The sequence below is a fragment of the Sciurus vulgaris genome (genome assembly GCF_902686455.1).
Source record: "Sciurus vulgaris genome assembly, chromosome: 17".
NCBI lineage: Eukaryota > Metazoa > Chordata > Mammalia > Rodentia > Sciuridae > Sciurus > Sciurus vulgaris.
In genome coordinates, this window is record NC_136478.1 from 3,822,726 (window position 1) to 3,930,119 (window position 107,394).

Consider the following 107,394-nt stretch of genomic DNA (forward strand, 5'->3'; position numbering starts at 1 on the left):
AATGGAAGGGAGATTAGTAGAGGAGAGGAGAGGGGATTAGGGGTGGGAAGGGCTGAGGGGAAGGAAAGAGGAAAGGCAGGAGAGTGATAGTGGCCAAATGGCTACATTGCGAGCGAGTGGATGTGTAACAACTGCCCCCAGGGTGTAGGGCTACAATGTACCAATGAAAATGTGGGGGAGAGCCCCGGTGGGGGTGGCCACCTCCTGCACATTCATGTTCAGTAGCTTGCTCCTCCACAAGCATAGCGTGGGTGCTGGGCAATGGAAACAGGTTCAGGTAGAAAGTGGCTGGATTTGAACCCAGGGCTCCTGTAGCTTGGGCGTGGTGTGGGAGGTCCTGACACCACGTGATGTGACAGCAGGTTGCTGTGCTCCCGGGGTGGCCAGAACCCACTTCCAGGCTTTCGGGAAAGCCACGCGGAAGTGTCCCCCTCGGCCGGGCACGACGCCCTTGCCCAGGGGTTCTCGAGCCCGGAAACCACACTTCCCGTCACTCCCTGGGAAGGCAGGGTAGGGCCTCGGGGCTTCAAACACCAGTGATGGGCTGAGAGGAGCAGAGAGTGGGGCAGGGAGGCTGCCGAGGAGCAGAACTGGAGCCCGCACAGGAGGAGATTCTGTGAGTGTGGGCAGGGCCATGATCACACTGCCCAGTGGCGGGGGCTGAAGGCCACCCCCAGCCCTGGCTGGCCCGGGCACAGCTGGTTTCCAATGCCTGCTCATCCGTTCATAGCTGTGTAGTCAACTTTAGGCAAGATAATCAACCTCTCTGAGCCCAGTTTCCTCCTCTGCAAAATGGGGAATAACGTTACCCACCACCCAGGAAGGCTTGATGAGCAGCAAGTGTTCCGTGTGTTCAGGGGTTGGGGTGGAGTGGGCTCCCCATTATACCACATCTGCCATGAGGGCCTGACCGTTCTTCCTAACCCTGCGGCTGAGGGAGTAGACAGGGTCTCCTGCTTCCCAGCAGAGGGCTCTCGGCTGAGGCTGGAGTGTGGGCTCAGCAGCTGTGTGTCTTCATGTCACTGTCTTGTGGTCCTGTGACCGAGGCCATCCCTTCCTGAGAAACCTGACCACCGTGTGCTGGCCTCCTGCGTCCACCTCCAGGCTCATGGCCGCCCACCCTGCCTCATAACCAGGAGATGGACTGGGTGCACCCCTGGCAGTGGGCGCGGGTCCCTGGGAGACTTGGAGGCTCAGAGAGGCCTTCCCATCCCACAAGGGGACCAGACCCCAGCTCAGACACTGCTTCTGCCACCTCCTCTGTCCAGGGGGTGCGGAGGTGGCTGGGGTCCAGGCAGGTGGGGCAGGAGGAAGGCCTGGTCTGTCTCCAGTGAGCCCCGTGAGCAGGACCAGAGGAGTGAGGGCACCGAGGGTTCTGGAGTCTCTGCTCTGTGCCAGGCCCTGGCTGGGCTAGGCGTCCAGCACCAGGTGCGCACGCTGGCCGGGGTAGGCGTCCAGCACCAGGTGCCCACGGCACCTGCCTTCAGGGAGGACAGACCTGGCAGGCGGCTGCCCTGCAGGGGGCACACGCTGCAAAGGCCCTTCTGGAGAAGCTGGTCCTAGGGCCACGTCGGGCTGGGAGTCAGAAGGGCCTACTGCCAGGGTGGCCCCTGGGTTGGGCACCCACGGAGGGAGGAGGGAAGCTGGCAGGGGTGGAGGCTGGGGGTGGATACAGCCCCAGGATGGTTTGCGGAGGGTAGCACAGGCCAGCCGTCAAGGAGAGCCATGGCGAGGGCTTCCGGTGGGTTGGGGGCAACTCAAAGCCAGAGCAGCCCCCGGCTCTTGTCCCTGGTGCCCGGAGTCCCATGGTGCCCGGCCACGCCCGGGGCTGCCTGGCCTGCTCCTGCCGTCTTGGCCTCCCGGGCCCCATGGAGCCAGGGTCCCAGTGTGCTGGCAGGTGGCCCGGGTCCTCTGCCCTGGGTCAGTCAGCAGCGGCTGCCATTGCCCCGCTGCGTGGAACCCCAGCTCCGGAAGGCCACCCTGCATGGCGGCAAGTGTTTATTTCACCCTCGATTTGGGGGCAGGCGTTTGGGAAGGCCTTGGCTGGGTGGTCAGCCTCCTCACATCTAGGCTGCCCCACTCGGGGCTGGCAGCAGGGCCGGTAGCCATCGCGGGCTGGGAGGGGCTGTGGCCCCTCTGGCGTGGGCCTGAGGGTTAGGGACTCCTTACATGGCTCTGGCATCCCCCGGAGTGTGCCAAGAGGACCGGGTGGAGTCTGCATGGCCCCCCAGCCTGGCCCCATCTCCCCCGCACCCCTCTCCCCTGGGGCAGTGGTCTGTGCCCCCAGGGTCAAGGGCAGGAGGTGGCCCCCGTTCAGTGGCCCACACATGCACACGCACACACACACACACACACACGCACACACGCACACACGCACACACACCCCAGTGACCGGGCTGTACTCAGCAACCTCTCTGACCCCGGAGGGCCTGGCCTGGGCAGAAGCGTGCGAGGCCTCTGCAGTGACGCCTTGCACATCCCCTGACTGACGCTCGGGTGTGTCTGCTTCTCACCTCGGTCTCCCCCAGTGGGTGGCGACACTCGCTCACACCTGGGGTTGGAGTCCTGCACCCGCCACCCCGTTCCCGTTCCCCCTTCGCAGTGGGCCACAGAGGACCGCAGAGGAGCCATAAAGACTAGAGCCACAGAAGGCCAGCTGTGGGGCACCCACGGAACAGGAGGCAGCAGGGGGGGCTTGGAGCTCCGTCCCGACTTGCTTCTTCTAGAAGGTTCCCCCACCTGGTGGGGTGGCTGACAGGTGTCCGTACCCCAGGACTGTGAATGTGACCTTGAAGTGGGTCTTTGGTGATGTAATAAGTTCAAGTTCACCCTGGACTCCAAGTCCAAGGGCACCTGGAGCCTCACGGGTGGGGAGGCGGGAAGGAGTTTCCCGGGGCCTCCAGCGTGGACCTACACGCCCAGGCCCCAGGGCCCTGGCCTCGGGCCAGGCACAGCGATTCCTGGCATGTTAAGCTGCACTGCTTGTTGCAGTGCGAAGCAGTGGTCACGGGACAGGAACTCCCCTCACCCCTCCCACTGACTACAGGCCCCTCCAGGGCAGTGTCGTGTCCCTGCCCCTGGAAGGGCCCGAGGAGGTCCCTCCAGGCAGAGCCTCCTGCAGGCCTCAGAAAGGAACTTAAGGCCGTGTCAGGCTGTGGCGAAGGCGCAGAGCTGTCGTGGAGGGCGAAAGGGAAGGTGGGCTCTCTGGGACCCGGCTGTCCCCAGTGTGGGATGCGGGGGCTTCAGGATGGTGTTTAGCAGGCTGCTAGGTGAAATGCCTGAGCCCAACACGCGGACTCTGGGGGTCCCATCGGAGGCGGTTCCTGTGGGTCTGCTCCTCCGGGTTTTAGCTCTGGGCAAGGTCTCTGGCAGCTGGGCGTCCCCCGAGCGGGTGACCAGGCTGCAGGGCTGCGGTCCCATGCACAACGGCCCCCAGCTTCAGTCAATGTTCCCTGGGCCCTGCAGGCTGTCCCATGGGCTCGACTGCTGTCCCCAGCCACCGGTCCATGTTCAGCTGGCCGCGTTTCTCCTTCAGACTCCCTTCTCCCATCCATCCCCAGTGCCTGGTGTGGGCCTCCAACTCGGCAGATGCTCAAGTCAATGGCTGAGGGACTGGGCTCCCCTGGAGGTCCGGCCTGCAAGGGGACAGGAGGGCCCCGCCCAGCACTCCAAGCCACACGCAGGCTCTGGACCTGCTCAGGCCAGGTCGGGTCCGCACTGCCCCAGGCAGGCAGGGGCTAGGCTTCCGGCTTCCACCTGTGAGCTGACTCTGCTGCTGCCCTACCCCTGGGTGGCACTGTCCTGTCCACCTGTCCATCTGTCCAGCCCCTCCACCCCCAGGGCTTGAATCCATCTCCCTGACCCTCTGACAGTCTCTGAGGAGTCTAAAGCTTCCTTGGGAGGCTGCAGAGGAGGCGGCTGGGCCCCGGGCCTGGGCTGGGATGACTCTCCGCGGGTGGGTGGCGTCTGAGAGAGAAGGGCCTGCAGAGCTGGCGGACCTTCCAACCTGTGGGCTGCTCCTTCTGCCCGGGCGAGGCTGGTTTGGGAGGGCCGCCCTGCAGCAGGGGTTGGGGAAGGGCCCTGGGCTGAAGGCTGATGGTTTGCTGTGGCCTTGGCGGTACTCGGGGACAACTAGAGCAGACGTACGTCCTTCTTTCTCTGCTCCTTGGCTGTGCCCAGCAGTGCCCATGTCTGGGGTCAGCCCAGGGGATGGGTCGAGCACGGGTGATGTGCTCAGGCAGTGGTTCCTCCGGTGGACCCTGCAACAGAAAGGCGTTGTAGGAGGCGACCTGCGGAGCCACCTGGCGCCACGGCGACAGCCAGTTCTCAAGCAGGCGGCTGAGTGGACGCACCTGAGCAGAAGCAGAGCGGGGGCCGCGCTGCCCCGGGGCCGCAGAGGGCAGCGGGGTCCTGCCCAGGGCCCGTGGGCGGCGCTCTGCTGCAGCCCCATGGGTCTCTTTCTCCTGTAGTGGAGCCGCCGGCACGAGTGCGGTGAGTCCTTGGCATTGTGACAGCAGGCGGGATCCCCGGATTTCCTCCTTGCCTTGCCTGTCCCTGAGGAACGCCGAGGTTCGGAGGGGCTGTTCTTAAACACCCCGCGACCAAGGGAGCCGTGCCCCTTGCTTGACTGGGATGAGCACTCGGTGTGAAGTACCCTGTCGGGCTGGGCCTGGGGTGAGCCCCACTCAGGAGGCTGAGGCTGAGGCAAGAGGATGGCCAGCACAGGAGTCCAGGGCCAGAATAAAAAGGGCTGGGCCTGGAGCTCGGTGATAGAGCACGCTGTGTCCCATCCCCAGCCAAAAAAAAAAAAAAAAAAAAAAAGCCCAGCTGGCAGAAGTCAGCCAAAAGTCAGGCAGGAGCGGAGTCAGGACTGCACAGGTAAGCTGATGGCCACAGTGAGCATCACACACCCCAACTACAACCACACAACTACCATGAACCGGAGTCCAGAGTAGTGCAGTGTACAACCTGCGGAACAGCGCCCGGAAGCCCCACCTCAAAGTTTGAATTGGTTCCCAATGTTTAAAAATGGAAAGATTTCACATAAAAAACTTTATGTGTGTGTGTGTGAGAGAACTTTGTGTGTGTGTGTGAGAGAGAGAGAGAGAGAGAGAGAGAGAGAGAGAGAGAGAGAAGACCCCAGTAACGCTTAGTTTACGTTCCTAGAGTACCAAGAGGCCAAGCAGGAGTTAGGGCTGCGTGGACAGATGGGGTGCCCAGCCATTCACTGAATCTCTTCCATCCTCTCCTTAGCTCTCTGGGTCCTGGAAGCACCTGAGTTGGTCCCCACTGGGCGAGGCTTCTTCATATTGGTTGAATGGGTGGAGAGGGAGCTCTTTAAGGCCACCGCTGTCTAGGGACAGAAGCTGGTTCCTGTATCCCATGTCAGCCACCTGGTGGGGAGTTGCCATGGCAACTCTGGGACATGCTGTAGACTGCCTCCGGAATGGCCACCCGAAGCACGGCTCCGTCCCAGGCGCCGTGGACAAGGGAACACGGAGCTCGTGCACACAGGATCGCTTGTTCTGCACGCTGGTCCCCAGAAGGATTCCTTCTGTTATTCACCCCCCGTGGAGTCCACGCTGTGGAACAACTGCCAGACAACGGCCGTAGGAAGCGCAGATGCGTTTTCTCACTTAGAAGAAAATCAGAATGAGTAGCGGCAGCCAGTGCCTCCTGGGGCCGAGCGAATGGATTCTAATCCTGGCTCTGCCGCTCCCTTGCTGTGTGACCCCGGACAGACCGTGAAGCCCTCTGAGCCTCAGCTTCATAGTGCTAACTCAGTAGCGGCAGCCCGCATCTCGAAGGCTGCTGCAGAGCGCGGGCGCCTGAGGCCCCGGGGCCGGCTCAGCAGCAGTTCTCTGGGCAGCGGCTCACGTCAAGCACAGAACTTGACCCTGTTTCTGTTTAAGGACCACCAGGGCCATCCAAGGAGGTGGGCGGCGGGGACCTCGCCATGATGTTCTGCCTCACCTGGAGCACACCTCGGGCGCACCGGCTGGGGCCTGTAAAAAGGTGTTACCACGAGAAAACTCAGCAGGAGCTTATTAAGGCGCCCCTAATCTGCGCTCCTGTCCTCCCGGCGGGGGAGGCGGAGGGGGACGCGGCTTAGGGTACATCTTTTTTTTTTTTTTTTTTGCACTACGGATTGAACCCAGGGGCGCTTAACCACTAAGCCATGTCCTCGGCCCTTTTAGTTTTTTTGAGACAGGTAAGTTGCTGTGTGGTTTGGCTGTGAGGTGTCCCCCAAAAGCTCGCATGTGAGACAGTGCAGGGGGGTTCAGAGGAGAAGCGGGGGTTGTGAGCGTCCTACCCGGTCAGTGAATGAAGCCCTGCTGGATCAGTGGGGGTGGTGGGCGTGGCTGGAGGGGGCGGGAGGTGGGGCCTGGCTGTGGGGTGTATATTTTGTGTCTGGAGCAGGGAGTCTCCTCCCTCTCCCTCTCCCTCTCCCTCTCCCTCTCCCTCTCCCTCTCCCTCTCCCTCTCCCTCTCCCTCTCCCTCTCCCTCTCCCTCTCCCTCTCCCTCTCCCTCTCCTCTCCCTCTCCCTCTCCCTCTCCCTCTCCCTCTCCCTCTCCCTCTCCCTCTCCCTCTCCCTCTCCCTCTCCCTCTCCCTCTCCCTCTCCCTCTCCCTCTCCCTCTCCCTCTCCCTCTCCCTGCTCCCCTCCTCCCTCTCCCTCTCCCTCTCCCTCTCTCCTCTCCCTCTCCCTCTCCCTCTCCCTCTCCCTCTCCCTCTCCCTCTCCCTCTCCCTCTCCCTCTCCCTCTCCCTCTCCCTCTCTCTCTCCCTCTCCCTCTCCCTCTCCCTCTCCCTCTCCCTCTCCCTCTCCCTCTCCCTCTCCCTCTCCCTCTCCCTCTCCCTCTCCTCTCCCTCTCCCTCTCCCTCTCCCTGTCCCTCTCCCTCCCTCTCCTCTCCCTCTCCCTCTCCCTCTCCCTCTCCCTCTCCCTCTCCCTCTCCCTCTCCCTCTCCCTCTCCCTCTCCCTCTCCCTCTCCCTCTCCCTCTCCCTCTCCCTCTCCCTCTCCTCTCCCTCTCCCTCTCCCTCTCCTCTCCCTCTCCCTCTCCCTCTCCTCTCCCTCTCCCTCTCCCTCTCCCTCTCCTCTTCCCTCTCCCTCTCCCTCTCCCTCTCCCTCTCCCTCTCCCTCTCCCTCTCCCTCTCCCTCTCCCTCTCCCTCTCCCTCCCTCTCCCTCTCCCTCTCCCTCTCCCTCTCCCTCTCCCTCTCCCTCTCCCTCTCCCTCTCCCTCTCCCTCTCCCTCTCCCTCTCCCTCTCCCTCTCCCTCTCCTCTCTCCCTCTCCCTCCTCCCTCTCTCCCTCTCTCCCTCTCCCTCCTCCCCCTCTCCCTCTCCTTCTCCTCCCCCTCTCCCCCCTCCCTCCCTCCCCCTCCCTCCCCTCCCCCCCCCCCTCCCCCCTTCCCCCTCTCCCTCCCCCTCCCCCTCCCCCCTCCCCCTCCCCCTCCCCCTCCCCCTCCCCCCTCCCCCTCCCCCTCCCCCTCCCCCTCCCCCTCCCCCTCCCCCTCCCCCTCCCCCTCCCCCTCCCCCTCCCCCCCCCTCCCCCCCCCTCCCCCTCCCCCTCCCTCCCCCTCCCCCTCCCCCCTCCCCCTCCCTCTCTCCCTCCCTGCTCCCTGATGATGCGAGGTGCTTCCCTCTGCCACGCTCCTCCGCCATGATGTTCTGCCTCACCTGGAGCCCGAGGAATGGAGCCGCCTTCTATGGACTGAGTCCTCCTGAACTTGAGCCCTCGAGTAAACCTTTCCTCCTCTGTAGCTGTGCTGGTCAGATCCTTCAGTCACAGCAGAGAAAATGCTGACTACAGCAGTTGCTTAGGGCCTTGCTCGATTGCTGAGGCTGACGGAGCTTGCAATCCTCCTGCCTCAGCCTCCCAACTTGCTGGGATCACAGGCTTGCGCCACCATGCCCAGCTCCCATGCTGACCGGGTCTAACTGGAACCTGTTATTACAGAGTCTATGGGGGGGAACTGTCCCTGTCTCCTTGGGTTCTGGGATCCGGTCTGTGTCAGGGTCACACCAGCCCCTCACTCCAGAGCGACTGTGCTCTTCTCCGCCTTTCTGACCTTCATTTTGGTGGTTTGCGGAGGAGTGCATCATACCTTCCGACTTGAGCCAGGTAGGGTGCAGGCGAATTGCTTTTTAAAAGAGGAATCACTTGGGGTCAGCACGGTGGGCCCAGTTCATTGCCACTCCCCCACCTCCTGTCCCCACCGCTCACGCCTGTCTCTTTCCTCTCCCTGTGGCAGGCAGACTTCTCTGAGAGCCCACGCTGACGACAGCCCCCTGTGGCTACTCCCCTCCCCTTGGATGTGGAAGGAGCCTTTTGTTACCAAGGTGACTGGGGCGTGCTGCGTGTTCTTGACTTTAAAGAGGGGGATTATCCTGGGTGGGCCTGGCTTAATCAGGGGAATTCAAAGAGGGACTCAACCAGGGAGATTTGGGAGCTCCTCTGTTGCTGAGGTTGGGAAAGGGGACACAAGGAAAGGGCCTGGGAGTGGCCTCCGGGAGCTGTGGGGGACTCCTGGCCAAGCCCACACATGACTGCCAGGAAGTGAATCTACCGACAGCCTGGGTGAGCTTGGAAGAGGTCCCGGGCCCAGGTGAGGACACACCTGCAGACTTCCTGGCTCTGTCCTCTCCGTGACCCCAGCAGAGAACCTTGCCTGTGTGGGGCAAGCGGCCCCACTCACCACGCCCCTCCTCCGTGCTGGCGTCGCTTTCACACAGACGTCCACTCTGGGGCTTCTTTGGGAACCCACGGCCACACAGGGGGAGGCAGCTGTCAGCTTCAGGAGCACATGTCCCTGCCCTGGGCCACAGTCCCCACGTCCCCCACTGTCTCCCTGGCATCCTTACTTGCCCGGCCTGGAGGCCCTGGGGAGGCCAGCACAGGGCAGGGCTCCAGGTGGCCACAGGAGCAGATGCACCCAGCTCTGTCCCCAGACCTCTCCCTCCTGCCAGGCCCTTTTCAGAGTCGAGAGCACCCTCTCCAGCTGCCCAGGTCCCTGCGCTGGTGTCCAGGGCACCATGGAGCCTCTGAGCAAGCCTGCTTCCAGCTGAGCACCCCACCGTGTGATACAGGCGCCAGGGCCGACCGACCGTGGATTTATGAGCACCCTGAGCAGATGCCCGGGAGGCCCCTTTGTGCTGAGCTGGGCGTTGGGGGGTGGGCAGTCTCTGAATGGGGAGAAAGAGAAAGAAACACCCACCACAGAGCCCGGCCTTGGGGACAGGCTGGCCACACCGGCTTTTGGGTGGATCTGGGGCCAGGGCAGTGCCGCAGAGCACCCCCTCAGGGAGGCCTGGCCTGGCCCTTCACAGAGCGGCATCCTGTGTCCTCCGGCGTGATGGCTTTTCATGGCACTTACCACCACTTGACACCCTGTGTTTATTTGCTTGTTCACTTCCTGTTTTTCCCTGCAGAAAGTCATCCCCAGGAGAACAGGAGTTTTGTTCACTAATCTCCCCAGCACCCAGACCCGCTCCAGGCACAGGGTAGGTACTCAAACCTCTAGGCAGGTGGCACACGCCTGGGATCCCAGCGACTCGGGAGGCTGAGACAGGAGGATCATGAATTAGAGGCCAGCCTCAGCAATTTAGCAAAGTCTGTCTCAAAATGAAAAGGCAAAGGGCTGGCGATGTGGCTCAGTGGTAGAGCGCCCCTGGGTTCCATCCCAGCACGGAGAAGGCACTCAGTTAAACCATGGAATACATCTCTGTGCCAAGAAATAGCTCAGCATTCACAAAACAAAACACGATGCACACCTGCCCGCAACCCTTCTCACTGGTGTGTCTGAGAGCCCGCTCTGCTTGTCCACCCGAGGGTCTGTGGCTGGCCGTTTCACCCCCTGGGAAGCACTTGACAATTGGACGCATTTGTGAGAGTCACACCTAGTGCCGAGGGACTGCTGGCATCTGGTGGGGAGGGGTCAGGGATGCAGCTGGCCATTCTACAGAGCCAAGGACCTCCTGCCAAGTGTCCAAGAGTCCACTGTGCCAATGTCGAGAAAATCTGACAGACATGGCATTTCTATGCTAGCTCCTCACCGTGCCCCTCGGCGAGGTCAGACCCTGGCTCTGCCACATACCAGCTCTGTGGCAGGGTTTTACCCTTCCTTGCCTCGGTTTCTACATCTGTAAAATCGAACTCTCAATAGCGCCCCAGCCCCAAGACCACTGGGGATGTAGCAAGTCACCACTGGCCAAGCCCCTCTGGCCGCTGCTGCCGCTGCTGCAGGACACTCTTGCGGAGGGCGCCATTCGCGTTGGGTATAGTGCTGGACTCTGGAAGCAGCCGATGGCCGCTGGAAGGGAAACGGCTCACCCCCCACGTTTCAAAAGTGACCCCAGCGCCAGGCCCAGGAGGGGACGGGCGGAGAGCAGCCCTGATGGAGTCCAAGTCTGAGCTGGCCTGGAAATGGCCCCAGGGAGGCTCTCAAGCCAGAAGGACCATGGCAACCAGCTCACAGGAAGATGGGGCGCAATTAGGGAGAGACCGAGTTCCGTTTTTGCACTTTTAAAGCAAAATGCTCCTGAGGAGCTGTTGGGAGGAGATGCTGGGGGTGGGGTCAGCTGATGGCCGGCCCCGCCCCTCCCCTTCCCTCCCCGCCCTCGGCCCCGCCCCGCCCCGCCCTCCCCTGCCTCGCCCCGCCCTCGGCCCCGCCCCTCCCCGGCCTCGCCCCGCCCCTCTCCTTCCCTCCCCGGCCCCGCCCCTCCCCGGCCTCGCTCCGCCCTCGGCCCCGCCCCTCCCCGGCCCCGCCCCGCCTCGGCGCCCTCACGGGCTTCCCTTTCTTCCCTGGCTGCAGTTGAATGGCTTCCTTCTGTGCCGACAGGCTCAGAATCCACCTCCCTCCCGGGCCTGGGCGCTGGGGCAGGGGTCTGCGGCCCTGGGGTCACAGACAGCGTGCAGTAAATCGGCGCTGTCACTTTTGTCATAAAATGGTGGCACAGTGACGTGCGGGGAGGGAGGGTGGAGACAACGTCAAGCTGTGTGTTGAGTGGGCTCCGGGACATCACAACCAGGGGAAGCCGGGATGGGTCGTGCCTAGGCTTCTGCAAAGGCCAAACTGGCAGTTCTCCCCGTTGTTTGAGCGAAAGTGAAAAGAGTCTAGTGAGCCCTCATTGGGTCACCAGGCTGGCAGGTGGAAGGGCCGAGTCTGCGGGAAAAGGTGCTAACGCTGTTTGTGATCTGTGTCCCTGGGGGCAGCGGCAGCAGGATCCCCCTCTCTGGGACACCCAGCAGCCAGGACCCTTGACCGCACCTCTGAGTGCTGTGGGAGCCCCTGGGAATCCAGCACCAGGAAGGACAGATGGCTGTTTAATTATTCATGACTCACCCTTTTTTCCAGTTTTTAAAAAAGTGAATGCCAGTGGCCACGAGCCCTGGTGTCCTTGGGTTTCACTCTGAGTCAGCAGCTGGGCCCCAGATTCAGTTTCCAATTCCACCCTAGGAATGACCTCAGGGCCCCTTTTCCTTCTGGACGCCAGGTGTCTGCACGGCTTCTGTGGGTCACTGAGGAGGGTCTTTGCACATGGCCACATGTCACTGCCCAGTCCCACTGCAGCTTCCTGGTTCTCCCTGGGGAGCATGCACACCCCAGGTGCTGGTGAAGATTCCTCCTCCAGACCCGGAGCTCTTGACGGGCAGGGGGACCTTGACCTGCACAAATCCACGGAGGACAGCTGGGTACTCCACCCGTCTCCAGACTCCTGCCTCTGCTGACTTTGATCTGTACCCTTTTGTTGTAATAAATGGTAACAATGAGTAACATGGCTTGTCTGAGCTCCGAGTCCTTCCAGTGCCTCATCAGCCCTGAGAGTGGTGTTGGAGACCCCACACTTGCAAAGGGTGTCCAGGAGTGAGGCGGTCTTAGGACTTTGCAAGCAACAATAGGAAACTGAAAACACGTGCAAAGACCCTGTGCTAGGAAAGCTGGGGTCCTCGCTGGGGCCTTCACAGGAAGCGCAGGCTGCATGCAGCTTGCCATTTTCCCTCTAGGCTACATGCAAGTGGGGGTCAGGGTTCCCAGGAGGAAGCCCATGTTAAGGACAGGCTTCCCTGGGTCCTCAATCCACCCACCCCAGGAAGGAGATGGGCACCTCTGAGTCCAACCTCTCCTTTTACAAGAGGCCCGTTGTCCAAGGCCACACAGCCACCTCTGCTGTTTCTATGCCAGGCCTTGGATTCTTCTCTAACGTGAGACTGACAAGCGACGAGTCTCTGGTGTGGGAAAAGGCCACACACAGCTGCTGTGGGATTTTGGGGGCACTTCACCCGTTGAAGGATGTTGCTGACAGGCTTTTAAAAACAAAATGAAACAAATAAACCTGGGAAGGCAAGCTGGGGGGACATTTTCTTCGGAGGAGGGCTAAGGAAGCGCGGCCCAGTCCGTGCTTTCTAGAACCCTGCCGTGGGACTCCGTGGGTGGAAGGTGAGTGGTTCTCCACGTCTGCGCTTGAGGCAGTGCGCAGTCTCACCCCTGAGCCTCACCCCCACGACCCCCCACAACGGCTCCCGTAGTCAAGCAGAGCTTCCAGGAGAGCCAGACCTGACGTTGGTGCACTGGGCTCCAGGACCCCTGGCACCTGCCCGTGAGCACAGGGGCCCTGCCCACCAGTCCGCACCTCCTGGCCCTCCCTGGGGAGCATCCACTCCCTGGGCACTGGTGAAGGTTCCTCCCTCCAGACCCTGGGCTTTTCCTGACAGGGAGGCCTGGACCCGCTGTCCCTAGAACCTGGCACACAGTAGGGCTCGTCCGCTGTGGTCGAACTGATGGCTGCCGTTGTTAAGACCCAGAGTATGCAGAGGCCCCGTGACTCAGGACATTGCTACGACGCTCTCTGGTCACCAGCCACTGGTCACCATCAGGCTTCTGGGGTTCCGAAGTCACACCCATCCTGGGGGCAGCAGGCAGGAGGCGAGGACTCGGGGCGGGGCCTGCCCTAGATCTGGCCCTTCCGGGGAGGGGCTCTCACCAGTTTTACTCTGGATCAGGTTCAACAGAGAGAAGGGCACGCAGGGCATGTGCGGTGGCCCACCCATGGCAGTGGCAGCCTGCTCTGCTCTCTGTGCCCGGGTCAGCAGCCGTGGCATTGCTGGCATTGCACCCTCCTGACAGGGCAGGCCAGTGGCATCTTCCTCCAGCAGCGTCTGTGTCTGGCTCCTGCCACTCAGGGATGAGTCTCAAGTCCGCCGCTCTGTCACATGCCTGTCAGCCCTTCTCCCACGTGGCCTCCCCTCTCTTGGGGAGACCACATTCTGCACCCTTCCTCCTGCCAATGGGCACCTGGCAGCTCACAGCGGGCGACTGTGAACCGGGCTGCTAGGAACGTTCTCTCGAGGGTGCACGTTCCCGCAGGTGGACGGAGGAGCCCAGAAGCTGGGGTGTGGCAGTGTCTGTGTCTGGCTTCAGTGGACACTTGAAATTGTTTGCAAGTGTTTATTTAATGCACAACTTTCCTAAGTCAAAGAATCAGGGTGCCCGGGACCAACAGCTCAGGAGGCAGAGGCAGGAGGATCACAAGTTTGAGGCCAGCCTCAGCAACTTAGTGAAATCCTGTGTCAAAATAAAAATAAATAGAACAAGCTGGGGATGCAGTTCAGTGGTGAGCGGCCTGGGCTGAGTCCCCAGCCGGGGCTCAGGGGAGAATCAGCGCTGCAGGTGGGTGGTGATCACAGCTGCAGCTGGCCTGGCCTTGTGGGTGGCCATCTCCCAGCATCCTGCGCACAGTGGGGCTTCTGCTTGGGACTGAACACTTGCAGCTGTGTCTTGAAATTCCTGGTGACTTAACTGGTGGGACAATGGGGCATGTCCCTATGCTCCTGCCCACAACCCAGCGCAGCGCAGGTAGGGCTGGCACTTATGGTGGGAGGCTGGCCATGCCCTGGGCCTGATATGAAGTGGCATGAAGTGGCCGAGGGGACTCCTGCAGCCAGGGAACTGAACTGGGGAGCAGCCATTTCACAGAGTGAAGGACGAGGTCACCACTCATGTTGGGAGGTCACAGAGCCTTTGTCCCTGAGGACTGTGGAGCTCTGTCCTCGCAGTCCTCTCAGGGCGGAAGGAAGTGTTGAAGACTGAGCTCTTGGTCACCCAGCTCCCTGTGGGGAGGCGCTCTCTGTCCCCTGCAGCTCTGAGTGTCTCCAGGAGAATTTCCTGGGGCGAGTCAGACTTTCAGGGGCCAAAGAGATGCAGCTTGCTCCCCAAGTTTTAGGAAATGCACATTGTGTGTGTGCGCATGGGGTGGGGCAAGAGAGAGGGGGAGAGAGGCACAGAGACAGAGAGGCGGGGAGGGGCTTCCTCTCTGGCCAGCCATTCGGGGACACCTGTCTGGCTGCTCTGCCGGCTCTTTGTGAAGGACTTTTGTTTGCTTGCTTGCTGTGTTTGGCTTGTTTTCAAAGGAGAAGACAAAGGAAATGACAAGCAGGGACAGGATCTTCTCTAGGTCCACAGCCCAAGTCCACAGCTCAGCAAAATAGGCTGGAGGTCCAAGGCTGATCTGTCAATCACACAATACACTTGAAGGACCCTGTTAAGAGGGGCAGCGGTGTGGGCCCTGGGGCGGGGGCAGCTGAGTGATTCTGGGACTTCCAGGCCAGTCTGTGTCTTGCCCACCGCGAGTGCTGTTTTCTGCTTCCACCTGGAGGCCAGGACTGGACCCATCCTGCATGCCTGAATCAGGCGGGACCAGGCGGACTCTCTGTCCTGTGACATGGCCGTGGGACTGAGGTCTGGGACAGAGGAGATAAGTCCTGGGTGGGACCAGCCTCAGGAGAGCAAGAAGCAGCACAGATATGCAAGCTGGGCGGGGACTTTCCTGGGCTGCTCTGGCTCTCCGCTCCAGCCCGTGGACGCGACCTTCATCCTCCACTCCCTGTGCTTCCAATGACCCTCCGCTCGGTACTTCGGGCCAGCCGATCGGCCTCAGGCAGAACCAGCTGCGGGATCGGGCGCTTAGTTCCAGACGAGGGGGCCTGCCCCTGTCCAAACCCGCGGGGATTCCAGGGTGGTGGAGCAGAGCCTAGGGCCAGCTGGGCCTCCACTCCCGGTAGCCTCTGGGCTGTGTCCTCTGCACCCTGCAAAGCTGGCCTGGGCCCATGTCGCCTGCCCCCAGAGGACCTTGAGCAGAACCAGCCTGGCAGGAGGGGTCGGGGCAGCGGGGGCACGGAGACCTTGGAGGAGGGAAAACAGGCGGTGGAGTAAGGTGAAGGAGGCTCCGCATGGCCTCCAGCCACGGGGGAGCAGCCACCCCTCCATGTCTGCAGGGTGGACAGAGGGCGCAGGCCCAGGGCCCAGAGGGCCTGGCACGGGTGTGACGCTGGAGCTGGGGTCCCAGCCCAGGTGTACCGTCTGCAGCACAGAGTGGGTGCTGTAAGGTGCCCCTGGCTCCGGTGGAAGGTGCCTGCACATCCACAGCCAGGCCCCTGTTGTCACAGTAGACGGACTGACGAGCTGATGCCCTGCGTCCACGGCGTGGGGGTCAGACACCCACCTGGTCCCTCTGGGGGAGGGGGCTGGCGAGCTGTGGGCCTTGGGGGTGAGGGGGCTCGTGGGATCCCTGCACTCCACCCGTGGGCACCCCACTGGCTGGGCCGAGCCCCTTCTGTGTTGCTGTGAGTGAACTTCCACAGTGGGAGCCCAGGTGCCCCCCAGCGAGGCCCTGGCTGTGGGTGCCAGGGCCCTCCCGGGCCAGCGGCCGTGGGACGGCTGCTTCTCCCTGAAGGTGGCCGTGTTACTGTCACTAGGAAGAAGCGAACGTGGATTTGAGTCGTGCAGTGGACGTGCCACCCTGGCAGACTCTGGGCACTGTCCTGGGACAGCCCTGCGGCTCTGGCCACGCGCTTCCTGCCGTGGCCCTTCAGGCAGGATTGCCAATGTCCACCAGCACTCCCGTGAGCTGGGCCGGCAGGAGTGGGGGGACGTCCTGGAGCGAGGCCTTGGCCAGACAGGACCTGGATACGGACACAGGAGTGGCGAGACTCGCACGCCTGGGGTCAGGGAGCCCAGCCTCGCTGTCAGAAATGGTGCCAGCTCCTCCCCCGTCTGCGAGCTCCCCTGGGAGCGCCCAGGCTTGCCCTCTGCCCGGGGTCCTGCCATGGTCTGGCTGGGCCTGGAACGAGGCAGTCGGGCGGTTTAACAGTGGGGTGGGCAGAGGTGCGAACCCGGCAGTCCAGACGCCCCATGCAAATCGGTGTCCGCTCCGGGTTTCTCTGCTCAGCTCTTGGCGTGTCCACTTCAGGGTCAAGGCTGGCCCAGCCTGCGGGCAGCAGGGGTGGAGTGAGAGAGCTGGTGTCGTGCAGCTGTGGCTGTGGGGTGCACAGGGGGAGGCCCTCAACCTGCTGGCCACAGGTGTGATGGGGGAGCAGAGTCAGCCGCTGGGACAGGCAGGGGCATCGACCTCAGTCCCCACCCAACTGCTGGACGCAGTGAACGTGCACCCAGCCGTGCGGTGTGGAAGCAGCTTCCTCTTCTGAGGTGGAGAGGAGGAGCCCACAGCCCCGCTAGCTGCCCCTCCTCTGGTCCCCCCACCAGGCGACCAGAACAAGAATCCGTTAGAGGCGGGCAGGGCTCTGGGAATCCCACGAAGTCCTCAGGGGCTCCTCAAATGTGGATCCCCCACTGTCCCCCACCTCCTGCTGTCCCCTCTTCCCATCTGTTGTTCCTACAGCAGCCAGAGTGACCTTTCCAAATGCAAATCGCAGCTGAGCCGCTTCCTCTGGGTCTGTGAATGACTTCCATTGCTCTCAGGAGTCCGTGGCCATCTGCCCTGGCTCCACAGACACCGGCTTCCTTTAACCCCCCTTCCCCAGGCCTTCCCACAGCCTGGACTCAGGTCCCCCTGTCCCTTCTGTCCTCCTCCGCTGCCCACTGATCTCGGGCACCCCTTCCTCAGGGAAGGCCCGGCCCCACCAGGCCCTCTCTGTGGTCAGGCTTTCTCCTGGCCCTGCTGCGCTTTGCCCCTCAGCCCCCGTGATCAAGGCAAGTTTGGGTTTACCTAAATGCCACGCGTGTGGAACCCCGGCCAGGGAGGTCCTCGGCACAGGAGCCGAGCTGGGTGGGACTCGCAGCCGGGCTGACTTCGAATCCCCGGAGCCCCACAGTCTCCAGGGCGGAATCCCCATCCTCGCCCACACTGGCTTCCACCCCCGTTAGTGAGTCCTCTGACGAGAGCCCTTCCCCAGACTGAGCCCGAAGGTGCCTGTGTCGGATGGTGTTGGGTGTGGCCCTTCAGGACTCAGCAGTGTTCTTGTGTAGTCCGTGACTGGATGGCGTCTGTCCCTTTAGAATGTGCCCAGGGCAGGGACCATGCACACCCCACTGTCTGCCAGTGCCTGGCTTGCCTGCCAAGGAGCCAACGAGCAGATGGACATGCGGAGGTCCCCCTTCAGCCCCCGAGTGTCCACCCCCGCCTCACGGCCCATTGTTCCCACAGCGAGGGCTGCCACTATTGTCCCCTGAGGCACACGGAGGGCCGTGGTGTCAGATGAGGGAAGGAGCACAGATGCCGTCGAGACCGCCCTATGACGTATAGACGTCAGGGTCCTCACCGTGCGCCTGTGGTCCTGTGCGGATGTCACTGAGTCAGCTGGGCAGGTGCCCGTCCAGGCCTGAATGACCCCACTTCACCCCACTCTCCAAGGGCGGTCGGGCTGTTGTCGTCTGGGGGTGTTGACCAGAACATGGGGAGCGAGGTGGAGCCCTGGCGCCCCACTCGGGTGCAGCGTGAAGGCGTCTCGCCGCCCCGGTTCTGGCTTCTGTGACTTTGGTCACCTGTGGACCACGCAGGCTGAGATTAAATGGGAAGCTCCAGGAGTGGAAAACTCATACCTTCAGTTAGTGCCTTTCGACGCACTGTGCTGAAAACCCACTTCGTCCCTCTGGGGACAGGACTCCTTGGTCCAGTGTATCCGCGCTTGTCTGCTACCTGCCCGGGTCACTTCGTAGCGACTTTATCAGATGGACACGTCGTGGTGCATTGCGGTGCTTATGTCCTGCCGACCCTGATTTAGTAGCCTCTCCTAGAGGCCACGTCACTGGCCTCACCTCTTCTCACTTGCAGACAGCCTAACGTCTCTCCCCTCGACAAGAAGGGGGAGTACAGCTCAAGAAGACATTGAGAAGAGACCACATTCACCTAAAGTTTAATCACAGCTTACTGTTTAATTATTTTCTTTACTCTTCATTTTTACTGATAATCGCTTACTGTGCCTAATTTATAAATTAAACGTTTTCATAAGTAGGTATGTATAGAGAAAAAATAGTGTGCCTATAGTTTGGTACCATCTTGGTTTCGGGCCTCCATTGGGGTCTGGGAACACATCCCCACAGCTCAGGGGGATTACCATGTCAACATCCCCATTTCACAGGTGGGAAAACTGAGGCCAAGTAATAACTGGTCCCAGGCCCCAGTGGGTTTGCAAAGTGGGGTCCTTGTCACTGGCTCCTCCTCCCCCGTCTGCTCTGCATGGGTCAATGGCACTCCGTGCTCCCTGGCACTTTAGCCCCTTAATTCGGTGAGTCTTCGTCCCACACACAGGCCAACCCGCTTCCCTTTGCTTTTGTGTCTTGGTCTTTTTCCTGCAGTCCAGGGCAGCGGCCGAGTGCATGCATCCTGGAGCCCAGGCCCCGGCGTGAGTCCCAGCTTGGCTCTTCTTGTGAGATGGTGAGTGCATCGGCAAGGAAGGCCTGGGCCTGGGATCTGCTTATGTGATACTCGGGTGGACCTGGACAGCCCATGGACTGTGTGAGTGACCAGTCGATGCTGGTCGAGTGCTTGAACGGCGCTTGGCCCGTAGTGGTCTGTTTTTAAAACAGCAGCAAATCCATGTTTTCTCAAGGACCAGAACTTGGTAGGAAAATTCTTCTAATGTGCTCCTGAGTGGCTGGCTCAGCAGGTGGCTTTTTTGCCCCGCCTGACCATCCATGTGCCGGGGGCCAGTCACTGGCTCTTTCTGAGCACCCAGTTCACTTCTGCCCAGCCAGGGTCACCTCCTCCCAGGACTCCTTCGGCATTCACAGTGATGCTGGCCTCAGAAGCAGTGGTGGGATCTGAGAGCCATTGCTTTCCCGTGTGACCGATTGACTCGAGGTCCACAGGGGCAGGCGAAGCTCCAGCCGTGCATTCCTGCCTGTGCTTGGCTGCTGGCCCCCGCGGGAAGCCCGGGTGATTGATAACAGGCTCGAACGCAGCCATGCTGTCCGCTCCTGTTTCCCACCTCGTGGGTGACGTGGGGTCAGAGTGCCATCGCTATGGTGGGGCCCTGGGGACCCCTGAGTACTAACAAAGCGGACAGTCTGCCATGCTCTGGGCTTCAGCTGGGGCTGTGCCACTCGCCCCTTCCTGGGGCTGCACGTGGTGTCCTGGGGCTGCACGTGGTGTCCTGGGCCTGGGAAAGCCCCTTCCTCTTAGTGGGTAGGGGCGGCTCGGGTGGGCCGCCTGAGCCAGGCGGATCTGTGCTGGCTGGTGGGGATTTGTGTGGAATCTGCTTACGCTCCGGCTGAACAAAAGAGCACGGGCGTGGCGGCCAGCGGGCTGAGACTGCAGGAGGCAGGGAGGAGGCCCTGACTGCTCTCAGGCCTGGGCTGCAGGTCACTTGCCATCTGATTCCTAAAAGTGTGGGGTCAGAGACTCCTTAGGTTCCCCGGAGCAAATGGCCAGCACTTCCCTGGACGTTGGTGTTTATTAGCGGTATTGTAAAACACGAGCTGTGAAAGAGAGGAGGGTGTTGTCACCACTGAGCTGGTGTCCCTGGGACAGGGACAAAAACGTCAACCAAGCTGTATGCAAGCCCTCTCCGTCCCCAGGTGGGACTGATGGATGGACAGAAGGACCGGCACGCTCTTTACGGCTCTGAGTGGGCGGCAGGTCATGTGTGTGTCAGAAAGGCCACAGTGAGAGGGTCCCTGAGCGAGCGGGTCTCGGGGGCAGGAGGGGGCTGCAGGGAGCAGGCCGTTGGATGGCTGCTGTGTGGGGCAGGACTTTTGGGCCATGAACAGATGCACTTGTATTTACTCATGACCCTTGTCACGTTTGTGTCTCTGACCCTGTTCTCGTATTTGGGGACACGCCCACGTGCCGAGTTCTGAGCCAGCAGCCGTGCTGAACTCGGTGCCTGTCCTGGTCCTGCCGGGAGCACATTAGAATTCTTGTTTGGAGTTGGGTGTGTGAGAGGTGCGTCCCAGGTAGTGCCTGTGCGGGCTCCAGGGACAGGCAGGAGTGGGCGGTGAGGCCCTAAGCCGGCGGCTATCTCTGCCACCCTTGCAGGCCCCGCGTGGGTCGAGACAGACCCAGAGCAGCTGGAGTCTCAGGCAGGACATCAGGGAGCCCCAAGGCAAAGATGGCCATGGGGGGTCCTGGGGGCTGTTGGGGCCTGGCTCCAGCACCCCGTCCTGCTGCTGTTGGCGGGAGCAGGGATGCTGCCGATTCTCGTGGAGGGAGCTGTGAGCCGTGCACCCCAGGGTCACCCCAAGCCCAGGCCAGCAGATACGAGGTTCCCAGGAGGAGTGGCCCTAGAGAGGACAGGGTTAGGAATGGAGGGGTGGAAGGTAAGGAGAGGCCGGGGGGCTGCAGGACCCAGAGGATGAGGCAGTTTCCAGCTGACTCAGGCAACGGCGTGGACAGCCCCCTCACCCTGCAGTTCTTAAGGTGCCCCCTGCAGCCCAAGGCCTCATGTCCTCCCAAAGCCCCAGCCAGAGTGGCAGCTGCATGCCCCAGTGGTCTGCACGCTGCTCTGCCCTGGGCCCCTGGGTACCTGAGTCCGTCTCCCAGGGCTCCCCACCCGCCGGGCTGGAAGCAGCCTGGGCAGCAGGCTGAGCTACACTGCCCATGAGATAGTCACTTGCAACCGGGCAGAGGGCTGTCTGCACCAGGAACAGACGCAGGTGACAGTGTGTGCTTCTAAGCATGTCCCCGTGTGTGCTACAGCTCAGGGGACAGCTGCCCGAAGCCTGAGCAGCAGGGACCTGGACGCTCAGTGGGTCACGTCAAACCCCTGCAGACCCTTCAGTGTTGGGATGAGATGGTTCAAAAAGCACAACCAGCTAAACATCCTTTTATTTGGGACCAGGTCATTGCCCAGTGGCCTCCCGTGGGTGCCGATGCCCAGATTACCCCACAAGATCTGCAGGGCTGTCTTGAGGGCCAAGGAGGGTCACACGTCAATGGGCCCTCTGGCTGTGGCACCCCTTGACATCCCCATCTCTGGGGAGAGGCTGGGTCTGACGGCCACCTGGCTGCCCTCTTGGACCCTTAGTTTCTTGGTGTGTAGTTAAAAAGCCTCTACGGTACAGCGATTGGGATTGGCAGCACTTTCACGGGGAGCTCACCCCCTATGACTCCCAGAGGACCGAATCCCCCACAGAGGGAGATGCAGCCTTTGTACAGACGAGGAGGAGGCAGGATAGGGGGCCTCCCTGGAGAGCAGCAGGAGCCTGCGATGGCGCCCTGCTGGGATACGTCCACCCCCTGACCTGGTAGGGGCTGCGGCCTTATTAGGACGAGGGTCTTTGCAGATGTAACTAAGTCATCATGGATCCAGTGACTGGCGTTCGTCCTTACGAAGAGGAGGACAGCGAGGTACGAAGAAGAGGAACGGAGGCAGAGGTTGGGGTGCTGTCTAGGAACCGGGGTGGAGAGTCTCCCTCAGCCCCCAGAAGGAATCAAGCCTGTGGACATCCTGCTTTTGGACTTGTGGCCTCCTGGAATGTGAGGTGTTGTTTTAGGGCATCGGGTTGTGACACTTTGTTGCAGCAGCTTTCTTACAGGAAGCTGACAGAGACGGATCCCAGGAAAACCAGGCTTCAACCCCAGGGGAGGGTTCGTCCTGCATGGCTCTGTTTAGGCCAGTGGCTCCCAAACCTCAATGCGCATGCCCGTCACCTGGCCCGACTGCAGACCTGGCTCCCGGGGTGCAGCACAGGTTTGGAGCCAGATGTGTCTCCGATACGCCTGAGCGGTGGAACACCAGGTGCCCTGCGAGGAGGCAGGGCATCCCAGACCTCCGCCCCATCCCCAGCCGTCTTTCCTCCTGGGTAAAGGACACACCAGCAGCGGGCACCTGGAGGACTGGAGAGGGTCCCCTGCCCGGAGCCTAAGAGCACCTGTAGGGTCTCTCTGAAACCAGACCAGCTGTCCAGCTGCCTTGCTGCTGCAGTACTGCCCGCCAGCCAGTGAGGGTGGGTGCCTCGCTCTAAATGAGGAAAACCTGGGCTCCAGGGCAGTGCCGCTGAGCAAGGGCAGCAGGGCGCCCTGCGGCTCCTCTCCCGGCCAGGCCCTGGGTGCTGCGGGGAGAAGCAAGAATGGGAACCCATCTGCGAGGAAGCCCCGCAGGTCTGGGTCTCGTGGGGCCGAGGGCTCCGAAAGCCACGTGTCGAGGTGTCGAGGTTGATGCTTCTTCATCTGGCCTCTTCTAAGATTTAGGTTGTGAAAGTGACTCGGCCTCATGACACAGGCAGTGGTAAATGGTATGGGCTCTTTTCTTCCTTTAAAATGTCTTCAGTTGGTAAATAACAGGCGGCCTTCCACTAGTCCTGGATGGTTTAATTTGCTCATGAAACCCACAGATCTAGACCCCCCGCTCTTGGGCCCTCTGGGTGGTGTGCACACATGTTACACGGCTCTGTGCCTAAAGCCAGGGACGCAGCAACCGGTGTGCCCATTGGCCAGGGATCTGGGCGGTCATTTAGTGAGCGCTCAGGTGCTGGCCCGTTAGGGAAGGGCGTGTTCGTAAGAGCCCGCGTTCCATGGCGAAGGGAGGGAACAAGTGTGAGCCGTGGTCAGCCTGTCTGTGTTCACGGGATACGACGGGAGTGACCGTGTTCACGGGGCTCCAGGGAAATCCACACAAAGCCTCTGTTGCCTGGGGAGGAGGACCAGGCCGTGGTGGACAGGCTTCCTTTTTCTGGTATCTTCTTTCAGACTTTTAAGACTGTAACCGTTTGTGTGTCAGGAAGGAAATGCCCTGTTTGGGGCTGTGGGTGTGAGATTTTGCTCCTTCACACCTCAGCATAAGGACAGTTGCTCATCGTGAGGGCCCCTGGGGCTGGCCTGGAGGCTGTCAGAGTGCACACAAGGCTCCGGGTCCAGGGAGGCCCCTTAAAACAGACGGTGGATCAGCTGGGCCTCTGGCAGGAGGTCTGTGTGGGGCTCAGGCATCTGGGTTTTCAACAAGCTCCCAGGTGCTGCTGTCAAGCCAGGAGCCTGTGCAGAGGCCCCAGAGGGCGCTCATCCCCCTCCCCAGCGGCAGATGGGGGCTCAGGGAGGAGAAGGGAGTGCAGCCCTGGGGCAGCCTGACGTCCCCATGCTGGGCACCCTGAGCTGGTCAGAGCCGAGCTTTGACTATGGACCATGTATTCTTTTTCCTTCCCCCGGTGCCATAAGAAAGTAGCACAGTCTGGGGGCTTAGCTTTCAGGGGAACCTGCCGCCCCTCAGCTCTGGGCCAGCTCTGAGTGAGGCCAGGGCAAGCCAGTCTCCTGAGGCCCCTGTCCTCGGCTAGCAGATGGCACTTCCCTGTGACTCTTCACACCATCTCCCCTCTGTCTGTGTCTGGTCTGCGATAAGGACACCAGTCCTACCGGAGTGGGGGCCCAGCGCCTCAGACTGACCCTGTTCAAACACGGCACTGTCTGGAGGTGCTGGGGTTGGACAGGACATGATTTAGCCGAGACTGGATATGAAGCCCCATGGGCACCCACATCGCTCGGGGCTGGTGAGGAGGCGGACGGGGATGCAGCTCGGGAGGTGGGGGAGGCCGGCCGACTCTGGGAACTCTCTAGGGTTCCGTCATGACTTCGTGGTTGTGAGAATGTGTGTCATCTTTTCAAGCGATGCCTTCTGCATGCTGATGCTGCGGGGCCCAGTGGCTGCTTCCACACGCGCCTGTGACCACACAACCACGCGGTGCTGGCAGGTGGTGTCTAGGCTGCGCACTTAGCTTTGTCATTGGTCTGCTTGTCTGCAGGTTCAGAACTTCCATAAAACGTTTGAAACAGCCCTCCAGGTGGGCCTGGGTGGGTTCTGCCAGGAGCCACAGCCACGGGGGCCGGCACCGTGGGGGATGGGCTCTTTCTGCCACAGTCGCTTCCTTCCGGTGGCCTCTGCGTGGGAACTGGTAGGCACTGAGGGTGAGTGCAGGGTCCCCGCTCCGGGACAGGGACAACTTAGGTTTCTGAGCAGCACTGTGACCTCTGCTCTGTATCTGCAGAGGGCCCATCTCCTCATCTGGGCTGCTGTGCCACAGCAGAGCCCTTGAAGGTTAAATAAACGCTGTCAGGCCCCCCGCCCGGCTGGGCCCAGACGCCCCCTCTCCGTGGCCTGCGTGTGAACCTACATGGGGCGCCTCCGCTGCCTCTGCAAGGACATGCTTTCTTTCCTTCTGTGTTCCCAGCCTTTAGCCCGATACCCAGCACACAGTAGGTACTCAGTCAATGCATCAAATGCGCAGATGGTTGTGCTGTGACTTGAGAGGCCTGGTCCCTCCCTGAGGTGCCACGGCGGAGGTCAAGCAGCCTGTCCACCCCGCCAAAGTGGCGACCTGGACTTCCGAGCCAGCGGTGTCTGGGGGAGACGGAAGGCGAGGCCCTCACGGGTGACTCCACTTCCTGGTACTCACAGGTAAAGGGAAAGAAATGTGTGGCGTTAGCTTTAATAATCGATTGGATGGCAGACTGACACCCAAGTATTTCCAAGGTAATATGTCAGCATACACTCTGTTTTAAATTTACCCAGGGCCGGCTCGAGGGAGGCGTGTGTGGCTGTGGGACAGTTCTCTATCTTTATTGCAGTTGTAGTCACACAAATTGACATTCATGATGGAGTGACCTAGGGTTAGACCCTGCATCCTGCCCCTGTCCTGGTTTGGGTATTGTGGGACAGACATATAAGTTGTTCCCCTGGGGAAAGCTGGATGAAGGGTGCACGTGACGTGCAAACTTGTGGCTTTCCATGAATTTAGAATTATTTCAAAACAGCTTTGACATTTGTCATAGTTTGCATTCTTTACAAAAGAAGTTGCTGAACTCTGGTGTGTCTTCAGGCCTGCACCCTGGCTCAGTCAGACAGGACACGTCTGCCTGTGCTGGCAGCCACGCGTGGCCCGCGTCTGCTGCCCCGTCCCCCCTCCGGCCTGGTGTTTCGCAGGTGGAGTCCCAGAGGCTGGTGCTCTCCCCACCTGCCTGTCTGGATGAACTGCTGATGGTGAAGAAGGGTACCTCCTCCCGGTCTGTTTTCAAATCTGTTAAGTGGGGACGACCGTGTCCCCCTGGAGCTGTTGCAAAAGGTAAATGAGATACGGCAGACTGAACCCAGCATGGGCCCGGGTCACCGTGCAATGGCTGGGAGCCGATGTCCACCAGTTACAGATTTGAAATCCAAAATGGCAGCTGCATCTGGCTGTGCCTGATGTCACAAACCCCCGGCCTCTCTGCTCATTTTCCCTGAGTGATTGAATTCCCCGACATCTTTCCTCATTTCCACGCTGGGCAGGAGGTAGGGTGACCTCCCCTCAGCTCAGGCACCTGACTCCTGCTGCCTTACATACGCTGGCCCTTTTGGAAAGACCTCGCTGGCTGCCCACATGGAGGCCAGACCTGAGAGATTCACACAAAGCCTCTTAGGAAGCCCAGGACTTCTTCCTGAGCCCTGGGCTGTCACCATATAAGGCCATTCCCTCTGCCCCCGCCCAGCAGGGCGTAGGTGAGCAGCAGCTGGGCTCAGCTAGGCCGCAAGTGCTCCTCCACCCAAGCATGTGCATAAAGGCCTCAGTGATGGGGAACTTTTGAGGCCTTTTATGGCTTTAGAGGAAGACAGAAGATCTGCACCCACAAAAGCAGAACCGCAGCCTGCGCCTGGGAGATGTGGGTTGCACTCTGGGTGACACTTAGCACAAAGCCAGCTCTGCCTGAAGCCAGGGCGGCGTGGCCATTGCCAGGCAGCTGCATGCCCACTCGGGTGACCCTGCTGTGGGTGCCATGGGTGGTCAGAGGCACTGAGAGGAGCCACACAGGGCCGGCAGGGGATCCGGGTGGGGTGTGTGCTCCCGCCTGGGCACACGTGGGCTCCCCTGCTCCCCGCAGACTGCTTGCCTCCTGTCCTGTGCAGTCTGCTGGACTTGGCCTCCACACCCCCACTTCTTGCCCTCAGGGCTGGGTCCAGGGACAGCCCTGGAGGGGAGGAGGCCCTGGTGGGCAGGAGGGTCAGGGGAGCAGGAAGGGAGGGAAGAAAGTGGAAGCTCGTTCCGGGCAGAATGGAAAGGCCAGTGGAGGCTCAGATCTGGGAAATGGGTGGTGGAGGCTGCGGGCCTGGACTGGGGCCAGAGGGAGGGCCTGCCCCAGACGGTAGGCAGTCACAGGACGGTGAGGAAGCCGTGAGGCAGGACCTGTTGGATCTGTTGGTGGAACTGAGCCGCTGTGGACGGAGCTGGTGAGAGCCACCTCCCTTCCCACATGGCAGTGGCTTCTGGATTCTGGAGCGCCTGCTGTGGCCCAGGTCCCCACCAAGCACCGGGCAGAGACGCTGCCCCTGTCTCGAGGGCTTCTCCTCTTGGTCCCTTGAGGACAATGACACTGTCCTGTCTCATACTGCCTTCCCCAGCTGCCCTGTCCTGGAGACCCTGTCGCCCTCCGGGAGGCTGGTCAAGTGTTGCTTGGGCAATTCTAGGTGGGAAGCAGAAAGTGCCCAGGGTGGTTTGTGCTCTGAACTTGCCCTTCCCGCCAGGTTCCAGATTTCATCTTCTACCATGTGCCCTGCCCCCACCGCCCGACTGGCCGGACCAAGGGACAGGAAATAGTTTTCAAAAGAGGCCAAACTAACCTTCAAAAAGCATCAAAGAATGCAGCCCAGAAGGGAGAGACGGGGGCGTCGTGTCGCAACAGAGACCAGGTGGTCAAGGTCAGAGCCACGGGGGTGTCACGGCAACCATGCCGACCCTCAGTGTGGCACCTCTGTGGTCTTCGTCCCCCAGCCCACGTTGCGAGAACATCAGTGGCGGGCACTTTACAAAACACCTGACCAGATTGCTCAGTGCAACCAAGGCAACCACAACCAAGGACACTCTGAGAGACTCAGTCCAGAGGAGTGTAAGGGGACAAGGTGGCTAAATGTCATCTGGGATCCTGGAACCAAAGAGGGACATCAGGAGAGGGAAACTGAGGCAATCTGAATAGAAGACAGCCTTGAGTAACCGACAACGTATCAGTGTTGGCTCGTGGATGGTGATTCACGAATCAGTGAAAAAGATGTGTATGAGGGCTGAGATGGGGGGGTCCCACGGGAGCCCTCCGTGTCAAACCTAAAGCCACCTCTTCCAGCTACATCAGAACACCCCACGGGCAGAGCATTTTCTGGTGACCGCGAGCGCCACCTTGTGGTCACATGGCCACATTGGCCCTGATCAACCTCTGCAGGAAAAAGGTCAGGAAGGCTCAGCCCCATCGTGAGCCAGTTGCCCCTCTGATTCGGAAAGGGAAAAGGTCTGCTTCCTGCCCTGTGGTGGCTCCTAATCCGGGGCAGGGAACAGGCAGGTCACCCACGGGGCTACTTATCAGCACAGTCTGCGCCTTTGCCTTGGGTTGGTCTGAGCTGACAAATCCTGTGGTACTTGGCCCAAGACGTCCTCCTGGGGCAACCAGCTCTATTTCCTGCTGTCCCTCAAACATGCTGGGGTGTGATGAGGCCAGCTGCCCCTTTGTTCCCCAAGAAAAGCTTAGACCTTCCCATGATTTCTTTCCCGTCTGTTGTTAGGAAATTAGGTCCCAGGGTCACCTTAGCTTGACAGCAATGGCAACTGGTGAGTTAAAATGTGTGGTCGCAGTCGGTGAGACCCTGTCCTGGATTTCCCCTCTGGGAGGTGGCCTTCCTCTTCCTTGTGCCCCTCCTCCCCGGCAGCTGCTGTTTTTGACTGGGGTTGCCAAATAAAATCAGGATGCCTAGCGAATTTGAATTTCAGGTAAATAATCACAATCATCTTTTTTTAGTGTAATTATGTCTCATGAAATATTTGGAACTGTTGATGTTAAAATTCATTATTTATCTGAAATAAAACTTAGCTGAACAGCCTGTGTCTTTATTTGTTCCAATTATTTTTTAAATTTTTATTTCTTTTTGGTACCAGGGATTGAACCCAGGGGCACTTAACCACCGAGCCACATCCCAAGCCCTTTTTACCTTTTTAAATTTTGAGTTGGGGTCTTGCTAAGTTGCCAAGGCTGGCTTTCAACTTGAGATCCTCCTGCCTCAGCCTCCTGGGCTGCCAGGATTCCAGGGCTCCACCGACCGGCTTTACTCCAGTTCTTGACCAGCCCAGTTGGGCCCCCTCTGGGTGGTGGCAGGGAAGGTGAGGGGTGGGGCAGAACACCTCTACCTGCCTGGTTCCGGGGAGTGTTGGTCTCTGACAGCTGCTGTTGTCCACAGGCTAGTGACCCAGGGCACACTGAGGCATCCCCCACGGCTCTGTAGGCCGAAGCAGGTGGCCAGGGCTGCACTTCCTCTCCAGGCCGATTCTGGGACCCCTCTGTCTTCACGCAGAGTTCAGCCTCTTCGGTGCCTCCCCCCCTCTGCTTCTGGCTTCCATCTGGATGCCCTTGGGTCTCCTCTCTCCATGAGAAACCCTGTGGTGACAGGGGCCCACCTGAGTACCTGGGACACTCTCACCTCGAGGTCCTTGCTTGCCCATCTCGTCTACAGTCCCTTTTGCCACATGAGCCCACAGTCAGGGTTTTGGGGATCAGGAGATGGACATCTCTGGGGCTGAGCCGCCTCCCACAGGTAGCCAGCTGGCCTCGGGCTGTCTGCGCCTGACCCTGCTGGTTCTGTCTGACCTGGCTCACGGCCATCCCTGCACCCTCTGCACCCGCTCCTGACGGGTCCCCTAGCTGACTGATGCCACTGCTCTGACCGGCGCCTCCCTCTTCACCTGCGTGACGGTCCCTGCAGTCTCTCCTGCTGGGCGTGTGCTACTCTGGGAGGCCCCTTCTGCGTTGGCTCCAAGCACTGTGCCTTCCCGACCCAGGTCCCGCCTGGGCTTGGGGACGGGGGTCCCTTTCCAGGAGCAGATGCTCTGCCCCCGCTGTCGCTCAGCCGCGTCGCACGGACATTGACTGGAGCCTCCTGAGAGGAGCCACCAAGGCCTCCCGCCCCACGGCTCTCGGGGGAAACGGAATTCCAGCCTCTGAATCTCTCCCCAAGCACCCCCATCTCCAGGGCCGGGAGCCTTTCACACCACTGTCCGGAGGGGGGTGGGGTTCAAAACGTTGCGTACTTGCTACGAGGAGTTTTTGGTGAAATTCACCTAAGACAAAATCAGCCCTTTGGAAACGTCCAGTTCAGTGACGCTAGCTCACTCGCGTCGGGGCGCCTCCGCCAGCCAAGAAGCATTCTAACCTCCTCGGACGCCCGCCAGCATTAGCAGGTCCCCCCACTCTTCCTCCCACCCTGGCCCTGGGCTGCCACCGGTCCCCTCTCCCAGGCTTTGCGGGACGGACATGTCACGTGAATGGGGTGGGCACTGAGGGGCCCCTCGCATCCCGTTCCCAGGTTCCTCTGTACTCCCGCCTCTCAGTGCTTCATTCCGCACCTCTGGACCGCCGGGTGTGTCCCGCCGGTGGGGATTCGTACTTGGCTCATTCACCCGATGACAGTTCGGAGTCCACCTTTGGGCCCTGCGCTCCTCCTCCTACGGAGGGGGACACCTGGCTCAGGTGTGGCGTAGGCCTAGAGGAATGCCTGGTCTGGGGTTGCTCGGCTCTTTGAGGAACCGCCAGGCTGTTTCCGGGGTGCTGGTCCAGGATCCTGCTCCCCGCCTCTGCGCGGACACTCCCTATTTCCTTAAGTTCTCGCCATCCTAGTGGGTAGGCGTATGTGTTATCTTTTTTCTTTTCTACTTTGAAATGCTACATATGGTCCAGCATGCTTTGTGCAATTTGCTAACTGTGAGCCACGTGTGGCGATCTGAACCTGAATTAAAACCAATCTAAATTCAATAAAATCAAAACATCTTTCTGCTCCATGTCCGAATGTGGCTCACATAGCACAGTGATGAGGAATCTCTGCCATGAGGATGTTCATGGGGCAGTGCTGGGGGCCCCTCCCTTGGAAGGCAACCTCAACTGTATTTCCTGCTGGGTGATGGCCTCCCTAGCGCTTTGTCAGCCCAAATGGAGGCTCCCTGGATCTTTCCAGAGACTGGCAGTCTGAGCACGCAGAGCGTGTGGGGAGAGACAGTGGCTGCCCGCTGCAGAGGGTGCCTGGCAGACGGCTCAGACCTTCCGTGGAGGTGTCGAAGTTGGACTTTGTGTCACCTGCCAAGCTTGCTAGCAGGGCACCCCCATGGGTGGCAGGGCCAGAAGTCAGGACCCTGGGGAGCAAAGGCGAGATCAGTGCCCAAAGTTGGCATAAACATGGGAACCAGGCCCCAGCACACAGCTGCTGCTTGCGGGGACTCCCAGGGAGCGGCTGGAATAGCACCATGGATGTTGAAAGGGTCTTTGTATGAGAATTTCAAGTCCTTTGAATCTCCCCTGATTCAAAAACCACGGAAGGTGCCTGCTCCAGCAGGTGAGCAGCTGCTTGTTATGGCTAGGTGACGCCACACTAGCAGCTGGCAACACCTCCTCTATATAAACTCCCACACCCCTGCCCTTAGGCCACTACTCCCCTCCCCCGACATCTTCCTCTGCACCCAGATTCCCAGATGCAACTGCAAATGTGCAGAAAGCATGGAGGCTAGAACTTGGGGACTCCTGTGTTCCAGTACCCTGTGTCTTGACCATCAGGAGTCCTGTCTGCAGGCGACAGACACCTATCTGAAGCCAGCAGAGGTGAAGAGTCACTGGTGTACAAGAGGTGGTGTTGGCTGGGCTTATGCATCTGTTTCTCCTGGGACCTTGGCTTCACGGGTCAGAGGGATTTCTCCATGAGGGACCATGTCTTGTGAACGGTTGTCAGTCAGGTCGATAGCCCTCAGGCAGAAAGGGATTCTGTTTTTGTCCCAACCTAAATGGCCAGGAATCATCTGATTGGCAAGCAGCAGGGTGCCTGGGTGCCTCAGAATCAGCTCATGGGTGTCAACCTCACCACAAGTGCAGGCAGACCTCAGCTCCCTGGCTGCCCCTCCTTGTATCCTGCAGGAGGAGTTGGGGCCCTGAGGCTTCACCCATGTCACTGGGGATGGTGGGTCCCCGGCAACCCTTCCTGCCCTAGTCGCAGGAGGGCTGAGCCTGACCAAAGCGCTCCCCAGAGGAGGAGTACTTAGAAATGGCCCGGCTGAGCGTGCGGGCCATTCCCCTGCCTCCAGCATCAGCTGGAGTCCTTTCCTGAGGTCACCTCTTGCAACTGGTGTTTCTGGCCACCCCTTGGTTCTGCAAGGAGACAGGCAGACCTGGCAGGAGCATTGGCCAGGCGCCTACATTCTCCTGGGGAGAAGAAGAAATAGACACAGTGAAACCAAACAGCGCGGAGAGCAGCGAGGGCGACGCCAAGGTGCAAGGAGCCAGGCAGCCCTCCCGGGGTGGCGAGGGCAGCCGGTTCTGGGGGCCAGCAGGCTTCAGTCAGGCTAGGCAGGAATGGGCAGGAGGTGGCCTATTCTGCTCTAGGCACTCTGGCAGCCAGCTGGGGTGGAGTTTACAGAAGGCGACACGCAGGTCCCTGAGACCAGAATAGATGGCAGGTGGATGAGAACGGGGCAGGGCCTGGGGACCTTGCAGTAGAGCCCAAAGGGTTCAGGACCATGGATCTGAGCTTGCCTGGGACGGCTCTGGCGCCTGGGTCAGGGAGCAGCGAGGAGGCAGCGAGGCCGGAGCAGAACAGCAGGAGGAAGGCCCTCTTCCCCACTTCTTTCTCGCCCAGTGCTGGTGCCGTCTTACGGGGCTGGGGTTTTCTCTTCAGACTCCCTTTCCCGGGACTCTGTGATAAACCACCTGCCCTCTGCGTGAGCAGCACCTGGGGAAAAGCTCAGCCCAAGTCCTGCCCCGAGGTGAGCTGCTCTCCGGAGGCGCTTGCTGCTTCCCTCAGTGCAGGGCCTGCTGGGGACTGGCCCCACACGGCCTCCAGGAACCCAGAGCCAGGCGGAGAAGTGATTCCTCGCAACTGAACCAGGTTACACCCAGACGGCATGTGCACTGCAGCAGAAAGAGCCCTGGACACAGGGCCAGGGGTCCCCATGCTCCAGCTGCGTGTCCCTGGAAGTCACTTAACTTCTCTGAACCCTGGTTTCTCCATGATGGGCATAATGGAGTATTTTGGGGCGTCATGAATGTGGCTCTGATTTGCATTAGGACAGGGCATGGAGAGGTGTTGTGCCCTGCGGCTCGAGACCCCACAAAGACCACCAGAGACCACGATCAATGCAAGCAACAAAGAGTCATTTATTGGCAAGTTCGAGCCTGGTCCTCCACGCACTCGGTAACCCGGTGACGCTAAGAGGCCCCGAGCCTTTGTTCAACAGGCCTATTTATAATGAAAGGCAAACTGTTTTACAGTGTTCTTTTTAATTGGCTGACATAAAATTATATACGATGTTATTTTAAGTTCTGAGTCTCCGAGAGGAGTGTTATCATTATCTTTTAAGTTTGCTTTTGCACGGGCAAGGTCAGCTGCCTGGCCTTTACGGATAAGATTCTTTACGGTGAAGATTCTTTGCAGCTTTAATGAGGGGTTGAGGGCAATTAGGGAAGAGCTTCCTACTTACACGGGCCAAGGTTTTTATGAGGGGCTGAGGGCAGTTAGGGAAGAGGCTTTTGTTTACACAGGTGCGGGCTCTTTCTATCTTTACAGAGGCATTAGGCCCTTGACACAATAAAGGAAGATGTCCAGGTGGCCTCAGTTCTCTCAAGACTAGAAATCCTGTTCGTATTTCCCACCCGTTTCTTGCTTATAGCCTGTGCACCTCCAGCTCTCTGGTCTTTATTTTTTCCTTAATTTTCCCATAGCCAAACCCATGAGATCAGAACTTCCCACTCCTTCAGCAGGTGGGGGCTGGGTGATGGAGGAGGAGTGCCCAGGCAGGGCAGTGGGCTCACTGCTGGCTCGTCACCCCTTGCACAGTGGTGGTGTGCCACACGCCTGCGTAAACTGGAAGGACAGTGCTGCCCCTGTGGATCTTACAGCTGTCCCAGCCCAACCTGGGCTGCTCCTCTAGTCTGTCAGGTGCGCTAACCTGGGGCCGCTCACTTGAAGAGGCCAAGAATTTCCACACGGCGGAGCTCAGGTCAAGTTCAGATGAGGCTGCGTGCGAAGGGGCCAGCATCAGGTCTTTGCAAAGTGGACCTCCGGGTTAAGGCGCTCTGGGTCACGATGTCCAGAAACTGCTCGCCAGGAGCCACTCTGGGCTGGAACTCTGGCCACCACTCCAGTCACTGCCACCACAGTCCTCTAGGAGGAGCAGCTGAGTCGTCCCGATCCATAGAATTTCAAACCGCAAATTCCTGGGGGTGACTTTAGAAAGCAGAGTCCTCAGTAGGAAGGCAGCGGTGTCATTCAAGGGGGTCATTATGGAGAAATCAATCCTGCTCCTCTTTTTACCAGCTTTTTGGTTGCTTTTATCTGTCTGTTATCCCAGCTTGGTGAGTGGCCAGGAAGGGTTTTTACAGTCCTCACTGTCCAGAGGGCAAGACAGTATCTGTGGCTCAGTGTGTTAAGCGCTCCATTGGTAGCAGCATGGGGTGGGGGGTGGATTGGTGGAGGCAAGGAGGCCATTACCAAGGTCCAGCCTGAACCACCTGGTCCTTGGGACAAGAAAGGAAGTGAGCAGGTGCAGGTCGTATTTCAGAGGTAAAACAGATTTAGTAACCAAAATAGGGAGAGGAGGAGGAAGCTTCCAATGACTCCAGTCTCTTGTTGGGCTGTGGAAGGTGGTTGGAAGTAAACGGGAGAAGCAGTTTGAGGGAAGGGGCTGATCGGGCTTGCTGAGTGGGAGGTGCCTGTGGAACAGCCTCGCAGAGATGCCAACAACGAATCTATGGGGTCGGAGTCCAGGTGAGCAAACCTGCTGGACATGCAGGTTTGGTGCTCAACACAGGACAGGTGGGAAAGGGTGCGCTCTCAGGAGCATGCATGGGGTAGGAAGAGGGGAAGGAAGAAGCAGGAGGGGCTCCAGTAGAAGCCAGCAGAGCCTGGGAAAAGGTGGGAGGAAGGAATGAGCACCCCAGAAGCCAGGAAAGAACTGATGAGGAGGCAGGAGTGCCACACTCAACCCTGCATGCCAGGGCTCAGTGCCCCCTGGTCAGTGACAGGGTCCCCAGGACAGACTTTCAGTGGGTTTAGGAAATGAGCAGAGGGTGAAGAAATGGAAGCTATGGTGTCAAGACATTTTGGAATGAGGGGTGGTGAAGCTGAAGAAGGGCACGCAGAGGTCGGGGAGTGTTCACCCAAACCGGGCTGTAAGCTCTACTGGGAGGAACTGGTAGGCCAGCCGGGTGGAAGGCGGCCCCGGGAAGGCTCTAGGTCAGGAAGGAACCTCCCTCAGGACCAGAGGGGTGGGGTGTCGAGGACAGGGGGCTCTGTCTTCGGAGGCAAGCGGAGCAGGGTCCTCAGCTGGGTCCCCCTTTGGGTCACTCTCCGGGGCTGTGTTCTGCCCCAGCTCAGCCTCGCTCCGCGCTCAGCTCCCCTGCTCTAGCCCGGCCCGGGCGCCTCTCCTCCCCAGCAGCCCTGTCGGCCCAGGCACTGCCTCTCCACGCTAGCCACGCTCCCATGGCCTGCGGCGGCTCGCTCCTTCCTGGGACCCGGGTCCACGGCGCCCGGCCCCGCCCACAGCGCTGCAGCCGCCATTGGCTGACTTCGTCCCTGGGGCTCCGCCTCCAGATTCCGCTTCTTTGATTGGGGCACTTGACCGCCTTTCAGAACCGTTGCCAGGGAACGGGCCCGGCAGGGGAGACTCCCCAGAGGAAATTCCGCCTGCTGCGGGACCCCCTGGACCCACCGGAAGGCAGGCAAGGTCCGTGCAGGTCGGTGAGCTGAGCTGTAGGCGCGGGCCGGGCTCCGCCGGGGTGCGGAAGAGGGCGGAGCGTGTTCCGAGTGGGCCTGAGCCCAGCCGCTCCTGGGCTGCCCAAGCCTGTCCAGGCCCCCGGAGTGTGCTGGGGGACAGCTCAGAGGGAGGGAGGGCCTCCCGTGTGGTCCTTCTGAGCACAGAACACTGGCCTTCTGCCATCTGTGTAGTCAGATAAGAAGGTCCCCAGAAGTGCCCTCCCATGGTCAAGGCCAGCTGTCCGGAAGGGAGAGCCCTGAGATCATGTGGTCATTGACACAGGAAGGAAGCAGTGCATCTGTGGAGGCAGCAGCGAGTGGGCTATATATGGAGGGTATGGGGGCCAGTTTTCCTGGCTTGTCCGTCACATGGAGCTGATAACCAAAATCATAGCTAAGGGAGAGAAGAAAGTGCTCCCAGGACACAACCCTTTGGGTCCAGGATGGATGGAGGGAAGCCAGCCTTGGGCCAGCAGGAACTCCTTGCTTGTGCTCAAGCTGCCCCTTGCAGAAGAACCTCTGGACTCTGGGGCATAAAGAGGACTTAAAGTTGGTTGGTTCTGATGGTGTGGTTGGAGTGTCCCCAGAGAGGGGACATGGAGAGCCATGTTTGTGGCTTTAAGGATGATGGCGTCTTGGAGGTAGAGGGTTTGAGACTGCCAGCCAGGGTGGAGCCCACTCATGATGACAGGACTGATCCTGAGAAGCTTGCAAAGGAGTCCATAGAGCATCCTGGGACACCGCAGGAAGTGTGCCCAGAAAAGACGCTGCTCATCTACCCAGCCGTCTGCAGTTCCTTAGCGCAGGACTGCTTCCCTTGTTCCCAGCCCGAGACTCAAGGAGCTGCCTCCGCTTGTCTCAGCTATTTCTGTCTTTGCCCTTCCAGTGCCCTGGATTGCTTTATTCAATCCTTTGACCTTGTGTTAAATTATTCACTGATGATTGTGAAAGCACTCCAAGCCTGGCTTCATTCCAGAGCCTGGCCACAGGTACAGGGAATGAAATCCCTCTGCCGTGGATTTCACAGTGAAGAGCAAGATGGGGATCTTCTCTGGATCCAGCATTGGCAAGTGGGAATTTACAGCCAAGGAACGGGTAGGGGTCTGTGGACAGAAAATGACCAGAGGCTATGTCAGGAGTGAAGGGGATTCTGGCTAGCCTGACCTCACTGAGTTCTTGCAGAAGACAGGCCAGGGTGATGGGATGTCACCCAGGGGCTGGTGGAGGATGAAGAACCTGGTTCGCTAGCAGGAATGATGGGCTATAAGGACAGGGTTCTTGTGACAGTTTGGTCAAGTGAGCAATCTGTCACCTATGGGCAGCTAGATCTTCTTCCGTTTTGATTAAGTTTCAAAAATAGCTTAGTGACTTGCCTCTAGTCCTAATTAATACCAAGTGTTGTGATGTGAACTCAGACCTCTGCTTATGTTAGCCACAGATCCTAGAGCCGTTAGAGAGGGGCAGCCGTGTGGATTGGTATCCCACAGGGGGCGCCTTCCTGTTGGCCCCTGCTCAGTGTCCCAGAAGTCATGGCTTCTCACCTTCAGCCTCTGGGCTTTGGGGCTGGATCCCTCTTTGGTGTGAGGGCTGTCCTGTACACTGTAGAATGGTCAGCAGCATCCCAGGCCTCCGCCCGCCAAAGACCAGCAGGACTGTCCTCCCTCAGTTGTGACAAGATCTCTCCCATTATTGTCACATATTCCCTGGGAGAAGAAACCACCTCCAGTTGAGAGGCAGCTGGTACAGTGATCTTAACGAGCTTCTTTCTCTAAGAGGACTTGGTGTGGGTCAGCGTGGCAGGACGGAGGCCAGCCCACATGCCAAGGTGAACCTATGAAAGTGATCGGAGAGCTTGTCTGGGCCTGAAAGTTGGGGAGCTTGCACCTAGACAGGGCCTATCAGAGGCCTTCTTTTCCACTCCAACACTGATGGCAGAGGTTTCTGGCCTGATTAAAGAGGCTGTGGCCGGGAGGGACCAGCTATGGGACCTGCGTGCCATTGCTGTTTCTTTTTTCTTTTTTTAATGTTTTTAGTTGTAGATGGACACAATATCTTTATTTTATTTATTTACTTATACGTGGTGCTGAGGGTGGAACCCAGTGCCTCACACGTGCCAGGCACGCGCTCACCACTGAGCCACAGCCCAGCCCCATTACGGTTTATCGACACAGCCTTGCAGGTTGCCCTGAATTCTTTTGTGATATGCCTCGTCATCAGGGCTCTGTGGGCGCGGGGACAGCCATGCAGGGCACAGGGCTGTGTTCTCCAGCGACTGGTCCCTCCCTCATAGGTCTTTGATTCTAGGCTGCCCGCCTCCTGGAGGCCACACACCGACCTCCCTCTTCCTTGAAGAACCGGTATTGCCAGCAGGGCTGTGCTCTGGGCCCTTCCTGGCTGCTCCTGGTGCTGCCCTGCGCCGGTCTCTAGCTGGTCTGTGGCCTCCCTGGTGGCGCTTACCCGGGCCAGTTCCTTTCTCACAGCCGCTGGGGCCTGGTGAGATCCGGCCAGGCCTGCAGCCTGTGGTCTTCCGACCCCAGAGGAGGAGCGTTTCTAGGAGAGCAGGGAGGCGAGGCAGCAGAGTCCCCTCCCTTGCACCCCTGCCCGCCCACGCCAGACCTCGCCTGCTGACCACCATTTCACCCTGTGCTGTCCCTAGGGACACTGTACACTCTGGTGTGTGGTTTTCCCACGGGCCCATCCCCACCGCTCCAGCTGCCCTCTTCCGGCTCCTGTAGGCAAAGCCTGTGCCAGGCTTTCTCTGGTGGGGCCTGGCACCGACGGCTGGTGAGTACCGTCAGGAGGGCCGTGACCTGGAGGAGGCGGGACTGTGCCTTCTTGTAGCACTCCTCGGTGGGAGGAGGCCTCTTAGCCTCGACCCCTTGGTAGAGGATTCCTTCATTTTGGATGGGGAGGGAGTTTTCCCAGGATTTGGGAACCTGAGGTGTGGTGTGGACCTGGCTCGTTTCTTAAAGGGACTGGAGGTGACATTGGTGCAGGGCTCGTCCCTGCTGCCAGCCTTCCTGGGGCTCAGCTGTTTTCCTCTTGAGGTGGATGTCGTCTGCCTGTGTGCACTGAGTCGCTGCAGTGCCCCATGTGGTGGGCTGTGGACTGCAGAGCTGGGGTCCTGAGCCTGCCCCTCAGCTGGTCAGGTTGTGGGCGGGTGGGTGGCGCTGACCCATGGGGCTCCTGATGCTTGGGGCAGCAAAGCCCCATGGGAACTGGTGTAGGGAAGCCCGGGCTGCTGCTCGGCACCCAGCCAGACTGGCTCTGAGGTGTGCACATGGGGACCCCCAGGGAGGCGGGAACAAGCCATGTCCTGAGAGGGTGGCAGGGAAACGGCACAGGGGCCTGTCACCAGAGGCTCAGATGCTGGCCATGTGGCCGTGGACCCGTCTCTGTTGCGACTCTCAGATCTGAGTGGGGAGTCGGGTGTGGGCTGGGAGGAGCTGTGGTGGGGCTTCGGCTGCCGCGATGGAGGATAAAGCCAGAGGAGGAGACGGGCAGGGCCTGCTCCCTGGTGGGGGCCACAGAGGAGGCGACCTCTGAGCAGAGACGGAGGAACCAGCCTGGGCCGCTTGGTGGAATAGCTTTGGGGTCAGCGGCCCACCTGACCATGGTCATGTTCAGGGGGCAGCATGGCCCAATGGGGCAGGGGAGGGGCTTGCACTGCCTCTTGGCCAGGGCGTCTGGGGGCTGCAGGGAAAGCTGGGACTCTGAGCAGCCTTGGAAACCAAAGGCGAGGCAGGGAGGCCCTGTGAGCCAGATGGAGCAGAGGAGGCCACCCTGGGACCTCCATTCTGATGCCCATGATGCTCCAGGCCACCCTGGGAGCCACCAGAGGCCTTCAGGGCTCAGCCCTGGCCAGAAGCTGTCCTCTCCAGACCTTTCTCTCCTGGTCACCGGGAAGTGCTTGCTCTCCACCCTCCGGGTGAGCGGCGGCCTTCCAGTCTGCAGGGAGACGTGGGAAGCGTGGTGCTCGGGATGAAGGCCCAGCTAGCGATGAAATGTAGCACGCCAGGCACATTTTCACGCATTTGTCATCATGCAGGTTTCCCTAGAGCAACGAGCCAGGCTGCAGGGAGGATTCTAGCACCAGCTTTTTGGTGACTTGGCAAATTCACAACTTTTGAGAAAATCTTGAGCTTCCCCTGTGAGAGGAGAGAAAATAGGAACCTAAAAACACATCTGGCCACACTGTCCTGGTTTATCAGCAGCACAGGCCAGGCTGCGGCCATCTGGCCTCCAGGGCTCCGGGCAGCTTTGCGCCTTGGGGTCTCATCTGCCTCTTGACCGTCGTGAGTGCTGGTATTCACCCCACGAGCAATGTCTGACGTTCCCCTCACTCGTCTGTCCTGCAGGGAGCCCTCCGGGTCCGGCAGAGATGGGGAACAGCAGGAGCCGTGCAGAGCAGGAGTGCTGCCCCCAGTTCCTTCCCGAGGAGCAGGCGGAGGTCGACTCGCTGTTCGATGCCCTGTCGTCGGGCGAGGACAGCTCTGAGCCCTCGCCCAGGTCCTTCTCACTGCGAGCGCTGAAGGCAAGAACGGCAGCCGCACCTGGCGCTGTGTTGGGCGCAGGGGTCTGTGCACCGTGGCCCTGGGCCGGAGGGAGCACTCGGGTCGGCCCTCCGTGAAGAGCCAAGGGCCGTGTGCTGTCCCTGGCTTCTGGGCCGCTCCCTGTCATGTGTTGTCATGTAGAAGCAGCCACTGGCCACATCGAAAGGTCCCCTCCTCATCGCTGAAGTCAGTATAGTCATGTTTGTATGGAAGAAAGGATCTGGGGACTGCTACAGTGTCCGGGGCACTTCTGCCTCCTGCCCCGGAGCCTGTCTCCTGGCCACCCTCCCCAACACAGGGTGGCAGGCTGGGGGACAGGGCTGCCTCAGCGCCTCGGGTGCAGTGTGCCCCGGGATCTGTCAGGGCTTGGATTGTGACGGTGCTCCTCACATATTGAAGCCTCACATTGAGGGTCTCCTTCAGGGAGGTGACACTGGCCTTTCCACGGGACCCCCAGCTGGAGTTCAGGTGCTCAGGCTAGACATCAGTACTTCTGCCCAGGAGGTGGGGAGCGCGGGCCTGCGAGGCCTCCTGGCAGCCTTCCAGAAGAGCGAAAGGCAGCCCACCTGCGTCGGGCCCACCCACACTTGGCAGACGAGGGAGCTGGCCAGGGAGGCTTTGCGGCTGCAGCTGCAGGCGCAGGCCCCCGTGTGTGCCTGTGTCTCTTCTAGACCAGGAGCGCCCCGTGGGCCTGGGCACCCGCAGCTGGAGCCGAGAGGACCAGGGCCAGGAGCTGACCGACTGCACTGGACTAAGGGCTGACCTGAAGACCTGGCCCCTGAGGGTCTGCCGCCCAGGGAGGGCCTAGTTTGCTTTGCATCAGAACCCCGGAAACTGACAGAAACAGCTCCTTCCGAGTGTGACGCGTGGGAGCCGCAGAGGACTGACGCAGTGACGACCAGCACACGCGGCCCTGTTGGAGCTCCACGCCTGTGTTCTTTTCTACTTATTTGTAACCCCTGGTCAAGTTGTGTTTGATGCTGGAGCCAAAAAGAAAAACAGTATTTGCATGATATCATTATTAAGGTTCTGATTAAGAAACTGAAAAGTTTAGTACAAATAATTAAAAATGCATCTTGAGCGCAGAGTTGGGATAGCCGCAGCCTGCCTAGGCGTCCGGAAATACCTAACGCGGAGGCCAATTAGCCCTGCACAGACATGGTGCATAGGCGTGGCAGCTGTCAGGGTCTGACCAAGGTGGTATTCCAGGAGGAGTAACGAGAGGTGACAGCAGAGGCAGGAAAACACGGCCAGCCTGGGAGACTGGAGCGTGGCAGGCAGGACGGGAGCCGAGGGAGGGGTCTGTGAGCCGGGCACTGTCTGCGGGTCCTGGGGAGGAAGCGCAGCTGCTGAGAGCACCATGGTCCCAGCCCCCACGGGGTCCTATTTCCCCGTGACTCCACCAAGTTGAACTTGTGCCTTCTCCAGCCCTTTCTCCTGCTCGTCTCCAACAGAACCACATTGGGGAAGCCCTTCCCCCAGAGATGGTCACCAGACTGTATGACGGCATGCAGAGAGTCAACCCAACAAGGAGGGCACACGGGCCCAGCCAGGGCGTCTCTCAGGAGCAGTTCACGATGTCCATGTCCCACCTGCTGAAAGGCAACTCTGAGGAGAAGAGTCTCATGATTCTGAAGATGATTTCTGCCAAGGAAGGTCCTGTGACAGTCAAAGAACTCCAGCAGGTAGAGAGGACGCGGCCCCCGGGGCCTCCTGAGAGTCTTGGCCTGGGCCGGGGACCTGGGGCAGCGACTCTGCTGAGATGTCCACTCTCGGGGGAAGCCTAGACCTCACAGCCGTTTGGCTGAGGCCAGGACTCCTGGACAAAGGCGATGGCAGGACTTGTAGGCCAGCCAGGTGTGTCCCTAGAAGGATGGGAACCTGTGTGAGTCAGTGACTTCCCCACATTGCAGTCCACCCCATGGGGCCTTAGAGAGGACTGGCCTGCCCCAAAGTGATGTCTTGGGGTCTCGGGTCACAGTGGACAGTTGTTCATGGTTGAATCTTGATCTTCAAGTTTACAGAGGATCTGGTTGGCTCTGTGGAGCACGTGCTGGCCCATAGGCAGGAACTGAGGGGCTGGACCGGGAAGAAGGCCCCCAGGACCCCCACCAGGGTGCAGGCGCTGGCTGCTCACCTGCTGTCTGAGATGAAGCTTCCAGGCAAGTGCCCGAGCATCCTCGCAGAGTGGCCGCGTGGTTGGGGGAGGGGGCAGGCCCTGGGCGTGTCCGAGTGCCTGGAATTCCCGAGACCCGTGCTCCTGCAGAAGCGCTAGTGCACCCCGCCTGGTTACTGACATGGCCAGTTAGAATCCTGCCCCCCACGTCCCCCCTTGGGCAGTCTGGATAAATGCTTCTCAATTTTTTGTGGATCTCCTCAGAACCAGCTTTTGGTTCTATTGATTTTTTGTTTGCATTTTTCTACTATTTCATGCATTTTTGCCCTAGTCTTCTGTTTTCTTCCTTCTATTTGCATTTGGCTTAGGTTTGTTGTCTTTTCCTAATTTTTTAGGGTACGGGGGAGATGACCGATCCGAGATCTCTCTTCCCTGCAGGCAGTGTCAGTGTAGGCAGCTCTGGATTTCCCTCCAAATGCTGCTGTAGCTGCACCCCATGAGTTTTTGGGTTTGTTTCATTCATCTGAGAGTTTTCTAATGTCCCTTTGGCCTAATTTTTTTTTTTTTTTTGGCCTATTGACTATTTAGAAGTGTTCTTTGATTTTGACATGCCATGAATTTCTCAAATTGCCTTTGGCTACTAATTTTAAATTTTATCCCTTCATGGTTGGGGAACATACTTTGTATGATTTATTGAGACATCTTTTCTGGCCTAGAATATGGCCTACTTGGGGTAATGTCCATCATATACTTGAGAAGTATGTATTCTCTCCTATTGTTGGGTGAGAAACAGTATATATTTAAATTTACTTGGGATTTGGAATTTCAATCTCTCTGCAAAGTAGACTTATTTTATGAATATGTTACTCTTTTATTATAAAACCAGATTTTAATTTTACTAAAAATTGGTTTTTCTAGTTTAAAAATAAGTTATGTTTCAAACATTTAGGCAAGGTATTTGGAATGTGGACAGAACAAAAATGTACACATATCAGTATCATATGGGTGAACTATTCATTAGTTTAAAGATAGTAGTTTTTAAAAGAAGAATCATAAAAAGAAAAAACTTAAGTTGTATTTTAAGGAGAAAAAGTTAAATCAAACAAATAAAATTATCCTTAAGATTTCATGTAATAAACAGGTAATGAGAAATACGTTTGAAAACCAGTTTAATTAGGAATGATAGGAGTCTGAAGTGGCATACGAGTTGGTAAGAGGATGACTGAGTAGTCGAGTTTCTACATTTCCTGGCAAGTCAGATGGGCAGGAGTTAGAGGAACACCGTTATTTGAGTTGAGCTTCCCCATTTCCGTAGGTTGGGAGGTTTTCTGTTTTTGCCATGCTGATCGAACCCGGGGCCTTGTGCTCGTAAGGCAAGCACTCTGCCTACTGAGCTGGATCCCCAGCCCTGGGTTGGAAGTTTTAATAGCTGAGGATCCAGGCTTCACTGTGCCAGCGAGTTTAAAACACAGAGGCGCCCCTGGCCCCACTGGAAACCGCACAGGGGCCTTATGGCATTGTGTCCATTGTGCCCAGGGGAAACAGAGGCTGCTTTGTCCCAGGTGTGTCCTGCGACATCACCCTGTCACCTCACTCTGTAGGTGAGAGGACAACAGCATTAGCTGTTCCTGGACCAACTAGAGGGTCCCCGTGAGTGACTGGCTGCCCCCCACCCCACCCTGCCTGGGTAGTGCCCGTCCCCGGTCCTTCTCCTGACCCTTGGGGATGCAACCCTGGTAGGTCCCAGTTGCCGAGGTGCTGGGGACGGGGCCCCCTTGTGAGGGCCTGCTGTGTTGTGGGCCTCTGAGGGGCAGCTTGGTGGGGAAGGAGGAGATAGCAGTCGAAGTCGGGTTGTTGAGATCAGCACTGAAGGAATAAGGCAGGCCCCACGTGAAATTCCAAATTTTCCAGTAGCCGCATTTAAAATAGTAGGAAGAAACAAGTGAAGTTGATTTTAATACGTCCTGAATAGAATCTTGACATGTAATCAATGTAAAAATAGAGCATGGAGCTATTTTTCAGTCTTTTTTGTACCAAGGTTTGAAATTGGGTGTGTCTGGCGCTTAGACTCACCTCCGTTCAGGTGAGCCACCTCTGCGTCCACTCACGCCCGGTCCCCAGCTCCTGGCTTAGTCTGTGTGCTTAGGCGCCAGAAGGTGCTGTACTGGCCCGTGACGCCCATCTCCCTCCCAGATGGCAGCAGGCTGCTGGGGGCTCACTGGCTGGACGGTGCCTGTGACCGAGCCGCGATCGAGGACTGGGTGTTCAGGGTTCCCCACGTGGCCACGTTCCTGAGGGTGGTCGTCCACCAAGGCTTCCTGGTCCTGTGTTCATCCCTCGATCTGGCCACGCTGGTGCCCGAGTGCCAGGTGGGCCACGGGCGGGAGTTGGAGAGCATTCTGGACCTGCTCGCGGTCATCTTCCTCAACTCCTGCCTGACCCGGGAGCAGCGGCACCGCTGGCGCCTGCTCTTCTCCTCGCAGCTCCACGGGCAGAGCTTCTCGCAGCTCTGCGGGCACATCACGCACCAGGGGCCCTGCCTGATGCTCCTCGAGGACCAGGACGGACACGTGTTTGGTGGCTTTGCCTCCTGCTCCTGGGAGGTCAAGCCGCAGTTCCAAGGTGAGCCCTGGAGACCCCTCCTCAGGCAGCACAGCTCTGGGGGAGCGCCTGCTGGCCGCTGCCACACTGGAGGCCGCTGGGCATTGGGGGGCATGGAAGCGCTGCTGGCCAGGCCTTCTCCTGGCTCCTCCAGGTGTCCTGGACACAAGGGGCGTGGCAAGGCCACCACCTCCTGTGGTGCTCTCTGGTGCCTCAGGCCCCCTGGTCCTGGCTGTGGGGTGAGGTAGGCAGGCGGGTGTCCCCGGGCCAGCTTTCAGGCAGGGACACAGAGGCCCAGCCTCACAACCAGGAGAGGCTGGACTGCAGACGTCCAGGAGGGACCTGAGATCCTTCTTTCAGAAGCTTTCAGTTGCTCCCTGGACCGACTGACCCCCTTCCGGCCTCCTCCCTGCTGCGTGTTTGCATGGCTGCTTTGCTTCCGGCCTGTCATTCATTGGAAGTTGGAAGCCGCACGCCTGCTACCAAAGGCTGAGTCCATTCTTCTTCCTGGGAGAACAGCTGAGGGCACCACGCTTGCCCCTGCCCAGGGGTGCTCTCTGCACTCACGGGCGGCCCGCCTGCACCCAGAAGGCCACGTGTCCCACGAGGCCCCACCTCGCCTCACACTCTGGAGCAGAGCTCCTGGAGGCCGGGACGTGTGTGTCTGTGAGTGTCCGTGTATGTCCCTGTGCAGGGTGTGGCAGGGCACCATCCCAGGGAGCTTGGTCAGAGGCCGGCGGCCGTGTCCTTGGGGTTATGGGAGAGAACAGCAGGTGAAGGCTGGTGCCCCTGTCCCCTAGGTCTGGCTGTTTGTAGAATCTGGTTTATTTCTGGGTTCCAGAATGTTCCAGATCTTTAATCTAGTTCTGGGACTGGTGGCAATGCTGTATGCCGATGTTCTTGCACATGGGCTTTTCTGGAAGTGACAGCCTGAGGCCTGCACGCCCACCTCCCCGCCTTAGCGGCTCAGGGAGCCCAGGTTGCGTTGCCTGGCTGCAGCTCGGGCTCTGCGTTAGGACATGAACAGGCCGAGAGTCGACCATAGATGAGACTCCGCTGCCTCCAGCGCCCAGAGGACTTCAGGTCGGCTCTGCTGGTCTCAGAGGTCCACACACACCAACCCTGTCCTGCTACAGTGGGCGTGAAGGGCCTGTGGGTGGCCCGTGGTGGGAACGTGGAACGTTGACGGGCCACCCTTTCAAACGCGACCTCGTTCTGCTCTGGAACATGGGGAGGAAGCTCCAGCTGAGGCGGCCTAGGCCTGCGGTGGCCGGCCCTGGTTTAGGTCACCTTCAGAGGCTGTGTCCCCTTGTGCTCCAGGCTCAGGGAGAAGCGGCCGGGCGGGGCTTCTTTGGGTGCGTTCTGTGGTGCGGTTGGAAAGACCCCAGGCTTGGGTGGAGCAGACAGGCCTGGTCCCTGCTCCGGCCCTTGGCGAGGTACTCACTCTCTGGGCTTCAGTTCCCAGAAGCCCGTGACAGTCACATACCGGCTGTGTCCGTGGCACAGCTGGACGCCTAGTGGTGAGCATCCTCCATTACCCAGCAGTAGAACCTCCCCGTGACCTGGAGGCCCCAGTGTCCATGCGGCTTTCCTGCTGCCAGCAGGCCCCAGCTGGACCAGGTGGGGCCCACTGCAGCGTGGGCCCACGCTGTGGCCTGTCACCTCCCCTAGCAGGCCCAGTAAGTGTTGGTTAAAGAACAGCTTTAGGACCACAGAACAAAGTGACGCCCCTCTGAAGCCCAGGGCCCAGGGGCAGGGGAGGGGGTGAGCGGGGACCGCGCAGTTCCTGGTGTCCACGGTCCTCTGCCCTCGGCTGCTGACACAGGGCCTCTGTCCAGGATGGCCCTTCTGAGTGTGGCCAGGTGACTCTCCAGATTGACCACCCTTCTTCCCCATCTGGACACCCACAGGCGCTCAGGGGACCCATGGCCCCTGCTGTGCCCCAGGCTCGTCCCCGCGTGGGGCCCTTCCTCCAAGAGTGGTGTGGCCCCACATCTCCAGCACATCCTTCTCACCTTGCAGGCCGCTGATGCTCTGCCCGAGAGCCACCTGACCCCGACCATGGGGCCCATGGTCTGTCTGGGTTGGAGGTTGGGGTGTTGCTTGCTTGCACTCTGCCTGCTCAAGGACGTCCTTGTCCCCATGGTCCCCTGGACCCTGGACGCCCCCTGTTGTTGTCCACGTTCTTCCTGTGACCCCTCCCACCCCATGGGCAGCCAACTCCAGGCTCCGTGTGCTTCTTCCTCCCTCGGCCGAGGTGGATGGTTTGACGGTCATGGGCGTTTCTGGGGCCCTGTGTCCAGGCACAGTCCTTGGGCTCAGCACTGGGATGGAGCAGGCAGATCGGGGTGGTCCTCACCAGTGTTCCCAGTGGGTGAGGCAGGGGCTTCACCCGCCTCCGGTGCTGCGGGCTGGTGGAGGGCAGGAGCCCTGGACTGAGGACCCGTCACTTCCAAGGCTGTTTAATCAGTCAATCAATTTATTGGTCCTGGGGATGGAACCCAGGGCACAAACCACCGAGCCGCATCCCCAGCCCTTTTCATGTTTATTTAGAGACAGGGTCTCGCTTTGTTGCGAAGTGCCTCACTAAGTTGCTGAGGCTGGCTTTGAGCTCGCAATCCTCCTGCCTCGGCCTCCCAAGCCGCTGGGATTACAGGCATGCGCTACTGCACCCGGCCAGTGCTTCTTCAAGTGGACAGTGTGCTCACACCTGTGCCCTTGGATGATAGTAGATACCAGTTCTCACTGTCCTTCCCCTTCCCAGCTGCCCTGCTCTGTGAGGTACTCTGTCTGTAGCTTCTCTGTCTCCAGGGTGGTGGTCTTTTAGGTGGGGGATGGCCGATGCCCCATCATACACACACTCTGGCAGGCTGGGCAGTGTCCTGCAGTGCCACCTGTCCCCTGCTCCTAAGTTCTGAGGAGGCTTGTGCATCCAACTCTGTGACCCTGGATGACCTGAACCAATTCTGGCCAACGGTGGGCAGAGTTCCTACCTGGGATCCCCCTGGCAGGAGCTAAAAGATGTCCCCAAAGCAGAAGTCATGATCCTATTCACTGCCAGTCCAATCCCTTGGCCCCCAGCCCAGCCCCCTGGGTCCCCAGGCAGCTGTGCAGGGTCTGGACTCACCGTCTGATCCCTGAGAGGCCAATTGCTGGGCGTGTGGCAGTCTCGGGCTCTCGAGGGTGGCCAAGGTCTTTCCTGTGGTGTCTGCTCTTGGTGTCCAGCTCAGACAGTGACCCAGTTTACATGGCTCTGTCACCTCCAGGGGATGACCGGTGCTTCCTGTTCTCCATCTCCCCCAGCATGGCCGTGTACGAGCACACGGGCTACAATGACCACTTCATGTACTTGAACTGCGGGCAGCAGACCATCCCCAATGGACTGGTGAGCAGGGAGCAGGGAGGGTGGGGTCCGTCCTGATGCTTGCAGACACGCTATCTCCTCCGCCAGCACCAGTACCTGGTGGCGTTTGCTTCTCGCATGCACTGTGTCCGTCCGTCTGTCCCCAGCCTCAGGAGTGGGAGGGAGCAGCCACTCAGGCCAGTGCCTCAGGGAAGGCTATGGCCTCTGGGGCCTTTCAGTGGTGTGTGCAAATGGTGAATTCAGCCTCTTTTCCAGGCTCCCACGGTGGACCAGGCAGGTGGCAGAACTGTCACTAGGAGCCCAGCCAGGCTGGGGGACCCCATGCTGGGGTCCTGGGCAGTTGGGCTGGCTGGCGGCTCATGAGACAGCACGTGGGGCTCAAACTGAGGTGGCCGAGGCTCCTGGCTGGTCCTTGCTTCAGTGTGCTGATCAACGGCAGAAAGAAGTAGCAGAGGGGGAGGCCGAGGGTGGAGGCCAAGTGGGCACAGGCAGGCCATGGGCCAGATGCGTTCCGTACAGATGTTCAGCTTGGCCTAAGAGCCATGTCTTCAGCCAGTCTCCCTTCTCTGCTTGCAGAGCCCAGAGCTGAGGAGCCTGTCCCCTGTCCCCTTGAGGTTCCTTTCCAAGCTGCTGCCAGGGGCGGTGCAGGAACATGACTAGGCCACCAGCGTTTAAGCCCCAAACACCTTGGGCTTCAGTTTTAGGGACTGCCAGTCACGGTGCCAGGGGCCGAAGGCACTAAGAGTCGAACAGACTCAAGCTGGGCCCTCCTCTTGCCCCAAAGCAGAACGAGGGCACGCTACCCATTCCACCTGGGACCAGGGAAGGGACTCGATGGCGGTGCGCCAAGGTTGACATGCAGGCAGTGGCACCGCGAGGTGGAGGGCAGGGTTTGGGCACCCACTCTGGCTGCCCCCTTCTCTGCCCTACAGCCCTACACCCTGGGCTGTTCCTGCCTGGAGGGTGAGGAGTCAGGGACCTGGGCCTGGCTTGCAGCATCGCCCGCACTCACCTCTGCCCCCGATTGAGCAGCCAGGGGCTCTGGGCTGAGGAGCGTCTTCACGGCTTCTGGTCCCGTGCCTCGGCACGGCGGAACCAGGGAGCTGTGGGGCAGCACTGGGGACATCAGCGACTGCTGTGGCGATGGGCGGGGCACTTCAATGGCAGCGCTGATATATTCAGTCTAGAAAAGACGACTGCCTTGGGTCCCCTCCCCTCCACGCTGGGCGTCCTGAGAGGGGCCGGTCCGGCCCTGAGGAGCCGCTGATGCCCCGGGGGCTTCCTTTGCAGGGCATGGGAGGGCAGCACCATTACTTTGGGCTTTGGGTAGATGCTGACTTCGGGAAGGGACACAGCAAGGCCAAGCCCACGTGCACCACCTACAACAGCCCGCAGCTGTCCGCCAAGGAGAACTTCCTGTTTGACAAGATGGAGGTGTGGGCCGTGGGAGACCCCTCGGAGTCGCAGCTGGTGAGTGCCGGGACCTTGAACGTGGGCCTCTCCATTTTCTTGCTCGATCCCTCTGCTCCTGTACGTGGAGGTCAGTGGTCCCGCTTCCTTTCTGGGGATGCTGCAGGCGCGTGGCAGCTGGGTTTTAGCGCTCTCCTGGGAAGCGGGGCCCTGCCTGGGGTGTGCACCTGGGTGGCCCTTTGCCCTCCCCACCTGTCTGCAAGACCAGGAGGCCTGGGTTCCTTGTGGCTCCCTGGTTCTGCCTGGTTGGGTCCTCTGCACCCCGGTGAGCTGAACAGGGGCGGGAAACCACTGCTCCGTCCCAGTTCTTGGGAGCTGCTCACCTCGCTACACGTCATGACCACCCTCTCCCCTACTCCCCAAGGTCCAGGGCAAAAAGAGCATCCTCGACATTGACCTGGAGGCCAAGGCCCTGCTGGAGATCAGTGGGCGGACTCGCCACAGCGAAGGGATCTGGGAGGCCCAGGTCACCACCAGTGAGGAGGACGCCTAGGCAGCGGGGCTTCTAGAGCTTGGACGCAAACGCCCTGGACGCAGCGCACTTGGCCTTCCCAGGGTGGAGTGCGGGGGCCTCGGACCTGCCTGCCCACGCTGGCCCAACTCCATGGAGCCACACGGCTCACCTAGACCCCCTGGATGGGCTTCAGCAGAGCACCCTGTGCCAAGATGATCCTTCTGCTGCCACAGATGGATCGGGAGGTCATCTCCCAGAAATCCCAAGTGTCAGATCAGCAAGTCAGTCCTAGACTTTGTTCATGTCTCATCAATGAAATCCCAAGACACAGACATTTGGAACTCCGCTGGAACTAGGGATTATTGGGATGTGACTTCTTGTCATGCTGGACTTCCACCACTGGCCACCTGGCCTCTGCTCAGGCCATCCTAATTAGTGCCTTGATGGTCCACTTGACTGGTAAAGGACGGACGTTTGGACGAGAATCTTGGTGTTTGTGGGAACAGCTTCCTCTGCCGTGGAATTCGTGCTTTTATACGAAGAGCCTGCTGTGGGGAGGTCGCTGGAGTGTAGGGGACGCGGCCCTTGGTGGCGGGGGACCTCGCTGCGTGTCAGGGCTCTGCCTCTGGCTTTCCCACACAGACCTGCACAGTGAGCGATGGGAAAAGTGGGGGTTCGCAGAGACGCCAGGTGGCAGCTCTGTTGCTAACCCAAATGTGGGAGACCCTTGGGGTCCTGAGTCTGGAGCCACCCGTAAGTCAGCGGTGAGTGACACCCCGGGCTGCTGAGTTGAGGCCTCCAGGCACCGACCGTGTCCCAGCCCCAGTGTCACCCCCGGTGGGGCGCTGCCCCAGGGGATGGCGGGGCGTTGCAGGCTGGCCTTACACTCCGGTGTGCTCCATGCTGCGGATGACGAGGGTGGGCACAGCTGCCTCCCTCCTCTCCCCTCCGACGGGGGCTGCACAGCTGCACGGGGGTGAGCGGGTGCTGCTGAGGCCCCTCCTCCTAACAGCAGCCATGAGCTCCGAGCGCCCCAGGGACGGTCCCCTTTGTGTCTGGCAGGGCTGCAGGAGCTGCGGCCCTTTGGTACACAGCCTGCCTGGATTAAAAGCCATACTGAACTGAGCTGTTTGCACTTCGCGGATTCCCTGTTCCCCCAGGGGCTGCGGGCCTTCCGCTGAACCCCACCCTAAGGCAGAGGCCTCGTCGATCAGCCTCAGAAAGTCCCTCAGTGCACAAAGGGTGCAGCGTGACCCACAGGGACTCGCTCCCTGTCGTCCTCTTCCTAAGGAGCCAGTTTTCAGTGGCTTGTGGGGCATTCCCTGGTCTTCCTGAGAGGACAGTCCCTACCACAGATCCCAAGAGCTAGGTCCCCAGTGGTCACTTTGTTTTGGATTTTTAAAAAATACACAGTTAAATACCTCAGCAGGTCTACAGGGGTGCACCTGGATGCCCGTCACTGCTGCCGGGGCTGCCACACCGCGCACCCCTTGCTTCTTGACCTTGTGCCTGTCCTCCCTGGGGGGACAGGTGGGGATATAACCGCTTCCCAGGGCAGCACCCCTACACCAAGGAGGGCACCCAGCAGTCTGGGGGAGCAGCAGCCTCTGCAGGAGGTGGGGGTCGCCCGAGTGCTCACAAAGCCTCGCCTCCAGCTTCTGGGCACAAAGCCGTTGGCGCGTCAGCGGGGCTGGGCCTGACCACGCCAGGGCCTGAGGAACTCATGGTCTTGTTTGATCAGATGTGGAGCGTTAGGGTTTGGGTGTGAGGGTCCCCCAGGAGCTCGTGTGCGACGTAGGACGTTCAGAGTGAAGTGATCAGTGGTCAGTCCATTGGACAGATCGATAATCCCAACGGATTAATGGGTGGTGCCTGGAGGCAGGGAGAGCCTGGCCGGAGGAAGCAGGTCCCCGGGGCGACTGGGTTGGCCCTGCCTGCTCAGACTGCAGAGCTGCCTGCTTCCTGGCTGTCATGAACTGCGCCGCCCGCCCTCCTCACCGCGCCCTTCCGCCAGGACGCTCTGCCTCGTTCGGGCCCAGAGTGTGGAGTCAGCCGACCGCAGACTGAACCCCTGACCCCGTGAGCCAAGTGAGTTTTCCTCCTTGACCTCGTTCTTGCCAGGTCCTTTGGTCACAGTGATGGAAAGCCACACAGGTCAGATGAAGAACTCAGACTGGTGAGGGCCGCAGGTCTCCCTACAAGTGAGGACCGCACACAGCCCAGAAAGTGCTAGAAGGAAGAGGTAAAGCAATGTATTATTTGTATGAAAAAGTCGCATGTGTACAAAGTTACGTGTGCACAGGAGGGACGTGTGGCAGCAGTGAGTCCTCTGGCCTCAGGCAGAACCTCCGATGGTCCTCCCAGGACGGGCCACTGCTGAACAGAACGTCACCCACAGTTCGTCCCTCACCCTCGTGCCTCTAACAGGCCCACCCCGGGTCCCCATCTTCTCCGCCTGTGTCTTTGGCTGCTCCTGCCCCTGCAGCACGCGGTGCGGAAGGCTGTGGCGGGTGTCCTCGGGTGCGTCTTGGTGTGGTCCTGTCTGCAGGATGAACTCGAGGACACCGAGGTGCTGGGGACAAGGCGCACCCTTTTCATTACTTAGACTTCGGCAAGTCAATGACCCCCTGGAGCTCCCTTCCATCTCCCAATGTGCCCGCGGGACTGTTGACACGTTCTCAGCGACACCCCAGTGCCATCTGGCTTTCGTCACTTACAGGTGAAAACTGCAGCTCTAAAATATCGCTACGGGACCGTGAACAGCTTCGATTTTCAGAAGCCGCCTGGGACCTGGGTTCTCGGGTGTGGCTCTTTTCCTTCGCGATTTCGAGAGTGTGGCAGCGAACAAGCAGAGAGCCCTGCTGGGCATGGCGGGTGTCTCTGCTGTCTGTCGGCTTTGTGGCCCTGATTGGTGCCAGGGTTCATGTCACATTCGGCTGCCTTCCTCGAGGCTTTCGGGGTGTGCAATCTGCTTAGGAATCTTCCTCCTCCCTGAGGAAACAAACCCTTCTCCTTCCACGGCTCCATTGTTGTGTCTGAGATCTTCGGTCCGTTCGAATGCATTTTAAAATGTGGCCTCCATCTTACCCCAAAATGAAGTCCTGACGCCTCTGACGGGACGTGGTACATCTGGCCCCCCTGACTTGAAATGCCACACCTCACCGCCTGCATTTCTGCAAGTTGAGGTCTCTCGCATCTGTCTTAATAGCTGGAGCTTCATGCTAAGGAGGTACAGGGAGAGCCACTTCCCTCCTGCTGTCTTCTGGAACTTTCCAGTGTGTTTGCTTGCTTATTTTTCTCTGGGCTCGGATGGCACAATGACCACTTCTCTACAAGCTGGTAGTAGTCTGTCGAGGTAGCTCTGTCCATGTTAATCGATGTTTCCTGTGGGCATCTGGCTAATGTGGACTCTTGTGTCCAAGAACAGGAACCCCAGGCCTGCTAGGTGAATTTTTGTGGTCATTCCTGGAGCTGTGAGTGGACGTTTCTCTGAACAGATGGCCGTTTGGACATAGGAAAGCTTTTTTGTACCCAGCTGCGTCCCAGTGACTGCCACCCAGGTCCTGGAGGTGTCTCCAGTATGGGCTCCACTCCCAGTCTGACCAGGAGGCCTGTGAGACCCAAGATGGAGCTCGCCGTGAATCCTGCTGGTTTTGGCAGTTTGTTGGCATTTGAAACGGTCACTACTGCCCCAGAACCAAGGGCACTTCCCACTCCCCCGCTGCCGTGCCCGTGGCCGACTACCTGTTCAGGAGCACCCGGGCCTCACTCTGACCCGATGGAGGTGCAGCCCAGGTCAAGCCCGGTGCTGGCATCCGCCTTGAGTCACTCCACGTGTGGCTCCTCACGGAAGGGAAGTCTCCGCGTGCTCGGGTTTGGAGAGCTTGCTGGCGGACGCTGACTTCTGTGAGAAGCTTTTTTGTTTTAGCATCCATGTTTTCTGCCTCGGAACTGTTAACAAGGAATAGGAAACCAAGAGGTTCGCAGAGACGAACTGCCCACACCGCTGTCAACCTGGTCAGCCTCGTCGCACCTGAGCCCTGTGAGCGAGCAGGCCGGTGTCCTTTCTGATCGACTTCAGGGACACCGTGCTTTCCTGTCTAGTGCTGGGATTGAAGCCACAACAATCAGGCTCATCACCATGTTTGTAAAAATGCCCCAAACCGCCATTCGAGGAGGCGCTGCAGCCTCAGAGGACAAGGATGGGCACTGTGGTCACCCCTGGCCGCCTCTGGAGGGGCCCCGTGTGTCACCAGCTGGGCTGCATAGCCTTGAGCTATGGCATGAACAGGCAGAGACACAGTTAATAAAAACCAGTGTGATTTAATAAATAGTGGATGTTCCACGCGGCTCCTCCCGGGTGGCCCAGAGCCCCGCTGGGGAGGGACGGGCAGCTGCAGCCTCCAGAGTGGCCAGGGACTCCCGCAGGTTCCCCAGAGGACACAGGGCACGCTGCCACTGCGCCGTCCTAGCAGCTTCCCTCCGACGCCCACCCTGCGCCAGGGCCACAGGCACCGAACACAGATCACGCAGGGACGCCCCGGGGCGGCGGCTGTCACACGTCCTCCTGGTGCGGCCTGGCTGTCCCGGCTCTGGAGCAGGATTTCTCACAGAGCTTGAGGAGCTCGGACAGGATGAAGACGGAAGAGGCCAGTCCCGTCAGGAACAGCAGGTCTGCAGGAGAGGCCAGAGGCGGTCAGCCGGGCCGTGGCTGTGGCCCCTGTGCCCCCAGCGGCCCCCAGAGCCCGGGCCTCCTCTCCTTCCATCTCTGATAAGGGACCGAGGAGCCCGGGCTGCTGCTGAGGACCTTCCCGCCCTGGGCGGGTCCCGGGCCCCCTTCCAGGACCAGGGCTCGCAGGCTGCCGGGTGGGACCTGGTGAGCCAAGCCTCTTCCCACGTCGGGAGCCTCCGTCAGAAACCTCTCTGGGGTTCCGTCCCTTTTGCCTGCTCCTCCAGGGCACCCACTGGTGGCTAACGTGGAACATGGATCGCCAGGGAGGCGTCCATTCCTTGTCTGACTCCTGGTCTCGAGTGCGGTGCCCGCAGTGCCTCGACCTCGGATCATCTCAGGACCTCCTGAGCAGGGCCGGAGTCACAGCCCTGGGAACTCCCCAGGCACTACCGCGCTGGCCTCCCCCACCCTCTGCGCCTCGGTGGGGCTGGCCAAGGCAGGCCTGATCCAGCAGGGAGCGGGGACAAGCCCTCGGGTCACTGCTGGCCTCCAGGAGGCCTCCACACAACCCTTCCTTGCTGGGTGAGGGGACTGTTCACTCCCCTGCTAGCCTGTCTGAGGATGTGGACATCCCGGGATGCCACGCCAGGTGTCCACAGGGACTATGGAGAGCCATGGTCACTAAATCATGTCCCTTTTAGCAAGAACTGTAGGGTGGCCCAGCTTCTTGCTTCCAGGTAAGCAGATGTCAAAGTCACGTAAGCCTTAGGGTCCAGGCCACCTCCCCAGCGGAGGGGACAATCAAGGGCTGAGCTCAGACTGTGCTGCCCCCTGCAGCCTGGGGCCTCATGTGGCTGTCCTCCTCCTGCCCTGAGGGCCAGGTGCCCACCCCTTCGCCCTGGGCCCTGCTTAGTGAAGGGGCCTCTTCCCGAGCTTCCTCTGCCTTCTCTGCATCCCCTTCACGTCTCCCTCCTCCCAGATCCGACGCAGGGCGGCTGCCCACTTGCCATGGCGGGAGGGCCTCGGCGTCTCAGAGCCCACCACCCACTGCCCAGGTGCTGGGGCCGCCCAAGCCGGCTCACCGAGCGCTCCCAGGTTCTCCGTCTGGAAGACCTTCTGCAGGGGCGGGACGTAGATCACGGCCAGCTGCCCCAGGAGGGACCCCAGGATGGAGTAGAGGAACATGCGGTTCCTGAGGAAGCCAATCTCCAGTATCAGCTTGGTCTGTGGGGGAGGCTGCGCGTGGGTACATCACAGCAGGGTGGCCCTGCCCGTGACACCTGCTCGGAGCTGTGCGAGGCTGCCTGGACAGACGGGCTCAGAGGGCGGCCCCTCCAGGGAGGAGACCAGTGGGCGGCTCTGCTGGGCCCCTGGCCTCCTTAGGAGTATGGCAGGGAAGGCAGAGCTGGCCCTCCTCACCTGAGAGCGACAGGTCAGGGCGTTGAAGAGATCGAAAAGCACGAAGCAGGTGAAGGTCATGGTGGTGGTGCGCGGGGTGCTGGCGCCGTCTTCCGGGATCTGGAACACGCACAGGCGGGCGGGTGAGGCCGCCGAGCCCGGGTGCCTCATCCTCTGGGGTCGAGGACAGAGCCAGTGCCCCAGACCAGGCCCTGGGCCAGCCGCCTCCTCCCGCCCTGAGCTCCATGGAGGTGCAGCAGACACGTCTCCTGACCACAGGCCGACGTGTGGCCGCCCGAGGACCTGGGCGCATCATGGGTCCTCCAGCAGGGCAGGGGATGGGCACCTCCAGGGGGCAGCCATTCCAAGGAGGTAGGACACGCTAGCTAACCCACACGGCAGGAAGTCATGTGCTCCAAGGAGGACAGGACAGCTGGCCCCAAAGAAAACCATGGCCTTTGAGACCCCGAGGCTGGACATTGAGAACCCTCCTCAGCTCCACCGGGCAGCTCTCTGGGCATCCCCTTCCTCAACCTCCCCTCCTGCGTGGGGTCCTCTCTGGCCCCAGGGCACTTCCATTCCCCGTGGAATTTAAACGGAATGGGGACGGGCATGGTAGTGCACGCCTATCATCCTAGTAACTCAGGAGGCTGAGGCAGGAGGATCGCAAGTTCGAGGCCAGATGGATTCCCAGCCTCAGTGCCCAGCTTTGCCACTGCAGGACTCAGCCAGGGCTCCTGCCCCTGCAGGCCATGATGAGTGGACCCAGGAAAAGACACCATAGAAGATAGAACAGGACGACCCCTTAGGTTCCCAGTTGTTTCCTGGTGACAAAAACAGCGGGGGCTGTTGTCCCCTCGAGGAGGCTCAGTCCCAGCCTCTCTCAGTCCCAGTTCACGCCCGGCCTGCCGCCCAGCTGGGCTCCCGCAGGCAGCGGTTCCTCCCACCCTTGTGCCACCATCTCCCTTCCTGTGCATGTGCTCCTGTTCCCGCTGGTGGCCCCAGTGCTCCGTCTGCCTACGTGCCTCTCCCTGGCCCGGGCAGGGACCGTCCCTCTGCCATGGGGCACTGGACGCACCTCCTTCCAAAAGACGAACAGGGTCCCGCTGATGATGGTGGCAGCAGACATGAGGGTCTTCAGGATGAGGGCCCGGCTCAGGATCGTGTCCCTGACGCTCCGCGGGGGCTGCCTCAGCGTGTCCCTGTCCACGGGCTCCACCCCCAAGCTGTTCCCAAGACAAGCGACACTTTGACCCACACCAGGAGCGGAGGAGGACCTGGGCACAGGCACGGGCCTGTGGCTCCGGCCGGAGTGCCCACCAGCATCTCCCCACCTCCCAGCCCCTGGGCGCCATCCAGACGCCCCTCACCCTGGCCACCTGACTGTCCTCGAGATAGTGAGGGTGAGCTGCCCAGGGGGCCATGGCACCTGGTGCCCGCCTTCCTTCCGCCAGGCGTCTCAGCCACTCTGGGTCCCAGCACCCCGGAGCCTGAGCTGCTCGGCAGGGGCTGGAGAAGCAGCAGGAGGCTCAGCCGGCCGTGGCGGGTGGCAGGGGCTCTGGTAGAGGAGGCCACGCCTGGGCCACGCGCTGTGAGGACAGGTCTGCCTGTGACACAGTGCCTGCCCTGCCTTCAGCCACAGGTGCTGCGCCCCAAGCCCTCTTTCCCCAGCACCTTTGCGCCTGAGGCCCTCTTCCCGCCTTCCTGCCCTGAGGGGTGCCAGCCCCAGGCCAGCAGCCAGGCTGCAGCTGGGAGCAAAACCAAGCCCACCTCTGCAGCCCCGTCGCCCCCCGGGTGGTTCTGGGGCCTCCTGGGGGGCTGGGCCTCGTCCCTGCAGGCCTGGGGGTAGGGCACCGGTCCCTGCTGGCCGCCTCACCTCTGTGCGGGCGGCCCGTCCATGATGATGTTGACCCACAGGATCTGCATGGCGTTGAGGGGGCTGGGCAGGTTGAGCGCCGTGGACAGCGCGATGAGGCTCAGGGCGGAGAGACTCCTGCGGGCACAGGTGGACTTTGGCGGCTGCTCGGCTGACACCCGAGGACAGCGGCAGTGGGCGGGGCCACTCACGTGCTCAGCTGGAACCGCAGGAAGTTCTTGATGTTGTAGAAGATCCCCTTGCCTTCCTCCACCGCGCTCCTGGGAGGAGGGACCGTGTGGCAGAGTGGCCCGGGGAGGCCCCTGGGTGGCCCTGAGCTCGTGTGAGCCCGCCGGGTCCCCTGGAGGGCACCTGGGGACAGGTCCTCAGGGGTTGCCCTCACAGCGCCCAGTGGCCCCGGGGACCTGCCCTGCGTTCCGTTCACGTGGTGCGCTCATCGCCTCTGAGGCCAGGCCCACTCCTGGCTAAGACCCTGCAGGGCTGAAAGATCAGGGCAGCGGGCCAACGAGACAGGAAGGCCGGTGAAACCTGAGCGTTACGCTGGAGGTAGCCGAGGACCTCCCCGAGTCCTCAGAGGCTCCGCCCAGGTCTCTAACGTGGAGACCCATCACCCCCGTTTTTATTAAATGGTGCGGTCACGGCCCCAGGACCCTGCTTTCAGAGGCACCTGGGGTGGGACACTGCCACAGGGCCAAGCCTCAGCAGGCAGCTCTCTGGGGACTCTGTGCCCTGCCCCACTGTCCCTCCATGGCAGGTCCCGGGGGAACTGGCCACCCGGCCTTTTGCACACTCATCGACCTGGTGAAGAGCTCACATGATGGTGGAGAAGTCGTCGTCCACCAGGATCATGGTGGCGGCCTCTTTGCTGACGTCAGTCCCCGTCTGCCCCATGGCTATCCCAATGTCTGCAGACTTCAGGGCCACCGCATCGTTCACTCCGTCCCCCGTCATGGCCACGATGGCCCCGGACTCCTGCAGAGCCTTTGGGAAGGGCAGGTGCTGGGGCTGCAGCCTGGGTCCCTCCTTCCAGCCCCTTCTGCCTGCACTGGCCTCGCAGGCTGTGTGGTGGCTGCTGAGCCCCTGCCTGGGGGACACCGGAGTCCGCGCCAGCTCCGTCTGCACCAGCTGCGGGAACTGGGCAAGACCTTAAACCTCCCCACCTCGGCTTCCCGCTGCAGGGTGGGAGCCACCGTGGCCGCCTCACGGGGCGGAGCAGCCCAGTTAGGGACGGACACGGCAGAGCCGCATCGTCCACTGAGACTCCGAAAGGTCCCCTTACTGTGGACGAGCTGTCATGGTTTGGATCTGAATGTCCCCAACAGTGTGGAAGGCACAGTCCCCAGGCAGCCGTGCTGAGGTGGGGCCTTGGGAAGGTGGCTGCTATCCCTACCACAGAGGGCTTGGGGCTGTCATGAAAGCCAGCTGGCGCTCCTTCCCAGCAGCTCTGCTCCACCACCGGCTCCCGGCCCACCATGACATTCCGCCTCCCACAGGCCAGGAACAGGGGAGCCCTGGACGGAGAACCCCACAACCAGGAGCAAAACGAGCCCTTTCCTCCTAAGTGCTCTCAGGTGCTCTGCCACAGCGAGGGGCTAGCAGGTAAGGAGGGCTTGCCCTGAAACCACGGTGGGCCCAGCATGTCTGGTTCTGAGGAATAACTAGAGATTATGCAAGTGACACAGAAATACCAAAAATAAACCAACCAAGCCCAAAATGACATGAAAGGAAAAAAAAAAAAAACAAAAGACAGGAAACCCCACAGGTTCAGGAGCGGGTTCTCAACACCGTGCAGGGAGGCCGGGCACCTTCCAGGACCCTGTCCTTTCTGATGCACAATCATAAGGTGACAGGCTTTTCCTTGGGCACTTGCCCTGTGACTCCTGTCCAATGAGACCAGTAGCGCCCCTGTTTTACAATGAACCCAAGACGTGAGCTTTAACCAGGGTCACGCCAAGGGCAGCCCGCTCAGGGGACGGCTCCTGCCGCCCGACTTCCCTCCGAGCCACCCAGTTCCCCATCCTGTTTCCCTGTACGTGGCCAAAGGCCCCCTGGGCCCATTTCTAACTCCTGAAAGGGCCCCAGGTGCCATCTGGGCTTGCGCCTGCCCTGCCGGAGTGACGTTCCCCAGAGTCCCACGCAGCCAAACGCGGCCAGGTGGCAGCACTCTGCCATGGGCCTGGGCAGGTGGGGACCTAGAGCAGATCCACAGCTGAGATGCAGCCGCCCACCCTGGACTGTCGCTCAAGGGGCTGGTGAGCGCTGGAGCCACCGTCCAATCACCTGAGGGTGGCACAGCCCAGGTCTGCTCGCCCACCTACCTTTATGATCTTGAGCTTGTGCTGTGGGCTGGTCCTGAAGAACACAGATACCTGCACGCAGCCAAGTGAGCAGCAGTCACCGGACGTGGCGCCCCAGACACCCCGGCCCAGCCGCACCCCGGGACAGCCCACCTGCGCGACGCAGGCCGCCAGCGCGCTCTGCTCCATGCCGGCCACCTCCTCCCCGGACATGGCTCTCAGCTTCCCCTTGCTCAGGCCGATGCTTCTTCCTTCAGGGAGAATTGGTGCTCAGGGACCACACAGGGCCCGAGACTATGGCCTGCCTCCCCGCCCATCATTGCACGTCCCCCGTGTCACTCCCGACTGTGAGGGCTGTGAGGGCGGAAATGACAATGAAACCACAATGCCGCATACTGAGCACCTGCTGTTACTGATCTCAGTCCCCACCCCTGAACTGACGAACAACAGGCCTTCTTCTCCCCTCTTTAAAGAGGGAGAAACAGGTGAGTTCCTCAAGGTCACACCAGCGAGTAAGTGGTGACACAGGACCTGATTATGGTTCTGATTTGAAAGCCCTTGATCTTTGCATAGCACTAGACTGCCTTGAGAGAGAGTGGGAAGGGCCAATGTGTGACAACACTCACAAGCGTAGTAATTAGAATAGGAGGAGGAGGCCTGTTTGCCTGATGAAGAGACTGAGGGTCAGAGTGGTTCAGTGATTTGCCAAGGGTACACAGCCAGTGGCAGAAGACAGATTGAAATGTACATTGTGCACAGTGCTGCTTGTGAGATGAAGTGAGATCATAGATAAAGGGCCCTTGACACACAGTTGGTCCTCAATTTACATGAGGAACCTTTCCCCTCTTGGAAAACCTGCCAGTATTTTGCAAACAGATACACCTCAGAAGAGGGAGCAGCAGAGGTCAGGGCAGTGAATCTCAGAATCTTTTAATCTTTTTTTTTTTTGGTACCAGGATTCAACCCAGGGGTGCTTTATCACCCCAGCACTTTTTATTTTGAGACAAGCTCTCTCTAAGTTGCTGGGGGTCTCACTAAGTTGCCTAGGGTAGCCTCAAACTTATGATCCTCCTGCCTCAGCCTTCTAAATTCCTGGGATTACAGGCACGGGCCACGTGGCCAGCTCGTTTCGAGGTGCTGGGGTGGAACACAAGACCCCACGTTGCGGCACAGAGCTCTGCCACTCGCCGTCACCCTGGCCCTCTGGATTTCTGCTCCGCACTGGGAGGCGGCTGGGGCCGCTCTGGTGGGGACGGAGGGCGGGCAGCAGCCCCTCACCTATGGCCAAGGCCGTCTCCAGAGCGTCTCCTGTTACCATCTTCACGGACACGCCGGATTCCGACAGCACCTGGACGGCTTCCTTCACGCCCACCCGCGGCGGGTCGATGATGCCCACCAGGCCCAGGAAGGTCAGCCTGCCCAGCTCGGGCCCAGACGCGAGGGCCAGCACTGCCGAGAGACCAAGACCCGAGGCGGAGTCACCGGGGCGTAGGATGGTTCCTCGGCCAGCCGGCCCTCAGTGGGTCCAGTCCCGTCTGCAAGGGGCTCGGTGGCCTCCCAGGGCTCCAGCCTGGCACGGGCAAGTGGCCGAGAGGAAGACGTCCACCACTGGTGGCCTCGAGTCCCGACCCCGCCCAGCAGGCTGGCACCAGGGAGCCAGGCAGTGTCCAGGGCCCGCCCAGCCTGGCCCCAGAGCCTGGATGGTGGCCCCCCCGGCCGCAGTCCCCAGTGGTGTCCTCCCAACCACACTCTGCCGGGTGCGCCAGTCAGCAGGCCGGCCACGATTCAGAGCCTCTGTCCCCAAGGGGAGCCAGAGGGCGAGCCGGGCCCTCTCCCGTCCCCACGGGATAGATGCGAGTGTTTCCAGAGCCCTCTGAGGAGGGACAGGTGGCGCATGACACAAAGGGAAGTGGACTTATCTCCGGCCCCAGAGAGGGCAGCCGCTCTGGCCGTGAATGGAAGGGCCAGCCTGGGTCCTGAAGGGCTGTAGGTGTCCCTGACCCGAGGCGGCGGCCAGGCAGACGAGTCAGGGGAGGCCCTGCCCCTGAGCAGGAGGGGAGGCCCCGCATCTGCCTGGGCTGGGAAGCGATGGCTCCTGCCTGGCTCCCTGAGCCCCAGGCCAGCAGCTGCCTGCCTGCCTCTGGCGACCGGCCTGGGCACACGCACCACATCCAGGCCCTGCGCCGGCCGCACCGCTGGCGCACTGACCCCGCACTGACCCCGCAGGCCCAGCGACCCCATCCTCTTCTCCTCCTGCAGGCAGAGCGCCCTCTGCTGGGGCGTCAGGGGCAGGGCAAGGCCCGCGTGGCCGTAGCTGCTGCAGGAGCGCAGGACCTCCTCAAGGGCCCCCTTCATGAAGTAGACGTCCTCCCCGTCCTGGAAGAGAGGGGCCGCCGTCAGGGGGCCCGCAGCGCTGAGTGACCTCCACCTCGTTCTGCCCGCGGGTCCAGAGACACGCAGAGCTGGCCACGGGTCACTGCCGGTGGCTGGCATGGGACCTGGTGCGTGTCTGGGAATCCGCGTGCTGGGGTGCCGTGTGGCCCACAGAGTGGGGGGCCGCCCTGGTCCACGTCAGGTCCCCTCGTCAATGTCACAGCTCCCGTGTGATTGGCCAGGCGGACGCCCAGCCAGGGCCGCACTCAGGTGTGGCCGGCTGCTGAGTGCCGGCTGCCTGCCCAGGGCTGGCCCTGGCTAGTCTACGCGGCCGATCCGGCCCAGGAGCGCCAACCCTGTGACAGTGACCCCTGCTTGTTAAGGTCGGCCTCACGCACAGAGGCGCTCCTTGCAGGCAGTACCGGGGCCACAGGGCCCCCGGCTCCTCAGCATCGGCTGGGTGCCCACCCTGCCCAGGGAACCCACAGCGGGCAGACAGCAGCGACTGGTGCAGAGTTCCCAGGATGCGGCATCGAGGGAGATTTTACAGGAGAAAGACAAGTGACCCACACGGGGCAGCAGGAGCCTGCACCGGCGCTGGTGGCTGGTGAGACCAGGACAGTCCGTCCGCTGTGAAGGACGCCGCCTGGGCAGGGCGGCGGGTGGGGGGAGGACAGAAACGAGGAGCTTTCATTTCATCTTGTCCCGTTTCTGCGTCAGTTTTCTCACTGGAATTTGTGACCATTGGTTTTGGGGGGACGGTCGGAAGGCATGAAGAATCCACGGCCCCTTGGAAGCACTCAAGGTCGCAGGCACGTCCCCAGCACAAGAGAGGAGGGCGGCCGGGGAGGCGCACAGACAGACGTTCTTTTCCTTTAAAAGCTCTTTTCCTCGCAGACAACGGCAAAGCCACAGGAAACCTGCCGTGGGCAGCCGTGGACCCCTCCCGGGAGCTGGAGCCTGGGTGTGCGCCCTAGGCACCGCCTGCAGCCTGCACGGGCACGGGGGGTGCGTGAGCCCCTCGTTCTCGCCGTGGGACCAGTGCCCGCCAGCCACGAGGGGTTTGGTTCCCCTGCTGTGGCCTCAGGTGGGCTCACAAGTGCACGCAGAACTTGGCTCAGGGATGTGAAGAGAGGCCGGGGAGTCAGCCCAGGAGGCGGGAACAGAGAGCAGGTGCCTCTGGCCGCTCCAGGCACAGCACAGGACAGCCACACCCCCGGCACATGGTCCCTGGTCTCATGCCTGCAGTTTCTGACGCAGGAGGGCAGAGGGGGCCTGGGACTCTGCATTTGTAACAGATTCCCAGGTGAGGCCGATGCCCGCGGGCACTCTGGGAACCGCTGCTGCAGAGGAGGAGCCCGGAAGAGGCCCAGGTGAGGCAGGGCTGAGGCTGCCTCCACGTTCCCTTGACGCGCGCACGTGGCCTTATTCTGGAGCAGGGAGGGGAGCACAGGATCGGAAGCCCCGCTCACCTCGCTCTTGGGGCTGCACCTCACCGCCATCCACTTCTGCTCCGAGCTGAAGGGAATCTCCTCCTTCCTCACGTATGAATCTCTAATGTTGCTTAGGTCCATCTAGGATCACGAAATGGGACCTTTCAGGCGTCAGCCGAAGCCGGGCTCTATGCGGGGCTTGGTCTGTTTCCGTCACTCATTCAGACCACCTCGGGGAGGAGTCCGAGTGCTGAGCTCCCAGGGCCGCTGTCCTCCAGGCCCCCCAGATAGAAGCCCCTCTCTTCTCTTGTCCCAGGGTCTTCGCCTGGGTGTCTACCCGGAACCTGCTTAGAAATGAGACCTATCCGGTCTCTGCAGGACTTGAAGGCACAGTGCCTTCCCTGAAGCGACCCTGGTCAGTGAGTGGCCCTGCTGCCCCCAGCCCTCCAGGCCAGGCCTGTCACCCATGTGCTTTCTGATGGCTTTAGGGCCAGTTACTTGGAACACACACCTGCATTTCCCCAAACGCAAACTAGTCCCAGCCACACACAGGACTCACAAGGGAATGGGGCGCACGTGTGGAAAAGACCCCGAGGGTGTGCTGTGGTCGAAGGGTGCTGAGGCCCTGATCCCGGCCCCGTGGGCGTGGCCTTGCTCGGAAGCAGGCAGCTGTGACGCTCAGACCAGCTCGTCATGGTGGCCTCCCGAGAGCGCCAACGTGAGGAGAGGGACATGCGGGAGGGCACGTGGGACACAGTCAGAGCCCGGGCAATGCAGCCCCCGCCGGGGACACCTGGGCTCCGGCGCAGCAGGGCTGGGCAGGACAGACCCTGCCCCACCCGAGTCCCACTTCTGGTCCCAGAGCTGCGACACCTGGCTTCGAGCCAGCTGGTTTGTGTCACTGTGTCCTGCTATCCACCAGAAAACCTATTCAGGGGTGGCGAGGGCCTGGCCCTGGAGCCCCAGGGCCACCTGAGACTACACAGAGCTCAGTCCCGTGCCCCTGGAAGGAGGCACGTTCTAGAAAGCTGGCAGCCGCAGGAGGACTGGGCCAGGGCATCGCCCCAGCTGGACAGTCAGGCCAGGTCATCGCTTCCTTTCTGGGCCATGAGGAGTCACTGGGTGGGCTGGCCCAGCACTGTTTAGGGGAACGTGTCCCACACCCCCGACATGTTCCAGCGGAACCGTCTTCTGGGAGCGTAAGCAGAACAGGAGGGACAGTGCCTCCATGTCCTTGAGGGGGGAGGGACGCTTTGCTGGCCCGTCCAGGGACTCACTAAGGACCACTAACCCCCCAACCTGCCCCTCTGGAAGCCAGTGCAGTGGACGTGGAGGAGGCCGAGGGCTCCTGCTGGAGGCAGGCTCAGGGTAGGGACGTGAGCTGGGGCACCTGGACAGCAGACGTGACCAAAGAAGAAGACAGCGGGGTGAACCTGGAGAGGTCAGAGCCAGAGGAAGGAAGGACGGACGGTCCACAGCCCACGGGGGGGCACAGCACAGTGTCCAACGGCAGGGCGGTGGTGGGGGCCAGAACTCGCTGGGTAAGCACCCTGAGCAGGCTTTGCCCTGACTCGACCTTGACCTGGGTCTGATTAGACCTCTGGCAGAGTCAAAGGTCCAGCCACAACAGAGGGGACGATAGACGGGCAGGGCTGGGAGCTGGGGAGTCCCACGCTGGGCCCTGGCTGGCCCTGAAGGACAGGGTGCTGGCAGGGGCCACCAGCCCCTTTCCTCGGTCCTTCTCTCATCTCTGCCTCTCCCCCTCGCCTTCCCCACCGTCCTTCTCCTCGGGTTTTGCTGCTGCCTCTGCTGGTTGCTCACTAAGCACGAGGCACAGCCACCTGCCCACCGACCCCCTCAAGCTCCGCCCACCCCTCCCATCCTGTGCACACCCAGGAGTGGGTGCCGCGCACAGAACCGGGAGCATTGTGCAGGGCACAGAGGCTAAAGGGGGAGCCCTGCTGTCAATCGAATGTACGCAAAGCACCCAGGCCCTCCTGGTTGGGCCTCAGCAGAGCAGTGAGGCGCGTGGATGAGTCTGGTCCCTTTGTCTGTCTCCCCAACACCCACAGGGGCTGAGCCTTGGGATGCTCAGGATCCCTCTGTAGCCCTGGGAGAGGCTAGAGACCCACAGAACTTTGCAGAGCCTCAGGGCCTCCTGAGCCCACCTCCTCCAGGGCAGCACCGTTACTGAGCTTCCTGCAGGCCGGCCAGGAGCGATGCTCCCGCCTCGCCCAGCTCCGGAGAGAGCTCCGCCACCCCCAGGCCCTACCTTCATGGCCAGCGCGACCAAGGCACCCTCCGTGGGCTGGCCCATCACCGTGTTCTTCTCAATGACAGCGTTGTTGGCCACACAGCCTGCCTGAAGGGGGATTTCCCAAAGGTCTGCAGTGAGTACCGGGAGCAGCTCCCGGGGCCCGGGGCTCGCTTGGGACGGTGAACTCGGCACTGCGGGCGTGGCCTGCGCTCAGAGCTGGGCTGGGGGACACACCATTCCTCCAAGCGAATCAGCATCCTGGCCCTTCAGAGGAAACAGCACTTCCCGCCTCGGCAGGGCCAGTGCCCCAAAGCCCTGGTCTGGGACACCAGGAAGGCGGGTCTGAGCAAGGGGTGTGACCAGGAAGGCCAGGCAGCCCTAAAGCCCTGAGCGACTCTGGGGGTGCATCCCTGCTGAGCGGCTATCAGTCCAGACACAGCAGAAAACGGAGGACAGAAGCTACAGGAGCGAGGGCTACACCCAGCTCCCCTCCCATGCCGGGGTGCGTCCAGTGCTCCCCGACTTCTCTGAGCCTGTTTCTCAGGCTGCAAAATGGAGACACGGTCCTTGTCATCATGAAGTAGCAGCCCAGGACCTGAGCAGGTGGGCGCTGACTGAGTGTCACAGAGGAGGAGGCGGGGACCCCATGGAGGGCACCGCCGTGCAGAGGGGACAGGATGGCCAGGCATGGCAGCCACACCTTGCCTGCATCGCCTGCTCGTTCCCAGCCCACCCAGCACCCCGGGCAGGGGCGCTTCAGAGCCCCCAGTGGGCAGTCCTGAGACTCTTCCCTGCTGCCTGTTTCCAACTGTGACAGCCTAACTGTGGGTGTGGCCCTGCCAAGAACCAGTTGGTCCAGCTCTGGGGCCCTCGTCAGAACCCCGCTGGCCCCGTGTCTGCACACGTCACCATGCTGCCCAACACTCACCTCCACCAGCTTCCCCACAGAGATGTTGGAAAATTCCTTAATGACTTCCTTGGATGGTAGAAGACACACAGTCCCTTTGCCGTTATACCCGACTCCGCTGACCTGCCAGGGCACGGCAGAAGCAGGGATGCCACCGAGAGTCACACCAGACTCCCCTGGACAGCCCACAGTCTCTCCCCTGGAGTCCACGGCCAGGACATCGGCCTGCACAGGAGGGGGAGTGCTGCGGGATGCCTGTCACTCAGGGGCAGGGGTGTCGGGGCCACATGCTGCAGGCCGCGAGGCCATGGTCAAGAGCATCCAGCAGAAGCGTGGGCAAGCACTCTGACCTGCAGCGCAGTGGAAGGTGCTTTCACCGGAGCCGGAGAGCAGATACCCGGCCCGAGCCACCACCCCACCATGTAGCTGCCACGCACCATCGGCGGTAGCCATCGGAGGCACGTCTGCACAGGAGGATGCTGCAGTGTGCCAGTGAAACTCAACTGGTGAAAGTAGCCACTGGCCACGGGCCCTAATTTGCTGACCCCTTGCTCTGGAAAAGCACCAGGCATACAGCTGCGGTTCCGGGACTCACAACGGCGCCGGGCTCACCGCAGGGAGGAGCAAGGTGGGTTGAGCGTCCTGCCCGGGTCCCCAGGGAGGCGTGGGAGTTTTCTAGCTTTTACATTTTGTAACAAGGGGCTGGGAGGTCACTCAGCAGTGGAGACCTGCCTGGCACACCGGAGGCCCTGGGTCCCTCCCCAGCCCGGCAAAATATATATACCCATTTCATAACGTGAGCATTAAAAACAACCAAGAAATGAAGAAGGGCACCTTCGATCAGCCTGGGGCTGCAGGACGACCCTGGCACTTCTTCCTCACTTGCCCTAGAAGTGGCCTTGTGTCCTCCCCAGGAAGGAGAGGTCTGCAGTGTGCACCACGGCCTCCGGCCCCCAGATCCCTGGTCGACTCACCTCTGCGCGGAGCCCGTCGGAAGTGACAAGCTGGGTCACCGTCATTTCATTGGCCGTCAGTGTCCCCGTCTTATCAGAGCAGATGACGTTGCAGCAGCCTGGCACACAGAACATTGGTTAGAGAGAAAAGGAGTCGCCGCCACCAACCCTGGGCCCAGGGGCATGGAGGTCCAAGGGCCTCCGCCCAGAGCTCCCCCCTCAGACCACAGGAACCGCTCCATGGAAGCCCTCACCCAGCGTCTCCACGATGGGCAGCTTCCTCACGATGACCCGCTTCTTGGCCATCCGGAGCACTCCCAGGACCAGCGTCACCATGACAACGATGGGCAGACCCTCTGGAATGGCCGCCACAGCCAGGCTGGATGGAACGGTCCAAAGGGCCACACTTACCACGTACTCAAGGACCCGCGCGTCCCCCTGGGGTTGGCAATGCCGTAAGCTAGTGAGGCTTGTCCCCCTCCTCGTCTCCGTCCCCAGTCCCATGGTGAGCCCAGCTTCCTCTATAGCTTCCGCTGCCCGGAGCTCTGCCCGCAGACCCTGCCCGGGAGGTGACCTCTCCTGCTAGGCAGCGCATCTGGGTAGGAAGCAGCAGCTATGGCCGTGTTTTACTGTTTCTGCACTTAAATCATCCTCATTTATCAGAGAGACAAAGTCTCTGGACCCTTGACAACGATTTCTAGCATCAGCAGTGAGTGGGAAGCGGCTGTTGGTCTGGCGGCTCCCTGGGGACTCGGGGTCTCGTTATTCTAGCGACTCAGATACTTCCTGCAAGGAACCGAGAGGAGGAGATCAGAGTCGGGAGACATCCAGCACCTTTGCCACTGAGTCGCTGCGCTGCGGTGACTGCTCCCTTCCCCTCTCTGGACCACGCGACCCGCCTCCCAGAGCAGAGATTGACTGGGTAAGAGGAGCACGTGGGCCAGGCTGGGCCAGTGAGCTGCTGCTCTTGGGAACGTCCCCTCCCGCGGTGCATCCACAGGTGACCGGCCACCGGCGAGGCCTTTCTGGCTTGGGTGTGCCAAGGCTCCGCCACACGGGGGCCAAAGGATCCCGCGTTCTGCCCTCTGGGAATGGAGGGACGCTGCGCTGGGCCCGGGGTCTGCTTTTGGACCCCGAGGACTCTGCTGCACACCGCGCCTGGGTGAGCCTCGCAAACGGGCGGCCGATGAGCAGCCGGGCACCCGGGTCAGGCAGCACGGCACGTCCAGAATTGACGGCTCGCTCCAGAGACCGGGAGCAGGGCTGGCTGCTGGGGCTGGAGGGCGGGTGGGGCACGGCGTGACGGGGCGCAGGGTTTCTTTTTGGGTGATAAGAAAACGTTCTAAGAGGATGGTGGTGGCGGCTGCCCCTGGGGAACACCTCAGAAACGTGGGGTGGGTGTGAGGGCGAGTGGCATTGCAGCAAGCCGCTTCAGAAAGAAGGAAAAGCAGCCTCGGCTGGGGACTGCGAGGGGCGCTGAGCTGACGCTCCCAGCCAGGGCCCCACCTGTGCCCCGCCGAGGGGTGGGACGTGGGACGTCAGTGAAGTTTCAAGAACTTCATCAATGGAACCACTGGGGGGCCGGAAGTGACAGGGGCCGAGGTCTTTCCCGTGGGGACTCTGCAGGAGCCCCACAAGACACACCCGAGGGCAGGCCTCTCCAGAACAGGGCTCGCGTCCCAGCCCGGGGCCAGGCCCTGAGGAATGAGCCAGGGCCACTCTGATGATGCTGGGCACTGGAAGCCCACAGCCCAGGCCCTGCCCAGGACAACCCCACGACCACGCCCCGCTGTGCCAGGGCTGCTCTGCTTCCCGGGGGAAGCCCCACCAGCGGAGCCCCAATCCTTAAACATCAGCAACAAAACAGTCGGAGCGAGCACACTTCCTGACCACCTCCGCTGGGGTGGCCGGTTTCGCCCTCTGCACCACCGGGCACAGGGCAGCGGTACTCAGCCAGGTCTGCTGAGGGAACGCACGTCAGCAGGAGACCCTGGCCCGCCTCTTGCACGGTGAGGCCTCGGCCTGGCGGGGGAGAAGTCAGAAAGCCTGCTGGGGACGCTCACTCAACGCAAACCACGCGTGGCCGCCACGGGCAACCCGCCTGGTGCACACCGAGAAAGCAAAGGGCACAGCCAAGCATGAATGGCACAGAGCTTCTTATCATGTGGCTGTAAGAAGCCGTCAGATTTCAAAGGAGCTGAATGTGGACGAAGGATGTGCACCGTGGAATTGAACAGATACAGCGTACGAATGGCGCCCTTCACCCAGAGACAATGCACCATTCAGGGACACATTACATAAACCGAGGTCACTGTCTGGCTTAGGGGCTGTGCTGGCTCTCGAGGTGACAGTGAGGCGGCCTCCTTGGTCTACGGCACGGCTTGCAAGGCCAGCCAGGCAATCATTTGCAGAGGGTTGTGGTGGGGACTCCCCATCATGCCTGGGAGGGCACCGCGCATGTCCCTGGACCGGTCCACGGTAATAAAAGATTAATCCACAAACCAGTAACGATTAGAACAGGCCCGGAAAAGCACGTTCCTTCATCATCCTGAATGTCACTCAGGGTACAAGGAATTAGGATACAGTTTTCAAAAGAATAATTCATTTTACCCAGTTTGGAAAACCCCCTCTGTGGTTGCCACCTTCTGATTGGTGTTTGAGGTGACTTTAATCTGCCACTAAAAAATGAAAAGCACTCCCCATTTTTTTTTTTGGCATTACTAGGAATGGAGCCCCCGGGGGCCCCTAGGACAGGGCAAGAGCCGTACCTCTGGGCTCCGGCCCCTTTTGAGGCAGTGTCTAGCTGAGTTGCCCAGGCTGGCCTCGAACTTCCGATCCTCCTGCCTGGGTCTCCCACGTCGCTGGATGACAGGCACAGTCCCCACGCCCAGCTGAACCCCACCCTTCCAACAACACAGGTGAAGGCAGCGATCCCCTCAAGTGCGAGTCCACCGTGGATCAAGGGGAGTGAACGAGGTGAAAAGGAGCCTTAGGACAAGGGACCAGCGATGGCCAACAGCACGGGCGCGGCGGCGGCACACAGAAACCTCCTTTGCTGTTACGCTGAAAGCTCCCGACAGTCCTGCTCTCAGAACTCCGCCCGGCTGTGAGGAGGGGACAGGAGGCCTTGGTCTTTCAGGGAGTTTTGAGGCACTTGGGTCTGAGGGCTCTGCTCTCCCCGGGAGCCCTTGAGGCCCAGACCTTCTCCTCCTGCCTCTGAAGGCTCTGTCCCCGGAGCGCGCTGTTCAGGTGTCTCCAGCCAGAGCGCCACCCGTGCCCCGCCTGCGCCCTCCCACTCCAGCCCCTGCCCTGGGGGAAGCTTCTGAGCCCAGTTTCACTGCTCAGGGCTCCTGACCACTGTGCCACTGCCCTGGAAGGTCACAGTCTCAGGCCCCTCCCCACTGGTCAGGGGCTGGAGGTCTGCTGAACAAGCCCCCAGAGGCCCTCAGGCCCTGTGCCACGGTTGCCTCAGACTCCGTGATCCGCAGCGCAGCTCACCCGCTCCCAGGGGCCCCTTCCTCCTGCCTCCCTCTTCTCCGTCACAATCTGGGGCCCGCCTCTCTGTCTCCTCCGGACTCTATGCCAAGGACGACCGACGCTTCTGTCTCTCTGCCCACAGGACAGCAGAGAGGCCCGGTGTGTCCTGACGCGGAGGGTTCCCACGGCGCGGTTGGGACCAGGAGGGGGAAGGGCCACGTGCTGCCTCACCCCAGGTGTCACCTGGGGGTGCCGTGGGGCCCGGCACTCGCCTCCGGCAGTGCTCCGATGCCAAGCTCCGTCCTCCCCACCCGGCCTCCACATGTGCCTTTCCCAGCCTGACTCGCCCTTCCTGCTCTTCTGTAACTGGCTCCTTCTCAACCCTGTGCTTTGACTCTGCCTAGAAACCATCCCTGGCACAGTCCTGGGTCACATCTCCTCCCACCTCCCTTTCAAGCTCCCTCTCGGCAGCGGGTTCCTCCCGTGGCAGGGCTGTCCGCGTTGGGGCTGGGCTCTCGCTGAGCTGTAATTATTATGAACACACATTTACATCGCGAGCCTCTCCTGTCCTCACTAGCCCGAAAGCCACGAGGGCAGGGACCACGGCTCAGTCAGCACTCGGGCGATGCACACAGAGAGCTGGCAGCTGCTCAGTCAGCATCTGTGGGGCAACTAAGGAGCTGCTGGCTGCCATGGGCGGGCGGGAGGGCTCCTACCCTGCCCGACTGCATGGTTCCGAGCCTTTCCTCACTCCTGCAGTCTGGAGCCAGCAGCAAGGCTGGAGCCCAACCTGCTCCCCACGCTGTGCCATGAACCGGTCCCCGAGCAGCCGCGCAAGCCCAGCAGGACGGAGACGCCATCCTGTTCTCCCCATCACAGGACACCCAGGGGTCACAGGGGTCAGCCCAGGTCCCTGCACCTTCGGCTTCTTGAAGGTGAGGCCTTCAAGGCCCCGCCGGCAGCCTTGGCCCCGCACTACTCTCCGCATGATGGTCCTGGGGCCCTGGCTCATGCCTCCTGACCTCGCCTCCCCCAGCCCAGGCCCTCGGCAACCCATCCACTGTGATGGTGACCCACCCAGGCCCTAAGCCCGATATCGCCAGCTTTTGGAACAGGGTCCTTGGGGATGTGATCAGGTTAAGACGAGGCCTCCGGTGCCCACCCTGGTCCAGTGTGACTGGCATCTTGCTGGCCAGTGGCTGAGGCAGATCCCCACCCAGGCAGGCCAGTCGGGGTCCTGCTCTTAGCCCACGGGCAAAGGGGTTGAGAAGGGCTGGGCCCCAGCTCTCATCCACGCTGCAGGAAGTGCCGGGCCTGGGCAGGCCCTGCGTCTCCCCACCGTCCTGCCCCACCTCTGCCGCGGGAGCCTTACCTGACCCCAATGGTGAACATGCTGAGCAGCGGCTTGCCCTGCAGCCAGCCGAGGACCAGGAGCAGACCTGGGGAGAGACAGCACGGCCTGTGCGCACTCCGGAGGCCACAGGCATGGCCTGGTGCGGCCGGTGCTCACCTGTGGGGTGAGCAACACCCTCAAGTGCTTGGCCGCTCACTCTTCCTTTTTTTTTGGTGCTGGGGATCGAATCCAGGGCCTGTGCTTATAAGGCAAACACTCTACCGATTGAGCTATCTCCCCAGCCCCTCACTCTTCCTTTTTAAGGAAGGTATTTTATGCCTAAAAAATCTGCCTTTGGAACCAACCTAGACGCCCTTCAATTGAATGGATAAAGAAACTGTGGTATATATACACAATGGAATATTATTCAGCCATAAAGAATAATAAAATTATGGCATTTGCAGGCAAATGGATGAAATTGGAGAATATCATGCTAAGTGAGATAAGCCAATCTCAAAAAACCAAAAGACAAATGATCTCGCTAAGTGGATGATGACACATAATGGGGGGTGGGAGGGAGGCAAGAATGGAGGAAGGAAGGACTGTATAGAGGGAAAAGAGGGGTGGGAGGGGTGGGGGGGACGGGGAAAAGAGGGGTGGGAGGGGTGGGGGGGACGGGGAAAATAACAATGAATCAAACACCATTACCCTATGTAAGTGTATGATTATGCAAATGGTATGCCTCTACTTCATGTACAGAGAAACAAGTTGTATCCCATTTGTTTACAATTAAAAAAAGAAAAAGAAAAAAAAATCTGCCTTTACTTTTTCAGGAAAGGTTCCAGCCAAGTTCAAGTTAAAGAGACAATGGGCTCATGTTAGCTGTTTGCAGTATTCACATTCCAGGTCACTGAACAATTTGTGTATTATTTCAAATGCTTCCCTACTTGCCATATGCAGCCAGGTCCTCCAGGGTGCTCGGTGTGCAACGATAGCTAGTCCTGGGATCGGGGATGGGCCGCTGCTTTTCCTGGGGGGCGGCAGGGCCCTGGGGATGGAGCCCAGGGCCTCAGGCATAGGCCTAGAGGCAAGCACTCTATCACCAGCTACAACCCTGACCTGGGCTGCGTGTCCTAAATCATTTTATCCTGTGTGCTCCTGGTTGAATTTTCCATGTTCTCCTGCAGGATTTACTAAACAATACTGAACACCAGGCCCTGCACATGGGGGCCATTGCAGACAGACCCTGGGGGGAGGTGTCTGATCTGGCTGGGACCTGTGGAAGATGTGCAGGCGGTGGAGAAAAGCACAGGGCTGCCAGATGTGGCCTCGGCTTCCCTATCTGTAAAATGGGACTGTGCCTGTGCTTCCCTGTAGGAGTAGTGTGAGGCCTTGGGTTTGATTCCTAGCACTGCAAAGCAAACAAGCATTCCCGAAGTGCCCAGCACACCCTGGCCACACTGGCCGTGCCCAGAACTGGCTATCGTCATCCTCAGAAGCAGTGAGGAGGAACCGTGGGGGTGGGCCTTGGTAATCCCTCAGAGGACCTGCTAAAGACCACTGGCTTTTTTCTTCAGCAACCTGGGCATTTTATGCTGGGAGGTAGTGGGGCGGGGGTGCCAGGTGCGATTAACTGCAACTCAGTTGTCAACTGAAGTTTCTCAACCCAAATGCCCTGGGGTGAAACAGATCAGAGGGGCACGGGGAGCCAGAGCCACCAGGCTCTCCTGCCCTGTGGGCCTCTGTGGTCCAGAAAGCTGATGCTTGCTCCGAGGGGCCCCTGGGAAGCCACTGGGAACATCACCCCCAAATCTATGTTCAGTAACTTGACATTGGTGGCTTGGAGGTGGCCACGCTCAGAGAATTCACACACAGGCACTGGCAACGCTTCCCACCCTGTGGGCCTTTTCCAGCTTCCCACCTTGCTGGCACTGACACATGCCCACTGAGCTAAGCTCCAGCTTAACATGGAGTGAGGGTTTGCAGGGCAGCAACCCGCAAGGCCCTGACGGTGGAAGGCTATTTCTCAAACATATTCAAGCTCACGGCATAGGCCTAGAGGCAAGCGCTCTACCACCAGCTACAGCCCTGACCTGGGCTGCGTGTCCTGAATCATCTTATCCTGTGTGCTCCTGGTCGAATTTTCCAGGAGAGACACAGGGTGCCGTCTACCTTGACCATCTGCCTTGAAGCGCGTTCACTGGGTATTTGTCCCTGGGGTGCTGAGGGGGAGCAATCGGGACTCTTAGGCAGGCGCAGGTGTTGGGGGAGCTGGGTTTGCCTGTCACGTGGTCTCCGAGGCAACTCAACTCCGCCTGCAGCTGGGACAGCCGTACAGCCCAAGAAGCGGCAGGCCTGCGCCCCAGTGGAGCGTCACCCAAGAACACCACCCAAGAACACCGATGCTGGAATCGCGTACCATTTCCTGTGAGTATCAAAAAATTCGCGTACTATTCTTCCTGTGAGTATCAAAAAATTGTTTAGAATGTGAGAGGCATTTCCTGCTTGCCAGACATACAAAACAGGCAGCCGACCGGCCAAGCTGGCCCGGGAGCCACCCTCTCCAAGTCCTGATCTAGAGTGTTCCAGAGGCCAGGGGGCAGCCAGGGCCCCGGGAAATTTTACTCTGCCAGAAATGTCTGATGTGTGTGCAGCCCCAAATTGACACCTCTGGGTGGCCAGGTACACAAAAGGCCTGTCATGAGGAGGGGCACTGCTTCTCCGAGAACGTTCTCTGGCTCGTGGTTTTGGCCAGACTCAGGCAGCGCCTGTCCACCTGCTCCCTTATCAATCAAATAAATGAGGGCTGACGGAGAATCCAGCTCAGCCAGGTGCTGACCCTGAAGGCTGGGAGTGAAGGACCCAGCTGGAGGCCGGAGCCGGACAGAGCAGGAAGGAGGTGAGGGGCCCGCGCAGCCTGTGGGATGTCAGGGCTGAGGCCTAGTTCAGGTCTGAAGCCCCGCAGTGATGTGGTGTGTTGCCGAAAGCCTGGACAGCGCCAGCCCAGGCACCACTCTTAGGCACAGAACCGCGGCTGGGTTCGTGGCTGAACTGTTTCCCAGCCTCCCTTGCCGCTAGGGAGGCCTGTGACGCCATTCTGGCCGAGGGAAACGGGCAGAAGTGACGACTCCTCCGGGTGAATGCCTCGAAAGCTTCCCCAGGAGCCCACTGTTTCCCCTGGGGCTGGCGCAGTGGAAAGGTGGCCTCCAAGGACCGGGAGGGAGGCAGAGGAGCAACAGGCAGGGGCCCGGCCAGGGCGGCATCTGAGGGAGCTATCCAGCAAAGCCCCTGGCCCAGGGACGTGCCCCCGACTGCCTCGGAAGCCACCTGTCAGTCACTCAGCCGCTCTGAGGCGAAACCTCTTGCAGCTGTTGGAGCGTCTCTGACGCCGACCCTGAGATCCTAGAGGGACACCCGGGGGCTGCCCCAGGACAGCCCCCGGTCTCCTGGGCCCTGCAGGAAGCCACGTGGCTCACCAATGACACCGAAGGAGAAGAGCGTCAGTTGCTTCCCCAGCTTGTCCATGCTCTTCTGTAGAGGAGTCTTAGGCGTCTGGAAGGGAGAGAGCCGTGCGCTCAGTAGGCGTGATCCCAGCAGCGAGATCCAGGCTGCCTTTTTTTTTGCGGGGCTGGGGTTGAACCCAGGGCCTCGTGCGTGCGAAGCCAGCACTCTACCAACCGAGCTACATCCCAGCCCTTACCTCTTCAGCCTGCATCATCCTAAACACTTCCCCGAACTGAGACTTCTCCCCTGTTCCGATCACGATCCCCTGTGCTCGGGAGAAGGGGAGGAGAGAGGTGTAACGGGAGGCAGGGAGGCTGGGCGCGGGAGGCCCCCAGGGCCGCGCTTACCTGGCCCTTCCCGCACCGCACCAGGGTGCCCATGAAGACGATGTTGCTCGGCGAGCTGAGGTCCGCCTCGCCCGCCAGGGGGCTGTCCGTCTTGCTGCATGGCTCGGCCTCTCCAGTAAAACTGGACTCATCCACCAGGAGGCCTGTGACCTAGGGCACAAGGGGAGACACCACGGGAGCTGCCCCTGGCTCTGCCTATTGGGTTCAGCTGCCCAGAACGGCATCCGGCACCTTAACGGATGTCCGGCAGGGAAGGGCGCCGGCTCGGGAACGAGCGTCAGACTCAGGGCCTCCCTGCCTCTGCCAGCGACAAGAGCTTTGCACATTCCGCCCCTCTTGGAAAACAAATCTCCCACCGCCTCTTAAAGCTACTCAGAGCCCCACACGACTGAGAGCACAAGGCAAGGGTTCTTCCAGAGGAAACTCTCAAAGCACCTGGGCCTCCTCCCCCCAGCAGGCCACCCGCAGCCGTGGTCCCCGTGGGCTGTGGCTCCCTAGAGTCCTGCACAGTGATCAAATGCTCTGGTTCGGATGCAGCTTCAGGGTCCCCCAGGTGAGGTATCAAGAGGGTGGAGACTTAATCTGCCTGGTGTCAGAGTGGCCTCTGGAGGGACAGGACTGGGAAGGGTCAGCAGGGTGGAGACCCGTGACCGAATTCTGGTGGCCTTCCAGAGAGGGGTGAGAACAGAAGAGGACCAGTGCCAATGCCTTCTCTTGCCATCCGACGCCTGGGCTGCCCTGGCACTGCCGGCGGGAAGGGTCCGCCCGTGCAGGCCTCCACCCAACCTCCAGAGCCATGAGCCAAAATGGGCCTCTTTCCTCAGGAGCAGCTCAGCTGGGAGCTCACTGCTGTGGCTCTGAGCCAGGGTCTCAGGGACACGCCGAGGTTAGGTCACAGCAGAAGCGCCCACAGGGGCAGGGAGGCACCCACGCCCCAGGAAGGAGCCACCTGCCAGCCTGGGCTGAGGACCCCGAGGCTCAGACCTCTCGGCGCTCACGGCCCACCAGCGGGGCCACCGTCCTCTCCATTCACACCTGGAGACACTGAGGCACAGAGGGACTGAGCGTCTTGCACAAGTGTCCACAGAGATTTGAGCAGAGTCTGTTCCAGAACCTGCACTCCTCACGATCTCCCACGATCGCCTTTGGGCACAGAGCAGTGCATCCCACTCCAGAGACGCTGGTGGCCAGACCATCAGGAGGCACTTAAGGGGCCCCGGATGGGCTGTATCCCCGGGTCCTGGTCACAACACAGAGAGGGACACCATCTTCCACAAGCCCACACAGGCCTGAGAGTTCCAATTCAAACCAAATTCAACAGCCATTTTTGAGAAACATGTGCCCTGCCTGCTTCTAGTCACCAAGGGTGGCAGGGCCACCCCTGCCTGGGCAACGCCCATCTCCTCCCTGACTGACCAGAGCCCACAGCAAGGAGCTGCAGTCCATGCCCAGCCTCCCAGCCCACGGCCCTCTCACTCTTGGGACAGTGGGAGCGAGGGGAAGTCACAATGTTCCTGGGACCGTCTCTGAAGGTGACTCAAGGCCATGACAACAAGCACGTCGGCCTAGGGAGACGCGGCCACCGAATGTCACGTGGGCTGCTGGAGCCGAGGAAGGCGGTAGGGACACTAGGGAGTGCTGAGAAAAGGGTGGACTCTGTTGAAGGTGAACAGAGACGGATAGTCGTGACTGACACAGCTGAGCAAGGTCACCTGTCATCAGAGAGGCGCGTGCGGCCCCTCACCCAGCTTCTCAACCTCTTGGTAAGTCCACAATGTTTCTGAAGGTTTTCTTCTCTTTTCTTTTGAGGAAGGGGACAGAGAGAAGAGACCAAGGCGACTCTGCAGAGTGGGCAGGGAAGCAGAGGCGGCGGGTGCTCTGGGGGGGGCCGGAGTTCGGTGTGGCTGCCTCGGGCTGGAGAGGGATCTCTGCCCCCAGCCCCAGGAGGAGGGGGCCCAAGTAACTCAGAGACCCAGTGACCTCTGGGGTGAAGCCAGGGTGTGGGGCACGCCCCGTAGGGCCAAGGCTGGGAGGAGGGACGAGGGGCGAGCGGGCTGGTGGCAGGTGGGAGAGGGTCCGGGCAGGAAGGGCCCTGAGGGGAGGCCTGCTGCGGGGGTGAGCAGCGTTTGACTGGCCGAGGTCAGGCCCTGGCGCAGAACTCAGGCCTTTGCGAGCATCACTGAGCCATGTCCTCTGCCTTCGAGGATAGCCCCAGCTGCTGTCTCCAGGAAGCCCTGGCCGTCCTGGCTGGCGAGCCTCGTGGTCAGGGGAATCCTGGGCTCCTGCGCCCACCCAGCGGCCCCGCAGTCTCTTAAGGAGATGAGGGAATTTTCACACAATGGTTAGCATAGACGCACAGTCTGTGACACACGGTCACGTGTCACTTAACCACAGGGACGTGCTCTGAGATACATGTCTTCAGGGGCCCTCACCACTGTGCCCACGTTGCAGGGCACTGGGACCTATGTCAGCTAGGGCGTCACAGCGGGCGATGGGGTTGCAGGTAGCACGGCTCGTTAGCTCTCTGTACAAGGAAAGCCAAGGGCCGGGGCTCTGGACGGGGAGGAGCAGCTGACCCTGTGGGGCCACGGTGCAGAGCTTCTGGTGACCCGGGGGACAGGATCTCAGGGCAGGGATCAGGGCACGAGGGAGGATGTGAGCCGGCCACAAACAGGACCAGGTCCCAGGCCCTCACCTGGCAGTTGCTGCCCCAGTGGGCCTGGCCTGAGCAGGGACGCAGAGCCGCGTCCCCTGGGGGCTGCACCAGGGCTGACCCAGCAGAGCGGGACTCCCGCCCAGCGATGCCTGGAGCTGAGAGCTCCAGCTCCGCTCCCACTAATTCCAGAGGGCAGGGAGAGCCAGCGCACCCTGCTTCCTGCCGGGCCACGAGGCCTCCGGCCTGCCTGCGGAAGAGAAGGTGCGTTGCTGTCCCCAGGAACCCTGGGGACGGCTGCGGTTACTTTGAGAGCTTTGCACATCCACAGCTTCCCGCACCCCCTGGACCTGAGACGAGTGTCTAGCAAAGCACTTGTGGATCGCGGAGCTCGGCGGCTGGTACGAAGGTCCCCTGAGTCAGCAGAACAAGCGACTGTCCAGCGGAGCACCTGTGACGTCGCCTCGCCTTATCAGTACCCAGGGGACATCCGAACTCCCTGTAAGAAGGGCAGGAGGGAGCCCAAGGCGTCATTCAGAACTCAAAACGCCGTATCAAAGGCCTGCTGCAGAGACCTGGGACCACAAAACTGAGTTCAGCTGCTGACGCCACACGGCGGGCCACCGCCAATCTCCTCCTCACAGTGACCCTGTGAATCCGAGACGAAGAAGAAACTGAGGCTCAGAGAGGCAAGTCCCTCTGAGTCGCACTCTGGGAGATGCAGGGTCAGGGCACCAACCCAGCAGCCAAGCTCACCCCCCTGTGCCCCTGCCAGGAGCTGATGGGCACTCTGCACCCACAAGACCATTTAGTCTCAGCAACCCCACTGCGCACATCAGCACCCCCTTTAACAGAGGAGGAAATGGAGGAACAGAGACCTTAAGTGACTTTCTCAAGGTCGCACAGTGTGGCTTGCAGACCGGGTTCAAACCCAGGCTCAAGCTCAGGCCTAGGGCACCGACGCCTTTCTTCGTGGCCTCTCCCTGTCCCACACTGGCACCGTGGCTGCCCGGTGTCCGGACCCCAGCCCCTGCCTGGAGGGAGTCCACCTTCACCAGGCCCGCCCTGCTACAGACCTGTCCACAGAGAGTCTCCGTGGCCCTGCCTGGGCTCCACTGGCGCGGGCCTTGGCGTCCGCCCCTCTCCGAGCCCCTGTCCCTTCCAGTGCCTCTGAGGGTCCAGATGTGGCCGGGTCCGCATGCCAGACTCAGCCCTTCACCACGGCTGTGAGCCCCACGCTCCTGGGGGGTTGGCAGAGCAGACCGCTCCGTGGCAGTGTGTGCTGGGCAGGGCCTCGCCTTTCCCTGAGCCTGCGAGGACCTCAGGGAGCCTGGACAGTTCGGTGAGGCTGCCACCTGGGACCCACAAGGTCACGGGGACTCACCCCCACCATGCCAGGAGGACGCTGTGGCTGCCCTTTCTGTGTTCCCACCTCCTCGTTGCCAGGCAGTCCCACCCCACCATGATTGACGCCCGTGTCTTCCCTCATCCCCACTGTGCGCCACTGCAGGCTGGCCAACTAGGAAACCTCCTCGCCAGCCTCGTCCATGGGGGATACACTCCGAGCCCCCATGATGTCTGCCCACAGGTAGCACCAAAGCTCAGAGATGCCAGGTTTCACCGTACTCACCACCTCAGGGCATCTGACTCGTGAACCAGGCGAGTCAGAGATCAGCAGTGGTGACTAGCAGCCAGCTGGACCACACTGACCATACACTGGGTAAGAACTCGGGATGTGCAGGGTGACAATGACCAGGTTGACTCGGGCCACCGAGGCCCCAGGGTGAAGCCACGGTGGTGTGTGGGGGAGACTTACTCACATGAGAAGAAGCACTTGGCAAACCCTGGGTGAGGCGCTCAATGCTCAGAATCAGCGCTTGCTACTGTGGACTGGCACGTGGGCACGTGTGCGTGTGCCGGGGCGGGCACACGGGCGCTCACCTCCGTGAGGCGGATGTCCGCAGGGATCCGGTCACCAACGGAGAGGGACACGATGTCTCCGGGAACGAGGTCTCGTGCGAGCAGGTGCTGGAGCGTCCCCTCCCTGGTGCTGTGTTGGGTGGGAGAGACAGGCAGCGTGCTGACCGCGGCTTCCATGCCCTCCGACTGGCTGGGAGGTGGTGGTGAGGCACGCTGGCCTTTCAATGCAGATAAGCCCTGTGGCTTCACAGTCTCGTTTTTCTTTAAACTTGGGGATGCCAAAAGCTTTTGAGGACCCTGGACATCATTCGAGAAATGAGGCTACTGCCTTTTACTCTGCCTGCAAGCAAGACCAGGCCACTAGCTTTCTGGAAGCTTCCATGGGGACAGGTCATCAGTTCTGAGGCCTCCTAATGAGCTGCAGTGAGCCACCTCCTGTGCTTAGAGGACACACCACTCTGGGGGCAGAGCCCAGCTCAGAGGTTAGGGGCCAGCCTGGGTGGACCCGGGGCCAGCCTCAATACCCACACATTCAGGACCACCTTTCCCAGGGCACGGCCATCTGCCCTGGGACCCGGACAGCTGTGCAGTAAGGGCTCCCCTGGAACTCACTCCCCACGGCCCTGGTCAGTCCAGCGGCCTCCTGCTTCCCCTCTGCCCTCCTCGGTTCACCCACACTGGGCAGCCAGGGAGCTCGGGCAACACAGGAGTCAGGCCACTGCTCGCTCCTGCTCTGAAGCCTCCAAGCCTCTCCCAGGACCTTGGAATCAAACCCAAGTCCTGCTGAGTCCTCCCGGCCTGGGCCACCACCTGCCAGCCCTGCTCCTGGTTCCGTCCAGTCCTGAACACACCCAGCAACTTCTGGTCTCCAGGGCTCTGCAGGCTTCGACCGATGGAGCAGCCATTCCCCTCTTCCTGTGCACAGTTAGGTCTTGCTCAGGATCCACCCTTCTCCCAGCGCCATGAGCTCCAGCAGTGGGTCCTGCCTGGCTAGCTTGGCACGGTGGGCCCATCTCCACCTGCACAGCTTAGACATGGACACTCACGCCACCCTGGCCCCTGGGGCTCTGGAAGGGTCTCCTCACGCCATACACACACAAACAGCCTCTTCTGTGGGACCTTGGCATGTTTGGCTATGAAGCCTGGAGCCATGGCAGCCTCTTCAGGACCATGAGGAGAGCCATGCAGAGAGCAAAGCCACAGAGCTAAAGATGGCCGAGCAAAGGGTAAAGAGACCAGGCCTTGGGGCCAGTGGATTAACCAATAACTAACTCCACTGACTCTGCCTTAGAGCCCTTGTTATGAGACAAGTCAATCTCCTGTGGTTTGTACAAATGAGCTTCCTGTTCCTTGTAGCCAAGAGCACCTCCGGAAGATCCACCTGTTGTTTCTGCTGCTCTCCCGTGGCTGGTTCCTCTTCCGCGGGCCTCGACCAAATGTCAGCTCCTCCGTAAATGTCAGGTCAGGGCAGCTGGTGACAGCTAGAGTTGTCCCCGCCCTCCTCAATCACCACTACATCTCTGCTGGCTTTGGGCTTGGGAGCCCCCACCGCACCCCACAGCATCCTGCTTCCAAACTGCCTGCTGGGCCGTGAGCTCCCAAGGCTGGGCCTTCACTCCATCCTCTGGTACCACCTCAGTGCAGTCTCCCCTGGCACACAGTAGGCGCTCAATAAACATGTGAAGACTGCACAGAGGATGGAGGCAATCTGGAAGGGGCCGCAGGGCGGAGCCCCCTGCCTGGTGTAGCAGGTCTGGGCGACATGGTGCTCTGATGACTTCCGGCTCTTCCAACTCCCCGCGGCCCACCTCTGCCGCTCAGGAAAACGGGATTCTTTCAGAAGTGGCTGCTGGGACGTCAATAATGCAACTGTCCGCCCGCCCGAGAGGCCAAGGCTGGGTGTTTAAACCTCTGGATGGGATCATGGAGCCACATAAATCACTCACGTCTCCATGACCGTGGACCGTGGCACCCTCGTACTCTGAGGACCAGCTGGTCTGACCAGCAGGCCCAGGTCCAGCACAGTCCCAGCAGCGCCCCCAGGCTCGCTCACCCGGCCCTGCCCGACTGCTCTTCCTGTCCCTGTTCTGTTGCTGCTCCTCCTCTGCCTGGGCTTCCCACTCACACTCCCTGGAGCTCTGGTCCCTGGGAGGCAGCTGTCCCCCCACGGGGGTCCAGCCTGCTGCTGGGGGCTGCGATCTATGCCGACCGTGTGCTGAGGTTCTTCCCCAGATGTGTCCTTCAGAACCACAGCGAGCTGCCGTCCTCCTGAGTTTAAGAGCTCGGGTCGGGTGGAGGCTCGGTCACCTCGTTTCAAGCAACAACACATACCCAGGAGGCCGCCTCAGCCTGGGAGGGCCGCGACCCGCGAGCAGGGTCGGGAGAAGACTTTGGCCTTCTGTGAAGTCACTCCACTTTTTACAAGGACATAAACATGAACTGTTGGCAAACTGAGAATCAAACTCAGAGGCCGCCGCCCTTCCTCCCCGTGAGCTTCCTTTCAGGCCCTGGCAGAGGGTCTGCCCGAGCCTCCAAGACCCCTCCCTGGGCCGCATCTGAAGTCCACAGTAGGCAAGCACAGTGGGATCTGCACCGAACAGGTCAGAGGGCGTTCTGGAAGCTTCTTTGGCACCAGGCTGCATAAGGCGTGACGGACAGTCTCCTTCCATCACGTGATGGAACATTCTGGTAAGAGCAGCATGGCAGCGCTTGTCAGAGTGGGAACGTCCAGGCGGGAGAGAGGCTCTTAGGGTAGCGGAGCAAACGCCCGGTGCTCACCCCCCGTCCACGCCGCCCGGTGGCTGTGCTGCTGCCCGGGCGTGCCAAGCCCTGGGACTGGACCTCTTCTGAGTCACCCTCTGAGAACCCAGGAGCCCTCCCTGCCCCTCCCCTGAGATAAAGTGCACCACTCCCCAGGTTCTACTAAAGCCCCTCCTGTACCTACAGCCCCAAGGCTGAGCACCCTGGTTTATATGCTGATGATGGAGTTGAGGCCCAGAGAGGTTGAATGACCTGTCCAAGGCCACACAGCCACCAGTTGTCCAGACAGAGACCAGGTCTCATAACCGCATTCCTAGTGGGATGTGGTTCTCCCAACTGACAAGACGAAGGATAAGACTTCTGCAGAGCATCTGCCAAGCTCACCAGCCCAGCGACTCCTCTGAGCCTCAAGGTCCCAGGGAAGCCCCGACTCACCAGTTACATTCCGGAGGAACCAACTTGGTCAGCTCTTCTAGAGACTTCTCCGACCTATACTCCTGGCGGGAATCACATGGGACAGGCTGCTCAAAGTGGGGCACGCCACGAGCAGCCCCTGTCCAGGTCACCTGCCAGGCACTGGGAAATACACACCTGGACAAAGGCCACAGTGACCACGATGAGCACAGCCTGGGGGAGGAGGGGATGGGCATGAGCGAGGCCAGGAGGCTGGGAGGCCGGTGCCTTCCAGACACGCTTCCTTTCCTTTCATGAGGAAATTTAGGAAACAGACATGGTGTCCTCCTACCCAACCCCCCAAAAGAGCAAAAAATTCCCACTGGGTCCCAATTCCTGAGGGACCCATGTTGGGGCCCCCATCTATATTTGTCTGCACAGAACACATGCAACACAACAGCGTGTGATGGGGCATCCTCCTTCACACACCACCGTTCCCACTCAGTGCCACGTGGAGGACACAGCTCCGCGCCTGCCAACGAGGGTGTGGCCGCAGCCATTTGAGCAAAGCTGGGGTTGTGCAGAGGGGTCTGCTTTGGATTTTAAAAGAACAATTTGCACAAATGGCAAGCAGGGGTGACAGCCATGGAGGCGGTCAGCAGCGGCTCTCACACTGTGGCCCAGGGATGAGGCCAGCAGTGGTCACCAGCTGGAGGAAGGCGTCAGGAAATGACCCCTCGGAGGCACGGTCTCCTCGGGGGCTGCTGAAGGTGTCTGGAGTTCCACAGAGGTGATGGCTGCCAGAGGAAGGGAGTGGACTGTGGTCCACTGAATCAGCCGCTTTAAAATGACCCGGTGTTTATGTGAATTTCATCCTAACAAAATATTTTAAAAGGCACACCTTTTTTTTAAAAAGGTGCTTATCTCTGGGTCATGGGTCAAGGGCAACCACTCCTGGCAAGGTAAACATGTAGCCCAGGACCAGCCCTTCCATCCCAGGAGTTCCCTGCCACCCTCTTCCTAGCAAAGAACTCGAAGGTAGCTCATGTCCACCAAGAGAGGACTGGCCAGGTCACACCTTGATATCGGGGTAAAAAAAGATGTGGATTTGCTTTCTTTTTCCCTCTGTTGTTTTTTTTTTTTTTTTCCCCCACAGAGTCATCTCTCATTCCTCTCGTGAGCAGAGAGTGGCCCCCGGGCAGCCCCGACGGGAGCAGGTGCCTCGCACTCACCATGGCGATGCTGACCGCATCCTCATACTCCTTGGTGAGGACGCTCACCAGGGCAGACCCCAGCAGCAGCAGGATCAGGGGGTTCTTAAACTGGAAGACAGGGGACAGGCAGGCTCTTAGTGTCGGAGGCCAGCCTGGGCTTCTCACCTCAGTCCTCAGGCAAGGCCAGGCTTCCGGTCAGCCCTTCCGACTGAGAGCTCAGGTTCTCCCTGAAATCCCAGCACCGAGCCCTCCTGACACGTCCCCATGCAGACGCGGGCCCCGCCTCCGAGTCTTGGTCTCGCCTTCCCCATCTCCCCGTGCAGGACCCGTGGCGGGATGCCAGCCCGGCCGGACATGGCCGAGTTCTCTCCTGCCACACAAGCCCCTCCACCCTGGACGTCACAGACCCAAGCGTGGACAGCAGTCTGTTCCTGCAACAGCCTCTGCAGGACGCGGCGATGTTCCCTGCAGAACAGGTGTTCCAAAGTTCCCGAAGCACTTCCTCACGCGTACCTGCCCTTCGCTCGTGGGAGGCTCTTGTTACAGACATGGAAGGGGCACAGGTACGAGCACACGGGAACAGGATGGAGGCGAGCACAGCAAAGGTCAGGACCAGGAAGCGTTCACACATCAGCGAGCCAGTCACGGTGGTTTGAGGCAGGGCTACGCCTCGGACGCTGGGCTTCCCGACAGCCAGGGCACAAAGGGAAATGCGGTCACACGTGTCACTGCTCTCGGGACGAGCAGCGCTCCAGCTTCGGGCCAGAGCGGCGGTGAGGGTCCAAGCCCGGCCTCGCCCCCACACTCCCCACGAGCTGCTCCTCTGCAGGAGCTCTGGGGACAGCGCACCGCAGCCCTGAGTCGGCCTCCCAGACGGTGACACTTCAGAATGAGCAGCATGAAGCCACTGCCCCTTCTTAGCTAGATTCTTCTATGAGGCTGCCCAGCTGACCACAGGACACTTCCCCAGGACTCAGTCCACATCCATCCTGAGGTCCCTAGTCCTCTCGGGACCTAGAACTGGCCTGCTGGGTGGCGTGCTGGGCCAGGTCTCAGCAATCTGAGCCTCCACCATGACCCCACCGAGACACCCCACACCTCTGACTCCGCCAAGCCCCAGGGGCTCCCGGCGGGTGAGCTCTGTGGCGATGCAGGCAGAGTGGCCAGCACCTCGTAGGAGCTCGATAAGTGCGGCCACCAGGAGAGCCAGACCGATCATGAAAGGCACTTGGTGACGGACTGAACGCAGAACAGTGGCCACCCAGGAAGATGGACCCAGATCCGGGCCTTGATCCAATGGGCAGTTTGCCAATTTATCTTCGCCAGGACTGGGCTGGGCTGGGCTGGAATGGGGGTCTCCACAGAGAGAGAACCACACCTCGAAGCCTGTGTGCCCGTGAACCCCAGCACCTAGCCCTGACCACAGGGAGTGAGGTCAGTAGACAGGACAGCAGAGGAACTTCCCACAGAAACCTGAGACCTGCACCAAAATGTCCAAGACAGACCTCACTGACAAAGTCACAGTCTTCCTCATGAGGGTGAGGTCCTCAGTACACAAACAAACCATCCACAGACTGTGAGGACCTCTGAGAGCATGTTAAGGGACATGCCACCCAATGGCAGTGCAGTGGGTGGGCTCTGTCAGACCCCAATTCTAGCAAACCAACCACAAAGCGCCAAGTTCCAGGCATGTGGGGAAACCAGCTGAGGACACAGGGACCCTCCGGTACCCCTGCTTGGAAAATAAGCAACCTAAGGCTTGAAAGCCACGGGCTGGCCCTGGGACCCACGTCCAGGAGAACCAGCCTGAGTCCAGCCAAACTGCTGGGCTTGACCAGGGCCAGGTGGCCCCCAGGGAAGAGGGTGGGACGGGCTTTACCGGTGCCGGACACTGCCAGGCTTAGGTAACACACAAGCCAGCCTAAGGTACCTATTACTCTCATTTTCTCACCAGGAAAAGCTGAGGCCCGCGGGAGAGGTGTTGAGTAACTTGTTCAGACACCTGAGTGGAGGCCGGGATTTGACCCGGGCTATCTGATTCTAATCAACGATCTTACTTTCTTTCTTTTTCTTTTTCTTTTTTTTTGCTCCCCACTGAGCTCCAGCATCAGCCCTGGGGCCAGCTGATTCTCATCTGCCAACCCTGGGCCTAATGGGAACTCACGAGACAGCAGCGGCCAGCCCCGTGAGGTGGTGAGTCCTGTCACTAGAGACAGACACCTGGCCAAGCAGGAGCTGGACAGGGAAGCCAGAACTGAGCCCAGGACCCCGGAACCCCAGTCACGCGCAGCCTGTGCCCCTGCAGGAGTCCACAGAGGCCAGCTTGAGCACAGAGGGTGTGATGGACGAGCAGGTCTCTCTGTAAGAGATCTGAGATGTCGCTCTGGAGGGGCCCTGGCTGGCCGTGGAGGCGAGCCCTTGGTGGGAGGAAGAGGCTCAGAGCACGTGTTGACAGGGAAAAGTGGGAAAGAGGACCACCAGGGGAAATGGGGAGGGAGCGGGGGTCCCAGTGGCAAGGGCAGCCCCAGCCACAGGGGAGAGGGACCCTGCACAGCCATCTGAGCCTCCTCTCCCTCTTCCCAACACAGGAGTTCCGGGAAGCTTGAGGGCTGGCCAGCCACCTGCCCACCTCGGAACCCATTTTGGTGGCAGAATGCTTCCCTGAAGCACCTCCTCTGGGCCCTCAGAGTTGCCCAGTGAGCACGGGGACCACAAGGACATGGAGGTGAAGGATGCTGATGGGACTGGGGTTGGTCCTATCCATGGAGCCAACCCGAAGACAGCTGCCCGGGCAGCCCAGGAGCCAGGGAACGGGGAGGGGCTGGAACCCAGCCACCCGATGCCCTGAGGCTTTTGGGAAGCTCCTGCTGATGGGCCTTCCTGCCTGGTCCCGGTGGCGGGTGTGACCTCCAGAGAGGAACTTACAGCGCCTCTGCGCTCTCGTCTGCTTCCCGTGGGCCTCTTCGGCACCACACCACCGCAAGGACGCAGTTCTGGAGCCAGAGCCTGCTGCGCCCATCAGCCGCCCCTTGCTGCTCCGTGTGGCCTTGGGGTCAGGTCGTCAGATAAAACGCCTGACACCCGACGTGACTCTCAGATGAACAAGGACCAGCTAAAAAGCATGCTCATGTCTATCGCAATACTCGGGACACGCACACGTCAAACCGCCTCTTATCTCCTTGAAATCCACGCGGAACAGAGCATCCTATATTTTCATTTTCTAATTCTGGCAACCCTGCACGCACTGGGGAAATAGTTGAGTGTCTCTGCACTTCTCTCTCTCCTCTCCAAAACGGGAGGAGGAGGAGGAGGACTAAGTGGGCCTGGCTCACGGTAGGTGCCCTCCTGGCCACAGCACCGGACTGTTGGCCACCTATGCAAGGTGCCCTCTGCCAGCTCAGAGAGCCTGAAGGAAGGGCGAGACTTCTTACCTTGTAGAGCACCCACCCCAGCCCCAGGGAGGTCCTGTCCAAGACACCTTCAGTCAATATTTACAGAGGGCCTGGAGCCCCCCCGCCTGGCCTGGGCACCTGCGGACCCACCTGATCCAGGTACTTCTTCCACGCAGGCTCGGCGTTGTCAGTCACAAACTCGTTCCAGCCGTGGACCAGCCTGCGCTGTGTCACCGCAAACTCCGACAGTCCCTTGTGCAAGTCCACCTGGAAGGAGCCGGCCGTGCTGGAGCTCACCGAGGCCTTGCCAGGACCTGCCCCAGCGGCAGACCCCACTCCACAGCCAGCCCCTTCTGCAGGGGACAAGGACAGGCTCGTTTCCAGAAGAGAGGGGCTCATTCAGAGACCCCAGCGGATGGGGCAGAGCGGGAAGGGAAATGCACAGACCCTCCTATTTTGACAGCAGAGATGGCACAGGGCTGCAATTTCAGCAACGGGGACTGCGTGTGGGATTCCAGAAGTGCAGGAACACGTGTTTTCTTTCTTTCTTTTTTTTTTAAATAAGCCTTGAGAGTGTAAATGGAAAACAATCTGACATTTCCTCAATGAAGCTCACCATTAGCTTTTGGCCCAGCAATTCTACTGCCACGTCCATACACCCAGCAGAACCGAAAGTGGGTCTCAGAGAGGCCTGCACACCGCGCTCTGGCAGAGGAGGGGGACCCGTGCCCACTGGCGGGCGCCTGGGTGAGCAGGTTTGGTGCACATGCAGTCCAGTGTTCTTCAGCTCTAAAAGGAAGGAACTGCTGACCTGGGCCACGCGGATGCAGCTTGGGGGCATCAGTTAACTGAACCAAACCAGCGACTCCGCTTAGGTCAGGTTCCTGCGCAGTCAGACTCGGCAGAAGAGGATGGTGGCTGCTGGGGCTGGGGGGTGGCATTTAACAGGGACAGTTTCCACCTCGCAAGAGGAGACTTGTTCCAAGGAGAGCGTTGACTACCACACCACAGCGAGCGTGTTCTCAACGCTCAAACGGAGGCTCACCGGTGGTGCCAACGGTGAACACCGTGCTGTGGATCTTACCGCCACCAAAATCATGCAAAGGGAGGCAGTCAGAAGGGCTTGTGCATTCGCGGTGCCAGACGCCCCTGCATGCTCTCCGCTAGAACTAACGGAGCTGATTTAAGAGTCACTAGTAACACAGGGCAGCGGTGTTGTTGGCTAGTGGCTAAGGTCTCCCTGTTTGTAAATGTCAACAGGGAAGCTGCATGTGGTGGCAGAGACAGCAGGGAAGCTGAACTGACTTCCCAATTCTTCGGAATAGGGAAAGAAAAGCAAGCAGGTTTTCTAGGTGGGAAAATCTGGGCAGGGAAGGAAATATTTCCTTCCCACTGAACACTGATGAGCAGGACTTGAGATGGACTTTTGGATTCTCAGGAAAAGACTGGCCTCAAACAGGGACTTCTGGCTTCCTTGAAAGCATGACATGTGCCCTTTTAAAATCAAACCAGGGTGCTCCACCACTGAGCTAGCCCCTCATCCCTTTCTATTTTTTGAGATAGGGTCTCACTAATTTGCTGGGGCTGGCTGACCTTGGGACCTCCTGTCTCAGCCTCCCGAGTGCCTGGGATGACGGGCAAGCCCACCCTGCCAATATCCGCTGTTTTCTAAGAAGATGAGAGAAGGAAGGCCAGCCCTGCCCATACCTCCCAGGGGGGGTCCTGGGGGCTGCTTTTGCCTGGCAGGGCTGGGGATTCAAATGCACCTGAGAAGCCTGTAAAAATTTGGTAGAAGTAACTGGCAATTCCAGGGATCATGAGGGATGAAGGATGGGGATCCAGACGGTGGCGGCAGCTCTGGGACCTCATGCCTGGGTCCCCCCTGGGCTGCCCTGCTTTCCTGCCTGTGGCTCCTGCCTTCCTGCCTCTGGCCCTCTCCAGTGCTGAGCATGAAGGACGCTGGCCTCTAGGGAGGGCCCCAGGAGGGTTCGCTGAGTGGCAGTAGCCCTGACGAGACTCTCCCTGGAAGCGGTACTTTCCTGCAACCATGACTCAACTGCGTGCACACGAGTCTAGAGCTCCGTGGGGCGCTGGGTGCTTCGCCTCAATCTACAAACCCCACACAACCAGCACCAGAGTGGGCACAGTTCTTACATGAAACGCTCTGGCCAAATCCTCTTTGTGGCACTTGCACGCTTCCTTGGGTGGCAGAGCTGTGACTGCCCGCTCTCTCTCGGAAGCTCTCAGCTCACACTGTCCATCAATCTGTGGAAAGAGCAGCATTCCTGGTTAGCGAAGGAAAGCGTGCACAGACGCATCTTTTTAAAGCGTGACACACCAATGGGAAGTGCGTGTCCTTCACGAGCAGCTTGAATTTGCACACGCGTGGGTAGCATGTGACCGGCCTCCTCCGGAGACGGCAGTACCGGCCTGGAAGCGCCTTCGAGCTGCCACCTACCTGAAGGGCAACCACCCTCACACTGTCCATCACAGGCTGGTGTTGCTGGGGTGTGAACCCTACAGAAACGGTGACGTGTGACGGACAGACTTTTCCATGCCTGATCTTTCATTCAATGTCATTAGTGAGGGTGACACCTGAGGTTGCAGGTAGCAATGGCTTGCTCATCTCCCAGGGTGCTTAGTGTTGTACCTGGCGAGCAGATCACAACCTCTTCATCCATTCTCCTGTTGATAGATGGTTGTGCTACTTCCCGTCAGGGGCTATTACTGACGCATCTGTTTTTAGCAAACTTGTTTAATAGAATAGAACTCGCAAGGCCTCAGAACAGGGGGTAATTCACATATTTAGAACTGGAACCTTGAGGCAATGGGAATCTAGGTCAATTATACACCACGTCCTAGAGAGCGCATGCTGCTGACAAGAGGAGGTATCACAGCCTGGTTCTATGAGACATTGTAACTAACCCAGGATAAGGGTGGGGGCTCCCAGCCAGCTCCGGGAGTCTGTGTGGAGAGACACAGGCCTGGGAAGAAGCCACAGGGAACACCAGAGGCTCTGGGTGGCTGTAACAGCACAGCGAGGTCTCGGAATCAGGACAGGCGAGGTGTTTCTGCAACACTTCCTGGTATTTGGCCACCCAGGACGTGATAACCATCTCTTCCTCTTCCAGCAGGTTATTGCAAACCAGGAAGGAGGAAAGGTGGGGGGCATTGACAAAGTTCTTCCCGTAGCGGGAACAGAGATGCAAGCTCCTCTCTCCTCCTTGCCAGCTGCCTCTCCCCAGCCCCAAACCAGGAAGCGCAGCAGTGACTGCCGGGCTCATCCCACAGGTGCCCAGTCTCCTGTGGGCCCTCCCGCATCAGCAGCGTGTGCTCTGCACCTTAAGGGAAGATGTGCACCAGACCCTGAGACAGATGCCCCTGCTGTAAGACCCGGTTCCGCTGGGCCAACTGCGTGCTTGGTTCCAGCCCTAGCATAGCCGTTCTCGGGCTTTCTGGTCCTCTCTGGCCAGGACCACATCCCATTCACTTTTCAGGCAGCATCCGGAGTGACACTGAACGTCACACACGTGCGTGTGTGTACGCCCCGCCCTCCCTGCCTGGAAGCAGGGGCAGACTCCAGTCGCTCCCAGGATGAAACCCACTCCCTTCAATTTGCTGCCACAGATGCCACCTCAGCCCCTCAGCTCTTGGCAACCACAGGTCGGTTTTCTGTCTGTGAGGTTTTAACTACGCACATTTCATATAAATGGAACCATACCCTATGTGACCTTCTGGTCTCTGTGTTTCCTTAATGATCCCAAAGTATTATTTTTTGCGGCAAACAGATTCTGTGGGCAGCTGGGGCTGGTGACGTGGAGCGGGCCTTCCTTAGTCCCAAGGGGACAATCTAGGACATAGGCACCCCTCAGAGCAGCTTCGCCAGCACGCACAGCTCAGGGCTGACATCTAATCACCAGAGGCTCCTGAGGGAGCCACAAAGGGCAAATGTGGCCCCAGCTGACACACGCTGGCTGAACAGCGGGCTCAGAGCCAGGCGTGGGGCCTGCAGGCAAGCAGCCTCCCTGGCCCGGCCCTTCTGCTCCCAGCCAGCTTGGGGGCTTCCATTCCCCTTGATGCTGAGACCCCAGCGAGCTGGGGCTGGTGCTTTTCCACACCCTCCTGCATGCCTGCTTCCTCCTCTGCAGAGGGGTCCCGCAGCACAGGCCATGGGGTGGGGGGATAGCAAACAGGATGTCTGAGCCCAGTGCCTGGCACCTGGGAGCACCAAGCACAGGTGAGCTGAGGGTGACGGGGATGGCAAGAGATGGGGACAGCAGGGGTCCTTGTCCTTGGTGATCGGAACAGAGCTGGCAGACTCAGCACACAAGAACACAGTGTCCCCCAGGAGGCCCTAGGGGCAGATGCACAGTCACTATATTTGACTCTTTGGCATAAGGTGGGCCAATTACCGCACAGGACCTGTATATATTCAAAAGCTTGTTGCCATTTGTTTGAAACTCAGGTGTGACTATGTGTCCTGTGTGAATCAGGCCACACAAGTATGAGCAAGCTGAGAGATGCACTTGACCATGACTGCAGAATCCAGGGAACTGGGAGAGAGGAGAGGGCCAGGCGAGATCCGGGAGGAGCAGAGAGGGGCCTTCGGGCCAGGGAGGAACAGGCATGAACAGACACTGCCTGGGGACTCAGTGCCTATGTTGGCGAGAGCGCTCGGCCCCAGGTTCCAGAGGGAGAGGTGAGGCAGAGAGAAGCTGGGCCTGGGCCCTTCAGGAAGTGTGCATAACATGCAGCTGTCAGACCCATGAGCGGGAGACGGCAGCACAGGGCTGGTGAGGACCAGGAGCCATCGGCCGCCTCGTGAGCAGCCGCCAGGGCGCGTGCACCCCACCAGGGACATATCCACCTCCTTCCAGGCACATCCCTGTGGTCTGTCCAGTTTTATCTCAATCTGGTCTCAATCGCAGCATGATCCTCACGCTATGGGCTTCAGTCCAGCATCACCTGGACCCTTTCAGAAATGCAGATTTTAGAGTCCCATCCAGGACTCGATGCGGCAGAGGCTGCAGGGTGGCTGGCAGCCTTGTTTTAATGCGTTCTCTGGGCCTCAGATGCATTCCAAAGTTTCCACTGGTTTGCTGTGAAAATACCCCTGCTGGGGTCTATTCCAGATCACTGAGGAGGGAGGACGAGCCACAGGGTATGGAAAATCCCCCGGTAGTCTATGCGCACCCGCCAGGGTCCCTTTGAGGGCCTCCAATTTGGAGGAGAAAAAGGCTGGGCAGTGGGCCAAGGACCAGAAGGAGCATCCTGGGTTCCAAGCAGGGCGGGGTCCTCTGGTCCCTAGAAGCAGGTGGGTGGGGTGCAGCCTCAAGCCTGGGCCCACGGTCCTTCTAGGAGCTGGGCAGACAAGGAAGGAGAAGGCCCGAGGCAGGGCTGGCCCAGAACAGCAGCTACCAGAATGTCATGGCCAAGGTCACCCCACCCAGCTCGCATGGCACTAGGCCGTGACATCAGAGGCCAGACACACGTGACCATCTCGTTCACGCCTCACGCCAGCCCTCGATGGTCTTACAGATGAAGAAAAGGCTGAAGTGGTGGACTGCAGGATGCGCCCAGCGACTACTTCCAGTCACTATCTAGGAACAGGAGGAAACCCCTTGGTGGGTCTTGAGCTGTGGAAATGGGAGAAATGGATGGGGAGCCCTTCCAAGTGGAGCCAGAGAGGTGGGGACAGAAGACAGGGAGACAGACATGCTGAGCCTGAATTCTGAGCCCCCTCCCACCCCAGAGCACATACACACCAACCTGGACCCTGAGACTGTGCCCCATGAAGTGACAAAAGGAACTTTGTAATGAGATTGAGGATCTTGAGATGGGAGATGGTCCTGGATGTGGGCAATGTCACCACAAGATCCTTGTGAGAGGAGGGTCAGGGGAGAAGCTGCAGAAGGCAGGAGCTAGGTTCTCCCTGGATGCTCCAGAAGGACCCTGCCCTTCCCTCACCTCCATGTTAGCCTGGGGGACCCATGCTGGACCTCCGTCCTGCAGAACTGGCAGGTAATACTTGGGTGCTGTTTTAAGCCACCAGTTTGTGGTGCTATTACAGCAGTAAAGGAAAACCGCCCTGTCTGCCCCAGAAGGAACCGACTCTGAGCCCCAGACTCTGGTGCCTCCCCGCCCAGCACTGCTGTCCTGCCTGCTGCCCTCCTTAGAGGTGACTGACACTGACTTCTGTTGGTGGGGTTTGCTCTGCTGCCTTGGAAGTTCATGTAAATGTCATAGGCGGGCTCTTGCAACTGGCTTCTCTTGCTGAATATGGCCCCAATTGTCCACCATGTTGTCCCATTAAAGATGAATTCCTTCTCTTCACTGCTGTCCAGAGTCCCATGCATTCCACTGCCCAGGTACAATGCAGTTTATCTAATGACTGTGTGTGGCTGGCACATAGGTCGTATCCAGCTTGGGCAGGGATAGCCCACATGGCCATGACCGTTCCTGGGCGAATGTTCTGGTGGACACAAGCCCTCAGATGTACCCGGGCATGGAATCAGGAGCCCACTCAGTGAGCCCAGGGGTGGAAGGGAACAGAGGGGACACCAGCACACTCAGTCATCTCCCCTTGACATGCTTACAGCACAAAAGGGACATGCTAGCTCTGCAGAGGAGGACCTGGCAGACACCACCTCAGCCAAGGGCTGGGGACAACAGCGTCCCAGCCTCCCAACGCAGGCAGAGGCAGGACAGGACCCCACCCCACGATGTCCTGCCAGAAGTGCACAGCCTGAGTCCCACCACAAGGACAGATGGGCTGCAGGACTGTGACCTTCAAGAATGTCAAGGACATGACAGACAAGGAAGACCCAAGGAGCCACTCCGCCCCAAGGAGAGTGGGAGACCTGGCAAGCATGGGCACCGCGCCCTGAACTCGATCCTTCTGTCATGGAGCAGCTGGGAGTGGAGTCTGCCAACCAGGTGGTCACAGTGGTGGATGTCCAGTGCTCTGCTGTGGCCACGGGGGCGCAGATGGGGAAGTGTCTAGGGGTGGTGGAGCACCTTCTTGCAATTTATGTCCAAAGCGGGCAGTGAGGGTACATGCCCAAGCACTGTGGCCGCGTGTTGGCAATGGGACCTGGCCCAGGTGTCCCAGGGCCTGCGCTGTGCCCTCTGGCTCTCGCTCTCTCCTAGGTTCAGGTTCCACCTGCACTTGTGGAGCATGGATGGCCCAGACAGCTGCTCATCACCTGCACACATCTGCTCCTCAACCTGACAGACACCCAGGTGGGCAGGTCTGTGCCCACCTAGATGGGTGAGCCGAGGGAGGCCCCAGAGTGGCATGCCTCAGCAGGGCCCTGGCAGGTGCTGGGTGAGGGTTGGGCCCCAGGCCGCCATCCAGGGGAGGCTTCCCAGCCGCCACCTCCCAGCCCATCCGCTTACTCAGAACAACTGGCGCTTCCCTCGCTCCCGGGCCCAGTGTCTGCAAGAGGGTCTCCCACAGAAGGATGTCGTCGGATGAACGAGAAGCTGACAATCTAGAGCCGTGGTCCTGGGGAGGGGCCAGCCTCAGAGTGCAGAGTTCACACAGCTCTTCTTTTTTTATAAATACGAGGGACTGAGCCCAGGGGTGCTTTCCACTGAGCTACTCTCCCCCAGCCCTTTTTGCTTTTCTTTCTTTTTTTAGGGTGGGGCTTTGCTCTTGTTCCTGTTCTGATTAGTTATACACGACGACAGAACACATTCTGTACTTTTCATTTTGATGCAGGGTCTTGCTAAGCTGCCGAGGCTGGCCTTGAACTTGCGATCCTCCTACCTCTGGAGTCACTGGGATTAGAGGTATGCCCACCGTGCCTGGGGTTTCTGAAGCTCTTTAGGAGCCCCCAGGCCCAGGGTTCCCAGGTGCTGTTCTGGCCCCAGTCATGCCTGGAGACCCCTGATCAGCATAAAGAGTGGGGGAGGCCAGAGGAAGGTCACGCGGAGGTGGAAAAAGAAACAGAATAGCGTCACCAGCACCCGCCTCCTGACCATCACCTGAGCCCACGCACTGGGCAGCGTGTGCTCTGCAGGGCCTGGGTGCCCAGCACCCTGCTGCTACTGTCACTGGGCAAAGAACCTTTGCACAAATATGACCTAACGCGACTTCCACGGAGCACACACCCGGAGGGCTGGCGGGAAACCTGCAGGCCCAGCTCTCCACGGTCCGTGCAATAAACCCACTGCCACGCGAGGCCGGGCCAATGTGGAGACTGAGCAGACCTGCCTCCGTTCTCAGAGCCAGCCAGGGTGCTGGCTGGGGTGGCTCGGGTCAGCGCTCCCTGCCCCACACCCCCGAGAGCTCCAAACTCAGTCTGGCCGAAGCCAAAGATGGGAGGATCCCATCTTTGAGAAGCACATGGGGTCGTCCTGGGAGTAACGTGCGGGAACAACCGACCTGATGAACAGGAGGCCAGTGCCAGCGGTTGGACCAGAGCGCGCGATCGTGTCCCAGTGTCTCCCCCTCCAGAACCACGAATCTCGGCCACAGTCCCTGAGTGTATCGAGGGCACCGTGGGAAACTCCGCATGCTCTGCTCTCCCCCACTCCAGCAGGTCAGCGAAGCCCGGTGGAAGTCAGGGCAGCTCACTTCCCACCAAGCACCGGGGCGTCCAGGACTTCAGATACATAACCCCAGGAGGCTCTGCAAGCGCCGCAGAAAAGCACAGAGCTTCCCCCCGTGGCCACGGCTCCCCAGAGAGAACACCCTTCCAGGCACTTTCTACGAGGAACGTGTCCTGGCTGTCACTCCACCCCACCCCATTCATGTGCAGAAGCCCTAACCCCAGGACGCCGGGACGTTCCTGTGACCCCGGGATGTGCCTCTACTGCAGACAGGGTCTGACAGGGGTCACTGAAGTGGGGCCCAATCCAACTGTACTGGAGTCCTTACAGGAACTGGAGGTCAAGACACAGACAGAGGGAGAAGACGCAGGGAGAGGCCTGGGCCAGCCCGTACTCTCTTCTCCACTGGAGGATGCCTCAAATGGGGGCTGGGAATGTGTTCCTGCCTCCGGGCTGGGCAACTGGGCCCCAGTGGGGCAAAGCTACCTACGGCACTCTGCCAGTCACATCAGCCCCAGGCACCCCGCAGATGCTCTGGGCTTGGGCGCCCCCTGAGTGTGCTTTCTGCCGACTCTTCCTGGCCGCCTGTCAGTGGAAAGAGAGGCAGACGCTGAGGCCTTCAGACACGGTCAAGGCCCTGCCTCGCCTCCTGAGACCTCACTGCCGGAACGTTCCAGCGCTGGGCTCCCTCGCACAGGCGGTAACGCGGAGCCGTGATGTGAGGCCAGCACACATGTGCACCCGTGACCATCACACACACCTAGCAGAAGATGGAGTCACCAAGCGCCTCGTGGAACTGGTGAGTCAAGTGTAAATCACCGGAACTCGGAGGGTGGAGCCGCGTTACCAGCAGGGACTGTGCTGAGGTGCAGGCTCCGCACCCAGAACCCTGCTGCGGACCGAGCACCAAGAGTGGCGTCGGGCACAGCTGAGCACGAGGGAAGAAAGCCTCTGCGGGCCCAGCGCGCCCCTCATCTGCCAGTGACCCGCCAGCTCTGCGGTCATCAAGTGGCCTTTCAGCGCGGGATTCGCAGGCTGCTTGCTGACAAGTGGACTCGAGTCTGAGGGTGATCTTCCTAAACTGGAAGGAATTCCTGACATATGGAAGTGTAATTCTGTACACAAGCACGAAAGTAGATGATCTTGGCACAAGGGTCATCAAAGTGAAGGGGTCCAGAGAAAGAGCAGAGCCCAGCAGAAACCCTGACCACAACAGGCAGTTCTTGGGCAGACGACAGGTCCGAGGGCTTGGCTTTTTTATCTGAATCATCTCATGTCAGAAATATTTCTTTCCACACTGTGGAGGCTGCCCCGAGACACCCCTAGCCATTGGTCCCTGCACCCCCACCCTGCATTCATGCCGTCGTGTGATCCCCTCCAGTTGAGGGTGGACGGGGCCTGGACTTGCTGCGATGATCAGAGGACGGCAGAAGTTAGGAGAACTCATTCCCAAGGCTGGCGACGCGCTGAGGTGTCCGACTCTGGACGCTCTCCTGTCCTCAGTTTCTACCTGCCATGTCATGGGCAGCCCTGTGGGGAGACCCACGTGACGAGGGAACAGACCTGCAAACAGCCACTGGGTGCTTGGAGGTGGCCTTCAGGAGAGACCACAGCCTAGCCAGTGAGACCCAGAGCCAGGAGCACTCAGCTGGGCGGCACCCAGGTGGAGCCCACAGGAACCACAGGATAACACAAGTGGCCACAGTGTGACTTGTTATCCAGCACGACATAAGTAAGTGAACCACTGGACGCCACTCACAGACATCCCTGATGGGATTCCGTGGACCACCAGTTCCATTAAAATAAGGTCGTTCTCTTTGTACTTTATGATTTTGTTATGAACTTGATTTGATTTTACAGTTGAGTTAAAAGCATGTAGCTGTTTTTATTGCAAGTTTTTGCCTATTCTTATTAAATTCACACTTCAATACAGTGAAGACAATACTGGGGTGTGCGATCCATTTCTTTAAGATGTCCACGTATTTGAGAATCACAGATGATTCTCGCTGAGTGTGCACAAGCCCAGGCTGAGGATGAGTGTGCAATCCCCAGAATTCCATCTCGCGCTCTCTCCCTGGCACTGGTGTGCTCCGCAAAAACACGATTCTAGTGTAACACGCTCCTGATGTCTGGCACGTCTCTGGATAATGAGTGCCACAGGCTGACTTAAAACCCTTCGAGGTCCCGACGTCGTGGGGAGGAAGCCCAGATTCTTGCTACCGAGGATCTGGGGGTCAGCTCGGCAGCCCCACTCTCCCCTCGCCTGGTGCCTCCCTCACTCTGCCTTGATCCTCATCCACCCCGCGGTGCCTGCTCTTCCCCCTCCTGTTAAACATCACTTCTGCCAGCGCCTACACACCTGTCACTATGGTCAACTGTGACCCTCGGCTCAGTACCCACCTTTGCCCACCAGGATGATGCCCCGAGGCTAGGGAGTACATGCACCCTTCTCAGCACCCCATCCCTGGGCACGTGCACTGAACCTGGGCTGGATGAGTTCAGAAGGGCTCATGCCCTTCTGCTGGAACTCAGGCCTGGTTCTGGAGCACCCAGGAGGATGAATGGGCTCGGCAGCCCAGAAGGCAGTGCAGGCGCCAGCCAAGCCTGCCTCGGGGAAGAGATGGGAGCCCTGAGGGAGAGACTGCTTCCCCAGAGTTGGCACCGAGTCATCCCGGAAGCAGGAATTTCTGGGCCAACGTTCTCCTTCCCTTAATGTCAGGTCAGCAAAGAGAAGCTTTTTCCACTCACAAAATCAAGGAGTCTCTTGAACACCTTTCTTTTCTTTACCCTGAAATGTAGCAAGAGTGAGCCTCTCTGGAGTCAGGAGGTCTGTGCTTAAATTTGACCTTTGATGCCTCTATCTCAGGACCTTCCCTGTCTTGGCCACCTGTACCCTGTCCAGTTTCTCTGCTGTTAAATTCCCCTTGCAGCTAAGACCACCAGGTCAGAAATGAAACATCTCTTGGGTTCTCTGCTGACTGTCAGCCTCCCCAAAGGACTTTGTGCTGTGCATTCCTCTAGCCTGGCAAAACTGGCCAATGTTCAGTGAGAATGAAAACTGGCCACCAGTGAGCCTCAGCGTCCTCGCTGACCACTCTCTGCAATAAATGTCACCTGCAGGCAGAGGCCCTCCAGGAGCCCCAGCAAGTACTCAGGAATAGTTCCCATTCTGGGCTGGGCTGGGCTGACTTGGCCAAGTGGCTGACGTGTGCCGGGCGGCTCAGTGGCATCCAGGATGTGGTATGCGCTGGGTATTCATAGAGAGTTACGATGACTATGAGCACCGTGGCGAACACTACTTCTTTCCCAAACCTTGAGAGCGTTCAGAGGACACAAGTGTGGGACCTAAGGAGGAGCCTGACCCGGCAGGACGAGGGGCCTCCGGCTCCCTCCCTCATTGCTCTCCCCATTCACCTTCATTGGGGTTTCCTGTGTTCACATGGACTGAGGACCTTTGGAGACAGCACGCCTGTCCCTCAGCCGGCCTTGCTGCCTTCCCTGCCTCCCTGGGACTCTGCACAGTGAATTATCCCACAACCCAAAGCTCACTGGGTCCCTCAGGATGCTGCTGAACCTGGGTCCACAGCCAGATGGGAGACCCATCTGACCTTGGAGGGTCTTCTGGAGAGCTCCGGAGGAATGAAGTCCACCTGGCAGAGAGATGGGAATCTCCCCAGCATCTCCATTTGGATTACACTGTCCCTGTCCTGCATACCTAGGTATCGTATAAAACCTGATCACAACCAACTAATATCAGGAGTTCTTGCATGATACCCAGCCAGACACCAAAACCAAAAGATGGAAAGAAAAAAAATAGGAAAAGCGGGAAAGGCAACCTGTGTTGGTGAACTGACTCCCAACTCCTTCAACAGAATGCTGTGAGTTGAGAAACGATTTCAGCAAATGGCTTCGACACTGTGTCCTGTCAATGCTAATGCACATCATCACGGGAAGAGTGACCAGTCCTGCAGTCCGTAGTCCTTACTACCCTAACACCAGAACGCTCATGGCAACACTGATTTATAAAATACTCCTTGTAAGTGAACAAATATTTAAGGATCATGTGACCAAAATGTATCGACCACTGGCATTCTTTGGGAGAAAAAAATTTAAAATGTTACAAGTATTTTTCAGCCAATGTTTTCATTAAAAATCAAATTTAACCTTGAAGTCCCCTTCACTGGTGAAAAGGCCACTGCAGGTTGTCCCCCTTCTGAGCAAGCTCAGGGGACTTTCAGAAGCTTTAGTTTTGACTGGCCAGTTAAGCTCAGCCCTTGGATCTTGTAAGGCATTCAACTGGCGAAGCGACACCCAGCTGCCAGAGTCAGGTGGCAGGAAGGGCTTTCTTTGCCACTTGGCCCCTGAGAAGCTCTGGGCCCTAGGACCCTGCTAGATTATCCTAGAGGGTCCCCTGAGCCTCAAAGTCCACATGCAAATGAAAGATTTCTAAAAAGTGTGCTCACGCTGTGGGAAGAGAAGCTGGGGTGGGGTGCCATCACTTTGATTTCTACTATTATTGCTAAACCTGTGGCAACTTTTTTTTTAAACATTGCTCTAATCCCCGCCGCCCTCTAATCCCGGTAGCTTTAAAAACCCACCCAGCAGACTGGGTCTGAGATGGAGGAACTGACATTCTCTGAAATCGGAGAAGCCAGGTTCGGCTCCTCGCCGGGTCCCAGGCTGGCTGCGTGCCCTTCTCGGCCCCAGTTTCTCCTCCACAAAATGGGCTGTCGCGGCGGGTGGGTGGCTGCGGCGGGACCGCTTCTCTCTAGGGCCGGGGGCGGCGCCGAGCTGGAGCCCAGTGCCCAGCGCGCAGGGGCGGCGAGGGTCGCCCAGACTCACCAGGGTTTCCACCTCGTCCCTCTCCAGCGCCTGGTACTGGTGGCCCTGGCCCCAGAACGCGAGTTTCTGCAGGAACTTGAAGCGCCTCTCGACCATGGTGAGCGCGCCAGTCGCCGGCGGCCGCCCCTGCCTGCGTCTCTCGCCCTAGCGAAGCGGCGGCCGGCTGCCGAAGCCTCCCGGGCCAGGCAGGTTACCAGGTAGCTACTACCTGCCCGCCCAGGTGAGGCCCCGCCCCTGGGCGGGGCTGCGCACGGGGCGGCGCTCGGCGTCGCTGCCCCCGCCCCGCGAGTTCTCCTGGGGCCCCTGATCCCTTGGGGACTGCAACAGGCGACCACGGCCAGGGGAGCAGCTGTGTTCCTCAGATCCTGGGCTGTTCCCAAACTTGTCAGATCACAAGAAACACCTGAAGTGGGAAGTCCCCGGGGCAAAGGCTCATTTAAAAATCCTGTTCTCCTAGCCTCCCCACCTGAGTCTTCGTTATGGGTTTGGGCAGGACAGGGAGTCTACTGAGGAGCCAAGCTGGTCAACACTGACATATGGACAGCGGGATGGCCATGGAGCTGAGTCAGACTCCTACCTGCTGCTGTGTGACTCTGGATGAGTCACCTGGCCTCTCTGAGCCACCAGGTCTCCCTGTAACTGAAGTGGAGCACAAGGCTGAGACCTCACCTCCAGGGCCCTGGGTGGGAATCCTAGCAGCAGGAGAGTTGGTGGGCTACTGCCGCCTTTGGCCAACATGGCCCCTTGTCCTCATCTGCAGGTCTCTGGTGCCTGTTAACGGCGGGACCTCGTGAGGTCTCCTGGACTTTCTGAGCCATGGTTCACTGCTTTGTCAATGGCCACCAGGACAGCGCCTCCTCTGGTGAAACTGAGGGTCCAGGGGGCAGTGTGGCATGGGGTGGGACAGGGCTTGGCATACAGTATGTTCTCACCCGCATCGTCACAAGGCAGCAGCTGGGCTCACAGGGCCCCCTGGCAGGAGAGTGGGTGTGCAGGGTAGAGGGTTTCCAGCTGCCAAGTGACTTGGCTTCAGGTGGGACTAGAACCCCTGACTAGACCTGCACCGAGTAGAGGTGGCTTTGGGAAAGGCCGTGCCCCCTGCCCTCAGAGTCCTCATCTGTTGAGGGAGGAACTTCTGGGCTCTGGGAGATGACATGTGTGTTTGTCCTTACAACTGAGCGGCCCCTTCTGAGCAAATATTTGCCACCGACTTCAACTGCTCCCCAAGGAGCGGCCACCCAGCCCGTTCCACCTGACAGGAAGTTCCTGCGGCTCTTCCTGTCTCCCCTGAATCTCCCCTTTTAACTAAAGCTAAGGAGGCTCCTCCCTGGGCAGCATGCCCCGCCCCTCCCCCTTCCTCCACAGCTTGGGGAAGGTGCGAGATCCTGGGAGGAGCAGCCTCTGCGGTGAGCAGTCCAGGTTGCATCCCGGTCCCATTCTCCCTTCAAGGTGTCACCCCAGGCAACCTTCTTCCCTCCCTGCTCCTCAGTTTACTCATCCTTAAAATGAGGATGTCACCACCTACTGGTGTGAATCAGGGCCCCAGCAGGAGAAAGCACCCTAAAACAGCAATGTGGGGAGAGTTTGAGGAACAGATGGTTTCCAAAGGTGGGCAGGGTGCAGGGAGAGCAGAAGCGAGGGTGCCGTGACTCGAGGTCAGCGACAGGGAGAGTTACTGCCACACCAGGCCTGGAGGGTAGTCATCTGGAGAGGGCAGCTGTGCGGACCAAGAACTCCCAGGGAGGGTGTGGCTCTGCGCCAAAGCCAGCAGGCAAGGGAGCCAGGGACCCAGACCCCTGGGCCAGGAGCCCAGAAGGGTGGACAGGACTCTGCAGGGGCCAAGGGAGGGAGTTCTCTGTGGTGGATGTCGGGAGGGAAAACAAGGGAAGCCCAGAGTGAACCCTGGAGAAAGCAGCTGTGACTGCAAGTGGCTTACATGTGTTTCAAGTCCAGTTTTGCATGGCAATTAGTCCATGTAGCCTGCCACACATCTGCTCAGGTTCCCTTGCTGAGCCTCTGACCGACTTGCATGCCCCTCCTGTAAGGATCTAGAGGGCACTAGAAAAGTTGGTGTGTCATGGTGCACACCTGCAATCCCAGAGGCTTGGGAGGTTGAGGCAGGAGGATTGTGAGTTCAAAGCCAGCCTCAGCAACTTAGGGAAGGTCATAAACAACTCAGCGAGACCCTCTCTCAAAATAAAATACAAAAAAGGGCTGGGCTGGGGGTGGAGTACTCCTGGGTTCAATCCCCGCTACCAGACTAACAAACAGAAGAGCCAAAGTCCATGGTTGGTATTTCTCCTTTCCCTCGTGCCCCTGAATCTTTTGCGTGTGCTGCTGCGGTGACTCTGACCTTCCCTGGGAGGGACGCTCTCCGCCCCTCCCCTGCTGTTTGACAGGCACTCTCTGCTGGCCTTCATCTTTGACTTGATTTTGGAACGAGCAGAGTTACTCCAACGCCCCTGCCCTCAGGCAGCTACACCTACTGTTTATAACGGTCATCAGGGTCTCTCTTAGCCCCTCACTTCACTTAGAGTCCACAGTCATGTCGGTCAACTTCGGGATTATCTTCCTCTCCAAGTTTGTTTGCTAGTTTGTTTTTTCTGCCTAGAGAATTCTAGAGCCCACACTCAAGGAATCTCCTGAGATAAGACAGCTGCCTGGACTTCCTGAGGGTGGCAGCTGAGCATGACCCTACCTGGCACATGGGCCAGGGCTGAGAGCCCAGGGCGGGACCTGACCAGGCATCTGGTCTTTCTTGAAATGTCTGCCGCAGGCGTGGAGGGCACGGGGCCCGCCCGTCGACTCCCGCTCACTCTCTGACAGTGGTGTCATTTCATTACCCACCAACTGTCTCCTGACAATGCACCCTGTCACACAGGCACCTGGCATTTATTTGGTAATAAACTTCACTCACAAGTCTGGCGTGGACGGCGGCCTTTTCAGGAAGGGTGCGCTATACAAAGGTTGTTTGAGACACCTTGTGAGGCGCTGGGAGTTAGTGGGAGCTATGGCCTCTTGCACAGGCCCTCGGTACTTCCTGCTTGTGAAGAACTGTGTACTCAGGCAACAGGACTCTCACAGGTGGGGAAATCCGAACGCTGGAGGTAAAGCCATTTCATTCAACAGATATTGTTGAGCAGCAAGGCACAAACGCGTCCCATCCTGACCCCCGGAAACGGAGTGTGACCTCGCCTGGAGAGGGGGTCTTCATGAACTACTTCTGCTGAGGACCTCAGGAGCCACACTGGCTTAACAGGGTGTGCACAACTCCAGTGGCAGGCGGGAGAAAAGCCAGGTGGGGGTGGAGGCAGGAGCTGGAGCCAAGGCCCTAGCTCAGGGACACCGAGGGGCCTGAGGCTGGGGGAGGCAGGAAAGAGCCTCCCCTGGGGCCTGCACAGGGAGCTGGCCCCGCGACCCCTGGGTTTCAGACTCCTGGCCTCCAGAGCAAACATCTGGTATGGTATTCTGGCCACCCATGCAGTGGCCATTTTCTCCAGCAGCTGGGAGGCCATTGCAGCGGGCAGTGCCACCAGTAAACGGGGTGACCCAGGAGGGAGGGAGGGGCCCTGTGCAGAGGTGGGGGAGTACTCCAAGCAGACGGGGGCAAAGCCAGCCTCCAGCTTAGGGGACCCTGGTGCAAACCACCCCTGCATCTTCATCCACGCCACGGTCACACTCCCAGGCCCTCCTGAGCACCACTCCCTCACAGCTCCATGTCACTTCTCCCAGACAGACTTGGGCCAGCACCTCCCACAGCTGTGGCCTTGCTGGGCTTCCTGGGGCTTCATTCCACCAGGAGGGACAGGCTCAGACCTGTGGAACATGGTGCCAGGGGCCAGTGACACTGAGGCCTAGAGGTCAACATAGCAGGGATGCCCGGCCCGCCTCCTCCTCCCACGGTGCAGCAGGCGTCAGCAGCCGCTGGCCGGCTCAGACATTTCCCCTGGGCTGGGCAGGCCTGGGGCTCCTCGTCACCTTCTAGTAGCCACCATAGTTGTTGGCACCTGGCACATGAATAAATCTATTTACCAAAGGCTGTTCAGAGGAGGAGGAATGACCTTGGGCAGGGGTGACTTATGGAACCTTCTAGAAGGTGGAGAGGTAACTGAAGATCTCCCTGTGGGGTGAGGAGGCAGAATAATCAAGTACTCAGGTGGAGAAGGCCGGCCTCAGGCCCCACACTGCCCTTCTCCATGTCCTCTCCTCACACTTCCCCAGGTCAATGGCTGATGGCTGGTAGGATTTTGTCCACTACATAATTTGGCATTGGTTAAATATAAAGGGCTTCTCTCTTTTGGAGCAGTTTCAGGTGTAGAGAAAAGTTGCCCAGGAAATAGAGTCCGGTGTGCCGCCCTGAGTGTCTCCTGTCAGTGCGCAGCGTCCGTACGTGTGAGCATCGCAGAGGTGGACTTGGCTGTGGCTGAAGTCCATTGTTCCCTCGGGTCCCCCTGGTGTCACGCATTTGGTGGGTTTTGACAGATCATAATGACATGTGCCCGCCCTCCGGGGTCGCAGGGACACTCACTGCCCAAAGCCCCCGGGTCCCCCTCTTCCGCGCCACCTTTCCTGGACCCCTGGCAGCCCCCAACCTTCTCACTATCTGCAGATTCACCTTTTCCAGACTGTTCGACTGTTGGAAATTTGACCTCTTTGAAAATTTACTCCTATTTCAAAAATCCAAGAGCGGCTCCGAGAGCCTGGAGAATTCCCATCTGAAGCAGAGTGGCCCCGGGTGGTCCGAGAGGGAACCCGCCACTCCTGCTCCCCACCTCCCCTTTTGACGGGAGTGATCTGTTTTGGCTGAGAGTCCTGGTGTCCTGATCTCGTTCCACACCTGATCCTGTCGCCCCCGGGGTTAGAGTCCAGTCCCCTTCAAAGCCCTGCAGGCCCCAGTTTCAGACTCCGTCCCCATCTGTCCAGGTCTGCCACTCACGCCCCTTCTTCCCCAGCCCCTGCCTGGCCTATTCTTTGGCCCTGCTGACTCCTGCTCACCCTCTAGTTTTAATGGGATGGTGGCTTCTCCTGAGAGGCCCTCTGAATCCCTGGACCAGTGAGAGGTCCTCAGGGGACTCCCACTGCCCCTGGGGTTCCCACAGAGTGCTGGCCCTTCACCAGCACTTAAGAAGGCATTGTGCACTGAGCACCCAAAACATCAGTAGCAAAAAAAAGCCGAAGCACACGTGGGCTGTCCGCATGGCGGACACTCCCCAGCCTCAGGTAGGACCCAGGCACCAGCACATGCTAACACATGGACAAGCCTCGGAGGCATCACACTGAGAGGCTGAGAGACTCTGGACAGGAAAGGCTGTGGACCACATG

The 107,394-nt window shown here is 59.9% G+C and overlaps 2 protein-coding genes across 4 annotated transcripts; one reads left to right on the plus strand and one right to left on the minus strand.

The window, feature by feature from the left end:
• Positions 1-34,802: 34,802 nt before the first annotated feature.
• On the plus strand, positions 34,803-51,301 carry MEAK7 (MTOR associated protein, eak-7 homolog). 2 transcript variants are annotated; one of them, XM_079117344.1, is made up of 9 exons: positions 34,803-34,928; positions 37,614-37,741; positions 39,316-39,491; positions 40,965-41,195; positions 41,528-41,672; positions 43,820-44,248; positions 47,494-47,612; positions 48,882-49,061; positions 49,426-51,300. In XM_079117344.1, exons 3-9 carry the CDS (start codon positions 39,339-39,341, stop codon positions 49,552-49,554), a joined length of 1,386 nt encoding a protein of 461 aa, XP_078973470.1. In that variant the 5' UTR covers positions 34,803-34,928; positions 37,614-37,741; positions 39,316-39,338; the 3' UTR covers positions 49,555-51,300. The 2 variants fall into 2 exon arrangements, with proteins under 2 accessions (XP_078973470.1, XP_078973469.1); XM_079117343.1 differs by lacking the exons at positions 34,803-34,928; positions 37,614-37,741; positions 39,316-39,491 and having other exon boundaries at positions 40,064-41,195; positions 48,922-49,061; positions 49,426-51,301.
• Positions 51,302-53,813: 2,512 nt separating this feature from the next.
• ATP2C2 (ATPase secretory pathway Ca2+ transporting 2) lies at positions 53,814-102,351 on the minus strand (the record flags this gene model as incomplete). 2 transcript variants are annotated; one of them, XM_079117567.1, is made up of 27 exons in its annotated part: positions 53,814-54,189; positions 55,270-55,411; positions 55,607-55,705; positions 56,664-56,811; positions 57,462-57,578; positions 57,653-57,721; positions 58,276-58,442; positions 59,780-59,830; positions 59,912-60,009; positions 61,037-61,207; positions 61,978-62,134; positions 63,604-63,705; positions 65,837-65,926; positions 66,750-66,851; positions 67,703-67,800; positions 67,936-68,060; positions 72,531-72,597; positions 75,968-76,043; positions 76,192-76,260; positions 76,343-76,492; positions 80,937-81,045; positions 84,111-84,172; positions 84,267-84,302; positions 85,301-85,390; positions 88,825-88,941; positions 90,829-90,939; positions 102,073-102,351. In XM_079117567.1, the coding sequence occupies 27 exons, from the start codon at positions 102,166-102,168 to the stop codon at positions 54,071-54,073; spliced, it is 2,838 nt and encodes a 945-aa protein (XP_078973693.1). In that variant the 3' UTR covers positions 53,814-54,070. The 2 variants fall into 2 exon arrangements, with proteins under 2 accessions (XP_078973693.1, XP_078973694.1); XM_079117568.1 differs by lacking the exons at positions 84,111-84,172; positions 85,301-85,390; positions 88,825-88,941; positions 90,829-90,939; positions 102,073-102,351 and having other exon boundaries at positions 84,267-84,325.
• Positions 102,352-107,394: the final 5,043 nt, after the last annotated feature.

What these genes read in the sequence shown, in the direction of transcription:
- MEAK7 (XM_079117344.1), top strand. Translation starts at nt 39,339, where the DNA reads ATGGGGAACAGCAGGAGCCGTGCAGAGCAGGAGTGCTGCCCCCAGTTC. An exon ending in TCTCACTGCGAGCGCTGAAG is followed by an intron (nt 39,492 to 40,964) that starts GCAAGAACGGCA and finishes CGTCTCCAACAG; the next exon opens with AACCACATTGGGGAAGCCCT. An exon ending in GTCTGAGATGAAGCTTCCAG is followed by an intron (nt 41,673 to 43,819) that starts GCAAGTGCCCGA and finishes TCTCCCTCCCAG; the next exon opens with ATGGCAGCAGGCTGCTGGGG.